We start from the raw sequence: 122,116 nt of genomic DNA on the forward strand, positions 1-122,116 counted from the left end.
TTCCAACGGGGATCAGCTGGGTGGTTCTTCTGGTCTGGGCCAGGCTTGGCTGATCTTGGCTGGGCTTGCTCACATGTCTACCTCCCCAGGCTAGGGCTGGCTGGTCTCAGATAACATTAGCAAGGAAAGGTCATCTCTGCTCCATCCACTATTCATCCTCTGGCAGGCTAGCCTGGACTTTTCACGTGGTGACAGCAGAGTTCCAAGACAGCAAAAGGAAGCATGCGAGGCCTCTTGAAACCCAGCCTTGGAACTGGCACATATTACCTCTGTCACAATCTATTGGCCACACCCGATCACATGACCAGCATAGATGCGAGGGGAGAAGAAATAGACTCTGCCTCTAAATGGGATGGGCTGCACAGAACTGAGGCTATTTTTGCAATCTACCAAAATAGGCATTTGGGTCATTACCAGTTTTCAGCCAAGGTAAATAATTGTGCTGAGAACCTTCTAGTGTATGTCTTTCAATGACCTTAAGGACACATATCTAGTGGGGATATCCCTAGGAGTGGAGTTGCTGCATTAGAGAAAATGCCTTCATCCAATTTATAGATGTCTATTTGTTGGGATGAATGAAAGTGCCATGAGAGTTGTTATCATAGGAGAATACCCCAGAGGGGCATGTGCAAGTCTGAAACCCCTCCATCCTCCAGACAACCTCCTCCTCCATGTAAGAACTGCCCTGTCACCTTCTGTACCGGGTTGAATAGTGTTCTTCCCCCCACCCAAAATAATTCATGTCTACCTGGATCCTCAGAATGCCCCTCTATTTGGAAATAGTCTTCACAGGTGTAATCAAGTTGAGAGGAGTTCACACTTGTTAGAGCGGGCCTTTATCTGGTGACCGGAGACTCTATAAGAGAAGAAGAGGGAGCTTTGAATGCAGAGACAGATACACACAAGGAGAAGGTGTGTGACTTTGTAAACAGAAATCGGACGAAAGCAGCTGCAATCTAAGGACTTCCAAGGATGGCCAGCCTCTGTCAGGAGCTGGAGGAGGCAAGAAAGAATTCTCCTCTAGAGCCTTCAGAGCAGCCTTTCCCTGTGACACCTTGATTTCTGACTTCTAGCCTCCAGAACTGTGAAAGAATAAATTTCTATAGTTTTGTGCCCCTCCATTTGCGGTACTTTGTTACAGCCGCCCTAAGAAACCAGTATACCCTCCTATCATCTCCCTGCGCTTTCCTCTGGTCCAGAGTGAGAGTAAAGGACAAGTCCCTTTGTGCCCCTTGTAATTGACCTTTTCATGCTGTCTGGTCCCCAGGGTCACACGCCTAAGCACCTTACTGAGAAGATTTATCCCAAAGCAAGTACAGGGCTCTGGCCCTGCGCAAACAATTGCCTGCTGGTTTACAGTGATTTACTCACAGATTACCCTCTGATGGAGGGGGCCCCAGCCTATGAGCCTCTCTCATATATCAAAAAGGAAATCCTGAAGACATCCCTATAAACGCAGCAGGGAGGAGAACCTGCCGACGCCATAAACTTACACGATGTGGTGAAGTCAGATGGGCCATCTGCTTCATTCCCCAATCCAGATGCGCACGCCAGCTTGCTAGCCTCCTCGTGCACTCTGGACACACCCCTTCTCCCATCTCCTCTCTGCAGCAGCAGCAGAGCAGCCCCTGAGAAGATCACCTCGGAGCACAGAGCCGCAGGTCCCACCAAGAGATGGGGCAGAATTATAAATCAGAACCATGTTCAAACCTTGTCCACACTGCCATTGCGCTATGGACGCCCAGGCTAGTTCTAAGGCCTTCTCTGCATTTCAGCCATCTTGTCTGTAAACTGAGTGAGCTCACTAGCTCACCAGGCTGTGGGGAGACTTGAATGAGAAAGTACCCCGCCTGATCAGTACCTATTTCTCTCCACTTCCATTCCCTACTGCCAGAGGGTATTACAAGGACTCCTGGCACAAGTGACAGAAACCCAACTCAACAGTGGCCAAAAAACATTGTTTGCTTTCTCAAATACTTGAAAATTTCTTGAAGTTACAGCTTCAGGTACGGCTGGATCCAGGGTTTCTACAATGCCAGCAGGAAGCTGCCTGTCTCTTTCAAGTCAATTTTCCTCTCAATTCATTTTGTTCTCAGGCAGACTCTCCCCTCTGGGTAACAAGATGGCCCCCTGAGGCTTACATCCTGTGGCATAGCAAACCCAGCAGAAAAGACAGTCTCTCTAGGAGGCCCAGGACTGACATGAGAAAACTGATTGATTAGCAGCCACGACAGCAGGAGGTGGGAACAAATTCCCAGACTCACGGAACAGGATATTTGTGAGTAATTAACCAGTGCTGTTTTTGCTCTAGCCAACCTTACATCCTCTCAAAATAAAATTTTCTCTTCTGCAGGTCGATCACTCCTACATCTGAAGTGAGGTTTCCTCTGCCCTCTGTGGGAACTATCTCATCTCCCAGACCCTCCCTCTGTCCCCAGTGCACAAACTTCCCTGTCTGCCAGGAAGCCAATACCCACCTTTCACGGGCCATGGTCTTCCACACTGTGTGATATTTTCTAAATTACATGCCCTGGGTCCTTCAAGACTTATACTTTTGAGGCTCAAAAGATTCTAGAGACGTAAAATAAGCTTCTGAAATCCAAAAGCCACAAATTTGACTCCCTTTTCGTCTAGTTTTGTTGTAACCACCACCCTTAAGGCAGAAAATACAGAATGCCCTGTGGCTGCCTGACATGAAGGAAGGATGGGGGTGGGGAAACATCTGTCTACCTGCCTAAAAGACCAGCAGTAGCTGCACTGCTCCTATAAGACAGAGGGGGTGACTTATTTATTCCCAGACCCTCTGAGTGGAAGTCCTCAGGAGGCAATTTAAGGAAGGATTTTGTACTCTTGGAACCATGTGGCAATACAGTGGCTGCCTTGTTAGGTAGTGAGCTCCCTGTCACTGGAGGCAAACAAACAAAGGCAGCTTGGCAGAGATATTTGAGAGAAGATTCAAGTATCAGATTAGTAGAATCTGAATTCCAGAAGGATTAGACAGTACCTATTTTTGCTTATCATTTTATCTTCAATATTTAGCACAGTGCGTGGGTTCTAAAATACTTTCACCAACACCCAGATTCCTAACAACTATGAACTCCATAGTTGTGCAGATCTGACTCCCACCTTCCATTCCAAGCCCTTCTCCCCTCTGACTCCATTTTCCTCCAGCCATCCTGGTCTCCTCTCTTTCCACTTCACCACCTTTGCTCATACTCTTCTCCATGCCTGGAATGGCCTTCTGGTGGATCTCCACACAGCCAACTTCTTTTCAACCCTCAAGTATCAGGATAGATGTTATGTTCCTTTCTCAAAAAAAAAAAAAAAAAAAACTTTCCTAACCACATGATTGAAAAACTCCTCTCCTACCTTTGTCCTCTTTCTCCATTACCCTGCTTTCTTTTTCTTTTCTGTGCTTACCACTATGTGAACTAATCTCACTTGTTGATTTTCTATCTCTCAAACTAGAATGGAAGCTCCCCAAGGGCAAGGACCTTGTCTACCTTGTTCACCACTCTATCTCAGAACTTAACCTAGCACCGGGCACATAGCAGATGCTTAATAAGTATTTGTTGAATAAGCTGTATTAGTTAGGATAACACTAGATGCTATAACAGGTAAGCCCCGAGTTCTCAGTGGCTTAACACAGTCATTGTCTTCCTTTCCTCTGAAAACCACATAGTGTTTTTGCTCAGTCATCAAAGATCCCAGGCTCCTGCTATGTTGTGGCTCTCCCCTCCTCTTGGATGTCAGAGTCTCCTGCTTATAACTGGCAAATGGAGAAAGAGAGAAAGTGAAGGGTTGTGGGAGCAGAACTTGGTTTCTGGGCCAGGCCTGAATGTGGCTTATGTCACATCTCCCCACATGCTATTGGCCAGAATTCAATCACATGGGCATGACTAAGTGCAAAGGAGGCTGGGAAATGCAGTCTACTTATGTGGCAGGAGGAAAGGGAAATGGGGTTAGTGAAGAGCCAGTGTCTCTACAGTGTGGATGGACAAATGAACAAATGGAACGATCTCTCACATACCTTCCAATTCAAGATCTCTCATAAAATTCTAAGTTTGGCTGCTTCGGGAAATCTGAGTTGCTGCCTGTCCTATTTCGTTCACACAGCTGGACTGACAGAGGGGAAGAACTCAGGGCTGGGAAGGTGCAGCTGAAGGGGCAGAAAGATACAGCTTCCAAGGCCTGCTTGCCCGAGATCAAAGCAGCCCCAGAATTCTGGGCTTTCCTGAGAGGAACATGCATGAGCAGCTCTCACTCCTGCAGAGTGAGGGAGTATCAAACCCGCTTGCTCACACCCGGCTCCACCCAGGGCACAGCAGGCCTGGGGGAATTGGGGGACAGCACACAGTAAATGCTCAGTAAGTGCTAGCATGACCTTTCCACCCTCACAGTGATTCTATGCATCCATTCACCCACCTAAAATCTATTGCACCCCCCTGCTCTACACTGGGTTCTGGGAACACAGTAGTGAACAAGAAAGACAGAACCTGGGAGAGTGGTATGGAGAGTCATAAAAGACATCATCCCATGGAGCTTCCAGTCTGGAGAGAGACTGACATTACCCAGGAATGGCACGAACAGAAGAAGAGCTGCATGTGGTGTGTGGTGCTCCCAGGAAGAGCACCCAGGGGCTTGACTTGGCTGCCAAGGAGAAGGGCCAGGAAGACACCCTCTGCCTCGCCCTCTCTACTCCTTTACACACATTCCCTTGGATGAACCCTTCTTCCCAGTGGGTGCTCAGAGCCAGCCTGAAGCCAGGGGTCCCAGCCCAGCACCCAACACCTGGTCCTTTCCTCTGTGTTGCTGCAAAGGAGGAGAACTCAACCCTGGGGGAGGTGCAGGGAGAGGTGGGGTGAGGTAGGAAGTGAGGGCTGGACTCTGCTTCCTGACCCTGATCCCAAGGGCCTGGGGCCTGCCTAAGGGAGTACCCCATGGCCCCCCATTTGTGTCTCACTGAGTGCACCCAAAGTGTAGTATATCCCATATGGTTGTCCCAGCTGGTAGGGACCCTGGATCTTCCAAAGGGCCCCAAATCCTTAACCCAGCCTTCCTTGAGCCTCTCTCTCTACATCTGCCAATGCTCTGCAGAGCCTTCTGTGCAATTGGTTGGCTAGTATATTGCCCTTGGTTTCACTAAAGTGTTATCAAAGAGTGAAGAGCAGATACCCAAAGTGTTGATGCCAGGGATAAGAAGAGCAGGGCTTGTAAACCTAGTATTTTTGAGACCAAGAAGGAAACCACACAGCACAGGCCAAAGTTGAAAATCTTTCATCTCAATCAGCTACTTACTGGATTAAAAGTTAGCTGGTTTTAAGTTCAACTAGGAAGAAAAAAAGCTAACTTAATGGACATGGACCAAATTCTGGAGATAGACTGTCCAGGATAGTGCCTAAACACAGTCTACTCGGGGAATTGATGATAATCTAGTCTAGGTCTCCAGAGATAAAATTCTCGCCTCTCTGTAACACCAATGCTCCCGGATGCCCTTGGCCTCCAGAGGAGGAAGAACAGGGTCCCACCGCACTCACGCCAAACATGAAATCCACACGTTTGGATTTCGTATTATGTACACAAATCTGCTGTGCATGAAACTGAGGGAAGGAAGCTCAGTGTCCTCAGCCAGGTATTCCGGACTGGAGCTGCCCGAAGCCCAGGGACCCTACAAGTCAGCAATGAGCCAAGAGTGGTTCCAGAGTGCAGCCCCCAGCCCCTGGAAAAGCTCCCCCAGGGAGAAAGGCACCAGATCCCCAAGCCTCAAGACTACCCCCAAGGACAAAGGCCCACAGGGCTCTCCCTCTTGCCTGCATCTGCCCCTTCACAAGCCCCAGAGAAAGGTGGAGGGGACATCAAAAGGAGTGTGGCGGGACCCTGTTCGTCCCCCTCTAGAGGCCAAGGGCATCGGGGACATGGAAATTAAAAAGGAGGAGGGGAGGCCCAGCATATTAACCTCCTTAATCTTTTATTTCTGACACAGATTGTGGTCCCTCATTTCAAAGAATTTCAAGCTAATGGCTAGAGGGCAGAAAAATCTATTTCCCAATGCGCGGCTGCAGCTTTTTTGCCCATCGACTGCCCTTCCTGGTACAATCAGCCGAGCATTGATTTTTTTTTCTTTTTTTTCCCCCTTCTCTCTCTTTTTTTAATGCTAAAGCATCATCCAAAAATCTATCAATATGAACAACATCTTTGAAGAAAACGCCAGAAGTCCCAGGCTGCCTCTTCATTAACCCCGAAGCTGCTGGCCCAAGATGGGGCAGGGAAGAGGGAACATTCTGCGAGACCCAACCTTGGGAGCACATCTGCATTCCCAGGAATGCTAGAGTCTCTGAGTGTGCAGATGTGGACACTTTTAGTATACTTATGCTAAAACCTTTTAGAACTGGAGTCAATGCAATGTCTTAAATGTAAATTAATTAACATTAGGGAAAATTTTAAATTCAGTTTCTCAATGAAATGAGCCAGCCGCATTTCCAGTCCTCAGCGGGCCATATGTGGCTTATGGCTACCCTATCAGACAGCACAAATCAGACAGCCCAGACCATCTCTGTTATCACAGAAAGTGCTAGAGGACAGGACTGGTTCTGAACAGGGCTCAACATACTTTTTCTGTAAGGACCCTGGTATTCTGGAAATGTTTCCTATCTTGATTCGGGTGGTAGTTTTATGAGTGTGATGCATAATATTTGTGCACTTGAGTAGACGGTCAATTGTCTCTCAGTAAAAAGGAAAAAGCTCTTTAGAATGGTAGGCTGTCTTAAGGAGATAGAATGGCATGGAAAGTCAGAAGCTGGTGGGATTCCTGGATATGTTTCTACCGCCACAGGACTCTAGTGGGGCCTTGCAGATTTCCAGAGAGAGCTAGTGCTGGAGGGGCCTCTCACTCATAACCTTGCACCCAGACCTGTATTATTCCTAAGGGTTCTGGGGGCCAAGGGAAAGTTTAACAACAATAGCAATGGGAAGGTCAACTTTGTTTCCAGCTTTTAACAATGTGAGAATCCTCAAGAAAAGCACAAATGAGGCAGAATCTGGATCCAAACCAGTGAGGAATAAGAAGAGATTCATGGTAGGGGGTAGGGGGAGGCAGATACAGACCCTGATTCTCACTTTCGCCCTGGAAGTTCCCACCAGCTATATTTTGCAATATTGGGTTTCTAAATAAGAATCTTCTTATGTAAAATCCCAGTTCCTTTTCAAAAGTTTGCAAACCACTGCCTTTTAGTCTTGGAGTCAGAGTTTTTTGTTTTTTGAGACAGAGTCTCACTGTATCGCCCTCGGTAGAGCGCTATGGCGTCACAGCTCACAGCAACCTCAAATTCTTGGGCTTAAGTGATTCTCTTGCCTCAGCCTCCCATGTAGCTGGGACTACAGGCACCTGCCACAACACCCAGCTATTTTGTTGTTGTTGTTCTCATTGTTATTTAGCAGGCCCGGGGCTGGTGGGTTTGAACCAGGCCCAGTGCATGTGGCCGGCACCCTAACCACTAATCTATGGGCACTGAGCCAGAGTCCGAGTATTTTAGCCCCAAACAAGCAGCTGAATGGAGAGTTAAAAGGACAGACTCTGGAGCCAGAAGGTCTGGTTTATATCTCAGCTCCAGCTGTGTAACCTGAGGAAAATCACTTCACTGCTCTGTGCTTCAGTTTCTTCCTTTGCAAAATGGGGGTAACCATAGGCCCCACTTCATAGGTTGTTATGAGAATAAGAATAATGCTCAGAAAGCATTTTGAACTGTGCTAAGCATCTCATGTCTGTTAAAGAAAAAAGGGCCTCAGAGTCTGTCTGTGATGGCTCCCTAATTCATTCCTTCAAGGAACTTTCCTGATGGAGATGCCGGGCCAGGGAAAGAAGGCACCCAGGCTGAGTCATGACAAACACCCCTCTTCCCTCCCTGCAGATTCCATCTGTCTCCCACTGTGCAGCTGTCTCATCTCCAAGTCCTTCCTGTCCACTCCCCCCGGCCCCTGGGCAGGTCCCTGGAGCCAGTTCCAACAAAGGCCAATGGCTGGTCAGGACACCCAGGCCACAATTCTGAAACTGGCTCTGATCTAGGAGCCACCAATGTCCCACATCAAAGAGAGGCCACACTGTCCTAAGCCTCGACTAGCTGGCTGCCTTCAGTCCCCTGCTGCACAGAGCCCAGATGTCCTCTCCAAGAGGCTGCATCCTCCTCTGTGGGCCACACGTAAACCGAGGCTCTCTGTTCCCGTAGACATTCACCTGCCCCCCATCCTGGTGGCCTCTTGCCCTTGAGAAGCCCTCACCCTCCATTGTTCACTCACTCAACAACTATTTATAAGATGCCTACTGTATGCCAAGGCTGGACACAACAGAGAACAAAAGGGACGCCTCTCGTGGAGTTCACATCCAGAGCCAAGCAACAAACAAGTAAACATCACTTCATGTGATGATCAGTTAAAAGAGAGAATCACTCAGCAAACTGAGAGCAGGTGCTGTCGGGGAAGGCTTCCTAAATGAGGCGACAATCACACAGAACCTTGATGGATAAAGAGGAGCCAGACCCAGGCAGATCTGGGTGAAGGGCAGTCCAGGCAGAGGAAATGGCATGTGCAAAGCCCAGGAGGTAGGATCAAATTGGAGAAAAAGAAAAAGGAGCAGAGAGGGCCAGAAAGCCAGTAACTGGAAATGAGAACAGCCAAAGGGCCATCTACCAAGCACACTTCTTTCCTGCCTACTTGGTTGAAACCCCGCTTTGATCTGGAAACAATCATTGGCAGAGCCTGGTGGTTACCAGAACTGTAGGGGTCTAAGTTCAAATCCATCCTCAACCTCCTCCCAGGGCCTTAGTTTCCTCACTGGAAAATGAGGGACTAGTAACATCAGCTCATGGGTTGTTGCAAGGGTCAGAGCATGCAAGTAAAGGGCTTAGCTCAGTGCCCGGCACGTAACAAGTGCTAGGCCAACATTAGCTAAGATAGAATATCTGTCTGCCCTGACATCAGGCAGGGCCTAATTATAGATGCCCAGAGGTCATTTTTCAGCCCCTTGTGACTTCGAAGCAGTGCCAGGCATCAGACAGAGCAAGAGACAAAGAGTCAGGCTGGCCTGACCAATGAGGAGTCACAGAGAGTGCCTCAGTTTCCCTGTCCCTTAGTGGGACCTGCCTGCCAGGGCCATCAGAGGACTCAGAAAAGAGACTAGTACCTAGTAAGGGCTCTACCGCATTTCCGCAGTCCACAATTACACACACAAATAGAAAAGTAGTTGCAATTTAGAAAAATTTTCCCTTGAGGCATTCTTTCTTTTATTCAACAAATATATGCTGACCCCTATGGTGTGTCAGCTATGTGCTAAATACTATGTGTACAAAAATGCCCAAGACAGCCATGAAAGGTGTACAGAGCCATTGAAGAGAGTTAGAAAGGTTACAGGGGCATGTTTAATATGTTCAAAGAACAAACTAGAGGTTCCAGAAAGAACAATTATTCTTTGTTCTTCTGCTGGTTTGCTTATTCAGCCTCATGGCAGCCAGGCCTTATCTAGTGGTCTTTGGTGTCTGGAAATTTGCTGAGGGGGGTGGAGAATCCACTTCCCCAGCCTCACATGTGGGATCCTTGTAAGCCTGGGCTCCAAATATCCATCACCAGATCTGAGTTCAAGCTGTGGGTCTTCCCCTGCATGCCACGCCTCGGTTTCCTTATCTGTGTGTGACATGAGTGGGGTCAATAATAAAAATGCCTTGTTGGACAAAAGCAAACTTTGTAGCCTAATTATTTATAACCTCACATTAATCTGAAATTTTAAAAATAAACAAATGTCTTCTTGGGGCTACTTAGGGGGTTAAATGTGATCACAGGGGTGGAGCCCTCTGTGTCCAGTTGGGTCCAACAGGAATCACTGCTGTCATTCCTGTCTCTCCAGGGGATGATGCAGGTTACAACAGTCACATCACCCCTGATTCAAGGAGGGAAGACACAGCTCTGCATACGCCTGCCCCAGCCAACTGGAGTGGGCAGAACTCTTCCACTCTTGGGTTGTTTCCATGTCACCCTCTGAAACTGAGTAGTAGAGGTGACCACCCCCCAAGCATTCTTGCTCTCTTTCCCTACCACAGAGTTGTTGCTAGAAGCTGCTGATGGGTCAAGAACTACCTTTCCCAGGCTCTTCTGAGTCTAGGTAGGGTCAGGTGACTGGCTCTGGCCAATAGACGGTGAGAGGAAGTGACGCACATGGTTTCAAGACTGAAGTGGTTAACAAGCAAGTTTGTGTCCCCGTGTCCTCGCTTTCCCCATCTGCCAACTGAGGGGAGGTCAACAGAGTCTCTAAGCCACGTGTTAAAGATGGAAGAACCACAAGGTAGAAAGATCCCGGAGGCCGAAATCACAGTGTGCAACGCCAGCAGTGGGCCTGTGATATTAGTGAGAAATAAATTTACTTTGTGTTTAAGCTGCTCAAGTGACAATGGCATCTGTTACAGTTGCTGGCATCATCTTAGTATTACATACACATTACACATATTTTTTCAGTCGTAGCTACATCACCTCATTTAACATTCAGCAAATTTCTAATACCAGTGATACAAACTACTGATCTTTTGAGCATTTAATGTGTGCCAAAACACAGGGCTAAGTCTTTCACACACATTATCTTATCTGCCTTAACCACAATTCTACAAGGTAAGCTCACAGGATAATTAATGTATCTACAAAAAGACAAGGAAACTGAGGCTGACAGACATTCAGAATCCTGCCCAAGGTCATCAGTTAATGAGTGGGAGTGGCAGGATTAGAATCCAGACTTCACATTCTTAATGGCCTCCAAGAGCCTAATCAGATAAATATTATAAGCCCTATTTTATAAGTGAGGACACCAAGGCTCAGAGAAAGTCCATAACTTCACTATGGTCATGGAACTAGTAAGTGGCAGTGACTGGGTTAGAACCCAGGGTCCTCTGGCTCCCAACTAATGTTCCTGACCTGCCCGTGCTCCGGCCTCGGTTGCACTCCCTTGCAGCATTAGAGCTCTTACCCTGTTTCCGTTCCACAGTGTTACAGAGTCATGGCTGAAGGCAAATTTGGCATCCACAGAGCCTGTTACGATGTAAAATAAATTCTTCTCTTGGCATCCTTGACACTTATTAAGCACCTGGGAGGCTGTTAGTGCCTCATGCTGTCCAAAACATTCTTAATTACTGTCTAATCAAGATATCATTCACTCTAATGGGGGGAAAAGGCAAGAAAGGGGGAAATGTTCACGCACACCACTTTCGAGTCATTCATTATGCATTTAGCCACAGCCATCACATCTAGTGTCTTATTCAGAAAAGGGGTTAAAGAAACAAAAATGGAGGGAAATGGTCTCTGAAAGAGGTCCCATTTTCACCCATTCATCTCATTCTGTGGACTTGACCTGAAGGCAAACTAGAATGAGTGAAGGGTGAAGATGGAGGTACAAGGATGCTGGTCATACAGTTGTTGGTAAAAGGGAAAAACTGAAACATCTGAAATGCCTGCTGACAGGACACCAGTTAAAGGAACTGTGGGGCATACTCTCTGCAAAAGAGTATTATGCAGCCATTAAAAATAATGACATCAGCCATGTGCAGAGGCTCACGGCTGTAATCCCAGCACTTTGGGAGGCCAAGGTGGGATAATCACTTGAGGCTAAGAGATCAAGACCAGCTTGAACAACATAGCAAAACCCCATTTCTGCAACAACAGCACCAACAAAAAATGGCATGGAGCTTTTTGAAGTGATACAGAACCATGTACAGGAAAAGCCCAGGGCAGAACAGTAAGCCCCCTCTGCTCCCATTTGTGTAAAAACAAGAGGATGTTGCCTTGTTTCATTGCCTCATTTACCCCTTATAGGAATCCTATCATGTAGGAACTGTTGTTGTCCCAATTTACAGAAGAGGAAATTGAGGCTCAGAGAAGTTCAGTAATGAGTGCCCAGAGTCACATCTTTAATGAGGGGCAAGGCTGGAATTCAAATCCGGGAAGTATAACCATTAAGATACACTACTGCCCCAGACACAAATAGAATGACCGGCAGGAGATTTTCATTTCTTGGAGGTGGGAGAGAGTTGGAGGTGCAGGGCATACAGGCGTTTGCCAGGAATCAAAGGAGTAGAATTTGAATAGACATATGGGGACAAAAGGCAAAGCCTGGAGCTCTCCACGGGTTGAGTATTAGAACCGACACACCTACCGAAAACCAAGGTCCCAAAGGGCAATATTCTTAAAGGAAGAATATAGAGGGGTTGCTTGCAGGCAAAAGACATCAACAAGGAATTTTGTCTGTCTTGGCTTGGGCTCAGGAGGAGAGGGAAAAAAAAAAATCCCCTAAAATTGCAATCACGCCAATTTGATGCTTATATTGTGTAGTACACAGATGTTTGTATTTGTGTAGTGCACAAAGGGAAACCCCAAACGGAGAAGAACACAAACCTCAGACCAAGGATGATGATACCAGGGCAAACCAGGCAGAAGCTAATGTGAAAGCAAACACACCCTCAACCGCAATAGTCCGGATTCCCCTGGATATGGCCACGCCAAAGATGAGCTTTCAATCCTAAATTATAAAACACGAGAGAGAGGAAACCACCATAAAAATGCCTGGAAAACCATACAGGGAACTGTGAGCAGGACTTAGCTTTCAAGAGCAGTAACAGAGAGACAGAGTGGAACAAGACTGTGGCTTTTGAATTTAATACACTTCTAAGGCAGCTCAAAGTTTCCTAGAGCAACGAGTTTATACTGCTTTCTTCTTTCCGTCTTAAAATAAGAGACATTTAAGTTGGGAAGGAAGGACGGGAGATGGGGAGGGAGGAGAAAGACAGAGGAAAAGAGAGAGCGGAAGGGGAAAAGTTGATTTCTCCCTCCTCCAAGACTGCTCACCTGCTTCACCCCTGCCAGCCGTGTGCCACCACAGGCTCTGGTGGTGCCTCAGAGGACAGACTAGAGATTCTTCCCATTTGCCAAGGATGTTTTCACACACGGTGGTTGGCCGCATTGTCTAAAATCCATGATTGGGGTCCATGCCCCAAACCGCCTCCCACAGAACGGAGGGCCCTCCTTTAACTCCTGTGTGGATACCACCCCATCCTCGGTCTCCTCGTTTCTACCCTCTCACCAGTCCTCGGGCCCTGCTGCGTTTCTTTACCCTCGCTCCCCTCTCTGTCCCAAACATTCCTCATGCCAGGCTCAGAACGCAGTCAGACCTCTTTCCCACCTCCCCAACTGCCCCATGACCCATTCTCCAGCCAGCAGATAGAGGGAGCACCCCAAAATGCAAATCAGATGACTCCTATGCTTGAAATACTCTGGCAGCTTCCCTCTTGCTCCGCATAAATGCTCAGATCCTTCCACAGCCTACAAATCTGGGGGACATAGTGTCCACTGGCCGGTCTCAGGTTATCATCCGCCCTGCCACCTACCCACACCTGTGTGCTCTGCTCCATTCACACTGGCCTCTTGTCAGGCCTATTAACACACCAGGCAGGCCACGAGGTCTGCCCGTCCTCAGCCTGGTCTCTTTTCTTGCACAAGGAAACCCCTTTTTATCCGTCAGACTCAACTTCAACTTCCTTGCCCTGGAGTAGCCTCCCTGCACTCTCCTGGACCAGATGCTGAAGGGTAGACAAAATGATCACTTCCCGGAGACTTCCATGCCCTGGTTCCCAGAACCTATGAATACGTCACCTCACCTGGCAATAGAGAATTTGGGGATGTGAGTAAGTTAAAGGACGGCAGGCAAAGGACAGCAACGAAGAATTTTGTCTGTCTTGGCTTGGGCTCAGGAGGCAAGATTACTCTGGATTATCTGTGTGGGCCAATGTCATCACAAGGGTCCTTAAGGGGGGATCAGGATGATCAGAATCAGCGAAGGTGACAGGATGATAGAAACAGAAACACTGGAAGATACTACAGTGCCAATTCTGAAGATGGAGGAATGTGGGCAGTCTCTAAAAACCAGAGAAGGCGAGGGAACAGATGGGCCTCCCCCTGGAGCCTCCGGAAGGGACGTAACCCTGCTGACACCTTAGTTTCAGGACATCTGACCTCCAGAACTGTAAGATAATCAGTGCAGGTTGTTTCAAGGCACTGAGTTTGTGGTAATTGGTTACAGCAGCCATAGGCTACTAATACGAGGTCTGACAATTAAGTTCACGAACTCGTCCTAAGAAAAGTGGACTTTGTGCCGGTGTTGGTGCATAGCTTCCCAAGGCGGGGGGTACTTCCAAGGTGACTACAGTCATAGTCGGCCATGAGGTATGTAGCACTTTTTCTAGGATGAGTTTGCAAACTGAGCTGTCTGACCTTGTACAGTGCCCCACCTGTGTTCCTCAGCCCCAACCATTTCTGTGTTCTCCAAAAAGTCCAACTGCAAGCCCTACGGTTGCATTTCTGGACCTGCAGGAGGCTCGCAGGAAGTGCTCGTGGCAATGGCTCTGGACAGCGGGGTATCAACGCCCCACAGAAACTCAACTCCGGGGCCATGTCCTACAAGGCCTCTCCTAGGTCCACACAAGCTGGAGCTCCACTTGCCCACTGTGATCACTGGCTTGACTAACACACCACGTGTTAGCTGCCTGCCCCTCCCTGTCTCACTGCCCCACTCCCCTACAGATACCTCCTGGAAACATCTCTGTAACAAGCCACTTGCCCGTGAATCCTTACCTCTGAGCAACCCAAATCAAGGCCTAGCACCTAGCACAGCTGTGCCTTCACATCTCTCACTGGGAATGCCGGCCCCTGGGGGCAGGAAGGTGTCCATCTCCTGCACTACAGTCTATGGGGCCTGGCATGCGGGACACAGTGGGTAAGTGCTTGTTGAGTGACTGCCTGAACAAATTGGCTCCTTAAAGGAAGAAGAGCACCCTTTGGAAGACACGCAGGTGCCAGCCCTGCCATCAGAGCTTTCAAACAATGGGGAAGGCTGCTTTAATGGAGCCCAAAGTCCCGCTGCAATGAGTGGCCTCCATTTGCATGCAAACGGTGAAGGCACCAGCAAAATACTGGAGGAAAGTTTGTTCTCCTAAGTGGATTAGATATGTCCCCAGCAACTAGCACCTGCTGGCAGCTATAAGCTTCCTGACCTCTGTGGGTAGCACTCCTGACAAACAGCCCATAAAAGAGCCTGACTCTGCCACCAGTTTGCTGCACGTTCTCAGAGAAGTCTCTCGGAGGCAACAGGTGCTTTTCCACCTCCACACTTTGCCGAGGCTGTGCCTTCCTCCTGGAGTTCCTTTTCTCCACCTGAAAAACAATGGTTTATCTTTTAAGGTTTGCTTCCAACCAGGACCTCTCTGGGGCTTTTCTTACCTTCGTCTTCTGGGACTTGCCACCTGAGCCCTGCTGTCCAGTCCCTCTGACACCGCAGAGCATTCTCTCCTAGAGACAAGAGCCCTGCCTGTTCCTCTCCATGCCCCAGTGACTGGCACGCAAGTGTCCAAAACTTGCTGACAGGTACAGTCTGTGGCTAGAAGCCTGAGAAGCCTGGAGCTCAGCCCACACCCCCACATCTGGCCACAGCTGGCACCTCAGAGGCCCAAAATGAAATGCCAGGAGGATTCCTAGATTTCTCTAGAAGGAGGCAAAGAGATGGGGAGGGAGAGCCATGAATCCTAGACCCCAGCATGCCACATTGGGGCGACATACCTCCAATGAGCACCTAGTGTGCCCCAGGCACTGGCTAGGCCCCCAAGGCTGGGTGTAAAACAAGAGAGACAGGGACCCTTAGTTTCTGAGGACGAGCAAAGCAGGCAAGAGAGAGAAGGGAGAAAAGGCGAGAGGGCAAAAGTGTGCAGGGCACGTGTCCTGGCAGACAGCTGAGAAGGTTGCGTTTGATTCTTAGGACAACAGGAAGCTCAAACCAAGTTTTGAGCAAAATTAGAGGCTCCCCTCTCCTCCCTGCCCCACCGAGGTGCTCGAAGCAGGTGCCTCTTTGGCATCCATAGGTGTGTCCCTTCCTCCCAATAACCCTGCCTCTCCTTCCTACAGGTCACTGCTTGCAACCTTTAATGTTCCTGGCATACTCTCAAAACCACAATACTTAGCCACCCTCTCAAAAGGATGAAATCACTCCAAATAACACTAAAAGGGTTGGGGATAGTGGCAAGAAACCACTATAACAAAGAATCCACGATCATCACACAGTGTGCTTGGTTGCTATCCGGTGGCACGTGCCCTGCCCTGGTTCTCTTCTGTACTTCCAAAGAGAGTTTGCTCGTTCCAGAAAATGCATCACCTTCCTCTAGGTCAGTCTGGTGTTGCACTTCCCCCCTTCCCAGCTTCTCACACAAGGTGATGCTTACTATTGACCACACCTGCTCAATATATACCATGATGGAGTGAAGCTCAGTGGGCCAAAAGTAGTTTATCATCAAACTCTTTCTGTGTGCCTGTTGATAATGCTGACTTGAGACCCCTGGGGACCCCTGTTCTCCCTCAGGCATGTGAGGTGTTGCCAGATCTTCTGAGAGTTAGAAGATTTGCCCATGGTGGTGAGGAACAGTTGGAGTGGTCTCAAATAGTGCAGATCAGCACGTGCTTTCTGGAAGGAGTCCACGGTGTGGCTATAGCAGGCAGCCTCTTCTACCAGATCTCCCCTCTCAGGCAAACCTACCTTCCAAGACTTGATGGCCTCACACCTGCTGGTCTTACCTGACACATCTCCTTCCATATCCCAGATTTTCCTCCTTATTCCAGCCCCATGGGACCAGCCAGCAGCCCTTTCTTCATCCTCTGCACTTTTTTATTTTTTGAGACAGAGTCTTTCTCTGTTGCCTGGGCTAGAGTGCCTTGGCATCATAGCTCACAGCAACCTCAAACCCATGGGCTCAAGTGATCCTCTTGCCTCAGCCTCCTGAATAGCTAGGGCTATAGGTGCCCACCACAACTTCCAGCTAATTGTTCTATTTTTAATAAAAATGGGGTCTCGCTCTTGCTCAGGCTGGTCTCGAACTCCTGAGCCCAGGCAATCCTCCCACCTCGTCCTCTCGGAGTCCTAGGATTCTAGGATGAGCCACCACAGCCAGATCATCAACTGCACTTTTGCACATGCTGGTCCTTCTTTCTGCGTCTGGCAAATGAATGTGCAATACCCAGCTAAAATGTCCCCTCCTCTAGGAAGCTCCTCCTCCTGTCTGTGACCTTCATCTGATGTTCTGGGTCCATCTCCTTCATGGGACTAGAAGGTCCTTGGGTTGGGAGGACTGCCTTACCCCTTCACAGTTGGCCAGACCCCCATATCACACAGTCCTATGGAGTCACATGTCTTAAACTTCTGAGCTTCAGTTTCCTCCCCTGGAAAATGGGATGCTCATGCCAACCTCCCAGCACTGGGGGATGTGAACTGCATGGAGCAGAAGAGATTAGCTATCTCTGGGAGCAGCCCTGGGGGGACCCTAAGCTGTGCTAGCCCCCACCTGGGGAGAGTGATGGTGACCACCTCTGTGCATTGGTCCCCTGTTAGGGGGAAAAAAAAGAACAAGCAGAGGTACAGACCATGGGTCCCTTGCTCCTTGCAGCTCAAAGCCACCTTCCTGTCCTGTCCTCTCCCTGACCCTGCAGAGGGAGCAATGCCTGCCAGGTTAGCATTCACTGACCTCATACCACACCAGTCAAGAGACCAAAAGGAGCCCTGGCTTCCCAGCCAGGGGCCAGCTGTCCTCATAGAAGTCATGAGGCTCCGCACAGGTGAAAGCTGAGCCTCAGTCACAGAGGCGCCACGGCTGGGCCAGGACTGAGAAGGAATAGGGTGAGGCTCTCCCAGGCCCCAATAGCCTCCTGGTGCCAGGAGCTTCCCAGATGTCTTCTGGAATCCCCACGCCAGCCTGGTGCAGTGTGTGCCCTCAGCATCCCCACTATCCAGATGGAAAAAGCCAGGCTGAGTGTTGACTGACATGCCTGGGGTCTCACAGCTGGTGAGTAGCGGAGCCAGGCTTTGAAGCATGTCTGTAGGACAAGCAGCCCTCTTTGTTTCTGAACTCGGCTGGTTTCTGCTGAGAGTGTCTTCACCCTGAGAATAGCCTCTCCTCCCCCACAGGTGCCCTGTTTGTTCTGTGTGTGCAGCCAAGGGGGCCTTTGAGAAACAGCAAATAATGACACGGGTTCTCACTCAGAGCTCCTGGGTGTCAATCCCACCTCCCCAAGGCCAAATGGGCGGGAGCCTGACTTGGCCACCCCCACCACTCACGGCAGGGACAGAGGGAGCTTGTACCAGGAGATTGAGTCCCAGCTGTCCCCTCTGCTGCCCAGGGAGGGTCTAGAAGAGGCTCAAATCCACCCTCCCACCCACCTACGCCCTGCGTTTATTGAGTGCTTCCTGTAGTTGTTTCCCAATGAGTGACTTTCTTTCACCTCTTGCTTGAGCCTCTCCTGGCCCCACCTCCCAGGCTTTATGACCACAGGTCCCTCATCCACTCACAGACATCCCTTAACTCCTACTGTGCCAGGCGCTGTGCAGAAAGCTGGGAACAAGATGGGTGTCCCTGCTCTATTATCACAGGGAGGAAATGGACAATGCTAAGGGAAGTGAACCAACCACTAGATAAGGGAAGATTGCAGGGGCCTGTGGGGAAAGTGAACAGAGCACTGTGCATTACCTGGGGGCAGTCGGAGGCCTTCCTGGAGGAGGAGGCATCCAAGCTGACTATTTTGAGATGACAAGGGGGCAAAGATCTGGGGGCAAAGTGTGGATTAGGGGGATGAACAAGAGAAAGATTTGCTCAGTTCCTGCCATAGAGTGGGGCTCCTCAATGTCATTCTTGATGGCTGCCAAACATTCGGCCACATGGCCACACCGTCTTCCAGTGACCGAGCTCTTCATGGTTCATAAGGCATGCTCCCACTCAGGACCTTGTGGGCTCCTCACATCTGCCCCGTGGTGCATAGAAGAGGAAACTGGCATCGGAGGAAAATGTCCTCTAAGGTCACACAGCCAGGTGGCCTCCTCCTAGCCCGGGCTCCCTCCTTCCCTCCACCTGCCTCTCTATCTTTCCCCAGAAGGCAGTGGCTGGATGCCCCTGCCTTTGCCCCCTCCGAGGCCCCCCAGCCTCCTGGGAGGGAGGGCGGCTCTGCACCAACCATATATAACCCACTGCATGCACCTTCTCCACATTAATAAATGGGGAACCAAGGGGTCATAAATCCTGGGGCTGCCAATGTTCCCGGGACCAGCTCTTTCTCTGGCCACGCACTAGTACTTTTTACAACCCATTAATTAGTCCCTCTAATAAAGTTTGACAAAATGATAACTTGCCCATGAAAAGTGTTGTAATAAATACATTTTCTCTAACTTTCGACCATTCGAGCACGGCCGCCTCATAAACCCTCTGCCACGGTTCACTGCCTTATTGTCTCTCTATATTTCTCCATCACCATTGAAGTTCAGGGCCTGGGGCCTCATGGATTCAGGATAAGCATGAGCCTGATTCTGGGCACCCAGAACCTGCAGGGAGACGGTCACTGGTTGTACCTCTCCTGCTCACAGACCTTCAATGACTCCCAGTGGCGCCCCGACAGCCATTCCCAAACTCCTATTCTATCCATTGGCACCAGAAGAAACGGCTTCTGGACATTAGGTTTTCTTTAATTGTCTTACATAAATTTATTTGGCAAGGAAACTATGTATCATCACTACAGAAAACTGGAAAAGCAGTATAACAAGCCCCGAAAAGGAAATAAAAATAAATATTATATAATGAAAACAAAAGGATGTTCACTGAACCCCAGAAAACTAGTGCTGCTGTTTTCCTAGTGTGCTGAGCCTGAGGCCTGCCTTTTCTCTCTTTGTTGCAAAGGAGGGTCATCTGGGGCTAGAGGGGTGTCTGAGACACATCAGCACCAAGCCGAGACCTTCTCCTCAGTATACACAGAGGGTCTGGATGGGGATTTCAAGAGGAACCATCTCCCTTGGAGAGTCTCTGTGCACCACCCAAGGGGGTTCTGTTTAGTAACCAGCGTCATGGAGGATGGGGTGCATCAAGTGGACCTGGGGGGGGGTCTGGTTAGAGAAGGGGCAGAGTGTCCCATCTGTAAGCTCCAGCCCACTGTGTTTCAGATTGTAACATGACACGGCTTTCTTCCCATTTTAGAGTTGACGGAACAACCATTGTTCATGTTAAAGAATAAGAACTCAGGGCAGTTTGCCAGGAGCAGGGGGCAGAAGTGTCAAGGTTCGCTCTCCGCCCCACCCCCCACCAAAATCATTTGTCCCTTCCCCCATGCTTATTATTTCCATGTAGGGGAATTTATAAGCACTCCTTGGCGTGACACCTGGAGGGCTCTGCTTGGGATCCCCAGATTCCAGGCCAGGGTCTCTTAGATTTCTCCACCTTCCTGCACCATCCCAGCTGCAGGACCAGGTCATCTCCACCTTAGAGCTCCTGGGTCACCTAACAATGAGTTTGTCACAGGGTTGTCATTCTATATCAGGTGCCAGCACCCAGCTCTGCACAGAGGAGGAGCTCGAACAGTGCTGTTTGAATGAGTGAGTGAGAACTTGCATCTGTGATGGCTTGCTCTCTCCGTTTCACAGATGAGCAAAACGGACCCAAAGGATGAAACAACAAGGCCAAGTCCCCAGCAAGTCGGGAACGGAGGTGAAACTCCAGAACCTTCTCTGAAGCCTCCTCAATGCTCATTCTTCTACAGCCACAGCAACCGCCAGAGGTGTTCTGGCTCCAGTCGCTGCCCACATCTTGGACCCCCAACACCCTTGAGGTCATCTGGACAGGCAGGGACTTCTTACTTCTGTGCCAACCTCAGAAATGTGCAAATCCACCAAACCGACTCATCACCATAATTGCCGACACCAGGTGGCCAGTCCCAAGCCACCATCCCTGCCTGGCACAGTGTTGGTCTTGGGCTCTGTGGACCATGGCACCTAAGTGCCCAAGTGGGCGCTGCCTATTTATCTCTGCTAAGTCCCCCCAATAATCCTTCAAGGTTGGGGTGACAGGTGGAAAAAGTAAGATTCCAAGGCCAGGCCCAGTGGCTCACACCTGTAATCCTAGCACTCTGGGAGACAAGGCAGGTGGATTGATTGAGCTGAGACCAGCCTGAACAAAGAGCAAGACCCTGTCTCTGCTTTAAAATAGAAAAAACTAGTAGGGCACGGTGGTGGGCACCTGTAGTCCCAGCTACACAGGAGGCTGACACAAGAGGATCACTTGAGCCCAAGAGTTTGAGGTTGTTGTGAGCTATGACACCACAGCAAACTACCCTGAAGAACAGAGTGAGACTCTGTCTCAAAAACAAACAAACAAATAAACCTAAGGTTCTAAGAGGCGAGGCATTGACCATCCCAGTCCTAAGACCACTGGTCTTCACCTCTGAAGGGTAATTGTTGGAGTTGGCCCCATTCTGAGCCTGTAGCATGTGAGGAGTGCTGTGTCTGCTACACGCATCTAAAACCCCACCCTGTGTGATTGGAATAAAGCAACGTACTACTGAAGGCTTCTGTAGAGTAGTAAGAAGGGCCTTGGTACCGTAAAAAGAGCAATGGATTTGAAATTAAAATATCCAGATTCTAGTTGTGCTTGTGTCTTCAACTCAACTCATTTTACAACCCTGGATGAGTGCATCCAACCCCCCACCCAGGCCCAGAGTGCTAGGTGTCCAGACGGGAGAGCCCAGGGAGAGAGACGGACCCACGTGTGGTCCGTGGTATGGGGGTGTGCCCTGAGAAATCAATTTAGTGGGATTTGTGAGACCAACACTGAGAACTGAACAGGAAAATCATTGTTTCCTTTCTGATCACTTTTCCAATCACTATCAAGAAGAAAGCCTCGTTTTGGTGCCAATGTGTCTGTAACGACCCCCCTTTTGCTACCTTCTTTTTTAACAAAAACCAAGCAGGTCTCAGGCTCAGAACACCCAGCAGACTGCAGAGCCTGGCTGGATTTTCTCAGAACTTCTCCACTTAGTTTTTCATTGCGTTTTTGTGTAAGATCGTCCTCCATTTGGGGCAAATGAAATGCATTTCCCAGTTACTATAGTGATATGAAATGTCTTTTTCAGGGGCAGCGCCTGTGGCTCAGTGAGTAGGGCACTGGCCCCATATGCCGAGGGTGGCGGGTTCAAACCCAGCCCCGGCCAAACTGCAACAAAAAAAATAGCCGTGCGTTGTGGCGGGCGCCTGTAGTCCCAGCTGCTTGGGAGGCTGAGGCAAGAGAATCACTCTAAGCCCAAGAGTTAGAGGTTGCTGTGAGCCGTGTGACGCCACGGCACTCTTCCGAGGGTGGTACAGTGAGACTCTGTCTCTACAAAAAAAAAAAAAATGTCTTTTTCAAATGCACAAGTTTAAGATGAATGAATGAGTGGATTTAATGAAAAGTACCGAATCAATATCAGCATCCTTGGACACAAAATTGGGGTTCAACAAAGTGGAAGGTGAGTGACGGGCCAGAGGGGCTTTCTGGGGGCAGGTGGGGCTGCCAGCTTGTCAGAAACAGCAGCCCCTCCCTTGACAGTTTACAAAAGCCCTTACCAAGCGCAGTCTCAGCTGACTCATCCTCTGCCTTAGTGATCCCATTTTGTAGGCCCAAGCCCATGGCCACAGCCATGACCTGTAAGCATCCCGTCCACCACTCCCAGGCTGTCATGGCACCTTACAGACATTATTAAATTATGCCCACCATCTGGCTTGAGTGGAAGGCACAATTTGAACCCCACATGGCAGAAAAGGAAACAGAGGCTCAAAGCGGCTGAGGGACTTAACCTGAAGTCACATAGCAGTTTGCTTGCTTTCTGTAGCAACTGTAAGAAATTCATACAAACCCAGTGACTTAAAACAACAGAAAAGCATTCTGTCACAGCACTGGAGGCCGCAAGTCTGAAATGGACATGTCACCAGGGGCCATGCTCCCTCCAAAGACCGCAGAGAGGCTCTTCCTCGCTTCCTCCAGCGCCTGGAGGCCCCAGGCAGCCTTTGGCTATGGCCTCGCCGCTCCAGCCTCTGCCTCCTTCTGCACAGGGCCTTCCTCTGTGTCCTCTTCCCTGATTCTTCTAAGGACACGCTTCACTGGATTTAGGGCCCATTCTAATCCAGGTGGATGGACACCATCTCCAAAACCTTAACTTAATGACGTCTGCAAAGATTCTTTTTCCAAACAGTCACATTCACATGCTCCCGGGGACAATTTCCTTGGGAAGAGTCACCATTCAGCTCACTACAAGCAGAATGGAAGATGGGCGGCTGCAGCCTGCTGGTTCCCTTCACTCCACACACAGGCACACACACCAGAGCCTGCCTGCCCCCATCGGGTCCTCCATTCTGCCCTCCTTAGGCCCAGGGACAGCAGGCTGCCGGCCCCCGCACAGTCTCATGTTCCCATTTAATCAGGACACAAGACTGAACTCTGCTCAGTGATACCAGCATCAAGCCACCCACCTGCCTGGGGACCCATCTCTGTGAGGAAATTTATGACCATAATTTAGCAGGTAAATTATGACTGCTGGCACCTGAACCATGAGAATTGCCCAGGCACATTAAACCCACTTGGTAACACCCCTTGATGCTGGAGCCACCCTCAGGAGCCCATAAAATTGGGGATGGCAGAGGATTGGGACCCTCGTGGCAGCCTCAGGGTCCCTAGGACTGCGACAGCCTCTGGAGCTGGGGGCAGAGGCCTGGGTTTTCCTCCAAGTGCTGCCTCACGGGTAAGCTGGGGCGGATCCCAGGCCTCTTCCAGGTGCTAGTGGCCTGACAACACCAAGTGTGGTCCCCAGATCAGCACATGGGCAGCATCTCAGAGACTCATGCTGAATCCGGACTGGCATGTTAACAGCCCTTGGCCCTGGGGACATGTGGCTACAGTCATGGATGAAGAGTGCTGGCAGAGAGCACAGGATGAAGCATGTCTTAGCCCACCTGAGACTCTGGGACAAAACACCACAGGCTGGATGGCTCATAACAACAGTTTATTGCTCACACTTCTGCAGGCTGGAAGTCAAGACCAACAGCACCAGTAGACTCCGAGTCAGGTGCGGGCCCGCTTCTGATCCACAGATGGCACCTTCTCTCTGTCCTCACACGGCAGAAGGGGCAAGAGAGGTCTCTTGGGTCCATTTTTTAAGGTCCCTAATCCCTAGTCCACCCTCATGACCTAATCACCTAGCACCATCATCTTGGGTGTTAGATTACATCATACAAATTTTGCAGGGACACAATCATTCAGACCATAGCGTACATTCAAGCCTGATGCACCATGAATTCAGTCCCCTGCGTGACCCCCACACCCTCTCAGAGACACCACACATCCTGTAGGGCACATGTGTGTCTCGTTTCACACATTTGTGGACGCGCATGCTCCAGGCTGCCCACACACAACATGCACTGGGGCGTTTACCTGTGCACCGCCTGCGCCGCCCTCCCAGATGTCTCACTGGTGGTAGGGTGTTCATTCAGCAAACACTCACTAGCCAGTGACTAGGTGTGCCAAGTGTCTGTGCGTAGAGATGAGGGAAGTCCCCAGCCTCAGCCTAGGGTCACAAGGTAATCCAGGTAGATATGCACGGTCATGGGAGAGGAGAAGGATCAGCCTGTGGGCAGAAGGTGGACCAGAGAGACTTTCCAGAAAAAGATTTGTGCTGGATCTCAGCAAGTGAGTGGGAATGTCCTTGGCAGGAAAAGTGAGGAAGGCCCCTCCCGATATCGAGAACCACAGCAAAGGCCTGGAGGCAGAAATAGATGGTACAGGCATGGATGCGGGGTGCATGCCAGGCCCAGGTACTGAGGCTCCTCTCCACCCGCCTCCTAGCACCCCAACCAGGCCACCCTCACATCTCCCTCACACCAAAACAACATCCTCCTTGTTGAACTCCTTGCTTGTCTCCGCAGACAGCCACATGGATCTTCCTAACATGTAAATCTGATCGTGTCATCCTCTGGATAAGCCCTACCTTGGTTCCCTAGTACCCTCAGACATGAGATTGAAGATTCCGGGTTTCTCAAGTTCTGCCCAACTCTCGTATCAAGTTGCATCTGCTGTGCTGTTTCCACCCTGCTGGACTCCCTCGTGCTGTCTTAGGTGCCTTGTCTTCTGCCTGAGGGTCCCTTTCCCAAACCTTTTCTCCATTTCTCAAACTCCTACTCACCCTGCAAAACCCATACTGCCAAAGGTCTTTTTTTTTTTTTTTTGCAGTTTTTGGCCAGGGCTGGGTTTGAATCCACCACCTCCAGCATATGGGGCCGGCGCCCTACCCCTTTGAGCCACAGGCACCGCCCAAGGTCTTTTTTTATCCACATTGTCTTCCCTACCTTTCAGCCTGAGAGATACTTCAGAAGGGAGCAATAATTAATCTTTAGGGTCAGATCTACAATGGCTTCTTGGTAATTCAGGCTCTGGGATAAGATAGGGAAAGAAAGTGCAAAAGATTTAAGGTTCAGGCACATCCACAAAGCAACCACAAGACAATTTTTAGGAATTTTTTTCTTCATTTGTTTCTGTATCAACCAGACCTTCATATTTCAGTGATTAAGAAGCTCAACACATTTTCAGTGATACCCTTTCTTAGTGACTTAAGACAGCCAAACTTTTAAGATTTTTATTTCCTGAGATCTGAGCTTTTTAAATATTTAGGACAAATGAAGCTCTATTTCACAAAGAAGGTAAAACATACAAAGTCCACTCCCCTGAGATTTTGACTAAGTCGAAGACAGAGAGGTAAATAATAACAGCAGTAATAATAACAATGGGTAACAGGTGCATGAAGGGGTGTGAGGGACAAGACTTCTGGCCATAAAAAAGGCTGTGCAAATCCATGGACAACAGTCTTAAGCCACAAAGGCAGTAGGTTGCAAGCTAAAATGGGATGTGGGGAGAGCCCAGAGGCTGTCTGAGGGGGTGGCAATCCAGGAGGGCTTCTTGGAAGAGGCACATGTCCCCTCCTTCTGCCTCAGTGCCCTTCATCTCCACCTCCACAACAACAGCTAGGCCTCGGTCTGCCCAGCTGGGGCCTGGCCTGGGTTTGCTTGTCCTCTGAAGCTACTCAGTCTTCTCATGCTCCATCAAGGCAGAGACACATTCTAAAGTGACATTTCAAATTAGGTTGTTTGGAATTCCTAACTGGTGCAATTAACAGATCCCAAACACTGTTAATTATGTTTCCTGTGGCCAGTGTACACAGAGGCTGATCGATCTGCCCTGAGCTGTCAATTACAGAGCTGCTGCAGCTTCAAGCCTCCTGGGGGGCAGGGAATAAGGAGAACAGGTGGGGTGCCAGCAGGGGACTTTTCAGCAAGCAAGGCTCCATGCAGACCACTTGCTCACCTTCATGGTGTGGCACTAGCAGGCTCAAGCCAGACAGACCTGGACACTGAAACCCAGAGAGTGGGGACTGATTTCTGTGTGTGCCACCATGTGTGCATGTGAGGAATGTCTGTGCCAAATGTGTATGTATGTGCAGAAGGCTTAACTGCAGGCCTTAACATGTGAGTGTGTGCAGGGCTGTAACTGGAGGGATGTGTGTTTGAATCAAGTGTATATGTTTGCATCTGAAAGCTAGACGTTATTACAAGTATGGATATATTTTGGTCTGTTCAGGCTGCTATTTATAAGTTACCTACTCTAGGTAACTTATAAATGACAGAAATTTACCAGACAGTTCTACAGTTTGAAGAGTCCAAGATCAAAGCCCTGGCAGATTCATGCCTGGTGAAGGCCATCTTCCTGGTGCCTACATGGGGCTTTCTCCTTAGGTCCTCTTGTGGTGGAAGAGGCGAGGCAGCTCTCTCAAGCCTCTTTAATTAAGGATATTGCTGTGATTTGAATGAAATTCAAAAGCCTTGGTGACAGTCTTGGGAGGCAGAGTCTTTAAGAGGTGATTAGGCCATGTTCTTGGACTTCCCAGTCTCCATACTTTTAGAAATCAATTTCTTTTCTTTATAAATTACCCAGGCTCAGGTATTCTGTAATAGCAGCAGAAAATTAACTAAAACACTAATGCCATTCATGAGGGCCCCACCCTCACAACTTAATCACCTCCCAAAGGCCCCATCTCTTAACACCTTGGATGTTAGGTTTCAACATATGAATCTGGAAGAGGGACACATTCAGTCCCTGGCAAGGTAGATGGAGGTATGAACGGGCTTGAGTGTGAGAATGTGTAAAAAATTAAAATGTGTGTGAGTGTCTGGGAGCAGGGACAGAGAGGGTGCGTGGATCAGAGCAGCTCTGAGAGAGTATGTTTATGAGTGTGAGGGATAGGATAAGTGCAAGTGCATACATGTGTTGCCAAGGATATGAGTGTTGACAGAATATGTGGCTGAGAATGTGCGTGTGACTGGAGGGGGGTCTTGGGTGTGTTTGTGAAGGGGGTCCCCTGAGTGCAGCCTGCTGTATTTACAGGGCACTCCCCTACAGAAGGATTACTCCTGCCTTGACATCCGGCGTGGTCATGGGACTTGCTCTAGCCAATGAAATGTGAAAATTCCGTGTCACTTTTAAGCGGAGTTTCAAGAGTCTGTGTGTGATTTCCTGTCTCCTTTTGTTCTGCCATGGCCATAGGAAAAGAGATGTCACGGCATCAGTGGGGTGGGACAGAAGATGAGGTGGAGCAGAGCCCTTACCCAGCCATGATGAATAGAGCACAAGCAGGAAACAAACCCCAACCGCTGAGGTTTGGGGCTGCTTGTTATGGCAGCATAATCCAGCCCAAGCTGACTGATACAGGCACTGCATATCCGTGTGAGTATGGGACAGTGGGAAAGGGCAAGAGGAAGGGAGTAAGACAGTGCGTACGTAAGTGAAAACTCTGCTGCTGCATTGTGCTGTGTTGGGGGGATGTTTGTTACTGCAGCATAACCCAGACTGTGCTAACAGATACAAGGACTGTTTCTGTGTGAGTGAGGGGACATAGGAGGATGAATGTGCATAAGAGTGTGCATGTGAGTGTGTCTGGAGGTCTGTGAGTAAGTGAGGTTGTGAGTGGGGGTGCGAGGAAGGTCTCAAGGAGGTATTGGGAGGCTACAAGGGGGCATCTTCCCCCACCCTCCTGCTCAGTATCAGGGCCCTAGGCAGTGCTTGTCCACAGCACCTTCCCACTACCCACGCTGGACACCACTGGCACCTTCACTCCTTCCTCTTTACTACTGAAACTTCTCTCAAATCTCACAGCTCCTCCTGTCCATCCTACTGACCCCTCCCTGCTGCAGGTCATCATCATGTCTACCTGAATGGTGCAGCTGCCTCCCTGTCCAACTATACCTACGTTCCCATGCCTTTCTCCATGCAATAACCAGGAGGCTGTTTCCAAGCCCCAATCGGACCCTGTCTCTCCCTTGCTTAAAATTATCCAATGCCTCTCTAAGGTTCCATTGCCCCCCTTCCCATGGCTGACTCCTGACTCACTCCATCACTTTCAAGGTCCTGCCACATCGGCCTCCAATCACCCTGTCCAAGAGAGTATGTTTCCCTTCCCCTTGGACCCTGTACACATGCTGTTTCCTTCCCCCAGAAGGAAGGACCTTGTCCCTTATGCTCTATACCTAGTTCAGATATCAATTCCCACTTCCTCGGGGAAGCCCTCCATGATACACACTCTCACCACTCCACACGCGTCTCTTTTGAAGCACTGTGTGCTTACTCCATTAACAAGTAATCTGTGAGCTTTCTGTCAGGGAGTGGGAGGGCTAGATAAGTTTTCATTCACACTGTGTCCTGGTACACAGTAATCTTAGTGAATGAGCAAAAGAGTGCAAATGTACCTGCGTGTATGTGTGTTTGTGGGTATAAGAAGAATATAGCTCTGAAGTTGCCCAGGATCCTGCAGATAGAGCTTGTCTGGGAGAGTAAAAATGAGGCTAGAAGAAATCAAGTGCTACGGACATTGTTTGAGCACCAGGATCCAGCCATGCCTGAAGCCAGTTTTGAACGTTTTAGTGCCTGGCACGTAGTAAATGCTATACAAATGGTAGCTGTGGTTAGCAGCATAGAAGGTAGCACCTGGTAGGCACCTGTTAATGTTAGTTCTTTCTTTCATCGCCCTGCTCCTGAAAATATTGTAGCTTTATTGCCGTTCTTCTTTCTGCCCATCATAAGTGCTTCAAAAAGGATTATGAGCCCACATTCAGGGTGTGAGCAAAATAGGCTAGTGTAGAATGTCTGCCAGAGCATTTTCCCATCAAGCTGTTCTTCCCCCAGATGCTCAGGGGATAAGACAGATGCCAAAGGTAATGAGGCCAAGAGTTGCCATGATCCTTACCTACAAATTCATAGCTGCCAGCCATTCAGGCCCCGAATGGAGGAAGAGGGGGTAGATTCCTCAGGGTTTTCAGATGCTGGGCACTTCTCCGTTAGGCCAACCGTGGGCTATGAGGTTTGAGAACTGAAAGGGCAAGCTCCGGTCATGGAGTGCATGTAGTAAATGCCTACTGGATGCGAGGCCTATGCCGGGGGTGCAGTAGTGAACTACACATGAGTCCCGCCTTCACAAAACGCCAGGTCTAAAAGAAAGGACAAGCAAGCCAGCAGGCAGCTCCAATCCAGAGTGATGTGATGGGGAGGGAAGCTGGGGCAGGGGCACAGGAGGAGGAGGTCTGACCTGGTTGGCCTAGACAGGGAACAGAGAAACCTTCCTTCGGTTTATTTATAGACTAAGCTGAACCTTAAAGGATGAAGAGGACTTAACAAGGAGAAATTATGTTTTGGAAATGAGGGGGTGTTGGAGGCTGGAGAGAAGTTTCTGGCTGAAGAAGCAAAGGAGTGACATGGCCAGAACAGGTTGGGGAGTGGGGAGGCTCCATTTACAGATAATACTAAGTAGCTCGGGCTTTGAGCCAGAGCACTAGGGAGCCCTGGGAGGACTTTGAGCAAGGGAGTGCGCCAATTAGATTTGGGTTTAAAAAAAAACTCTGCATTCACTGTAGGATAACATAGAAGGAGAAACCCTGGAGGCTGTTAGAATCACACTGGTCAGTGTTGCCAGGAGCTGAGACTGATAAAAGAGATTGCAGAGGCAGAATCCAAAAGCTTGACACCTTTGGGAGTTAGATAGAAGGCAGGGCAGAGAAGGAGGCTCAGGGAAAGAAATAGAATGCTCGAGTTCAAGGCCTTGCCTCCTGTGGCCAGGCTCCAGTTTCCTCTTCTGAAAACGAAGCTTCATAATAGCTGCCCTGCCAAACTCAGGGGGTTGTCGTGAAAAGCGAAGGACAGGATGACTGGGAAAATGCCTTGAGAAGTATATAGCAGAGGTTGCCAGGAGTTCTCTGTAAAGAGCTAGGTAGCAAATACCTTAGGTTTTGCAGGCCATAGGTTCTCTGTACCTCATAACTCTCAGTTCTCTACCACAGACAATATATAAACAAATGGGTATGGCCATATTCCAATAAAACTTTATTAGCCCATGAGTTGCGGTGTGCCAACCTCTGATTTAAAGTGATGTGCACATGCCAAGGCTTTCTTCTTATCACTCCTGATATCTCCTTTCCCTTAGTCCTTCTCTCTTCCTACTCCTTTTACCTCCAAGAATTACACCGCAGAGGAAAACAAAGTATAGTTGGCCCTCCTTCTGTGTGGGTTTTGCATCCACGGATTCAACAAACCACAGATCGAAAATATTTGGAAAAATAAAATGGATGGTTGTGTCTGTACTGAACATGACTTTTTTTTCCTTGCCATTATTCTCTAAACAATAGAGTTTAACGACTATTTACATAGCATTTGCCTTGTAATGGTTATCATAAGGAATCTAGAGATGATTTTAAGTACACAGATGTGTGTAGGCTATGTTCAAATACTACACCCTTTTTTATAAGGGACTTGAGAATCCATGGATTTTGGTATCCATGAAGGACTGGTTCCAGGATATGCCCCCCCATGGATACTGAGGGACAACTGTACTTCTCCCCGGGCACCCATTTTGTAGATGAGGAAGCTAGCCCAGAAAGAGAGGAAAATCTATAACTGGGAGGTGTTTTTTAACTACTCATTGGATGAATGAATAGATCTTGGGAGATCCAATTCATGGATAGTACTTGTGCCCCAAATGGCCAATCCCATACTCGTGGCAGACATCACTAATCAATCCCAGGATGCTTTTCCAGTAAGCATTGATTTGGTTGCTAAATTCTCAAGTCAATGCTCCAGGCAATCACCTTCAATTGATATGGGCATGTAAGAAGAAATGAAATCTAGTTGAACTCCTCTCTTTTGGGGAGACTGTGTGGACCAGCTGGTGCCCTCTGGCTGCCTGTTTCATGCAACCTTTCCAGAGCTCCAGAGAAGCCCTCGTCCAGCTGCGCAGGCAGGAGGTGCCAAGGAGGAGCACAGCTGGGAGCTGGCATGGCATCATCTCAGCACTTCCCTGCCCATCCATGCCATGACCGGTTCTGACGAAGTCCCTTCTGTTCCCCTCCCGCCTGCTCCCCACAGCTGCTCTTTTGAAAGCCCTGCATGGAAAACTGTTGATACAGCTCTCTGTTCCCTTTTCAGACCATTGTCCCCTCATTGGCGCCAGCTTTGTTCTTCTCTCGGTCACTTAATTAACAGTATTATTAAAGCTGAGAGGAAAGAATCACCCAAATCTTCTCTCTCAGGGGCTCATGCTCAGGATTACGAACTGCAGGGAGACAGGAAGCAAGGGCTGGTGCCCGGAGATGGCCCCTTTCCCACCTCCACGGCCTTTCACTTGCCAAGACCCAGGTGGACCACTCAGCCCAACTTCCCTGGGCAGCCACTGAAGATAAGAGGCAGGGAGGAGAGGGCTTGCAGCAAGCCTGTCTAGAGGCACTCAGCCCTGGCTGGTAAGCCCTGCTCCGAGCAATGGGGGCAAGTCTCTGGGGACAAGGGTTCAGAGAGGGGGTCACATCCTCACCACCTCCATGCAGAGAAAAAGCCAAAGAAGCAGATAGAAAATATGCCCAGTAGCTGTGTGACTGTGGGCCAACCTACCATTGTCTCTGTGCTCATTTCTTTTAGCTGCAAAACATTTCCTCCTGATGAAATCGTCCAGGGAAGATTTGTGGAAGAGGGAAGAAAAACCGAGTGAGCAGGGACCCAGGCCCTGCCATGGCCTCTGGGAACTCCTCTCCAGAACTCATGTCCAAGGAATAGTTTGAAGACCCCCATGTAAGCTGCTCCCCACCCAGTCTGCCTGCTCGGCCACTCCTCCATCTGCACCCCTCCCCCCAAGGTTTCTACCCAGCTCTGTCTGCCTTGAACGTCACTTCTCAGGATGCTTGACGTGTTCCTTACGTGGTGACTTTGACATCAACATGTTTTAGCTATAAAAAGAGGGGTTTAAAAATAGCCACTTTGTCCCAAGTTTAGGAAAGAGAGCCACCCCCTCTCCCGTGCACAGGGGTGAGATAGAGAATCACCAGACCTTTGTCAGAGCTGCGTCGGTCCGTCTGTCAATGCTGCTCCCTCCTCCCCACCTCGCAGGGTCACAGCAACTTCATGGAGATTTACCCAGCTCGGAGCCTGAGAGTCTTACTGGCACTTCAGACAAATCATCTCTGTGCATCGGTGACGTCCGCCTGCCTGGTTCTTCCTTTTCACAGGGCTCAGCAAGGCTGAGGAAAACATGTCTGCAACCCCCAAGGGGCCAGCTGATGATCAGAGGAACTGGGTCCTGGACACTTGTGCACTTGACCTCCAATCCTCTCCCTCTTCCTTCCTTTCTGGGTGATCCTGGACAAATGATTTGACCTCTATGGGCCCTGGTTTCCACATCTGTCAAGTGGAATCCATAATACAGGAAGAATGGTGGGGGTAGGCACCTGGGAAGCTAGAATTCCCCACATCCTCCATACAAGTCCAGCGAGTACCCACTTCCCATCTAGACACTCAGCAAAGAGCATGGCCCACGGGGACAGACTGAGCACCTTCAAGTTGCTTGATTAATGTTCCATTTAGTGCAATAAATAATACAATTACTCAACTCCCCCAAACTCTACTCTGAGAGGGGTGGGCAGCCTGGGACGGGGCTTCTGAGTCAGCCTTGCTATTAATTACAAGTGCTTAAGCACAGCCCTAGAAAATCAATGTCACATTTTCTGAACCTCTGAAACAGTGGATATGGGGAGTGGGCAAGGTGGCATCTCATGGCCCTCCATTATGGCATTCAGTAAAGAAGACACAGCCAGAGATGGCATAGGGAAGACACTTTCTACCACTTTCTCTCCCACTGTCACTGCCCATTCTCTTTGTCACGATAAATCTGCATGACAAAAGAATGACATATCTTCAGTGGTACCCAACACTATACACTCATTACTTGCACATCCAAGGTGGCTGGTCAAGTGGCTCTGAGGGTCTTGACTGGGTTTGCTTTTATGTCCAGGGTTAGGCTGGCTTTTGGCTGATCTTGCCCGGCCTCAGCTGGGATGACTTGGACAACTTGGTTCTTTCTGTTCCATAGCTAGCCTGGGCATGTCCTTCTCTTGGCAATGGCAGAGGACAAAAGCAAGAAAGTCCAGTCACAATAGGACTTTTCAGGCCTCCATTTGCATAGTGTTTGCCAACATTCCATTGGCTAAAGCAAGTCACATGGCTGAGCCCAGAGTCACAAGAGGAGGACCCTGCAAGGTCACATGACAAAGGATGTGGATAGAGAAATAAATAAAAACATGGGAGGATCATTGAAATCAATCTACTAAACTGACTAACCTCTTCTTGGTCATAATCAGAGCTAAGGAAGGAAGAATGAACATTCTTCCCAACTTTCCAGAGAAAACCCTTTTTAAAGGGGATAGAATGTTAACCGACAATATATTAGAATTATTGCAAGGTACGTGACACCCAGCACCTAAAGGGTAGACTTGAGGGGTTGGTTTTCATTTTTTTCTGCAACAGCACGAGGAGCACACATTTTTTCATCCAGCTTGAAAAGCAATACAACAACAACAACCACAACAACAACAAAAAACCTGAATATTTACTTTGCTTTTACTCAACCAATGCTGAGATTTCAATCATGGAATCTCTGGCAATCTAAAGCAATTGGCCCATTAGGAAGTCATTGCCTGAGATTCCCTTCTGGAACTTCTGGCTTGCCTCTATAAGGATCGCTGTGGTCCCATTTATGAAGGAATCTGTGCCATTTATGAAGGAATCTGTGCCTTTCCTGAAAAGTTAATCACCCTGATAGCTGACCTGGGTAATCCCCATCCCAGGGAAATAAGTTCCAAGATGTTGGACCCAGAGCTAAAACTCTGACTGCCCCCCACTAATAGCCAATACTGATAAAGAGTATCTCTTTGGATACTCCCCACTTTGGGATGTAGGTACTATTTTCATCCCCATTTTATTAATGATGAAACTGAGGCTAAGAAAGGGACAGTGGCAGCTGGCAATGAAATGGGAACTGGATGCAAGTCCAGGAGGTCTGATACCCAGCCCAGTATATCACAGGATACCCACAAAGGAATCCACCTGCAAGGACCTGGTGTCCATGAACTCACAGCCCAACCAACCTGCTTCAGTGCTCCGAACTCATCAGTGCAGGCTCCCACTATCTCCATGTTTGCCTTTCCTAGAGCTCTCAGCTTGATGTATAAAGACATATTCTCCAGCTTTTCAACTCAAGCCCCTGCCTCTTATCACTTCCCTTTGGCTTAACTACATGGCCCAAAAGCTCTTACAAACAATCCCAATTGGACACTCCCAGGAATGTCTCTGTACCTATTAGATTTTGCTGTATAACAAAACCATTTTGAACCTCGATGGCTTAAAGAAAAAAACAAAAACATATATTTAGCTCACAATTCTATTGATCTGCCATTTGGGCTGGGCTCAGCAAGGCTATTCTTCTGGTCATAGCTGGGCTAACTCATACATCTCCAGTCAGACTGTCCTCAACTAGGACAGTTTGTCTCTTATCCTCCAGCAGGCTACTCCAGGCTTATTTTCATTGCAGCTGGGCAGGGTTTTGAGAAAGAATAGAAACTGCAAATCTCCTTTAGGACCTACTGTGTCTAATTCTTTTACTGTATATTCTAAGAGAAATGGCTCCATGTACACCAAATTCCTCCACAGTCATCTCACTCAGGCCAGGGTTTCACACATATAAAAAGCTGTGGGATATGGAAAGCCTCCCTCTCACGTGGGACCAGAGCACAGCTGCCAATGTCAAGGGAATGAAAAGCCTGTATGCAGCCAAAAGTGCAACCGGTGCCTTCAAAGGCTTAGCCCACAGAGTCAGAGCAGTACAAAGGCCCAGCAGTACAAATGGCACAAGGCCCTTTCTGTCACACTCTACTGGCTAACACAAGCACATGTGCAATGGACTGAATAGTTTTCCCCTAAAATTTATATATTGGTGTCCTAACCCCCAATGTAACTCTGTCTGGAGATAGGAGGTAATTAATGTTAAATGAAGTCGTAATGAAGGGACCTTAATCCAGTAGGACCATGGCCTTATAATAAAATGAAGAGAGAGAGACCTTTTTCTCTCCACCATGTGTGGGATCAACAAGAAGGCAGCTGTCTGTACACCCAGAAGAGAGCCCTCACCAGAATCCAACTATGCTAGAAGAACCCTGATCTCAGACTTCTACCATCTGGAACTGTGAAAAGATAAAGTTCTGTTGTTCAAGCCACCAGTCTATGGTATTTTGTTATGGAGGCCTGAACTAAATAAGGCATATATTCAAGGGATGGTAAATAGACTCTTGATGAAGGAACTACAAAGAGACGTAGATAGGGGAAATGGTGGAGAAGGAGGAATTGAAGCCTTTTCAATCAGTCAGACACCACTGACTCCAGTGTATGAAATTTGTCTGCCATTTTCTAGCCATGTGGGATTTGTAAGCCACTCAACTTTTTTAAACCTCTATTTCCTCACCTGCCATATGGGGATAAAAATAGTATCTACCCCATAGGGCCATTATGAGAACTAAAAGAGACAATTTTAGACAATAAAAGCTCAGTAAATCTTTGCTCACCATCACCACCATCACCTGCACATACCAGAAGCAAGGGGGGTGAAAATTTGACCTGACTTAAAATTGTGGCTTTGTCATTTGCCAGCTGTGTGACCTGGAGTGAGTCCCTTGACTCTCTGCACTAATAATACCCTATCTGTAAAATGGAGGAAATAATAAACACTACTTCCAAGGCCATTATAGGAGTCAATAAAATAATGTCTACAGGAGTTGGCACAGCATTGAGTTTTGAGAAAATGAAAGTAATTTTGATTATAAACATCTGTAAAAAGGAATAGTAATACACATCTCAGAAAGCAGCTCTGAGGAACAAGAATAATGAACCATGGAGGTCCCTTGGAAGCTAGAAAAGGCTTTCATTTATCAATAGGGCTTTAGTCTTATGTATGAGACAGAAACACAAATGCAGTTAGCTTAAGCAAAACTTGGTTCTCATCACTGAAAATTCTGTGAAGAAGACAAGTATAAGGCTGGTTTTCAGGATGCCAACCTCATCTTGACATTCCCTTTGTCTTCATCTGTCTCTCTCTTTGCTGATCACTTTCTTGTTTTTATTTTCACGGAGTAGGGGACATAGTCATAGACAGCTCAGGATTCACCTTCATGGAGGAAAAGGGTAGAAATCCCAGGGAAGGGCTCTGATGGGCCCAATGTAGGTCACATGCTCATCTTTAGACCAATCACTACAGTCAGAGAATGAAATAATATCAGCATCCCCCATTAGAAGCACATGTTGAAAAAAGGAGGAATTCCTGGCTTCTTGTACCCTCAATGAATCCCCAACAATAAGAAAGGAAGAGAAGGGAAGGGAAGGGAAGGGAAGGGAAGGGAAGGGAAGGGAGGGGAGGGGAGGGGAGGGGAAGGGAAGGGAAGGGGAGAAGAAAAGAGAAAAAAGGAGGAATAGATGCCTGAAGTAAGGGAAGGTTGGGGAAGTGAGGTTGGTCTCTTCTAGGTAAATAAAACCAAAAGGCCTTCCTTGGCTCTGCTCAATATCCTCAAGATCTGCTTGCCCACTTGACAAATACAGATCCTTAAATCTCAGCAACATCAAGAGACTTTCAGTTTACAAGGCTGGAAAATTAAAAAAAAAAAAAAACAGGCTTTAAAACTTAACACTCAACACAGTGTGATGCTGTGTCTTCTGGAAGGGTCTATTGTGTCTGGGCAGCCCTGCTCAGTACCTTGCCCAGCCTGGCCAGATTCCCCTGCATCTTGGTCCCTGTCCATCCATCCCTGGCATGCTTATGGAATGAGCTGTGGCAGTCAGTTGCTCACTCCCAGACTGGCTGCCACAGCCCAGTGCTGCTGACCCGTTCAGCTGAATCTTGGAGTTGTCAAACATCTCAGAAGCCATCGCCCACATATTTTAGGTCCAGCCAAGGCAGCCTGCCTTTATCCAGCACCATTTACTGCATATTCCAAGAGAAATTGGATCCATGTGCACCAAATTCCTCCACACTCATCTCACTCAGGCCAGGGTTGGGTACAAAAGAGCTGTGGGATGTGGAAAGCCTCCCCCTACCTTACCCCATCAGAGCACAGCTGCCAATGCCAAGGGAATGACAAGCCCACAGCCAAAAGCATGAGCAGCACCTTCAAAGGCTTACCCCACAGGGTCAGAGGAGTCCAGAGGCCAAGGAAGAGAGAACCTGAATTCTCAGTGCCCTGGACACAGGGGATGGCTGGGGCCCAGCATCTCCCAGCTGCTGGCTGAAAGTTGGAGGCATGTAGAGTACTCAGTAGAGCTCAGGAGTCAGGCTTACCTGACACCCCATCCCCATTCTGCCATTCTTTATCTAAGTGGCCATAGGCAGGCCTCAGTTTCCTCATCAGAAAAATGGGGATAAAAATGGCATTATCCCAAGGTAAAGTGGTCTAATAATGACAATGAAGTAAGGCATACAAAAATAATGTTGGTTGATACTACTATTTATACTGTCACCACCAATCATCATCACCACCACCATTTCCATCATTACCATCACTAGTATCATCACCACAGTCACCACCATCACCATCACCACTTTCACCATCATCATTACCAACACTGTTAGGCAAAGTCTAGTTGTCAGGCCAGCATTAGGGCTTCATCCCCAAAGCCCCTGTCCTTGTCCAAGTCACCATCTTTTAACTCAAAGCACTGATAGAATCTCGTAACTGCCTACCTGCTTCTGGTCTCACACCTCCAAAACCCTTTCTCCTGCTCGAAGCTCTTTCATCACCCACAGAATAATGTCCAGACCCCTTCATGTGGTAGGGGGTCCTTCCACCTTGGGACCCTCTCCACCTTATCACCTACATCCTACAATCCCAGTCACATCAAGCGGCTCTCTTTTATACAAAACATGCCACGCTTCCCCATGTGTCCAGGGCTCTCTGACAGCAATCCCACCCCCACCCCCACCCCAGAATGTTCTTCCTAGTTGCCTGTCAAACTCCCAGTGACTCTTCTGGGCTCCAGTCAAATGGCTCCTTCTTAACAAAACTGCCTCATCCAAGCTGGACAGCATCACCTGCAAATGAGGCTCTAGGCTTGTTTGTTAAAAAGGGAAAAGAGCAAAAGAGGTGTTACAGAAACATTAGCACCAACAGGAGTCTCTCCGATGTCATGAGAGGCACTGGAAAGAAATAGCTGTTTCACTGAGGAATTCAAACAAAAGTTTTTCATTACAAAAGTTTTGGGATATACAGAAACCAAGAAACAGAGAATCCTCTCCAATGGAAATAAATGAAGCCCTCCCAGCAGCACTGATGAGCCCAGCCAGTTGAAACTTGCACGGGTGAATCAGACAGGACGCTGTCAACTGTGTTTCTTAGAAGTGAAAGAATGGACCAGAACACACTCTGTCTCAGAACTCTCTTAGTGATCCATGTATCTCATCTCCCACTGAGGGGAATGCACCCCACCCCTCAGGACATACCGTAGGTGTGACGTACCAGAGAGGGGCTTCACATAGGAGTCACCTCCCCCTCTGTCCTCTCTGAGTGAGCTGGCCCCACGCTTTCAGGGGTCTCCACAGTCCTAGTCGGAATCCCGGCCTCTCTCTTTCCTGTCTGTTTGAAGGGCTAAGTGTCCTCCACTATACATGGTGGCTTGTGCTGAAGGACCTCTGGAGACCCTTCTGGTCCTAAACAGGGAAACAACAACCTGTGAACCCAGCGGATCCACACACCCTTAACACGAGAGTAGAGGCCACCCCACGTTTGCTGGAAGCGCCAACTCTCTGCTTGCCGTGTGCATGCTCTGAGCCACACTGTCCCCAGCAGAGTGGATGACGACCTTGCCTTGCACAGGACTCTGTGGAGATAGAAACTTGGTGTCTCAACACGGAGCCTGGCACAGAGATGCCCCTGAAGCACGGGCTGTGCGTGACTCCAGGCTCTCACCCACCCGCAGCCGCAAGAGCCCAACCTGGGTTGCCTCGGGCAGGGAGGGGCTTGGAGAATGATCCCGAGGAGGCTAGAAGCCTGCAGGGGCCACACCCAGCACCCACCCACTCTCCCTCACCCACCACACTCTTTTAAAGCTGCAGCCTGCGTGGCAGAGCATTTGGCTAGAACTTTTCTTTAAAAAAAAAAAAAAATGATTTCAGAGAAAATGCAAATGACATGGAAAAATGAGCTGCAGATGGTGCCTGACTCCCACAAGAGCACCACCCAGCCCCTCCTGGGGCCCTATGTTAGCACACCCACCCCCCACCAAGCTGACTTAAAGGAGTCCCTTAGGAGGGTACCCCGGAGGAGCCAGCCAGGTGGGAAGGGCCAGCCTCCTTCCTGAGCAGAAGAAAGGAGGGAGGGCACACAGGGGTCCATCACCTGCACCTCCTGAGTGTCAGCTTCAGCCCTGGGGACATAGCAAGAATTTGAGCTGAGCCCTCTACCCTAGGCAGGAGACAGACCCTAAGGCCTCAGTGTCTTGGGGAACTACCCTAAGAGAGGGTTGCTATTCACTGGCTTTTCTCCTATGCCCTCTCCTCTCTCCTGCTGCTGCAGCTAGACCGGCCAGCTTGCTGTCCCCCCACAGGCATTAATCTCTCTGCCTCAGAGCCTTTGCACGTGCCAGTTCCTTGGCCCCAGCAGAGTGCTCACATCACACCTTTTCAAACCTCTGGTCACCCAGTACACACTAATTCCCAACCCCCCATTCTTTAAAGCACCCAGTTCGCGTCCTTCATACTTGTTTTTACAACTAGTATTATAAGTAACAATGTATTGGTTTGTGTTCATTCACTGGTTCCGGGTGGAACCGAGTCAATGTATTCATCCACATTTTCCCAGGCCCTGGTGCCATGTCTGGAACACGGAGGTATCTCTCCCTCCAAATATTTGTAGGAAGGAGAAATGAAGTGTTCCTCGTTTGGGTACTTGAAGAAAAGGCTATCTGAGCAGCACTGTGAAGGATGATTAGGAGTTCACAGGCAGGAGGAAGAGAAGGGAGACAGAAAGAGCGGGCAGATGTGAGTGTGCAGCCTGTGACAGTGTGGCCTGGGCTCCACCCCAGCTCTCTCATTCACAGTGATCTTAGAATGCTTGCTCGAGCTCTCTGAGCTCTGTTTCTTCATCTCTAAAATAATAGGGTCGGGTGAGGATTTGTTGAGAAGACACACAAATTTGGCAACAGTAGTGGATGCAGTCAGCTGGATAAACAAAGCAGCTGATATTTTCACGCGGGGACTTGGCTGAGGGACAGCTACACCCAGGGCCTGGAAAGAGGAAGGGGAGAGAAGGAGCAGGGGGTGGGAGAGAGAGAGAAAGGAAGGGAAGGGAGGGAGGGAAGGAGAAAGAGAAGGAGGGAGGGAGGAACTGGATGTGGTGAGTCCCTCCTGTAATTCCACCACTTTGGGAGGCCAAGGCAGGTGGATTGCTTGAGGTCAGGAGTTTGAGACCAGCCTAAGTAAGAATGAGACCCCATCTCTACTAAAAATAGAAAAACTACCTGGGCATGGTAGTAGGCCCCTATAGTCCCAGCTACTCTGGAGGCTGAGTCAGGAGGATCACTTGAGGAGTTTGAGGTTGCTATGAGCTGTAATGAAACTACGGCACTCTAGCCTGGGTGACAGAGCGAGACCCTGCCTCAAAAAAAAAGAAAAGAAAGAGTGAGAGAGAACGGAAGGAAGCAAGGAAAACCTGACACATCTAGGCCACCAGGCAGAGCTGTCAGAAATCCTTCAGCTCCTTGCAAAGAGCCAAGTTCCAAGGAGCAGTCTTGGCTGGGGGCCTGGCCTGCAGAGCTGACTGTGGTAGGAGAGAGGATCTGGAGTCACATGCCCCCTGAGCATTGCCTCCAGGGGCTCTGGCTCAAACTTGCCCCTCCGCCTTCACCTCTGCTCCTCAAGGTTCTAGACTTTGGCAGTTTTCCCCAGAAACTCTTTCTAACTGCTACACCTTTGCCCAGGCTGTGTCTCTTCCAGGAATGCCCTTTCTCCAACACTTGAAAGGCTCAGCAGATTCCCAGCCCATCTTCAGGGACACCTTGTTCAGACACCTTCACTAATGCTCAACCCTTTGGCCACTTACGGGACACTCATAGTCGCAGCCTCTATTCTCAGGGTCTAGAAGCTTTTAGTCGGTGTACTTAGGCTAGGAATAGAGGTCCCTGTCTGCCAAACTAGAAGTTTCTCAGCTCAATCTTGCCCACATACAGTAGGTAGTCAGCCAAGGTTTGCTGAAGGAATAAATAATAGACAAGTGCTTGGACCTCAGGTGGCAGGGGAATGAACTCAGCGCCACTTTCAGGAGGAAAGTGAGGTTCAGGAAGGTCCTGGTTTGGCATCTCTGATGGCTTTTCCCCGTCTATAAGCTCAATCATTCTGCCTTCCTCCCTCTCTCCCTCCCCCTCTGCCTGGCCTTGGCGCCTCAATGAGCCCTTTGTCCTCTGAGGGGCTCAGAGCTCCTGAGGGTCCCTTCTTAGGACAAAAGCATGGAGGGGTGGGTGCCCGGCAGGGGCTCCAGTAGCAAGGTTGGAAAGAATGTGCTCCTGCAGTGGGATTTCCATGGGGTCAGACTCCTCCAGCCCCTCAGGAAGGGACAAAGGCTGCAGCCACAGTACACACTGGAACTGATCTGAGCAGGCCCTGTGGCCCCTCAGCCCCCACCCGCCAGCCTGACCTGGAGGGCTCCTGTCCCAAGAGGAGAGGTCAGAGAAGCAGGAATCCCCACCTCCCCACAGAGGGAGGCTGCCAGGCCCTGAGCACTTGTGCTGACCAGGAGCTGGGGAAACGAAAAAGCCCAGGGCCTCTTCCCCCTCTTAGCCTCTGCTCCCCACCTCTTAGAGAACACAGCCTAAAGGACAGCGCCAGTGTGGGCCTGGACCTCAGGGGAGGTGGGCGGCTGCAGAGAGTGGGCAGTGTATTCATTCAGTGCTTACTGCATGCATGGCACAGAGCAGGGATGGAACAGCAAAAAGATCAGGCCCTTTGGATTTTGGAAGAACCAGTTTGGGCCACACTCTGCCTTGATTAACCGTGTCCTCAGGTAAATGGTTGAGCCTCTCTGAGCTTCATTTGAATCGCCCTGGCCAGCCCTAGCCCCATGGAGCACACTCTCCAGCCACAGTCTGATGGTCTCCAGCTACAGGCCCAGGAAGGGAAGCTGCCACCAGCTGCCCACGTGACCTCCCTCTAGTGCTTTTGCTTCCTCCTTCTGTCTCAAATAAAAGAAAAATGGGGTTTATCGGTGTGTGTACAATGCTTAGAGCAGGCATCATACAAGTGTTTCCTATTGTCGTTAATTATTGTTACCTCCATTTTGCAAAGGGTACGGAGAGGTTCCTTCTAACACCACCAGCAGTTGACGTGTACCAAATGCTCCTTCAGGGCAGGTCCTGTGCATTTAGTCCTTACATTTCAATGCACTCATGCTGACATCAGCCCCATTTCGCAGATAAGGAAACCAAGTCTCAGCAAACGGCCCCCAGCCAATAAGCAGCACCCCGAGCTCATGAGCTGTCTGCCAGCCAGCTCCCCTAATGCCCACTGACCGACTCAGGCCTTCCTGGGCCCCTACAAGGTCACCTTGGTGGGAGGGGCCTGGCTTTCCTTCTTGGCTTGAGTCCCCACAAGGATGTAACTGGAAGATGATACCTGGCTGCCCCGCAGGGTGGGAGCTCAGAGTGTCCCAAACACGCCCCTGGGCCAGCCACTCGCCTCCTAGGCCAACTTGATCCACAGATGACACATCTCTGAGCCTCAGTTTCCCACCTGCAAACTAGGAAGTATTCCAAGGCCCTCATCTTCCATGGCCACCTAAGCACCCTGCCAGCACTTGGCACCCAGTAGGTGATCAACGACCCCTGGTTTCCTAGGTTCTGATAACAGTGCTCCTCCCATCCCCACCAGAATTCACCATTTCCATCTTTCTCTCAGGGAAGTCTTACCTTCAGAAGTACCTGGGACAGGTGCTGGTTTAAGCCCATTTATTAGATGGGGAAACCGTTCAAACCCCACCATGTGCCTCACCCTGGCTAGACTAGGGCTTTTGGGAGACTGCAGAGGGTCAAAGCAGTTTTGCATGTGACCTCAAGGCAAATCACTCCCTACCCTCAAGCCCGTTGTCTTTCCTGGGAAATGGGGACAAGAAGCCTGAGCTTATCATCGATTCATGGGAAGTCCCTGGGAATGTGCTCCCTAAATGACACTTGGTGTCAGCGACAGAAGCAGCAACATTGGCAATTCCCCCTGCCCCATTCCCAGCACGCCAACAACAGTTCCGGAAACACCAAAACCTCCCTGGGGAAAATGGAGCTGCCAACTCCTATTGGGAATGTCTGACAGCCGTTCCCTTACGGATCTGAGGGTCTCCTTCTCTGGACCCTTGACCCTTTTGCTGTCCTCTTGAGCCCAGCAATTTTTGCACCCATAGATCATTAGGTCACCTCCCTTGACAAAATAAAGGTGAGATGAAGGGCTGACAGGTAACAAGCTTTTAAAGAATGAGGCAGAGAACCTCGGAGACCGGCCAAGCCCAAGTAATGAGGTAGCAGGTGACATCAGAACCAAGACTGAGAACTTCAAGGAGATACCCTGGGGCCCCAGGGAACAGTGCTAAGGCAAAGATGCCAGGACCTCATTTTAGTTTGGGTTTTTGAATGTATCAGAGTAAGAGTTTCATGGGCTAGGGACTGGATTCTGGAAGCCCCTCCCTGTCCTGCTCCTCTACAAACTGGGCTCAGTGGAGTTGTCATTATCACGGCCACCTCGCTGTTCCTCCACCATGCCAAAGATGCTGGCTCCCGCCACAGGGCCTTTGCACACACTGCTCCTTCTGCTCAGAACCTGCTCTGCTCACTATCCAAAACCCTCAGTCTCTTTCCTGGTCATCCTCAGGGGATTGTCCCTGGGAGATTCTCTCATCACCCTCTATTTCCTCTCCTGGCTTCATAATGGAATTTGCTTGTGACCTGTGTATTTTTATGAGCACAACCATGAGTGGCCCCAGGAGTGAGAATCAGCCCGAGTCCCCAGACACAAGCCCCATGCCTCCACCTGTTAACCTCAACAGCAGCAAAAGGTGGGCATCAAGCAAGGAAGGGGAACCACCAGCAGCCCCTGTCATTTGACCCACATCCAAGGAGGACCTACTAGATGCAGGCCCTGCTGGGGACACCTGAGGTTCCTCCTGCATGGAGCTATGCTCCTCTCCAGTTTCTCTGAACCAGGGTCCATAGGATAAGAGACATTCAGTGAGAGGAGGAAGGGACTTGGTTCCGGCCGTGGTTTTGTCACTGACCTTGAATAAGACACACAATACTCTGAACCTCCATTTCTTTGTTTATGAAACCAAGGGCATTTCTCAGAAGTCTAAGACACCCAAATGCAGTCTTAAGTAATCTCAAACCTCCCAATGATAGGCATCCCTTTTCAACTCTTTCCAAGCTTTTCTCTTGCTACAAGGAGAACGTCTAGCTCAGTGCTAGTAGGTCTTTTTAACACTCTCTCTCATTCTGAAAGTAAGTCTCAGGCCAGAAGCCTCTAACAAGCCATGGTGACACTGCCAAGTTTTCAACACGTTCCTTTCAGGACTGTCCATTCTCTAGGACAAACACACCAAAATTCCAACATAACTGCAGCTTAAAATCTGACGAAAGAAAAAAAAAAAATCAGGGCATTGTTTGCAGCTGGGGAGCTGACTAGAAGGGGACAGGAGAGAACTTTCTAGGGAGTGTGTTGTGTTATAGAATCTTGATAGGGATTTGGGTTATACATTTGAGAAAGTGTCCTCAATGTGGTATATCCATATAATGGAATATTAGTTAGCTATAAAAGCAGTACAGTACTGATCCACACTACCATTTAGATGAACCTTGAAAACACGCTCAATGGAAGAAGTCCAACATGAAAGACCACATTTCATAGAATCCCGTTTGTATGAAATGTCCAGAACAGGCAAAACCATAAAGACAGAAAGTGGATTTGTGGTTCCCAAATCTACTTTCCAAGGATAAGGGAAGGTCAGGGAAATAGTGACTGCTATTGAGTATACACTTTCTTTTTATTTTTAGTTTCAGGGTAATATGAGGATACAAACCTTTAGGGTCCAATGCTCGCATATGTTAAGTAAGGTCCCTGTTGTAGGGACCTTCCTGTGTCCCTCCCCCAGGAAGTGTGCCAGATACCCTTACATTGTGCCCAGTAGCTGAGGGCACACCAATCCTCCCCCACTCCTCTCTCCCGTCCTTCCTGCCTCCTCCTCCCAGCTTGAATTAAACTTTTTTCTCTTGTATGGGAGTGTATTCGTTCCTCTACTGGTTTCATATTAGTATTGAATACTTGCTTTTCCATTCTTGTGATACGTTACTAAAGAGAAAGCTCTCCAACTCCATCCAGGTTAATACAAAAGATTTAAAGTCTCCACCTGTTTATGGCTAAATAATATTCCATGGTATACATATACCACAGTTTGTCAATCCATTCGTGGGTTGACGGGCACTTGATTCCACATCTTGGAGATTAGGAATGGAGCTGCAATAATAAACAATCTAGTGCCAATGTCCTTGTGATAAAACAAGTTTTTTTTTTTCTTCTGGGTAGATACCTAGTAATGGGATTATAAGATGAATTGGAAGGTCTATTTTCAGCTCTTTGAGGATTCTTCATACCTCTTTCCAAAGAGGCTGTATTACTTTATAACCCCACCAACAGGAGTACATGCTTTCTTTTTGAGGTGATGAGAATGTTCTGGAATTGGATCACAATAATGGTTGCACAGCATTGTAGGTGTACTGAAAGCCTCTGACGTATACACTTTAAAGTTAAAGTGCTTATGTGCAGATAATCTTTAGTTATCTGCTGCATCATGAGCAGTTAAAGAAAAATAAATAAAGTACTTTAGAACCATTAAAATGGTGAATTTTGTGTTATGTAAATTTTATCTAAGAAAAAGAAGATACTTCCAAGATTCCTGGGTTACCTCCTCAGGCTATGTTATAACTGAAGATGCAGGGTCTTACTCCCACCCCACTGCTGTGTCGTAATGGCAGGATTTAATATCCCCAGTCACTTTCACCCCAGGTCAGCCCAGTCTGGGGCAGACGCCTGGTATCTCCCACCCCTTCTGTCTCCTCTACAGCTCAATTATAGTGCCCCAGGGTGGAGTCCTCCCCTCTGACCCTCATGTCATTTAGGGAAATCTGGAATTCACTCTGGTCATCAGCTCCTTTTCTAATATTTTTTAAAAGAAAGTGGGATTTAAAAAGGAGTGGGATTCTCACTCCTGTTGGCTGCATTCTTGGCACCTCCCCTGGCTCACTAAGGTTGGAACTTCCATCTGACTCCCTTCCATCCCCTTCTATGAGACACTAGGGTAGCATGGACTGTTGCCTGCTTAGGTGACCTCCTGTGCAGTTTCCCATTGCCTTTTGTGGGCAAGCATCCTTCCCTCTTTCTGGCCTGTGACCACAGCCCTACTGTGCTCCCTACCCACTGTCACCCTGTCCAAACCAACCAGAATGCATCCAGTGGTTAGTGATTTAAGGAAATCACACAGTTTGACTTTATTTCACAGATGGAGAAACTGAGACCCTAAACTGTTAAGTCCTTTGGCCTCATAGCAGTGAGAAGCAGAGCCAAGTTTCAGGTTGGTCAAGGTGAAAAATCAATATATAACATGCATAATTCTTACCATTTATCAAGCACTGACCAAGTGTTAGGCATTGAACTAAGAAACACTTTATTAACGTTATCTCTTTGAATCTTTCTAGGGGTAGGTACCACCACCCCCAAATTACAGCTGAGGGAACTGAGGTTCAGAGAGTTTCCGTAACTTGCCCACAAATGCCCAGCAGTTACTCAAAGCCCACTCTCTTATCCACCCTGCACCCTGCTCTTCCTCCTCCATCAAAAGTGGTGTGACCCTCAAGGCACGATTTAATACTCTCCAGACTAGCACTGTCCAGTAGAAATAAGATGCAAGCTGCATGTGTAATTCTCACATTAGAATTCTTGAGGTCCCATGTGTGGGTGTGCATACCTAGGATGACCCAAATGAGTCATGTCCTAGTATAATCCCCTCTCCTTTAGTGTAGGTGGAAACAGTGACTTGCTTCTAACCAACAGAACATGTCAAAAGGTGATGGGCTGTCACTCCCATAATAACATGATGTTATATAAGACTCCATGTTAGCAGCCTGCAGTGCCAGACCCTCCTACTTGCCTTGAAGAAGCAAGCACCATGCTGCACAGTTGGCCATATGAACTTTGATCTCCAGGAGCTAAGAGCATCCCCAGACATCATCCAGTAAGAAACTATGACCCTTAGTCATACAGTCTCCAGGAAATTAATTCTGCCAATAATCTGAATGAGGTTGGAAGTGAACTATTCCACGGTCAAGCCTCCAGATGAGAACACAGCCCACAACCCTGATGGCAGCCTGGGAGTCCCTGAGCAGAGAACCTAGTTATGTCACACCTGGCCTCCCAATCCACAGAAACTAGGAGATAATAAATGAATGTTGCTAATTTGTTATGAGCAACAGAAAACATATGATATTTTTAAAAGTAAGAAAAAATAGATAAAACTATTATATTGGTGTATTAAAAGTATACCCAAAGTATTTTTTTTTATTGTTGTTGCAGTTGTCATTGTTGCTTTAGCTGGCTGGGCCGAGTTCAATCACACCAGTCTCGGTGTATGTGGCTGGCACCATAAACACTGTGCTATGGACACGGAGCCCAAAGCATTTTTTTTTTTTTTTGAGACAGAGTCTCACTCTGCCACCCTGTGTAGAGTGCTGTGGCATCATAGCTTACAGCAAACTCTTGGGATCAAATGATCCTCTTGTCTCAGCCTCCCGAGTAGCTGGGACAATAGGTACCCACCACAGTGCCCAGTTAATCTTTCTATTTTTGGTAGAGACGAGGTCTCACTTTGCTCAGGCTGGTCTTGAACTCCTGAGCTCAGGCAATCCACCTGCCTCAGCCTCCCAGAATGTTAAGATTACAAGTATGAGCCACCATACCAACCTATACCCAATGTATTATTTCAACATGTAATCAATACACAAAATTTTAACTTTAAGTAATGAGATACTTTATATCCTTTTCTTTTTCATACTGAGTCTTTGAAACTCTGTGTGTGTGTCACACTCATATCCGTTTGGACCAACCACATTCCGTACACTCGAGTGTGGCTAGTGGAGACTCTATCAGACTGCGCAGGTCTGGGCGTTTAGGAGGCATTGCCTGCACGCCTGCATCCCCTGTGCATATTCTCAGTGCCCAGGACGTGGTAGATGCCCACAGAAATCTGTGATTCCTGACGTTACAAATGGTTAATACTCACTGAGGTCTTCACTGTGAGCAAGACACACGCAAAACTCTCATTTCAGCCTCACAGTCTGCCTAGCAGGGGGTGTTTCTGTGAACATTGCCCCCACTTTATAGATGAGGAAACCAAGGTGCAAGGAGGTGAGGCCCTGGCCTCCAGACCCTGGGCTGTGACTCAACCTTCTGTCTACTTGGGGCATCTGAGGCCCACTCTGACTGGAGCTAACCAAGTCCCAAAGCCCTGCTCCTCCTCACACACAACCCAGGGGACCCCAATTCACAGTGCCTGTAAGGGGCCCTAAAAGAACTCCTGTGGAAAGGTCTGCTGGGCCCAAAGAGGAGATGACATCATTAATTCTCTGCCTGCTCTTCTCTCCTTTCTCTCCTAAGGGCTCCCCTATCTCTGATGGGGGCCCTGCCTTGCCCTAAAAATGCCTTAAAAACAACTTAATTATAGAACGAAGCTTCTGACAACTTGCACTTGAGGGCATCAGGTTGCAGATGTCCTAATTCAATGGGGCCTAGTGCCACCACATCCTTGTCACCTCAGGGACCATTATGATGCCACCCTACTGTAGAGAAAGAAAAACTAAGACCCAAAGCAACATCTCTCCAAGATAGATTTGACATTTCCTACGGTATTTAGTCCAGAATCTTCCTCCAGAGAATATGGCCACTTCTGAGGCTCCAAAATGGTATTCACTCAACATCCATCCACCTCATACTCTGCACTGTGCGTGGGGCTGGATGGGCTACCACCCTCCTAATCGGAGCTGGGCCATGGTCCCAGGCTGCCTACTGTCCCTCAGTTCCCCAAAATTGTCATCTCAGGACAGAGGAGGGAGCCTTTCTGAGGTGTGAGATGGGACATTAGCATAGCAAGGCCCCACGTGTGAGGGGCACCAGCTGCTGCTAGACCCTGTGCTGCCTCTTCCCAGGGTCAACATGCATCCCAAGGTTTCAGCTCCTATGTCACATGCCCCCACCATGATGTGCCAGTCTGTGGTCCTTTTGATTCTGAGGTCCTCTGAGAATTCATTCACTCTCTCATCCATTCATTTTACACCATCCTGAAGTCTCCCCAAAGACCACACTCAACATTCATTATTCTTCCATCTTTCTTCCTTTTCTTGGGTCCTGAACATGACCATATACCACTGTCACTCTGTGCAGGGGACCTTTAAAGGTTAAAGAGATTTTTTTTTAAGCTTCTCCAAATTAAGCAGAGTATAGAAGTCCTGTCTTTAAATCTTATATTCTGACAAAATATGCCATTAGCTATATATAAAGGAAATGTTTAAAGTTGAAAGAAAAAAATATGACAAAACTTCTGCAAAATTAGGGCCAATTTATACATAGAGATGAAGAACTCTTATTCATCCTTCAAAACTCTTTCCAGATGTGTCCTACTAGAGAAAGCCTTCCCTAAGTCTTCCACATGAGGTTCATGAATCTCTCAGAGTAATAATCATGCCTTGTACTACCATGAGCTACTGGGCATATTCCCCTTACTTTTCATGGTGAACTTACGTGTCCCTCTACCCTCATACCTTTTTTCTAGGCTGTATTTCTTTCTTTCTTTTTTTTTTTTTTTGATCCAGCATCTCATTCTGTTGTCCAGGCTAGAGTTGCCATAGAATCAGCTTAGATCATAGCAACCTTAAACTCCTGAGTTCAAGTAATCTTCCTGCCTCACCATCCCAAGTAGCTGGGGGGTACTACAGGTGCATGCCACAATGCCTGGATCATTTTTCTATTTTTAGTACAGATGAGATCTCACTCTTGCTCAGTCTGGTCTGAAACTCCTGAACTCAAGTGATCCCACCTCAGCGTCCCAGAGTGCTGGAGTGACAGGCATGAGCCACCATGCCCACTTAGGCTGTGTGTATTTACAGGGCAAGGTAATTCATGATCTCAGTTGCAACTGAACTCAACACCACTTTTTAATTGCACATCCTCAGGCATTTCGTCTCCCTGAGTCTATTTCCTCATTTGCAAAATTAGGATGACTCTGCCCTCTTCTAAAGTTGCCATGAGAATTAAATGAGATGCTATTGATCTGTAAAGTGCCTAATACAGAGTCTGGTCCTCAGTTCATAGCATTTCTATTACTTGGATCCTCAGTTCCTGGAACATGGTAAGAGCTGAGTAAACTTGAGCCTAAATGACATCCCATAACTAGCTTGCACCTGTGTGTGTCCTCTGGTTACTGGTGAGGGGTGGTCTCTGGGTTGGTGCCAGGGAGGCAAATCTCTTCCAAGGTCACTCTTCACTGCAGATGGGTGGTGAGAGAGCACCATTTCCAACTCTGAAGAGTCTGGAGGGCTCATCCTGCCAGATGCCAAGGGGAAGGAGTTACCAGGTGTCAGAAGGGGACCGACGCCACCCACTTTCCCTCTGGGCCTGGCACTGCACTCAGCACTCTGCCCACAGACCAGCTCAGTAGCACTTCTGACCCCTCCACTGCCAAGGAAACTGAGAGAGAAACCCTGCTTACCTCCTGGAGACCCAGTGACTCCAGAGGTCTTCCCAGCCTGAGTTCCAGACTAGCATCAGAGCAACGGTGTGTTCTTTGCTTCTGAGATGGGGAATTTCCTGGATGTAATCAAACTTTTTATCAATGCCAGTCTGGGGAGCTTCCATTTACGTGTGTTAGTGTGACGCTTTCGGGGTAGACTCATCTCAGAGACATTTATCACAGAGACATATGTAAGCTGTTTGCTTCCACGCCGAATGGCTACACCACAGTTCTCAATCTGCCGCTCTCTAACTCATCTTGCCGCTTCAACCTGGCATCGGGCCCACCTATAGCAGCCGTCTGATCTGCTGTGGGCTGGGAAAGAAGGTGACTGCATCATTACAATTATGTGGAAAGTAAGGGTTCCAAGGGCCTGATTTAGTAATCTAGCACAAGGCCAGAAATCTGAATTTAACAACAGCCCTTAAGTGTTTCTGCTGCCAGGGTTCTGTGGACTATACTTTAAGAAACACTGAGAGGTCACAGTGCATAAGGAAAGTGCAGAGAAGGCTCTGCAATGGCCCCAAGTCTGAGGCTGCAGGTACCAGAGGAAAGCTGCCGTCCACAGTGGGGCCCACAGGAGAGCCGGTGCTTTGCCAGGGCCCTTCAATCTACGTGTGTTATTTGTTCTACTTCAGAAACCAGAAAACGCAGGCAGGAGTTAAACCACCTGACCAAGGTGATGGCTGTAAATGGAGGAGGCAGCATCCGACTCAGGAGAGCCAGACTCCAGCACACCATCAGCTGCGCTGGGTTCCAAAGACGCCAGTGCTGTTATGCAGACACAGCCCTTCCTCCTCCTATGTTGCAGTCACATAGTATAGTATAGCCCTTCCTCCTCCTATGTTGCATCCATTGTCTCCTAACAACTCACGAGCTAGACCCATTTCACAGATGCAGAAAGGACAGACTGAGAAGCTATGCAACTTCTCAGGAGGAGGCAGAGGGTACAAAGCTTCCTGGGATCTGAAACTAAGTGCCCAGAGAGTAACCCCCACACAGCATGGCTATCTAGGGGCAGAAAGCGTCTTCCCTTGCCCCCTCCCTCCTCCACTGATACCCATCAGTGGTTCTCAGCCCCCAAGTGAGGCTGCTCATCTCCCACCCCCACCGCAGAAGACACTGGGCAATGTTTAGGGACATCTTTTGTTGTCACAACGCTGGGAAGGAGGTGTCTGCCACTGGCGTCTTGTAGGTGGAATCAGGGACGCTGCTGAACCTCCTTCCATGCACTAGATGCCCCTACAACCAAGAACTCTCTCACTCAACATATCTATAGTGTCAAGGTTGAGAAATCCCAAAGTGCCCAGCATCAACACACAGACATGCTCACTACCACGGCACCAGACCTACTGCTCCACAGCCCATGGAATTCGAACAGACCTATGAATAAAGAGGAGGGAGTGGGGGGCGGGGAGAAAGCAAGCCCCACCCACAAACGTACCACAGTCACCATTAACGTCATATTTATTGTAATTTAGCTGCTCAGGAAAACATATACAGGTATATACAATATGCATGAATACAGAAGGCTGCACTTTACATATTTTTTTAAAAAAGAAAGAAAAAATAACACTCAATTTCATGAGCTATTGTCACAGTCTTCCAACCAAGCATTTCAGAAATGAATTTCTTTTAAGAGTCAAAAAAGATTACAGGATTGCCTAACACACAGCAGAGTTTAAGTTTTCATATTTTACATGTGCAATAACATTTTCGTTTTCTTTCCCAAAGAGTTTGCTATGCAGTACCGATTACCAGTGTTCGGAGTCTCGTGTGTTGGGTGTGTTTTTAATTTGCTTTTATTCTTTCCATTAAAACCAAATTTCATGAAATAACATCCTTTTGCTTAAGGCTATTTTTAAAGCTGTTCCTTTCTAGGGTCACGGGGAGCGAGAAAGTTTGAAACTTCAGGGGTTTCCGAGGTTGCGAGGACCACGAGCTAATGGCCAAGTGTTGATGGACTCAACGCTGAGAAAGTCAAAGACAGAAGTTAAGACACTTTGCTCCCCAGCCTTAAGCAATTAAGGAGAAATCATTCCTGTTCAAAACGTAAAATGATGAAGCGCTCAAACAGCTATACATCACAGAATCAGAGGAGATGTGGACGTGCCCAGAGTATGCACCTATTCTCCCCAAGCCCACGGTGGGAAAAATTCCCTTCCCTTTTCATTCCTTTGGTAGCAGAACACAGGAGCTGTGTCAGCTCACCCCTTCTCTCTGATAAACTCATGCCACTGCCAGGTCTGCCCTCTGCAGCTGGAGTTTGCCCTTGGTCAAGATTGCCCAGGTAGGAACCACAGACCTAGACGCAGACCCCAGCCCAAAGGGCCACCCCAAGGAAAGAGGAGAAGGGAGGAGCAGGCATAAGGTTTTTCTGGAAGCTTCTCTCCCTTTGCAGAAAAAGTTCTTTGAACTAAACAATATGAGTGTTGTATGGTAAGCCCAAAGCCTTCAGGTCACTTGCTTTAAAAAAAAAAAAAGGCGCCAGACTCTGGGGACCCTGGGGACCTGGTGTGGAAGAGGGAGCTCAAATGGAGCATTTAAAAAGACATGTTCCTTACCAAAAAGTGAAGTAAACTAGAGCAGTCACTCATGTGGGTGAAGTGGTATCAATCTCCTCTTATCTGACCCAGCCTGGACTCTATGTGCCCTCCAGCCCCCTCCATGAGTCACGAATGCCTGTACAGGTGTTAGTAGCACCTTTGGGGCCTGCCACTCATCTCTGCTCGAAGAAGTTATTCCAGCGTGAGACACAGGAGACATGGCTCTAGTTTTGCAACAGGGTGAGATTAAATCAAAAGTGGGGGGTGGAGGGATTCCAGGATTCAAAAATAAAAGGCCCAGGAATCAAAGTCATTAGTTATATTCCCTTTCTCCCTCCATGAGCCTTCAGGAGTCTGCAAACCACTGTAAAGATATACCCAGGCACCAAGAAGAGCCTGGGGGGTGCCTCGTTCCTCCCAGGGATGGGGTTGCCCAAGCTAAACTGGAGGACAGAATGGAAGAGGTTGGGGAGATGCAATCCTCAGCCTCCTCCTTCTGCCCTGAGATGTCCAGCTGGGAAAATGCAAGGGCTGAGGATTCATTCACCTCCAATGCCAGCCCGCAGCCCTGGCTACAGCAGGGGCAGCAGTCCAGAGCTTCCAGAGACTCAGAAGCTGGAAGATCAGCCTACCCCATGCAGACCAAAGGCTGCTTAGCGTAAAAATGCAAAGTCCAGGTGGGCATCTGTGTGGAGGCCCAGCAAAGGGAAGAAAACATCAGCCTAACATCCTGACTCCTTCCCACAGAGCGGGCTGGATGGCTCCTCACATCCAGCTTCCAGCAGAAGAGAAAACAGAGCTGAAAGGAGGTGAAGGCTGAGTGTGTGTTTGCAGGAACAAAAATATATATCTCTATTTTCTTAGGGAACAGACAAAACGAAATCCCAGGCGGAAAACCGAAGAGGGGCATTAATTGTTTGGCTCCTGCCTGACTGATGACAGTTGGGTGTCAATATATAATATTATGATGACAATTTGACTTTCACCCGGCACTATTCCAGAACTACTATTCTCCAGGATTTCCATTTTAATAAGCAGTGAACAAAGCAAAAAAAAAAGGGATGAGAGGGGAGGATGAGGGAGAGAGAAGAGGGAAAAGAAAAAAAGAATAAAAAAAGAAAAGCAACTCTTGCCTTATTATGAAATAACAATACTTGGACATACAGCAGCATGAAAATAAAACAAGGACAGAGGTCATCTAAAAAAATGTATGCCAAGATTACAGAAAAATGGGGAATTATCTAGCAGGAAAAAGGCTTAAGCAAAAGTTTGCTAACTGCAGAAGGGTTAACACTGGTAACATACTGTGGCAGACAAGTTTCTTTTAAAAAAAAAAAACTTTTGAGGTTTTTCTTTTCCCCTTTAAATTAACCCTTTCCGGTCCATATGCCACTAAGCAGGTACCAACCTAGAAAACAAAAAATCATCCCACTCAGCAATAGTGGCCCTTTCAAATTAAGGTGGGGGGGGGTAAGTTGAGGAGGGGGAGGAGAAAGAGAAGGAAAGGGAAGGCCTGGCACGGGAGGGGGTATTTCTTGTCATTCAAGTTAGGGCAGCCACGAATGTCCCAAATCTGTTGGAGATGTCAGAGTGCAGGGACCGCCAGGTGGGCACGGAGGCTCGGGCCTTGGCATCGCCCACGTCGTCCGTGCAGTGGACAGACAGGCACTGCAAGTGGCTGCCGGGCTGGGTTGCTGAGGTCTTGCTTGCGGGGAGGTCATGGGCTGTGAAGAAAAAAAAAGAGAGAGAACATTAGTGGTATTTACAGAAAAAGTGGCTGAGGCATGAGAGGAGAGGTACTGTCCATGCTCTCTTCTCATGGGTAGCAATGGTCAGAGAGGATCTAGAGATATTTGTTTTGCACCCTGTTGCTGTTGCTTCTAACTCAGCTTCAAGGTCTCAGCCAAAGGAAGGCCCCTTGTTGGGATTCAGTTTTCTCCTTAGGAAACAGAAGAGTGAGGTAGGATAAACTCAGAGTTTGCCCCTCTCTGATGGACTAGAATTCCCAAAAGATTAAGTGGAGAAGAGGAAAGTCAGGAAGGCTTCCTGGAAGAGGGCGTATAAACTGGGCATCAAAGGATATGTAGGAGTTTGCCAGATGCAGAGAAAGAGTGGAGAGGAGGATGGTCCAGGTCCAGAACATAGCCCATTTTTGTGTCCTCTCTGGATAGACACTTGCTGAGGGACTGTAATGTGCTGGGAGCTTCCTGAAAGAGTGCTAGGCTGCATACCAACCCCAGGAGGTAAGGACGGTCCTTTCTACTTTACAGCTAAGAGAATTGAGACCCAGAAGGGGAAAAAGACTTGGCCCCCATTCCCGCATCACACATTAGAGGGGAGCAGGAAGGATGTGGAAAGTACCTGGAGGAACGCAGCTCAGCACAGCCCAGTTCCCCAACCCCCAGCTGAGATTGCTTTCCAAACACCCCTTTCAGCCCCCTCTAGTCCCTAAAGTTCTGCCCCTCCTCGCTGTGCAAGGGCTGAGACTCAATAGAGGTGGCTTTGAGAGGAAACTCTGGGTACCTGCTTAGGTCTTTCCTTTCCTCCTACCCTCAAAGTTTAGCGTCTACTTTGCAGATGAGCAGTCTGACCCTCAGAAAGTCACAGAAACTTTCCCGGAGTCACACAGCTCCAAACTGAGGGCTGAGAGACTCGAGTTCTAGCCCCACAGAGGGACCAGAGTCAAGTCCCCTCCTCTGAAAATGGGAGTAATCCACCAGTCCCACAGACATGATGGTCAGCCAACTAGGCTATAAACATGTGAACAGTATTTGTATGAACTGAAAAGTGCTGTCTTCATGGGGACGGAGAGTGAAGTCCTCACAGTAGTAAAGACTGAAAGAATGAACTTCCTGACCAGATCATCCGCCAAATCACCATTCCAAGCTGCTGTAGGAAGGGACTTTGGATGCCAGAGGTAGGGAAGACTATTCCTCCTCCCATCCCCCCATTAAAAATTCCCCCAATTCCCTTCTCATTCAGTCATACAACACCAGACCACAATGATGCCTGTGTTAGACACACGAGAAGAAAGAAGTCTAACAACCATTCACACCTTAGTATAAATTAGACCAGAAGACCACCAGAACCAGGAGTTCTAAGGCAGGGAAGGAATAAAGCTGTCATTTTGAAGGGCTTTTAACTTACTGCTGTCAAGGGCCCACTGGCTCTGTTCTGAGAGCTACTATATGTTAGTAAATATTCTCACTATTCACCTTTTCTATAGTTTGATGCTTGGAGAAAACAGGTGACATGCCCAATGTCATATGGCCAGAAAAAGGCAGATAGCTGGGTTTGAATATGGGATGATGATGAATTTTTGCCTCAATACGAGTGAGAAAAGCTGAAATTGGGCAAAGCAGCTCAGCTCCAGCTGAAGGAGCACACCCAGATACTGAACTCCACAACCGGCCCGCCCTCACCACTGCACAAGCCCAGCCAGGGCCCTGTGCCAGGCAGGAGTCACCCCACCCTCCATGCCCTCTGGGATTAAGCAAGCAGGAGGCCTCCCCCAGGAGCTAAGCCATGGCCTGCAGAGAAAATCCTCCCAGAGGGATAGGCCCAGGCAGCTGAGGACAGGCCATGACTAACTGGGTTTGGGGTCCCCACCCTGGAGCCCCAGAGACACGAAACTTTGGGACCTGCATGCTGGGAGGAACCTGAGCTGGGGAGGAAGTTTCCTTCCTTCGCTCCTTCCCTCATTCATTCAATTATTAGGCCTTCGTTGAGGACCTACTATGTGCCAGGCCCAGTATTAGCCCTGCAGATCTGTCAGGGAACAGAACACACCTGCCCCCTCTCTTCCTGGAACTGATAGTGAGGCCAGAAAACGGTGTCTCTCTGTGACCAAAGCACAGTCACTTTGGGGTCCTGTCCCCACCCCTTCATAGCCAGAACTCTGCCACTTTCCCTCTCTGAACTTCAGTTTCCTCATTGGTAATGTAGGGGTGATGCCAAAGAGGTCCCCCAAAAGTACTGCTGGGACTGTCGTCAGTATCTGGGAGAGTTGGAAGGTGAGGGATTCTCATAGCCACCTGGAAGCCCCTAAGGCTCCCTTACTTCCTGAGGCCTGGCCAAGTGGATATGTTCCTGCCCACGAAATTAAGAGTCTTTGCCCTGTTACATAGAAGAGGAAACTGAGAATCAGAGCCCAAGGTTTCAAAGCTGGTGAGTAGTGGGGAGAGCTAGAATGGTGTTAGGACCACACCCAGGGCTGCCTGGCAGGCAGGTACCCCAGGAGGCTTGAAGCATCAGATGCAGAGTCCCTGAGCACACAGCCGGCCCTGGATTCTAGCAATACTGAGGCACAGCATCCCACTTCTATTCTTCAGCCCATGCTTGCCTTGCTCCCAGCAAACCCTCCCACCCCCCCTCCACACACAAAAGCTTAAAATTCCCCAAAGAAATTTTATTCCAAGCACAGCAAGTTCTGGATGGGAGGGCAGGAGGCCGGAGTTCAGAAATTCTTCCCATCACTTTGCATACATTCTTATCTCAAGGAGCTGACATAGCAATGCTAGTGCCCATTTTACAGGTAAGGAAACAAAGGCTCAGAGGGATGAAGCCTATTGCCAAAGGACAGACAAGACCCTGGCCCAAGCTTCCAACCCCCCAGCTCCCTTACTCTGTAGCCGCAAGTACCAGGAAGATGAAAGGAAGTGATCATTTCCCGAGCAAAATGCTGGGACAGAGGAGGCTGTGGGCTCATCTGGAGAGAGACCCAACCAGATAGCTAAATTTCCCCCAGACACCTTCATTCCCAAGTTACAAACAACTCTTAAGCACACCACGCACTGGAGACAACTGCTCTTCCTATTTATTTGGGGTGGATTTAATGAGGGCACGCCAGGCACACAACTGAACACTTCTGTGTGTTACCTAACTCCATCCTTTGCCCACTCTAGCAGGGACACCTGGGCTCACTCAGAGAGGGTGAAGGGCCAGTCTGATGTCACAGAGCACAGGCAAAAGGTACAGGATTCTCCCAGCCTCTGCCTAGGACGAGCAAGAAAGCCAGTCAGTCTGGTATCCACGGGGAATATTTTTAAGACAGAATATTATTCTTCAGTTCTTGACAACCCAAGCATGACCAAACTCATCCTCCCATTGGATCCATTCCAGCTGGGGGGGGGACCCAACACACCCTCAGACTGCGGCTCCCCAGTCGCTGCCGATAAATCAGTCCCACAGAAGCTGCCTCAAGTCACGGCCTGCCCCAGCTGGGGAGAGGCGCTCCACCCCCACTCCCCCAGCCAGCGGGCACACCAGCCCCCAGGCCAGGACCCAGAGATAAAATTATGCCCTTGCTGATCTCCAGGGCTGGGGGAAGACCCTGGAGTTACTCAGTGCCCGTCACTGGCAGACACCACAGAACCAGTTGAGTGCTGTCACGTTTCCCGCTTGTTAGTTGTCAGCCTCCCCCATCAGACTGTGCCCGCATGGAGGAGGGCCTGGTTTGGCCTGTTTAGCTCTGCACCTGCACACAGGCGGGGTGTGCACTACTGTGAAGTGGCCCTCACTCCTACTCAACAGTTGGGAAGACAGAGGCCCCCAGAGGCAGGAAGCTGTTCAGGGGCCACCAGGGCCCAGCTCACCAGTTGTGAGGCTAGCTCTCTCCTTTCAGCCCAGGATTTCCAGCTGGTCAGCCCAAGATCACCCACATCTGGGCAGCTGCCTCTGTTTGCAGAGCCTTGGTTTCCCTATCTGTCACTTGGGGACAGTGATTCCTAGTGGCCCAGCTCTGAGGACATCTATGAAGAAATCTCATCCTCTACACCCTAGGTCAAAGCCAGGACCTGGAACACCCCTACCGTTCACCCTCCCAAAGACCCTTCCCAGCCTTTGTTTCTTGCACACACATGATCATGGACCCAGCCGGCCTCTTGCCACCACCCCACCATCCGCTTCATGAACTCCAAACCACCTCATTCAGCCATTTTTGCTGGCCAAGTCTACATTCTGCTGGGAGGTACAGGTTCCTCTGTGACCAGGAGACCAGCATAGGGTTTTGTCTTCCCAGTTCTTCAGTCCTAATGAGGACCATCAATTTCATTAAGGAAAGGAGGCCCCGAAGAAGCAACTGCATGGATAAATGACGTCCCCTACAGGGCTTAACAAGGATAGGGGCCACCAACTGTGAAGCAAGGGCCTTTTGTGCACCTCACCTCGGCTCTCAGAAACCCAGTTCTAGGAAACAGAGAGAGTAACAGGATGTGCCATCATGGAGGCACATAAGGAGCAGGTGGAGCGATCCGCTCCAGCCAACGCTGGTCCTGAGGACTGCCCATCATTGTTGACCAGCCTGCAGGCAACAGTGGGGACCCGCAGGGCTGGCCGTGGGGAGGCCGGAGGGACCCTGGTGCTGGCCAGGACTGGGGTGAAAGGAAGAAGGGAAAGAGGTACATGTGTTTACCTGAGAACATTTCATCTTTTAATTTTACTTCTGGAGGTGCCACCTGCCCACAGAGGGGGCTGAGTTTTCTTTTTTGCTTTCAAGTCAGCAAAACAGGCCTCTCATCACCCTGCTTTGCTTTGAAAATCCCCAGCCCTGGTTGTGATTTGAGTGAGCCATGTGCTTAGACATCATGAGTTGGGCGGAGGTGGCTGCCACCTCCCACAAAAGCCAGCATGGTGCCTCGGTGGTTCTTTGCCATCAGACCTTCAGGAAGGTGGTTTTGGGCCCAGCCACCTCCTATAGCCCCTGCCCACACAGGGGGTAGAGTGTAGGGTCCAATGAGGGCCCAGATCAAGGCTTCCAAGGGCACTAATCCAGGGTGCATCTGGGCAAGATGCTAACTGGTCTGTAATATGAGAACAAGAAAAGAACCTACCTTACAGGCTGCAGGGGAAGTCTCCACACTTGGTGAGCCCTCAAAAAAGGGTTGCTGGCCAGGTGCAGGGGGTTATGCCTATAATCCTAGCACTTTGGGAGGCTGAGGCCAGGAGTTCAAGACCAACCTAAGCAAAAAAGCAAGACCCTGTCTCTACAAAAAATAAAAAAATTTCCCAGGTGTGGTATCACACACCTATAGTCCCAGCTACTTGGGAGGCTGAGGCAGGAGGATCGCTTGAGCCCAGGAGTTTGAGGTTGCTGTGAGCTATGGTGATACCACGGCACTCCAACCCAGAGACAGAACAAAACCCTTTCTCAAATATAAACAAAAAATAGGGGTAGGTGGGGTATCTGCTCTTATGTTTGCTATTCTTTTTTTTTTTTTTTGAGACAGAATCTCACTCTGTTGCCCCAGGCTAGAGTGCTGTGTTGTCAGTCTAGCTCCATGGTTCTCAACCTGTGGGCCGCAACCCTCAGGAACTGTATTAAAGGGCTGCAGCATTAGGAAGGTTGAGAACCACTGGTCTAGCTCACAGCAACCTCAAACTCCTGGGCTCAGATGATCCTCCTGCCTCAGCCTCCTAAGTAGCTGGGACTACAGGTGCCCACTATGTTGCCCAGCTAATTTTTCTATTTTTAGTAGAGTGGGGTCTCATTTTGCTCGGGTTGGTCTCAAATTCATGAGCTGAAGCAATCCTCCCACCTTAGCCTCCCAGAGTGCTAGGATTATAGGCATGAGCCACCACACCCAGCCACACTTATTATTTTTTAGCAACCCAAGGCTTTGGGGACAGTCAGAGATAGAACTACTATTGCCAGATTCATGCTATGGGGCAATTTCTTTGTCTCTCTAGGTTCTGGGGGCCTGTTCCCTTTCCTGCCTGCTGAGGCTGGGGGTCAGGGTGCGGTCTCAGGCAGAGCAGGCAAATTAGAATTTCGGGCGTATTTTTAACTCAGAGCTTATGTAAGAGGCAGTGTGGGCCCCAGAACACAATAGCGGATGACTCTCGCCCGACTCACCCTCCCTAGATTCCAACAAAGGGAAATGTATTTTGGTTTTTCCTTTATTTGGACCTGTTGGGGGGAGGTGCTGGTTTCTGTGACAGATGCCATTCAGCTGAGGGTCTGGGCTGCTGAGGCTGGAAACTCAGGCTGGACCACCATCTCTCGGAGCTGTAATCCTACAGCCTTCGGTCCCTTAGAGCCCGCCCGCCCAACACACACACACACACACACACACACGCACATCTATAACCCCCTGACCTGAGTGGCTCCTGTTCGTCATCTCCAAGAAGGGCCAGGCCATGGTACCCAAGCTAGCCCTGGGCATCTCATGTCACTCCAAACTGTTTTTCACTTCCCAGAGTCATCCCCAGCACCAGGGAGGGAAGAGACTGCCTCCAATATCTGCCCACTTTTCTAATTTCTGCTCTCACTACTTCCACTCTGGTCTCCAAACCCATTTTCCTCTGTGACCTGGTTGATCTTCCTGAAATACCAATCAGAGCAGACCTCTCTCCCGCTTATAGCTTCCATGGCTCCCCAGTGCTCCCATCATGTCCTCAGCTTCCCGTGACCGCACCTGCCTCCATCTCAGGCCTCCAGCCACATTTCTCAGCACTCCCTCCCGCACACCAAGCCCTAGCTCTATGTACCCTCAAAGAAGCCGTGATCGTCTCCACCTCCATACCTTTGTTCCTGCTGTTTCTTCTGCCTAGAGCACCCTCCCCTCCTCACCCCTGCTGACTCCTACCATCCTACTTGGTTGTCAGCCCTGTGGCGATGTTTCTCCAACATCCCTACTCTGAGGTACGTGACCCTTCTCTCCCTGCTGGCAGATGGCATCCGTGCCCCCACCACCATGACAGGAACAATGCCACTAGCTACTGCCTAGCGGGCTTCAGGAAAGCACTGACACCTCTCGCTCTGGCACAGTCGTGCCCTGAGGTCAGGGCCCCTCCCTAACAGGCTGCCAGAGAACATGGTGGGGGAACTTGGGAGTCAGATGACCAACGTCCCTGGCATTTTTCCCAGAAGGTCAATGTTGGGCAAGCCACCTTCCTTAGCTTGCTTCTCTCTGAGGTAGCAGAGCACCCAGCTGGGGTAGGAGAGCACCCAGCTCTTTGCCGAGTTATACCAGGTTCTCTCGTGCCTGGCATATGGCAGGTTCTCAGGAAATAGCCACCAGCTCTCAAAGCAGATGGAAGTCACAGGAGTGGAGAGTTGTGCCCAGTGGCAAGCAAGGTCACAAGGCTTTTTGATGCAGTGCTAAGGCCTGCCGGGAAGAACCGGCCACTGGGGCTGTGGGGGAGCTGACTCTGTGGAGTTGGCCCTCCTGACCCAACTGGAATCCATCTGCAGGGCCACACAACCCCAAGGGTGACCCCATCTCGGCCAACTGTCCACATGGGAACCCTGGTCTGAGTCTTCTCCTCCAGGGAGAGAGATGGGATCTAAGGGATCCCCCACCTCTGGGCTTAGGGACTGGAAAAGCAAACCTAGCCAGATGTCAGGCAGGAAGCGGATCTACACGGCCACCAACAAGCAGGCCAAGCAAAGCTAAGATCTCACAACCCACTCTCCCCTCGATCTTCCCCCACACTGGGCAGCTTGGCAGTTACTCCCACTCTGGACTCAGTGGGCCTGGCTTCAAATCCCACCTTGGTCTGAATCGCAACACTCTTCCCTCATCAGCTTTGTGACCTTGGGCAGGTCAGCTGCTGAGCCTCAGTTACCCCATCTGTAGAAGGGGATAAAAATCCCTCCATAGAGGAGGGCCCGAAGATGTGAAGGCTAACACGCCTGTGTGGCTCTGGCTGTCTCCCCACTTCCTGCCACATGGTAGACACCTAGTAAGTATCTGTTAAATGTTTTCACAAATGACTCACATTCTCACCCTGCTTGCTGTGTGACCTTGGATAAGTCACTCCTGTCTCTGGGCCTATTTGGTCCTCTCTAAAATGACTGGTGGTGGGTAGATATACAACCCCCCAGCAAATCCTTAGCTTTGTGGCAATCAGATTTTACATTTGATGCAGGCAGGAACCCTTCTGAAGTGAGGGATGCTAAGACACCTCAGCATAAGGCACCCACAACCCCAGGGATCAGGGACTGAAGGATGACAGCCAGCAGTCTGAGTGACACTCACCCGGGAACCTCACAGGGGCCACAAAGAGGCCAAGGCAGGTCCAGGGGATCAGCCACACCTCAGCCCAGCCCTCTGTCTGTATCTTCTGCCCCTCCTTGGCCTTCCCATCAATGACAACTTCAATAGTGGTGTCACTACGACAACCAAGAACAGGAAAAAGGAAAGCAGACCACATCTATCTGTCTGTCCATGCCAGGTGACACCCCAGTACTGTCCACAGCAGAGGAAATGCAGAGCCCCAGGGAGGGGTTGTCACAGGCCCATGGTCACACAACCAGCAGCAGAGCCAGGGTCATGCCCAGGGCTGCCTGATGTCAAAGTGTGTGGTTTTATCAAAGTCACATAAAAAGAGGCTAAGTCCCCCGCCAAAGTGGCAGATGCTACCTCTCCTGTCCCTCTCCTGCCTCAATTTCTCTCTTGTTCTCCTGAAGGTATTCTCCTCCATCGATCTCTGTCTCTTCCTTGTTCTCTCTCTCTCTCTCTCTCTCTCTCTCTCTCACACACACACACACACACACTTTTTGGAGAAAAAAAATCTGAGGCTCACAGATGGGATGAGAACTCCCAGGGGTGTGACACAGCAGCTAAGGACAAAACCAACACCCTCACCTGCTCAACACTCTCCTCATTGACACCGCCTGAGTTTCAGGTAGACACCAGCCCCATCTGACGTAAGGCACAAGTGGCAGGGGTAGGGGTCTGCAGGGACAGGGACGGCCCCCTTCTGCCCCAGGCACCAGGTCAGGCGCCAAGAAAGCCCCTGAACTAACCATCAGAAGGCGCCCCGTGAGGCCCCCTCCTTTCCATGCCCCGAGATGGTGACGAAGGGACCTAGCGCCAGCCGCTGCAAGCCTCTGGAAGCCTTCGGAAATTAATTTGAGTTGACTTGGCTGAGGGCAGCTGTCATTTAGATTGAGAACTGGCCGAGGGCTCCATGGAGAAGAGGCAGCAAGGGCATTGTCAGAGCCGAGCCGCCAAGAGCTGGGGGCAGGACTGGGCATCGTGGGGGGAGGCTGAATCCTGGGGGCCTCCCCCAGCCCTGGAGGAAGGAGGGCACGGGGTGGTGCATGAGACCCACAGGACGCAGGACAGATGAGCGGGAGCCTCACATCAGGACTGAGCGTCTCTGGTTGGGCTCCTTGTCCAGGCGCCTCCAGCCACACAGCCAGTGACCTGTGACAGATGCAGCCCTGCACAGCCCCCAGGCCACTCCCGGCCTGCATGCTCTCCAGACATGACAAGCCCAGGGGCTGAGAGCCAATCGCTCAGCCGGTACCTTCCTTCCAACAGTGGGGTGGCCAGGGTGCTTCTGTGGGGAGAACATTCCCTATAGGCTCTTGGGAAATCAACTCCTCCAAGCCTCAGTTTCCTTGTCCATGAAATGGGATGGAGACAGCATCACTGTCACAGAAGGAAGGGGCCAGTGACAGCTGTACAAGCATAGCGCCTAGCACAGTGCCAGGCCCCAAACACACCCCGATACGCAGCAGCTGCTGTCAGCGTTCCGGGAACATTATTGTGTTTGAGATTCTCCCAGCCCTGTGTCCAGCATGGCGCTTCCCACTAAGCTTTCTTGCTTCTCACCCAAGATTCACCCACATGGTGTTAGACCCAACACTGGGTGGCCCTGGGCAGGACACTATACCTCTCTAAGCCCCAACCTCTTCAGGAATAAACTGAAGCAACTTAACATCAGGCTGGCACCTCTCTGAGCTCCCAGCATTCCGCCTGGCAGGTAATGAGCCCTTCAACAAATAATTATTTATTTATTTAAAAAAGCAAACATACATTTGCATTTCTTTAGAATTAGAACCTCACTGCTTTCAGCCAGTTGGAGGAAACAAAAGACTGAGGAGTCTGAAGTTTAAAAAGTTAAGTTTTCAAAGCACTGATGCTTTTAGGTGGAGGTTTCCTAGGGGTCATCTGTCTCATCCCCCAATCCATGCATCTGCCGGGAGCTTGCAGATGTTTCCCGCGTCAGCTCAGCAGGGCTGGCCAGGGCCCGGCTAACCCATCTAAGTTCCCATGGCACTGCTGCACCCCTGAGGATGGACATGGCATGGTGGTTGACTGTGGGCAGCTGCGCACTTTAGAGACAGAGGCCCAGGTGTGATATCCAACCCCGTCACTGCCAGGTGGTGTGACTCTGCATCTGCCACTTTGACTCCCTGACTCTCCATTGCCTCATCAGAAAAAAATGGGTTGGGTCCTTCCCACCTTGCAAAGAGGGGTGGACTGGTACCCAGCTGACCCTCGATGTCCTGCTACTATAGTTAATTTCCCCAAACCTGGGTCTGGGGCATAGCAATGGGCTCTTCACAGCCAAACGTGTGCCCCCCACTAGGTGCTGGGTGCTGGGCTCAGAGAAGTCACCCCCACATAGGTCTTGACCTCCACAGCTCCCAACCTGTAGAGAGATGTTTTGGTAAATATGAACCTGCAAGATAGAGCACAGTCCCTGCTGGGGCGAAAGGTAGCCCTGTGTTGTAATAATCCGGGGGCAGAGCTGGAGATCCTGGAGGGCTTCACAGAGGAGAAGGCATGCAAGGCGGCTTTAAGGATGAGCATGAAGCTTTGCAGGGAGAGAAAAGAGAGAGGCACTCCAAACCTGGGTGTGACTGCTTCAGAGGAACCACAGGAGCCCAGCCCAGGGGCCCAGATTCAGGCTCTGGGGATGGGGATGGAAATGAGGGACAAGGAGGCTTCAAAGCTCAAGTCAGGGAGACCCCAGGAAGGAGTCTGGCCTTGTGCCTGTGGCTAAGGGGAGGTGCAGGGCATCAGGAACCTAATTGCCACCTGACTTAGACATATGCTCACTCATTGGGAACCAGGTCCCTTGTGTTCCCCAACTCCAAGGAAGTGAAGGATCAGAGTCCCAGCGCTCTGAGAGAGCTTGATCTAACTGGACCGGCCAGGCCCTGGGCAGCATCTGAGTCTGATGAAGGCAACTTGGGTCACTAAGAACCTGAGCTCAGTTCCTAATCCCTGCCCTGCCACATCTCACCTGGTGACTCCTACGAGGGGCTCCACCCCTATGGTTCCATCTTCCCCCAACTTCCCACATAATGGATGTGATCACCTTGCCCTGTGCGTTACATCATCCAGTCTTCTCTGAGGATACAGGGAGGGAAACTGAGGCCCGAGAGGATTGGAGACATATCGCAGGTCATCTAACAGTGAGCAGAGAGTTGAGGGTAAATGACTTCATCACTCTTTGTCTCAGTTTCCCCATCTGTAAAATGAGATCATACATCTACTACTAGGCAGGGCTGCTGGGAGAATGACATATAATATTAACAACAACAGATAATTACAGTTAACATCTATCACGTGTACATTCTTTTTAAATTCACCAATTCCTCATCATAACCCTGGAGGGCAGTATCTATGCTCTTAGCCCCATTTCACAGACAAAGAGCTTGCTAGGATCAGCAGATGACAGCCCATGACCTAAAGCTGGCCCACTGCCTGATTCTCTAAATAAAGTTTTATTAGAACACAGCTACACTCATTTAGTTACATTTTGTTTAGAGCTATTTTCACATAGTTACAACAGAGATTGTATGTATCATTCTGGATTCTCTAGAAAAATTGTTAACTAACTATCTGGGCACCTTGATCCAGTCAAAGTAACACATAAAATTAACTATCATATTGTATAACTTACGATCTAAAATATTTACTATCCAGCCCTTTAAAAAGAAAGTATGCCGACCCCTGAACCTGAGGCTCAAAGAGGTGATATCACTTTCCCAAGTTCACATAAGTAAGAAGCAGCAGCCAAGCACCCAGACCCAGGAGGTGCTCCATATATGCTCCTGATCTATGAAGACTCACACACTGACCCTCAGGGTATCAGAAATGTCCTCATCATTCACTGTGGCTCTAGTTTTTTTTCTCCAGCTACAGTGGAAATCTTCCGTCTTCCTACTTAAAAATCAAGAAAACAGGATAGGCACAGCAGCTCACACCTGTAATTCTAGCACTCTGGGAGGCTGAGGCAGGAAGATCACTTGAGCCCAGGAGTTCAAGACTAGCCTAAGCAAACGCAAGACCCCATCTCTAGAAAAAAATAGAAAAATTAGCTAAGCATGCTGGTAGATACCTGTAGTCCCAGTTACTTGGGAGGCTGAGGCAAGAGGATGACTTAAACCCAGGAGTTTGAGGTTGAGTGAGCTATGGCCACACCAGCGCACTCTCGCCCAGGTAACACAGTTTTGTTTTGTTTTGTTTTTGAGACCCTAACTCAAAAAAAAAAAAAAACCAAACAAACAAACAAAGAAATCAACAAAGCATTAAAGCATTGTTAGGAGCAGGGGAGTATTGAAAAAACAAAACAAAACAAAAAAATCATTCCAGAACATGTCAACAAAAAAGAAAGAAAGGTGGGTTCTCTGAGGCCAAGTGAGTGAGCCACATCAGACAGGAGAGGGACTCAAGGGGAGGTTCAACATTACTCCTACAAAGCCTCTGAGGAGCCCTGTATGGGGCTCCACGGACTGATCAGGAGCTCAGCCTCAACTCTGGGAAGGGCAGAGTGATAGGTAAAGTGGACGGTGACGGGCTGGGAAAGCAGGGCCCAAGTGGGCAATGGTGAGCAGAGCAATGGCCTGGACCCTCTACACAGCTAGAAAATGGCACAGCCTGGATTTGAACCATGGTCTGTGTAAGCCCAGAGCCTGTGCCTTCTTCCCCACACCCTGGTGTCTGCCTGGCCTGTGGGAGAGAGACAGGTGGAACAGCAGAAGCTGGTCTGTGCTTAGAAGGAGCTGGTTGATTACTTCCATCAAAACAACAGAGAACAAAGCCCCCAGGGTGCCCGTGCCTGGCACACCCATCCCCAGCTGCCACCTCTCAAGGGCTCTGACATATCCAGCCTTCAGCTTTCTGGGGAGATGTGCGTCCATCACAAACAACCCTCAACTTGCTTTCCCTCCAACCTGGGCTCTCCTCTGCTGGCTCTGCCAGAAGCTGGCTGTGTGACCTCAGGCACATCACTCACCCTCTCTGGGCTGCCAGCCCCTTTGTAGGTGGCAAGAGTACCAAATGCCAGGACTGTAACTCTGACCTGAAGAAGTCACCCAGGTGGACATTCCCCACCACAAACCATCCTGTGGGCAGCTGGTTAACATTCACTCACCTCTGCCCTGGGAGTGGGGGAGGGGCCTGAGCGATGCTGACTGGCGAGCTCCTGCTGGCTGTGGTACCGACCTGGGAAGGTGGGGTGTAGGCTCTGAGGAGAAGGTGGGGGCCACCTCATTCCTCTCAGGCAGGGACTGTGGGGAGAGGCAGGTGCAGGGCGAAGGCTAAGTGACTAAGTCGACCCTGACCTCACCTTCCGTCAAATTTTCCCTGGACACGACAGATTTTGCAGTGAAGGATTTTCTAGATTTGGTCTACATCTCTGGTAAGAAGAAGCAGGTGCCTGTCCTCCCAGGGCAGAGGTCATAGCCCCTTCTGAGGAAGGCAGAATCAGCACCTAGGAAGTCTAGGTGGGTAGGTGCTATACGTTGGGGAAATCAAGGCCAGAAGCACAACAAGATCAGAGGATTTTGGCCTGACAGCCAAAGCCAGCACTTGGTCCCTCCCTCATTCAGAAGGCTGGACCCTGGAGTTTGTAGTCCACTGTCACAAAGAGGTGGTAACACTATTCCTGCCGGCTCTCCCTTCTTTTGGACCACTGCTGTTCCTTCTCCCCTCATTTGCCTAACTCTCACACATCTTCCCTCCTCAGAGAGGTCCCTTCAAGCCCCTGAGGGAGCTCGAGTGCCCCATTATTCTGTACCATCTCACGCTAACCCAAATTATGGTAAATTTTCCATGATTGTCCTGCATCCACCACAGCCCCAAGAATGTGAGTTCCATGAAATCGGGGACCTTGTCTGTCCACTTCTGTGGCCCTGGCACATGGCACATAGAAGGTTCTCCAAAGCCCTAAAAAACTCTTAAAGGGAGGAAAACTCAAGCAATATCACCTGGGCCTCCAGACAGACCTGAATAGAAACATTTTGAGGTTTCCTGGGTGTTAATAACATGAGGCTTCACCTAGCGCTCCTTCCCAAAATCTGCTGAGGGTAGCCACACTCACAAATGACCCAGAGACGAAGGAATTCTGTCCACTCACTTCCAAGAGCCCCAACTCAGCCAGCAGACTTCTTTCAAAGTGCGGAGGTGAAAATCTCCCAGTTTATTTTAAGTCCCGCCCCATGTGTGAAGAAATCACAAGGTGGAGGTGCCTTTAATGGAGAAAAAAGTATCAGAGTCTCTTGGAATGAGCTAAACGAAATGCCAGCAACTCCCTCCAGCCTGGGGATGATCCAAGAAGACCCCTCTCCCAGCCAAATCCCCACCCAGACCTGAGACTGGGCCCACTGTAAGCTCTGAAATAAGTTTGAAGTAAATTACCATCCACAGCTCTGATGCCATGTCCAGGAAGGAGAGGTGGGCTGGGTGGGAGTGTTGGTTGTGGGGAGGGGGTTGTGGGGGGAGAAGGTGGGAGAGAAAGAGAGAGAGAAGTTGTCAGAGCATTGAAGGGTAATTTAACTGATCCCACCCCACCCCCCACCCAGAAAGGGAATCCCATCCCAGACACCATTCTAAACGTTCCACGCATATGACTTCACCAGGTCCTCCCTTCAGAGGGAGAGGCTGTCCCTTGTTTTTCCAAAGGATGCAGAAACCGGTTTAGAGAGCTGAGATGGCTTGCCCAGCTCCACACAGCTGAGGTAAGAGGAAGCCAAGTCAGTTTCCAAAACCTCTTCTACGTTTGTCCTATGCCAGAAATAGAGAGAGAGGAAAGAAAGGGAAGAGAAGGAAGGAAGGGAAAAATAAAAGTGTTTCCCACTCTCCTAAATGCCCATCACTTTGCCTTGCCTCTGGGCCCACCCACTCTGCATCTGGAAACACCTGCCTATTTGCTGGAGTGCCACGGGGGGATGAAAGCTGGGCACACTTGTCCTCCAGGCGATGGGGAGAGGGGTGGGTGTCTGATCCAGCCCAGGTCTTGTCCGCTCAGAAGGGCTGAGCCCTGGGGAACCAGGGAGGCATGCCATGCAGGAGAGAAAAGCACTGGGCCTCCCGTGCAGAGCGGGTGGGGCACAGAGGGAGAGCCGCCTGGCATTTGTTGCCAAGCAACAGGCTTCCCCCACAACCCACCCGAGTTCATGGCCAGCTTAGGGTGTAACAACTTAAATGATCCTGGGGCCCCCACAAGCTCAGAGGCTTGAACCAATCTGTCGAGTATGGCTGTCACTAGCCACGTGTGGCTTTTCAAATTGTAAATAAAATTTAAAAATCAATTCCTTCACAACTAGCAACATTTCTATAGCTACATGTGGCTAGAAGATATCATACCAGACAGGGCAGGCATAGGACATTTTCATCTTTGTAGAAAGTTCTATGGGGCAGAGCTGATCTAGAATAATAATCTACAAAATCTCTTCCAATCTGCATCAGTGGCTGCCATGACAACCCATTTTCTCACAAAAGGCAAGCCCTACTGTCTTTTAATAGGAAGCTTCCATAGATTATGGTAAATTTGAGGCTAAATAAGGGTAAATTTGGAGCTAAAAAGGAGCTGGTTACCTTTTCTAGGATTACTAACCAACTGAGACTCCCACCAAAACATATTTCTTCTTGAGCCCATGGCAGACATTACTAATCAACCACAGCACTCTTGCCTGTGGAACCCAGACACAGCCTCAGAGTCTTTCTCAACCCAATGCTCCAGGAGCCAGAACTAATCAACCCAGATAAGTGCTTGACATTGAGTCTGTAATCTGACCTAGTCCAATCACAGAGAGGGAGAAACAGCCCCAGAGAAATAAAATTTCTTGCCCAAGGTTGAATGATGAGTCAGGCCAAGCCAGAGTTACTGCCTGCTTCCTGGTCTGCCCATCATACCCCCTACCCAACCACTAACACATTAACGCTCTGGGTGGTAGAAATTCACAGTCCTCAGAAATGAGGCCTAGAAATGCAGTGACTACAAAATGATGATACTAGCAATAATAACATCAATGATGCCAATATACTAAGCCCTTGCCACGTGACCAGCCCCAAACCTCCTTTTCCACCAGTACCTTTATTCTTAAGACAACCTACAACCTATGCACAATTATCCCCATTTTCCAGATGATGAGTAAAGAAGATTCAAAAGTCCAAAGAAGTCACTAATTGGCGATCATAATCTGATATTGATAACGGGCGTCCAGAGTGCCCAGCAGTAGCCACGCCTAATTTCACATCTTCGCCTTAACCAGGGGAACACAGTCCCTAGCTTCATCTTACAACATTTCTCCCAAGTCCTTTCTGGCCAGCACAGCAGATGGTCCCACAATCCTTAGCCATAGGCAGTGCAAACCTTGGTCAAGTGTAACCTGGACTGTAGAATCGCTAACAGGATGGTGGGGAAGATTCTCAACACCCACCACTCAGCACACAGAGTTGGAGTCCAGCAGTTTTAAAGGGCAGCCATTTCCAGGTAGAGAAACTGAGACTCAGCGAAGAGAGTCAGAGAGGACCCTAGAGCCCTCCCAGGCAGGTCCTGGACCAGGCAGAGGACCTCATGGGTTCCGGACCCTCCTCTGCCTTATCTTAGCTGTGTGACTGGGATAAGGCATTTTCCCTCTTGACCCTCGAAGTTCCCCTGCAATGGGAGTAACATTCCTGCCTCAGTCAAAAAGCATATACAAAAAAATGTAAGGGATACAGATGTAAACCATAAAAAGGGATGCTATCATTATCATCTGCATCTCATAGTACAAACCTGTTTTTGATTTATTCTTCAATATATCCGTAAAAGATATGTTGGGTCTAGAAAATAATACCCTGTTTCCCCGAAAATAAGACATCCTCCAAAAATAAGACCTACTCATAGGAAAGATAAGACGTCCCCCGAAAATAAGACCTAATGCATCTTTGGGAGCACACCTTAATATAAGACACTGTCTTATTTTAGGGGAAACAGGGTAATAGTCATTGCTTCCATTTAGTGAGTCTTTCAGTGCTGAGGACTGTGCTCAGCACCTTCCAAGATTCACCCTGTAGGTCAGCAAACTACAGCCAGTCAAGTCTGGCCCACCACCTGGCTTCCGGGTTTTTGGAAGTTTTTGCAGCCTGTGAGCTAAGAAGGTGAGGTTTTCTTGGGCTCTTTTTTTTTTTTTTTTTGCATTCTTTAATGGTTGAAAAAAAATCAAAAGACTATTTTATGACGAATGAAAATTATATGAAATTCAAATTTCAGTTTCCATAAATAAATTTGTGTCAGAACACAGCCACACCCATTCATTTGCACATTGTCTGTGGCTGCTTTTGCATGACAAGGGCAAAATTAGAAATTTAGGTAGAGACTTCATGGCCTGCAAAATCCAAATTATATACACTCTGACCTTTTACAGAAAAGGTTTGCTGACTCCTGCATTTAACTGATTGAATGGTTAAAATTACCCCCATTTTACAGATGAGAAAAACTGAGACTCAGAGAGAAGAGGTTACTCAAGTGAGGTCTCACAGCTGGGAGGTGGTGTTGCTGGGCTTTGAACACTAAACCCCAGATTGCATTTCCGGAGATAAATTGTTGGGATCTTCCAGAGAGGTCATGGGAGCAGATCTGTGTCAGATCACCTGCTGGCAAAATGAACCCCAGTATTATTTTCTGAGGCTCTTCAGATATCAAATAAGGACAGAGGATACCCCTTCCTCTATTGACAGGCTACCGAGCACGTCCTCCCACCCAGCCCTCCCCAGAGCATTCTGCTTCAAGTTTGAGCTCCTGGTGACAGGGTGTTCCTGGGCAGCGTTATATATGCCCGGCCACCAACAGGCCCAGTGCCCAGCCCAGCAGGTGCCAACTCAGCCTGTTTTCACCCCACTGCCTTGCCACGTCTGAGCAGAGAAATTGCCCAAGACTAATTGCAAGTAATATTTAATTTTGTCAGGGATAATTATATGAAATTAATCCAGCTTCTACCTGGAAGCACTTTATTTTACTGTTCACCCTTTGAGGGAGCTGGGGTGAACATCGAGGTGTGTAGGAGCAACTGGGATGTGGAGAGAAGGGAGAGAGCTGTGAGATTTGGACTACACAGGCAACAGTGTTAGAAATACAGTGACTGAGTAATGATAACTGCTGGCACTTAAATAGTGCCAACTGCATGCCTGGGTGCAATGTTCAATGGCTTGACATCACCTGCCCCCAGGATAACCCTGCAGGTGTAGACACCCATGTGACCCCATCAGGATAGTGGTGTGGTGGTGAGAGCTGGGCTATGGCTAAAGTTCTAACCTTGGCTGCTTCTTAGCTATGTGATCTTAGACAAGCTGGCTCACCTCCTGGGCCTCAGTTTTCTCACCTGACAAATGGAACACAGACAGTAAACTGCCCCCAGTGGTTCTGAGGTGTCGGTTAGCTAGCAAGACAACACTCTTAGCAGTGTCTGGTACTCAGTAAGTGCTCCGTGGATGTTCCTATCATCATCATCATCACTCATTAGCGCCATCATCAGGCAGTGTGGCTTATAGGCTGGGGCTTCCTGCCTCCACTGGGCCAGGATGAGGAGAATCTGGGGAAGGCCCAGCTTTCTTAGCCTCCCCAAGGAGGCCCCACACATAGAACCTCTTGAGCTGAGAAGCACAAACAAGGCCCCAAACAGGCTGGGAATCCCAGGCCTCCCCTCCTTAGACTCTGGCCCCCCACCCAGCCTTCCAGGAGCCCCACTCATGGGCTCAGGCTCCCCCAGGGCACTAAGAAGAAAAGGGGGCCCCTCTCCCACAGCTGCTGCATTGCCAGCCTCCCTGAGGCCCGAGGGAGGTCTGGAGCTGCTCTGAAAGGCAACTGGGCGCCAGGGGGTTCATTCAGCTGTTTTCGGGTGGCTCCAATGAGTTCATTTTACCACGGCAGAATATTAAACAGCTCCTGGGGAAACAGATGCCGGGCTTTGGTTTCAGAGCCAGGGAGGAAGGGGAGGCTGCAGGCCAGTGAGGGGAGAATTCAAGTTCGGCTTCAGGCAGCTCTAAACCTTCCCAGGCTCAGCTGGGCCTGAGGTGTCACACGGTGACCAGCGACAGCACACATCTTTTAGAGCCCAGCATGGCACTTCACAGACGTCTTGCTTCCACTCAGTTCTCAACACCCCCCACCCAGGAGGGAGGAACCTACCACACCCATTTTGTACACCAGGAAATTGAGGGATAAGCATCAATGTGACGCGCTCAAGGTTACACAGCAAGAGAGGGCCTGGCATGCAAATGCAGACCTCCGAACATCATTTTGCTCCTTTTATTTCAGGACTATCTCTCATCAACCCCAAAGTGCCCCATGGGGGAAAGAGGGAGATGCAAGGCAAACAGATCCTTGGACAGGCCTGCAGCTGTCACATGCTTTGTCTCCCGGGAACACAGATATCCCTCCACTCTGCAGAGAAACAATCCCACTTTCTATCACTCTAATAATAATCCCTGATGTCTGAACAGCTTTCTCGGAGGCTGCAAAACACGTCTGGGCGTATCGCTTCCTCTAAGCTTCACCGCAGCTTCCCCATTCCAGATAGGGAAACAGAGGCCTGGCCAGCAGGGTGGATCCCAGGCTGCCACCCAGTTAAGGGCAAAGCCTTGAAGCAAACCTTTCTTCCCCTTGCCCTACAGACCTGAGGCCAAGATTCGTGCCCACCACCAACCTAGGAAATGGGTATTTCCTCCCTACCACCCCACCACCAGGAGCACAGTGAGGTGGGGTGCCTTGCCCAGAGCCACACAGCCCCAAGTCAGAGGCCCACCCCCTGGGCTGGGCTGGGCTGGGCTGGGAAAGAGCCTCCTGGTTCCAGCTCCCACTGGGAACCCCCACACTCACACTCTTGGCTACCCACGGAGGCACTGATCACAGCACAGGGCTTCTTCCCTTGGGGACTTCACTGGTGCCTGCCATGTTCTCCTCCACTATTATGAATAAATAATAATAAAAGCAGCTAACAGGTGCTAAAGCTTACCGGGTAGGAGTCATGGATGGTAAGGCTTCCTGTGTACAAACAGGTTTAGTGCCCACAAAACCCCGTGGGGCTGACACTGCCATTGTCCCTGAGGCTCAGAGATAACAACCCTCACGACAATTCCATAGGATCACAGGTGCCAGACACATCTCTGCCAGGTACTGACCTGAGGCACTGGTAGACCAGCTCCCCATGTCACCCTGAAAACCCCCGCCACATCCAGTGTGCCTTCTGTTGAGCCTTGCTTAACAGACTGTGCATCTCACATCACCCTTGGTGACTCCGTGGGTAAAGGAGACTCTATGGTTAGGAGGCATGAGCTTTATGGTCTTTTTCCTGCTTCCACAGACTGGCAAGGTCCCCATTCCCCAGGGAGCACCTCGGCCCAGGGGGCAGAAAGAATAGGGGGGTAGATGGGGTTTTCCCACCTGCTGGCCACACTCACCAGCAGGTCCTTCCCTTCTCTGCACCCCACCTTCCTCATCTGCAAAATGACTGCACTGCAGTAGCTGCTTCACAGGGCCAGGAGGATGCCGTGGGGGACACACAGAGGCCTCTAGACTGGCCTCCTGCCCTTTTAATGGCTACAGAGTGACATTATAGAACCTAAATGCCCCACATGTGAGGCAGGCTTCTCCTCTTAGCAGATACCCAGAGTAGTGGGTGGGGGAAATCTTTGGTTGTAGGAATTGAGGATTCAGAACTGGTAACATTGGTCCCAATTCCACACCTACTTGTTACCAGCCAGGAGACTGAGCATATTATCATACTTCCCGGGTCTCGGTTTCCCCATCTGCAAACTGGGATGCCTCTTGGGATGCCGGCAGCGTTAAAGCAGTGAGCACAGCCTGGCCCACCCCACACAACTACATCTGGACAGACGGCATCTCTGCCCTAGTCCTAACATACCGTAGTGCAGTAGTGCGCTGCTAAGCAGTGCTGCTAGGACCAAAAATTCCACTTGATATTTGTCTAAGTGACACCACTATGACACCCCCCCCAGGTCTACCAGAGAAGTGACTTTGATATTCATCTAAGTGACACCACTGTGACCCCCTCCCTCCCCAGGTCTACCAGAGAAGTGACTTTTAGCTTAAAATCTTATAAATGGAGTCCAGGTGACAATGCACCTCCCCCTCCACTCCAGTGCCCAGAGTCCCTGAACCCACAGGCAGGGGCTGGGTTCCAAAGGGTTAAGCTCAGCTCTGATCTGTCCAGAATGGCACAGACAGCAGCTGAAGCTGCTCCCCTGCTCCCCGCTGCCTGAAGCCTGACCTCTGACATTTCCACTCCCAGCCGCACTTGCATTTAAAAAAGGGAAGGAAAAAAAATTAACCATCCACACAGACAAACAGGTTGGGTAGGAGGGAGTGGGGAGCTACAAGGAAGAAGTGGGGGCTGCAGACTTCCTTTAGCAGAGTTCAGTTCACCCAAAAAAAAAAATTTTTTTTTTCAAGACCTAGAAGGGAGGCAGCAGTGGGAAGGAGAGAATTCTAAGGTGGCAGACAAGTTCTCCGGGCACCACGAAATTTTCTGATTAATTAACCCTGAAAGGGGCCTCTCTCCCAGCCTCTTCCTGGGGGGAGGCTCTGGCTGGAACTTTGCAGACTAGGGCAGCCTCTCTGGGGGGACTCACTTAGAGGTCCCCAGGGAGCCCAATCCCGTCTGGAGGACCTGCTGTAGTTCAAGCCAAGGATGATAAGGAATTTATCAAATGAGATTTACACAGGGAAACCCTAATTAAGAGGTTAGTTTCCAGTTTAATTGCCTTCAAACCTAGGCAGGCAGGCCCAGGCAGATGGATTTTCAGTCTGACCTCATTAAAAAATAATAATAATCAAATAGAATATCCAAAGTCTACCAACAGGGCTAAGAAGTATTTGGGGGCAGGGGTGCTGGTCTGACCCAGGAGGTGCCGGTCACCTTAGGTTTGCCATCCCTCCCCCACCCTCTCTCTCTCTTTCCTCTTTGGAAATTGGGCTCCCCACTCCTTGAGGGCTTTTTTCTGCCCCCAGCCCCTTCTCCCCTTGAAGTTGGTACGCTGGAGTATAAATTGGAAGCATGCGTGCCCCCCCACACCCGAGGCGGATGCCACATACCAGACAAAACGGCTGCAGGCCTGGTCATCTGGGGTTAAGAATGGTTTTTGTTTTTGGCAGGGAATGTGGAAGAGCCCAAAGTAACTGGCCAGGACGATTGTTCCAGGAATGAAAGGGAGAGCAAAATAAAGGAGGAGGGGAAGGCGGCAGGGGAGACGGGAGCAGAGCAAACACCTGGGGAACCACAGCCCGAGATATTTCTCTGTGCAACAACTTTTTGCACCGGCCTTTAAAACACAAGAGGGGGGATGGATAGAATCCACTCTCTGCAGATAAAATTTTGCTCCCTACAACCCTCTACACTGTCCCCTAACATTAAATCATAAATGAGTGCTTGGGGCAGAAAATCAGAAAACCTTTCTTCCAAAAGCAAAATGGAGAAGAAACCACCAGCCAAACGGGCTTGTTCGCCATTGCCGAGGATTTGGGGAGAAACAAACACAGAGTAGAAAAGTGCTACAGGGCATGTCTCCTCCGTCCCTAGTCAGTCACCAGGCGGCCGGGGAACAGCTAGCGGGGCTGTCTAGGCGCCAGGCATGGCTTTTAAGGTTACACACGGCTTCTCTCATAACTGCCCGTGAAGCACACATCACGTGTATCTAACCGAGTAGAAGGTGTGATTAATATCCCTTTAAATAGTCTTAGCATGGTTGCAGGCATTTTTAGAAAGGTTTCCTAAAACTAGCAAGGGGCTGATTTTCCAAACCTGCACAACCAGGAAATCTAAGAAGTAGGTACAGGGAGCTAAGGTATTGAAAACTAAGGAATCCAGAAAATCCACAATTTTTGTCTCAGGTTCATTTTCTCACTGACTCGCATTCTAAAACATCTAGCTGTCTAGGGAATTTCTGTCAACCGAAGCGGTCACTATCTCCACCTTGCACAACACCAGAGACCACCCTCTCAAACTCAGCAGGCAAATCTGTCGCTGCCCACTAGGGAACGAGCCATCCCGAAGGGGACACGTACTCCTCCACTCCACACAGCCTGTCACTCCCTGCATAGGTTCCCGGTTCCTCCTAACCTGTCCAGGGGAGAGAAAGGCATCTGTATTTATGCCAAGGCTTAACGACATCTTTGATGTGCCAGACGCTGGGCTGAGTGTTTTTCATTACATCCCTCAATCCTCACCACAACCCCATTTAACCCAAAAGGCAGATGATGAAACTGAGGCCCAGGTCAGTGAAAGGGAAGGCCTGGCTCTCTGCCCCGTCTTCCTCCCCAAAGTCTGGGACATAAAATCCAACTCCAGTGGCCAGTATTCGGGTGACTAATGGAGGAAACTCAGGCGTCCTCTTGTGGTCCAGCAGTCCCTGACCTCTGTGACAAGCCTCACTCAGGTGGGATGGTGACTGTGTCCCAGGCCACAGTAGCTGAGGCAAGCACAACCCAGGCCGGAGAGGCTGACAAGGACCAATGTTGGGGATGGAGGTAGAGAGAGGAGGTGTGTAGGACTGGGACGTGGAGGGCCTCCCTCCTTCCCTCCTCATCCCTGCAGAGGAAGGGCCTGCCCCATCCCAGCCCCTCTGGAGGGAACCCCCATACCCCTCCTAAGTTTCAGGGGCCAAAGGCAGCAGGGTGTCAGGATGGCCATGCTCAATGCTGCCTCTGGATGGGGCACTCATGTCCCATGCCTGAATACCAGGACAGGATGCACTCCTGTAACAAAGTCCCCATGCTCCCTGACACACAGAAGGTACTGGAAACACAGGCAGACATCCTGAGCTCCCCATGATCTTCGGAGACACTAGAATTGAGCCACTGGACAGAGATATGGGCTGAGAGTCAGCAAGGTGGACTTGTCCCAGTCACACCAAGTCACCTCTGGGTTCCCAGGCCTGGGGTTCTGACTGCTGCCCTTTCTCTTGTGGGAAGCAAATGGCAAAGACTCGAAAAGCTAATGACATGAGTTGGCAACTGACGGAGCCAACAAGACCCAGAGTTGGTTTTTATCTTAAGCCTCTGTTAATGGGAAATACTGCTTCCCGTTTCAGTGTCCTTAATGGTTCTGAGCAGAGCGTCAGGAAGGCTCAGGCATGAATCCACCCTGTGCCCCTCCCAGCCACATGACCTTGCGCAGCTCACGTTACCTGTCTGAGCCTCAGTTTTCTCATCTGTAAAATGGGGTGTGGCACGATGGGCGCTCAGTATCTGCAGACTGCTATGACTCCTTTGCCACTCAGAAAGTTGGGGAGGAGTGCAATAGAAAAGCTTCCAGAAAGCAAATGCCAGGCCTGGGTCACCCAGGGGCCCAGCCTTCCATGCCTCCTTGTGCTGGCCCCACTGGGCCTGTGCTTTCCTGTCAGGGTGACCTCTGCCAGGCCTGGAGAACAATGCCTGGAGAAAAAAGGAAGCAGAGTCTCCCTGGACCAGGACATAAATCCTGGCCTGCCCAGCTCAGAGAAAGGACAAACATCTCCCATCCTCCCCCAACTCCCCCCACAACCTATACCGGGATAAATCCTTGCCTCGAGGCCCAAGCGCCCCTTCCTGGGGGTGGGGGTGGCCTAACCTGCTCTAACCTATGACCTGGGTGCTCCAGACTATCAGGGGACAGTTTCTGCCTCTTAGGCAGGGGCCGGGACATAAGGAAAGGGAAACAGACATTTTCTCAGATACCTTGGGCTCAGATGAAGCATTGTGAATTGCATACCTACTGTGTGCTATCAGATCCCATTCCTCTGTGCTCCACACCTTCCCTCTCCTGCCCCACCCCCACCCCATCACACTTAGAATAAAATCCAAACTGTTTATCTGACCATGACTGCAAACCCTGAGCTATCAGGCCCCTGCCTGCCTGAACTGTCTCTCCCCTTCTTCCACTGCCTCCTTGTTCCTGGAACAGACCCACTCAGTCCTGCCTCAGGGATCCCACACTTCCTGTGCCCCCACCAACACCCTTCCTGCAGAGCTTGACATAGCAGGCTCCAGGCTGAGGGAACCCAGAGTTAAATATTTTGCAATCTGCTGACGCTGACTGTTGACATCATTCTGGTAGTGTGAAATTCACTGGGCTATGGTGGAAGTATTTACACCATGGGAATTGGCAAGTGCAACACATCAGAGCTTTTTATTTCCTCCCCCAAAGAGCTGGATGTTTAAGAGTCATCAGAACACCCCTGACTGGCTCCTTCTCATCATCCAGGTGGTCCCTCTTCACTGTAACCATCTCACAGAGACCTTCCTGGTGGCCCACTCCAGAAATCCTCATCCACATCCCCTTTCTTTTTTCTTTCTTTCTTCTTTTTTTTTTTTGAGACAGAGTTTTGTTCTATAACTCCAGGTAGAATATAGTGCCATCATAACTCACTGCAACCTCAAACTCCTGGGCTCAAGTGATCCTCTTGCCTCAGCCTCCTGAGTAGCTAGGACTAGCCTGCCACCACACCCGGCTAATTTTTCTATTTTTAGTAGAAGTCTTGCTTGGGCTGGTCTTGAACTCCTGAGCTCAGGTAATCCTCCCACCTTGGCCTCCCAGTGTGCTGACATCCCCTTCTAATTCTCTGCATTTTTCTTATTTGTTGTTTGTCTGTCGCTCTGTCCTAGCACCTAGGACAGTGTCACCATGTGGGAAGTTTTCATGTTTATTGAATAAATAAATACACCAACAGTTTTGAATCCAGACTTTGCAACCATGTTGTGGCCTTATTTTGAACCTAACCTTGATCACTCATTGTCGTTTGGGGTTTTGCAACCTTGGTGCTATTGACAATCTGGGCTGTATAACTCTTCACTGGGAAAAAAGAGTCACGAAGATTGTCCTGTGCACTGAAGAACATTGAGCAGTGTCCCTCACCTCTACCCATCAGAGGCCAGCAGCATTGTCCCTCCTGCAGTCATGACAACCAAGACATCTCTAGACAACGTCAAATATCCCTTGGGGAACAGCATCACCCCTGGGTGAGGACCACTGCCACTGCCCTGTGAGAAGTGTGTCACTCTCCCCAAGGACACTCTGGGGACACTAAGGCTTGGAGAGGAGCTGTAACTTGGCCAAGGGTCCCCTATGGAAATAGAGAATGGCTCTCTCCAGCTGACTGCAGCTCAGGCTCTCGCCAACCTACCTGGTTGTGTATCACCCATGGTAACCCTCTGAGAGGGTCACAGGTATTACACCTGTCTTATAGGTGAAGAAGCTGAAGCTCAGAGAAGTGAGTCTCCTGCCCAAAGTCACACAGCATGCAAGTGACAGAGCTGGGATTCAGATTCAGCTTACCTGACTCCTAAACTCCCCCCCGCCCACTCACTCTCACCTGGGGAAGGAACGTTCAACATCTCTTTCTCTTCTCTCTCCCTCCCTCTCCCCCTGCCCCAGCTCTCTCTCTCTCTCCCTTCAACTGAAGCCTGCCAGGTTCCCAAGGCCTCACCTGGGGTGCCAGACACAGGAGTTTAATTTCTCTATCGCCAGCTCCCAGACTGTCTATGGCTGACTCGGGGCTCCGGGCAAAGTGCTCTGGGTCAGGGGCCGGCTCATCTCATTAATTCCTTCAATAAGAAGGCTGACCATTACTCATGCATATCAGGGAACCATTCCATAGGAGCACAGGGAGAGGTATCAGGAGGAAAAAACACCTCAGTGCTACCATCCTGGCATGGTCAGTGCTAGGAACCTGTGCCTGACCATGCCAGGCTGTGACCAGCCCACTGACATCTGCACAGAACCTAACTGCCCCAAACAAGGAGAAGGTCTGCATGCAACCCCCAGCCTCCATGGCCACACTGATCAGATAGTGTGACCTGAATTGTTTCAGGGATGGCAGGTTTCAGCCTGGCTTCATCCTGTGACATTTACGGAGCAAGTCCTGGGTGCCAGACCCAGGGCTAAGAGCCTCAAGTGCAGTGTGGTGTGTCTCTCCTGCAGCCCATAGCACTGGCTAGCCTCACTGTCCTGTGTCCTCATCCCTAAGATGGCATAAACAACACCAGCAATGTCATCATGTGCTTTGTAGATTCATATGAACCCTATGGCATACAGTAGGTGGTCAATAAAAGCCGGTGCTGGTCTAGCACTTCCTCTGTGTCAGGCAGGCTTCTGAATATCAAGTCATCTATACGTTAACTCATTGAATCTTCCTATTGTTATCTTATTTCACTGATGAACAAATGAAGGCACAGAGAGCTTAAGTAACCTGCCCAAGGTCACACAGCTAGGAAGTGGAATAACTGGGATTTGAATCCAGGTGGTCCAGCTTCAGAGCCTGTGCTCTCAACCACATTATTACAGTGCTAACTAAAATCATCCTATTTAGTATTCATAATATTTCTATGAGATGAGCACTATTGTTTTCTTCTTCAATTTTATCAATGAAAAAAAAAAAACAAGCTGGGAGCAGTGAAGTGGTTTGTCTAGGGTCACGCAGCTCACAAGAGTCAAAGGGCCTGAAACCCAGACCACTCATCTGGCTGCTATGCCTTCCCCCAAGGTCAAGAATCATGTCCTTTAGCCAGGCATGATAGCACCTAAAGTCTCTACCTACTCAGGACGCTGAGCCCAGGAGTTTGAGGTTACATTGCGCTATGATGACACCAATACACTCTGGCCTAGGCAACAGAGCAGGACCCTGTGTTTCAGAAAAAAAAAGAAGAAGAAGAATTTCCTCCATAATATCTACCTTGGAACAAGTGCTGCTGTCATCAGGGGGTGTATGTCAGGGTGCTTTCTAAAAGGTTCGGAAACTTCTAGTTCAAAAAGACCCAGCTCTGGTCTGTGCCAGGCTTAGCCAGGCAAAATCAGATCATAGCTCCCAGGTAAGAGGCTGAAAGACAGGAAAGGAAGGTCAAGGGTCAACTGTAATCCAGTATTCAGTGTATGCCTGTGCTGTGTGACCTTGGCCAAGTTGCTTGCCCTCTCTGGGCCTTAGTTCCCTCAGCTGGAAACTGTTTTAGGGAAGGTGCCTAAAAATGAGAGGTCTTTCTCATCCTAGAATTTTACCTAAACTTTCATCTTAGTACTGTATTTATAGTGAAAACTGCAAGCATGTGTTTTAGGATATTCATTTACTGCAACATTACAGTGTCCACCGCCACCAAGTGTGGGCACCTAAGCTACCAAGACAAGTCCACCAAATATCTCCACATACACATACCCAGGGAGGGAAAACTGGGTCAGCAGACACTGGCCCATGGCAGCCAGCACAACAAGTTCTCAAAGACTTTCCACGACGATGCTGCCACCAGCTTCTGCTGGTCTGCATGAAGTCAGCCTTCTAAGAAGTTCTGAATTTCCACTCCTCCCAAAATAGACACATAGGCCCCAGCAGAGAACTGGCCCACAGAACTGCCCCTTGGTGGTTACTCGGGGGCTGAAAGCAGCTTCTTTCTCGGCTCTCAGGTGAAAGGGAGCAGGACAGGAGCATGTGGGCCTCTCCTGCAGAAGCCAGGAAGAGAAGGATCATGGGAACTCCCTGAGACAAGCGAAGTGAGCCTCCCTCGCAGGGCAGGCCAGGGCCAAGCACAATCAGCTCAAATTTCAGGACCAGTTTGTCTGTTTGTTGAAACCACTAAATACCCCCAAACTTACCCCTGATGAAGAAAGACATAACCCAAATGTGGGCAAACTCAGTCCCTTTCCCTATTTTCAGCCTTAACGTGGACAGTCCAGAGACGAGATTGCTATTACTGTCCACTGCACAATCTAACTTCAAAAATCTTGGCCACAGAGTATGGAGAGAAGGGGTCTGCTGGAAATTGGGATGCCAGTTTTTGCAGGCTTAAAAACAGATCAATTTTATTCTGAAGTTTAAAATGAAACATGCTTCTGTTTGGGAAAAGAATTTCATTAGGGGGAAAATATAATATAAAAATACCCATTTAGAAAGAATGTGCTATTAATTCTTAGCACTCTATGCAGAAGGGAAAATTGCATTTTTATCTAAATGGTTTTTCTGCATAAGCCATTTACAATATTCTTTGCCTCTCTGTAATAGGCCCTGCTGCCATTAGTACTGGGACAACCAAGCTTAGAGCTAAAGTCGCCCTCAAACACATTTAATATACAACCTTTGAAAATCTATTCCAACAGGGACTTCAGCAAACAGGCCGGCATTCCTTTTTTAAGGAAGAAATAAATATCGCTAGGGCAGCGAGAGAGAGATTGGGAGGGGTGTACTGATGACGGAGAAAGGGACAAGATGGTTTAAGTTAAAAACAAATGCTCTGGGTCCCTTTAGCCAGCTGTAAAATTGCAACTGTTTTGGGGGTTGCACAATTGCAACCGCTTCACTGCGTGCACGTCTATAGATGTGTGCTATCTCCACACACACACACACACACGAGTGCGCACATTTCCATCCAACAAGCAAAGAAGGAAAGGATGAAATTCGGGCTATGAAAACAAACTATTTTTAAACGCTAAAGCAAGCACACAAGATAGTAATACTGCCATTTTCCCATTAAACCAAGTTTCTCTCCATTTGAAAAACGAGAATAATCTAAACAATACTTCCAAACAAACTTCACAAAGTCTGAGTGTCGTAGTCCCCACTGTTCCTAACAATGGAAAAAAACCCTCCGTAGAGAAGCAAAATCACAGGCAGGGATGAGGCGAGGCTGCCTGGCCACGTCCGGCCACATCGCACCAAACGTGTCCTCCCCCGTAACATCTTACGCCTGGATGCCAAGTCGTTTCAAACTTCAAAATGCAGTACTTTTTCTTTTTATCCAAAAAGTTTTTTTAGAAAAGAAGTCTTCCAGCTCTTTCTCTCTTCCATTCCCAAAATAGCTACTTACTTATTACCAAATGTTGGGGAGCTAAATTAGTTCATTAAGGAAATGCAGGGGCTGTGATGGGCACCGAGCGTGGGGGCTCCTGCGACTTCACCGCCAGCAGCCAGAGCTCCTCTGGCTGCTCTCTTCCGGCAGTGCTTGGCCCATAAATTCTCCCTTTAAAACCAGGAGGCCAGCAATGTCATAATTATAGCTGATACAGGTAACAGGTGTGCCCTCCGGCCCCTCCCAGCCCCAGCATGGTCACCTAGACAAGCCTCTGGAAGATTTAGTGGTCTGGCCCGGGGTGTTGTAATTACCACAAACGACTCTGATTTTAAGGGTTAAAGACCCTTTCCAAATTTAAGGCCAGACACCAATGTCCATTAGACTTTAACGGACCCACATAAAAAAAGAAATTGTATCCTCTTCTCTCCAAATGCCTGTCGCCTCGGTGCCTCCAGTTCATGTCAGGCTGGCTCAGAGCCGAAAATACTCCGTCTACCCCTCACTCTTCCAAGGCAAGGCCTCAGTGGAGACCGATGTGCAAGGAATGAAGCAAATGGATAGTGGGGATGCTCAGGACACCATTTGCTCCAAAAGTGTTAGGGTCTATCTAAACCTGCTTTGGGGGGTTTTGTTTTGTTTTGTGAAATTTTTAAACCATCATCTGGAAGCAAGGAAATGAGAGAGCTGTGGGGAGCCCAGAAAGGAAGAGGGAAAGGCACCCAGCAAAGCTGAGCTGAAGTCCTTGCACCATCAAAATGACGACACGCATTCATCCTTAGAGACTCAGTGTTGGGAAATGCCAGAGCTGCAGGCTGCGTTGTGTTTCCCCTTTTCCCAGCTTTCAAGACTTAGGCATACTTTTTCTTCCTTCTTTGGAAATCAAACTATGCATTTCTTAAAAGTTACACACACAGGCACACACACACACACCTATGCACACTACCACTCCACTTGTGAAGGCAGCAGAATGGAAGGCGTTTCGAAGAGGTGTAAGATTCCTAACCCCCCACACACACAAGTCCAGAGACTGCAGGTCCACCAAGGTGCTTGGCTCTCAATCAAGAATTAATGCTGGGATACTCTGCAGGGTCTGAGAACTGAGGCACCCGAAGAAAAGCTGTGTTCTCTGCCTGTCTCCAAGACTCCTGGAGGCTGGGTTTGCTGAACGAGTGAGCTTTTTATCCCTCCTCCCAGACAAGTGATGGTGGAAGGCACCATGCCTTCTCGTCTTGTCCCAAGTTGGTGGTGGAAACCTAGACTCGGGGGCTGGGGAGGCATTACTCCGTGCTGGGCGAGGGGCCCTGTTAATGCCCACAGATACACGCACACGCAATTCTAATCCCAGCAAAATGCTTCACATGCACTGAGCACAAAATAAATGCTTATTAACTAAACTGACCCAAAATAGTGAAATACACAAGTAAATTAATCTTGCCTCTCCCAGAGGCCTAACAGGATTACAAATTCGGCAAAAATTGACCACACTGAGATCAATAGGCATCTACTTCAAACTGAATGGAGCCAAAACTTTGTATGAGTTTCTTCTAGGGAAAAAAATTATTTTTTCATTTCTCCTTGAGATTTCTTAGGCCTGCGTGTGTGCGTGCTTGGAGGCGTGCACACAGGCCGAAACTGGCAAAAGGCATCCAAAGCTTTATGCCCAGACAATTTAGAAATAGTCACGGCATAAGGATCATGAAATTGCTCTTGTTTTTAAAAGCCAAATTTTGGCCATAGCCTCCCTTCTCTCAAATACTAAACAGCCACCAAAAGTTACATTGCAGAGGATAAAAATGACCAATGCGTTTTTAGCCAATTAGGCCTCTCTATAAAGGCAATAGGGGCTTCTGAAGGCTGGACAACCTGAGGCCCCCTGAATGGGAGGAAAGAGGAGACTAATTTCTCCAACTCCTTTCCACGTTTGGTTTATCGTGAGTCAGGGAAATCTCCCTCCTGCTGAATTTGTCACTTACTTTAGTTCCCTTTTTGCCTACCATTCAGAAAAAGGAAAAAAATATACATTGTGTGGGAGGGCATCTCAGGGCACACTTGTGTTTCAAGGCAGTGGGACCTGCCTGCAGTGAATATGAAAGGTAGATTATGCCGGAAGGGGCTTGGTGCTAGGAGGGAAGACCCTGTGGCCACTTGCAGGGTCACCAGAATAAAGGTCACTCACTTTTCTCATCCTTACGCCCATCATCCCTCTTTTATGAAGAGGCCTGAGCCTCAACCCCTCCACAGGAGTTGGCCATAGGCACATTAATACTGGTATTCAACCTACCCAGGGCCTGTCTGAGTCTTTATCCCACCAATAGCCTGCCTCGGCTATTACCTAAACAGAAATGAGCCGTAATTGCTAATAGACCCACAATGTGACATCCCGTCCAGGGCTGGGTTCCCATGTCTACATCCCTTGTACATCTGCAGTGATAGGGTAGCCCCAGGTTCAGTAAGGAAAGCTCACCAAACACTCTCTGTCCTTTGCGATGGCCAACACTGGCCCCTAAGCAATTTACGCACCCTCAGACCTGCCCAGGAACTGTTGTTACAAATGACTTCCATATTTATAAATTGTTTTCCACTCCTGAACCCCAAGAATTGGCATATAACATTTCAGTTCATATGAACATATTTCTCCTGGCTCCATCCATCCCTCAACCACAGCCCCCAACCCCAAGAAAATTAACTGTACCCCAATTTCCAACTACTTTTCCTAACTGGGAGTGTTTCTTTCTTTCTCTTTCTCTCTCTCTCCCTCTCTGCCATCTAGTTCATTGGAAAATGGGGTAGATTGTCCACATCAGGACCTGGGCCCTAAATCTTTCAAGAGCTTTTTCAAACAGTCCACGAGGACAGGGGAGAACCAATTAACTTCTCAGGGAATTCTCCACCAACCGTCGCTTTCTCTGGAAGTCTGAGCTTTGGTGATTTCAAAGCAGGCTAAGTTTTTGGCTGACAATCCTATACCCCTTCCTGGTCAGAAGATGGTTCCTCGGAAGTATTTTATTTAACCTGATGATCATTGCCAATCATTTGACAATGCTTATATTCCAAGATCCAAGAGCATCTGAAAACACTGCTTCATAGTAACTGAAAAGGGTCGTATCTTTTTTTGACACCTCACCCTGTCCTGAATGACCAGAAGAACAGGAGGCATTGTGTGTGTGTGCATGTGAATGCACGTGTGTGTGTAGATGCACAGAGGGGTTCACGCATCAACTGTCGTCTCACAGGAGCTCCCAGTTACAGCCAGGCACACTGGGGCCCCCTTGACTTCAGGCCAGGGGGATCTCCCAGCCACACCACGCAAGGCCAATGGCATCAGAAAGTCCTGGAAACCACATCACTCCAGGGAAAGGTGCGTCTGGAGCTTTGAAATCAAATGAAAGCTTCCTGCCCAAAACTCTTTCAAATTCTTATCAGCAACAAGAAGGAACAACTAATTTTAATGCTGCACAATCGGATGAGTCTATAAGTCCTTACAAGACAGGCTGCCGGAGGAAGAACCAGGAGGAACAAAACTGTAGGGGTGTCATGGCACCAAAGTTTCTCCACGTTTCCTCCAAAGGCATAACAATGACCTATTTCTGAGTAACGGCGGAGATCGTTTTTTGAGACATGCAGGAGATAAAACAAGACCCGTTTCTCTTCCCAGTTATCTTCGAAGCACCCAACTTGCCAAACATCTTTGACAGCAATGGGTCTCAAATATGCCTTCACCAAAGGGTCCCCCCGTTTCTCTAAAACCAGTATTCCAACACATCGCCCTTTACCCAAACCAAATACTAGCACAAGGAAGTCAGACTCAACCCAGAAAACCAGAGAACAACGAAAGAATCAGAATCCTAGTTCTACACATTTTGGGGAAGTTCAAGATTTTCCACAGAGAAATCGAAGATGAGAGGTTAAGGCAGAGACTTAACTCACATTGCTGATCCTACAAGCTCTAAGGGAAGTGGAGCAACTTGAGTTTACCAGACCCTGAGCCTTAAAGATCAGAATATAAAAACTTGCTTTCTCTTGGGATATTTATTGGTTTATGCTTTTTCCCCCTCCCTTTTTGGACATGTCCATTCCATGTAAGATGTTCCTTCTGGGACTATCAGAGACAGCCAGCATGTTACCACGAACGTGCTAAGAACTCCAAACTATTCAATTCAATTGCCTTATGTTTAAAGGGCATTTGGGTCCCTAAAATGATGTGTAAATTGTCAAAGGATATACACACACTTGCTATAAAGTTCTCTTTGATCCAGCTTCACAAGGAAGCAGTGGTTATGAAAACCTACCAGCTTTCTCAGCCAATAGGGAGAGTAAGAATTTGGGACACCATGGCTACAATGAACCCCCACCCCACTCTGTATGTATCAAGGGTACTATTCTAATGTGGCTATATCAGACCAAAACTGCAAGATTATCAGGAGGCTGAAACAGACCCTTGGATCTCAAGATTCGGGGAAACCTGTGGCAATTTCTCCCCTTGGAGCCCCTTCCCTCTGGGCAAATATTGTGTTGGGAGCAGACACTCCATTTGCTTCCCAAACCTCAGAGGCTGCTGATTAAAATGCAGGCCGGCAAACAAAGCAGGTCTCAGCATCTATAATAATTACACCCTGAGAAAATAATGTCTTTCAAACGTCCCTGCCCACTCGAGCAAATGGAAACTTAACTCTGCTTTTTGATCCTGGTCACAAAATAAGTTTGGAGGTTTTGTCCCCTGGAAGTGCACACCCAACAGGGTATCTTCTCAGCCATACTCTACAAAGCAGCTGAATGCTTGGGTGCGACTGCGTGTTGAATGCCTACCCTCGTCGTGTCCTCGGAAGACGGCAGGAAAGGATCAGGGCCACCTTTGTGCTGGGAGAGGGCATCAAGTGAAAAGTGCCTGAGCCCCAGAACCATCTTGTCCTTCAGGTCCTGTTTCAACCATTCCCGGGGACCCTGGGTGGCACTGAGCTGGGGACTCCGGCTGAGCTGTTGTGCCTCAGGACACAGAGGGATCCTGCAGGCAGGGCCGTGACTAATTTGAAAGCCCCGCACAGTCTCCACCACATCGTTGGTACCAAAAGATTACAATAAAGGAGAGGAATTTCCATAAATGAGAAGCAGCACTGGCTTCCCACCACTGGTGGGGGTGGGGTGGGGGGCATGGGGAGGTGGGGGAGGCGCTGATTCAAAGATTCCTTTCCTGGCAGGAAACTGGTGTTAGCTGAACTCAGCCAGAGAAACACCTCCACGCAGGCTCACGCACAAAACCCAGCAAGGGGCGCCGTGTGTCTGCTACTGAAATACACTCCAGATCAAAGAGGCTGAGATTTCATAATTAGGATCTTCAATATCCTCCCTCTATTTTTAGGACTGGAGCTCATTCAGTCCTTTGCAGAATCAGAACCTGTCAGCTAAAGCCATAGAGACTGCAGGGTTAGCTCCATTTCCTCACTCGCCTTCGGAAAGCAGATTAGGAATGAACTGGAGGAGGGAGTCCAGAGTTGATGGAAATACCCTTGGCCATGCATATGTATATGTGTGTGTTCCAGGATGGGGTGAGGGGGAGAGAGGGGGGCTCCTTCACACGCTGAATTGGAAGGGGGGGGCCTTGCTCTCCTCCCCCTGAAACACAGCCCCAGACCCCTCCATTTGGCGTGTGTGCGCACGCGAGAGAGAGTCGAGGAAACTTGAAAAATTTCCTCCAAATGTCTCTCTTCTCAATCACGCATTCATGTATATATCAACAACTCCGCCATGAGCGATCAAACCCCACACTCAAATCTGTCCACCCAAGACGCACCTAAATATAGACGCGGTCCTAAAACAAACACATGGCCAGCGAGTTGAAATCCTGACGTGAGTCAAAACGATGAGGCTGGGCTATTCTGGCCCCTACAGACCAAAGATTTGGGTAGAACAAGTAAGCATCGGTGGGAAAAGGATAGAAGGTGAACTCACTGGCTTCAGAGGACCCTCAATAAACGGAGGACCCTGCTGGCAGGAGAGGGTTTGATGTTCTTATGTTGTGATGCACTTGGGAGGCCTGCTTGCTCTCACACACTCCCCAGACACTGATCCTATTATATAAAGCTACAGCCTTTTAATCTCTAAAAATAACCAAACAGAGGTAAATACAGTATTCCTTACCAAGAGTATTTATCGCCTAAATGCTCTCGGCAAAGTTGATCACTCCCTGGGCAGAGAAACGGATCCAACGTCATTGTCACTCAAGTGGGGAGAAGCAAGTCACAAGTGATTCCACTAAATTTTCCAGCACAGAATGAGTTTAGAAGATACTGTGAAAGCCCAACAATACACTCAAGTTGGTCCTTCCACGGTGGGAAGAATTTCCTCCTCTCATTTCACCTGGTCCTCCCAGACTGTTTATTAAAGATGTATATTTTGTATCAGCAGAAGGTATCAAGTAACTTCTTGGCGAGAAGTTAAAACCTATTAAGATTCTTTGTGGAAATTTAAATACCTCTGTCAGGCAAACAAAATCATATCAGGAATCATAGAATTTCATTGCTAGAAAGAGAAATTAGATTAACCAACCCTCGCTCCTTTCTTAGAAACCTCAATAAAATAGAAGTACATTTCAACAGTCTCTTATTTCCGGTCTAAAGGGGCCTGGCAAGAAATCTAAATGAATTTATATTAAAGAAAGCTATACCCGAGGAAAGTCCTTCAATCTATAAAAACTGTATATATTTATACATATGAATATCTAAGTACACATTGCCTATTAGAAGGCAATAGCTATTTAAAATCCAAACAGCCAGAAAAGTCCAGTGGCAGAGACCATGACAAGTTCAACACCGCTAAGCTTGAGCCCCTTAAAACATCCTTGTCCTTTATTAATATTTAGTAGAAATGTATAATTGCAGATGTGTGCTAGGTTGGGGTTTTATGTCGGGAGGCGGGCAAAGAAGACAGGTTTATTACAGCCATGAAATATTAAACAAGCCCCAAAGAACAGTAGTTGTATGTCCTAGACTAGCCAGGGAGCAGGCAAGCCCTGAACGTCAGCTGCACAAAGGGGGCCCTATCTGTTTACATTACCCCTGATTAACACCTGCAAAGTTTTGGGTTACATCTTCCGGAGGCGCAAAAGTCACATGAAGGCATGCAACCCTTGCTGAGTGATTTCCAGGGAAACAGGACTGCAAAACTCCTTGCCTTCCCCCAAACAAGTCTGAGTGAGCTTTAAAAATTCTCTCCACGCTGTGGGGAGGAGGGGAAAGGACTGGAGAAAAGGTGCTTTGCTAGGAGGCTGGGACCTACCAGGGCTGCCCCTCCCCACATCTGCCCCACGTCTAAAGAAATTCAATGTTCAAATCCTGCCTACCTAGTATTTCTCAGTGCTGCTTGCTCTGTTCTGCCTGGAACACAGAGAAGCATGAAATTCCAAAAATTTCTTCCACATCATTGTAAAAATATCATACTTCCAAAAAGGGCAGGATTGAGCACAGAGCATGTACCAAGACCGCTCCCATTTCCATGTGTGTGAAAGGGTGTTTCTAGACCGTCCCTGTTTTCAACATAGAGAGCCACCAAGGGAAAGGAAGTTTGGCAGGGATAAACTTACTACAGAATACAGTTAATTCAACTTCTGAAAGTCATCAAAGGCAGGGAAGGGAAAACGTGCTTTTTCCAACTTAGTATTTATTATCTCTACTCTATCACTAGTTCTCCTTCTCTCTCAGTTTTGAAATTCTTCCACAACTGCACACCTATTATGAAGATAGGTGGATGCATTTGGAAACTATTTTCAATTTATGTAATCTTCACTGATTTAAGAGATGACTAAATAGGCCCAAACTTAGCCTGTTTTTCCCCCTTTTCCATAACGTCACCCTTTCCCCATCCCAAGGTGGTACAAACAGAGCCTCATGATCAGATGTAGGATTTCATTATATAAAAGTTATCTGGTGAGTTGACTAAAAAGTCAAGGGAAGCATAATTTGGAGAGATTACCTTTCCTAGTTAAAAAAAAAAAAAAATCATAGTCACATGTGATTCTAGCCTAGACTTTGTGAGAACTGCAACTTGCCAGTCAAGTTCCCTCCCCTCCCAAGGACATCTAAAGCCCATAAGATAATCTGGGCACGTCTCGAAGGCCGCACGCCTTGCGCAGTTCTGAAGACTTATTCGTTCCCTCCAATCCGAGCACAGATCATTTTGTTAAATACAGACTCGTATTTTGTCATTGGAGCGAAGAATTTCAGAAACGGTGTTAATATTTAATCACATTAGTACTGGCGTGTTTTACAGTGTGACAAAATAAAATATCGTTACAAAAATGGGTTTTTCCTGAAAGGGGGGAGGTATGTGGGAAAAAATGCTTGTCAGGGCTGGAACCTAGAGGAGATATATTCAAGGCCATTGGTCACCACTACTGGTGGTGGTGACTAAGAGGATCGTGGGCATGGTTTTTAAAGAAAGGTAGAAGGTTTTGCTTTAATTTTATTTTTTCCCCGACTCTATTGCAAAAGTGGCATACTTCACTCTGATTTTCAGCCGGGGGACTTGGGGGCCTCTAGAAAGCTCTGTGTGCCTATTTATACAACATGTGCAGATGGAACTGCAGGGTGTTATCATAATGAAAAGTTTAATCATCCTTATTTACTACCAGTAAGGGAGCAGGAATCGGATGCAGATACCTTATAAAGCCTTAACTAGCAATCCCAGGGCTGCAGAATCTTTGAGTGGCCTCAATTCAATGCTTTATCTAGGAAACTGTCCTTCCCACCTCACAGAGTAGAAAACAAAGGAGGTCAAGTGGGTGTCCCTGCCTATGCTTATAAGGCAGCCAGTCCCACTGGTCCCTGAAGGAAGTCCTGGTCCTCCCCAGTGCAGAGGAGAGCCTCATTTACCTTATAGGAGAAATCAACCTAAAAGTGACTAGCATCTGTTTCCAAAAAATATTTTCGCTCCTCTGACTGTGATAATAAAACAAACACAACATTTCTTTACTGACATTTCTTCATTCACAGCCTGCATCTTCCCCCAATCAAAGGAATGACTTGGAAGGGGTTGGAGACAGACACTTAAAAAAAAAAAAAAAAATCTCATTAAAACAGCCCTATACCCTCTGACTGGGCTACCAACACTCTTTAAAAGACTCAAAGGCCAAGAGCTACTGATTTTTCTTTATTAATTCTCTAAATCAGGTTTGTTTGGTTGCATTTTTTTTTAACTTTCCTCACCCCATTTTGGCCAATATGTTCTTAATTACTGTGTGGGGAGGAGGGACAAGGGGGAGGGGAGGCCAAGCCAGGCCAGGTAGAAGTGACAGGGCTGAGATTTGTGCTAACCAGCTATCGATCTGGCCAGATCTAGATGTTGTGTACAAGAAAATAAAAGGGGGCGGAGGGTGTTAGCAACCAAGATGCTGTGTCCAACTCCATTTTTAAAAGGGGGAAAAAAAGGGAGAAGAAGCTGAGGGTCCCAAACTAACCAATTTATGGCCTTGCCTAGGAGAAGCCTGCAGAATGCTGATGCTGGCCACAGGGTCTGCTGTGCATGCTAAACACCCAGCTTCAAATGAGAGAGAGTGTCAGGGGCGTCCCGGGCTGAGCAGTAACCGTGGAACAAAGAGAAAAGCAGAGAAGCCGCATTCATGAATTAGAAAACCCAAGCAGGGGAAAAAGTACCCTAGGGATGGGGACCTTGAAAACCCCAAGTTCTGAACCACCCAACTCCCACCTTACACCCTTTCCTTCTCCTCCTGCACCTCCCGCCCCCATCCCATTCTAAAACCTAGCCACACCTTCAATCCAGGGTCAAGAGAAGGTAGGATGTGGAGAGGGCGAGGAAAATGAAGGCAAAGGAGCAAAGGACTCTAAGAGAGGGCAAGAATCAGCAGGCAGATATTTTAAAAGACAGGGTTAAATTCTCAGCCACTGGGAATATTCTGCCCCGTGAAACCAAGAGAATTCAACTAGGGCTTAAAAGAAAAAGATAAGAAGAAAAAAGAAAAATGATGTTACCTGATTTTAAGAAGCCATTAACTATGCACAGTATATATTTTTAAGGTAAAAAAGCTGCATTAAAATAAAATGATATCTACTGCAGCCTGGTTATCTTTAGGTTAAAAAGAAGTATTATTACTTTAACTGGAATGAAGTGGGTTTACTAACCCCACCCCTCCCACCTTCATGGCCTCCAGGCCTAGTTAAGAATAGAATGCAAAAGGGAGCTGGGACCGGACATCTGTCACCAAAGCCAAGGGAGATATTGACAAACCGTGGGTCCTTTGTGTCTTAAGAATATATATCCATATCCCCATACACAAATGATGTCCTGATGGAGTGGTCTGGTCTCTGTCAGGCAGACTCCACCCCCCACCCACCCCCACCGCCAAATGTCACAGGGAAGCTCACTGAAAAGGTTCCCTGCCTCCTACAACCCCCACAGGTCTCCAGTTCGTCAATGAAACTTTAATAGTTAAAAAGAGACAAAACAGCTATTCATTAGGAACAAATGTCAAATTAGGCATTGCCTCCAAGTGATGCTGCTGGCACTTAAGGCTGGTAACTTTTTTTTCGGGAGAACTGGCTTCTAAGAGAACTCATGCTATAGGCTGGCTAACTGGGAGAAGGAGGGACAGCATTAACACAACTTCTCAGATGTCCTGCCCGGAGAAGGGGATGAAACTCCTAGAAAGTGGAATCGTGGAACCGCAGGAATGGGCGAGGCGTCTTAAAGGGGCCTAGCAACGTGCTACGCATGGGGCGACTCCACTGCAACTGGGGGTGGGGCCAGGTAACTCTACAGTGATTCCCCAAGAGCTGAGGAGTCAATCCTTGCCTTTCTGTGGCACTAAAATCCGCCTGGCAGCAGCTGGGGGTGGAAGTCTGTCCTGCAGCCCTTGGTGTAGCAGAAGAGGGGCACCCAGCTCTGAGTTGAGGGTTAGGAAGACCTGTGCCCTCCAAACCCCCAGAGGCCTGAATCGGGGATGGTTCGGGTCTTGGGGAAGTGGAAGGGAACAAATGCGCATATACCTTCTTTGCTGTTGGGGTTCTGGGGCTTGGCCTTCTCCCAAGGCGCCAGGGTCTTGTCGTCGTCTGCGCCGTCCACTAGGGCCTTGTCAGAGGGCATGTACCAGGCAGCGCTGTGCTCCGCCATTAGCGAGTCCAGGTCGATGGTGCTCATGGCACTCTTGACCGCCTCGGAGCAGCAGCTGCCCAGCTCGCTGTCGCCGTTCTGTCCGCCAGAGGCCCCGACGGCACAGTCACCCTTCTTGCCACCCTTGAGCCCCAGAGGCTGGTCTTCTGAGATGCTGAACTGCTGCCTCTGCAGCTGGATCTGCGCCTGCAGGATCTCCAGGGGATGGATCTCGTCGGGGGGCGGTGCGCCGCTGCTGCTTGTAGGGGTCCGGACCTGCTCCAGGCCCGGCGTGCCGGGATGGCCCGGGGCCCCGCCGCCGCCGTAGCTGTCAGGGGTGGAGGTAGAGGTAGACAGGATACCCAGGCCGAGCGCGGGTTGGGGCGCCTTCGGTCCGTGCTCCCCGGGGCCTACCCCACGGGGAGGGAGTTTGGGCGAGCCGGTCACCAGAGGGCTCCTGCTCGCTTTGGCCAGGGCTGGGGGGTTGTCAGAACTGGAGGACACCTCGTCCTCGTTGGCGTAGCTCGTGCTCACCTCATCTGACGCGAACTCGCCCACGTGTGGCGAACTGCCGGCCGATTTGGCCCCGCTGTCCAGGGACGCCATGAGGTCCGGCTGGTCCCCCAAGAGCAACTCAGCCCCCTTCCCCCACGATGGTGACGTGAGCGCCTTTTCGTGGGGTGTCGTTGCCCCGCGAGTCTCGGCCGCAGAGCTTCCCCCGACGGCGGCGCCTGATGCTTGCTGCTGCCCTGGGCTCACCCCAGGTGCACCCCCGCTGTCCGGAGCTGCGGAGTACTTGTCAAAGAAGGTCCCGGGGCTCACGTGACCACTGTCCCTTTTTCTGCGACCCCGTCCCCGCCCACCACCCCCGGGAACTGGCTTGCCATCATTCCCCGACGTTGATTCCAGGTTGTAGTTGGGGGAGAGACTGGTGCCGTCCCCCTGGGCCGGCGTGTTGGGCGGCCCCGGGGCTTTGGAGCTGCTGCTACTACTAGTCCCAGACGGGCCTCCTGGTCCTGGGGCCCCAGGAGCAGTCCCTCCCGGGAAGTAATCCGAGCCCGGGTTACCGGCCACGGCTGCGCCGTCGGTCTCGTTCTGGCTCAGTTTCCTCTTGCCCTCGGGGGGGTTCTTCTTGTTGAAGGTCACGTTGAGGTTGGGGGCCCCTAGACTGGCAATCATGTTCTGGCAAGCGGTGGAGAGTGCAGCCAGGCAGCTCTGGCCGAACAGGTTGTCCTTGGAGCTGGGCTTGTTGAAGGAGCCCAGAGATAGCGCGCCCAGCTTACTGGCCGAGGTGCGCTGGCTGGGCTGGAAATCAGGCTGTGGCGGGTAGGCGCCACCTCCACCCCCGCCGCCGCCTGAGCTGCCACCACCCCCGCCGGTGCTTGGGGGTGAGTTCACGCCTGGACCGCCATGCGGCGTGGCCTGCCGGCTTGTTGCACCAAACGGAAAGCCGGGCTGACCCCCCAGCGCCGGCGCAGCGAAGTCTGGCGGAGGTGGCCGGCGCTCTGAAGGAGCGCTGGGCAGCCCTACCCCAGCCCCAGGCGACTGCAGCTGGCCCAGGCCAGCCAGGCTGCTTCCGAACTGCAGACCCGGCGAGGGCAGCGCGGGCACGTGGCCCTCCCCGGGCATTCTCAGAGGCTCCTGCAGAGGGCCCCGGTACAGCACCCCAGAGCCGCTAGGCGGTGGGGGAGGCGCCAGGCTGGGGTCGTGCGGGCCACAGTCAGCTGGCAGGCCCGAGCCACCCATCCTACGGGGCAGTAGGTCTCCGGGAGGTGGGTGCGCACCTGGGAACCACGGGCTCTCCTGCGTCAAGTGCGGCGTCTGCTGCTCGAAGGTGCCCAGGCGCCCCGCGACCGCGCTGCCGCCTTCGCGCTCAAAGTTTGGCTGAGCTAAGCCGCCTACCGGGCCTCCATGCACCAGGCCGCCCTGGCCCATGTCCCCGGGGTGGCCTAGCTGGGCTAGGTTAGGCTGGCGCAGCCGCTGCTGCTGATTCCGCGACGCCATCTGTTTAATCATGAGGGCCGCGTTTTGGCGTTGCTGCTGCTGCTGCTGCTGCTGCTGCTGTTGCTGCTGCTGCTGTTGCAGGGACTGGTGGTCCGGGACCGGGTGCTGCAGGGGCGGCCCAGAGGGGAAGCTGTCGGGCACCGGCGGCGTGAACTCGCCGGGTAGGCCCGGGTAGGCAGACGGTGAGAGGTGGTTGTCCAGAGCGCCGTTGTGCACGCTGCCGTTCCACGAAGCGCAGCGGTCCACTCCCGCGCTGCCAGGGAAGTCGAAGCGCGGCCTCTTGGCCACATTCATGTAGGGGGGCGCGTCGAAATGCTGCAGCCGCTGGTTGGGCGCCTGCTGCGGAGGAGGATGCTGCACGTTGAAAACCGGCTCGGAGTAAGGGTGCATGCTCCGGTTCTCCAGCCTGTGGATGGGATATTCGAATTGAGCGTGCTGGCTGGGCAGCATGGGGCCTCCGTCCTGCAGGCCGCCGCTGGGCGTGCCCGCCTCGCCCTGCTGGGGCCGCGGGAGCGCGGGCGGGCAGGAATTCTGTCGGACTAGAAGCCCAGGTGGCGGCGGCTGCTGCTGCTGTTGTGATTGTTGCGGGGGCTGCTGCTGAGGGGGTGGTGGGGCCTGCTGGGGAGGTTGCATTAACGGGTGCCTGGAGCCCACTCCCGGGTCCAGACCCACGGGCATCTTGCGGGTCCCGCCGAACCGCTCAAAGAACACACCATGCTGCTGCGGCTGCGGCTGTTGCTGCTGCTGCTGCTGCTGCTGTTGCGGTTGCTGCTGCTGCGGTTGCTGGGCGTGCATTTTGGACAAGCCCACCATGCCTGCGGCTCTGGGCATGGCCGAGGCACCCGGGAAAGCGCCCCCAGGAACCTGGCGACCCGCCGCATAATGAGGCAACTGCCCTTCCGAGTCAGAAGGCGAAAACATGTCAAAATGTCCCGAGGGCGCCTCGCCCGGGTAATTGTATTCCAGCGAGTCGACGGCTCCTTGGTTTGTCACCCTCCGGGGCTCCAGACTGTGGGAATCGGAGCCACTGGAGGACGGCAGGCCGTGGAAGGAGGCGGCTCTGTTAGGGCTCTGGTCCAGCGGCAGACACGGGGCCGGCACGGCGTGGCCCGACGCTCCCGAACTGTGGAAGTCCGGGAGGTTTCCCGGTCGCTGCGGGCCGAAGCTCTCTGGACCCTGGCTCTCGGCCATGTGCTCATAACCCTCGGCGAAGGGCGGCTGGCTGCCCAGGCCGCTGGCTGCGCCGCCATAGCCTAGCAGGCGACCCCCATGCAGGCACGAGGCCCCCGGGTCCGGCCCACCAAAGTTGCCTCCAAAGTGGGGGTGATGCTGGTGGGAGTGGTGGCTTCCCGGGTGGCCGTGGTGAGGCTGCTGGCCGCCGAAGAAGCTGTGCACAGGCTGTGCCTGCAGCCCCCCTGCGTGCAGCTCCGAGTGGCCGCGCGCGTGGAAGCCGTATGGCTCCATGTTCATGCCCAAGATCGGGGGCTCGCCCAGCGCACTCATAGTAGGGTCCACGGGACCAGGTGGCCCCCCTGTGTGGAAAGCCGGGGCCTTAAAATGGGTGTTCATGCTCAGTCCGGTCTCGTTAAAGTTCCTTTCGCCCTGGCCAGCGTTCCGGCTGTTGATGTGGGGCTCGAATTGGTCCAGCCCAAACATACTTGGCGGGGGGTAGGGTAGATCAATAGGGCATGACAGCTTGCTCTCCGCGGCGCGCCTCCGGCCAGCTACTCGTTCCAGCCCAGGATTGGGCGCTCCGGGACGCTCAGCACCGCAGGGGCGCAGCGTGCACCGCCACCCCGCCTGGCTTGGGAAGGCTAGGGGCTATCAGCTCCTCTCCTGAAGCGCTGGCTCTGCCTGGAGGCGGGCCTCTCATATCTTGCGAGGCCGCTGGGCCTAAAGAAGCTGTGTTGGGGGACCCATGCCCTGGGCAGTTGGCACAGCCGCGGGTGGGTCTGCAGGGAGGAGATGGAGCGGTGGGTGAACAGAGACAAAAAGTTAAGTGGGGGGGGGAAGGGGAGAAAAGGGGGGTGGGAGAGCAGAGAGATCACCTTCTTAAGTCCGATTGGGTCTGTTGGGGAGCCCCAGGACGCCGCCCGCAGCCTCCCGGAGTTCCTGGCGGAGCTGCTAAGGATAGGGGAGGGAGACCCTTCAAAGCCGCGGCTTGCGCCGGGCACCGACAGAACAATCCCTCTCCCTCCCCCAGAGTCCCAGTGCTCCGCAGCCCTAGCCTCCACGGAGCACGATCTGCTGGCACAGTCCCCGTCAGCTCCAGGCGACCGGCTACTGCTTCTTCAGCGGGTCGGAAGACTGGAGGTTCCGCCTGGCATCGCGGGTGCTGGCCCCCAAGCTGAGAACGCAGAGAGGCCGGGGAGGCAGCAGACGCCGGGGATTGGAGCGCAGGGTAGGGGGAAAGGCGCGGCTCCGTGCTTTGCGGCGGGTGCGCTGCTCCCGGCGCGCCGCTCCGCGGCCAGGTCCGCCGCCTGCCGTTTCTCTGCTCCGCGGTTGGGTTTTGGAGTTAGCCTGAGTCTCCGCGCACCGTTGAGGCGCGGGAGAGCAGCAAGACGAGGAGTTGGGTCGCTCCGAGGCTCCGGTTCCTTGCCTCCGCGCCGAGGTGCTCCGCGAGTCCCCCTCGGACCCAGGGGAAGGGGGGCAGAAGCTGGGCGAGCAAGCTAAGGCGTTCCGGCGGCGCTCTCGGAGCTTGGAATAAGGGGGCGGGGGCAGCTCCGGGGGGTCTGCGCACCCCTCTCCCGACTGACGGGGGGGCGCTGCGTGGGGCGTTCCGAGGGTCTCGGCTCCCCTCTCTGTGTCTGCCTCTCGCCCAGCGCCGGGAGAAGCAGCAACAAGTTTTGCATTTCAGCAATCAATTTCAGCCATTACATTTGCACCAATCAGCGCAGCCCAAGCTCTGGGCCCGGGGCGGGGCTCGCTCTTAAGGTGGTCCGGGGTCCTGCCTGCCGAGGCCCCAGCCACCAACCTACACTATGCCAGCTCTGGGGTCCCAGGTGCCCGCCTTGCCTCAGGGTCTGGCGTCAATGAGCTGGGGGCGCTCCGTGGCCTCCGGGCGCTTTGAGCTGGAGAGGGCTCAGGCGGAGGAGAATGGCGGGAGCTTGGCTTTGTTCACCCCCCTTCCCATTCACTCTGTTCCCAACTCCCCACCCCCAACTGGAGCGCGACCGGCCGGGTGGGCAGGGGGCGGTGCGGGGCGCTCAGACAATGGGGTCGCCAGTCAAAGCCCCTGGCCTCACCAAGGAAAGTCTCTAAGGGTCTACTGCGTTTCAGCAGAACCCTCTCTTCTCCGCTAGCTGCGCCCAAGTTAGCCGGCCCTAGGATTTCCTTGGAGGTTAAAAGAGACCGGGAACCCCGAAGTTAGGGTTCTTCCCAAGCGATCCGGGCACTTGCTCACTCCTCCCTCTCTGAGACGCTCATAATTCTTCCCCATCCCTACTGTCTGTGGCTCCCTGTTCTCAGCCACCGGGTTTGGCCCGAAGGAGCCAAAATCACTCCGACACTTGATGAGGGACACATTGGATGAATCCAACGCCGGAGCGACCATGCTAGGCGGCCGGGAACCCTGAGAAGACTCGCGCGTAAAGGGATCTGCCACGGAACACCTCGCCCAGGCCACCCCTTCCAAGGCCCAGCCTTTCCGTAGGTGCGAGATTGACCTCCTTAAGAGATCAATTAAACTGAAGAGGCCAAGGAACGGAATTGGGTTGTGATACTAAAATCAATAGGAGTAATTTAATATCTGCCCTGCTCTTTATGAAATATTTATCCCAATAATCTTAGTTAAAATGTTTAGATCTTCCTGATCCCCACCGAGGCTGAAATCTATCTTGCAATTAGAAGTTGGAAGTTAGAGGTGAAGTGGGGGGAGAAGAGGAGGTGTTTATTCTGTGTGCCTGTGAGGGCGCGCGCGTGTCCGTGTGTGTCCGTGTGTGTGTTCCTCCCTAAAGTGTGCGTAGGAAAGGAAGGGGGGGAGCCTTTAATTTTCCTTGCCATAAAAGAGCACAAGGTGATTTTGCTAGCAGACCAACTTCTTAGGAGAAGGGGCTAAAAAAAGAACTTTATTTGAAGTGGCCCGATATCGCTATTAAATCTAAATAAAATTAAGCATGGTGTATAAAAATGCCTTTTCCCCCCACAAAAGAAAGTGTTTATCGCCCAAGTCTGTCTAGCATTTGCTAAATTGCGCATGAAATCTGAAATGAAATAAACGTTATAATAAAATCAACCCCTGAGCCCTTTTTATTTAAAAACCGTAGATTAAGCACTCCAGAGTCGCGGGCGGGGAGTTAAAAAGTTACCACGTCGCGTGCACAGATTCATTGCTCGCAGGAGCTGCTGTTGGGGAGGTAGTACTGGGTATTCCAGAACCCACATGCCTGAAAAAAAGGCTCGGATTTCCGGGAGTGAGATGGGAAGCAAAGTCTGAGAGAATTTGGAAGAAAATACCCTCCACCCCACTCCTCAAAAAATAAAAATAAAAACAAAAGCAAACAAATAATAAAAACCAACAACTTTAAAACTCAGAAAGCCAAAGCAAGCTCAGATCCAAGGCTCTCCTCAGGCCCTCCCTGTTGTGAATGTCTACAGATATTCTTTTTTCTTTTTGAAATTAAAAATGAAAATTACCCCCACCAAAAATGGGGTCCATAAATAAGCATGGAGAAGAAGTATTTGTACAGGGCAGTGGAGTTTTTAAAGGATTTTTCTGCAGGATCAGGTTGTTGGTCTGTGATTAAATATTGATTTTGTGTAATTAGTTTTCATGTGAACTATCCTCTTGCTGATAGCTTAGAGGTTTCAGAACTAGAAAAGAAATGGAATTGGACATGGAAATTATTACTTAGCAAAGTGACAGGGAAGTGAGAGCCAGAGAAAAGACTGAGGCTTTGCTGATTTAGGCACAAAGAAATAAAGGGCCTGGGTAGGGTTCCAGTGAGCTCCCCCACCCCGCAGCGCCCTGGGGCTCTGCAGCTCCCAGGCCAGAGCAGGAGGGGACCTTGAACCTCCTGGGCAAGAAAGGGGCCAGGGAGGGGAATGGTTTTTAGGAGGGGGAACCCACATGGGCAAAGGGCTGCACAGTCCATGACACTGAGCCACATACACAGTCTGCTCTGGCTTGTGGGTGCCTCAGGACACACCTATGTGAGGAGGCTACATCTCCGTGTCTGGAGAAAATAGAGCAAGGTGGGTCCTGTCTGGAACCCCGGGGTAGGCCCAGGGTGGGAGGAATAGCTCACAGGCCTGCAGTCTGGGGAGACCCGCCTTGGGGTGTGTGCTAGGTTTGAGGCATGACTTCACACAAGGGCTGGGTGGGGGCCCCCGGCACACCTGGTCAGGTTTCCTGTGGAATAATTCTTTGCACTCCGGTGGGGGGGAGTATTTTTCTGGGGCTGTTTCCAAGAGTTAGCTTTGCAAGGTGTGTGAGTGTCTGAAAGAAGGGAGTGTTTGGGCCCAGTTGTGTCTCTGTTCAGGGTGTGTGTCTGGGTCACCTTTTTTTAACACTGCCCATGTGCGGGGAGGTGGCATGAGCTTGCATTTTGTGTCTTCGCTTTGTGAGGGTGGCAAGGCATCTGCGTGCATTTGCTGTACACAACTCTGTGTGTGTTTGTGTGCGTGTATGTTTGTGTGTATGTGTGCGCGTGTGCCATCTGCCCCCCAACTCCATGCTGCTCTGTGTGTGTACCTACGTGTGTGCCTCACCCCTGGTGCACCGGCATCTCTGCTCAAATGGCTCTGCTTTTTCTGCAAGTGTGAGGGCGTGTGCCTCAGCCTGTGCCCATCTGGGCCCGTGTATGAGCCGATGTGTGTGCCTCCATGGTGTGGGTGCCCCTGCCTGTGCCAGGGTGTGCCTTCGCCTACAAGGGCCTACAGAGTTTCTTTGGAACAGACACATTGCCCCCTAGTGCTCAGATGAATTCAGAGTCCCCGCAGGCACAGAGAGAGCCAGGAGCAGCAGGAACCTTAGGGTCCCACCCCAAGGCCTTTCTTCTTATTATTCCTCCCCTCCCAGAGACCCTTCCCTGCAGGGGAGCTAAGTGTGTTGGCACCAGCCAGAGGGAGCCTCCTGGACAGGGTAAGTGGGACCCCAGAGCTGGGAAAGGACGCTCCAAGCTGGTAACAAGTAGGTACCAGTCTGGAATGGCCGGCAGAGAGCTGCCCAGACCTCTTACCATTGGGGAGGAGCCTGGGATAACTGAACTAGCCCAGCAGTGACCACTTGATAGTGAACTCCCCACTATGCAAAAACACAAATCAATTGACACCCAAGAGACTACAACCTTCACTACTGCTCATCATGCCCCAGTACGAAACACAGATACACGCAGTCACACTCACTTCTACAAGGCAGCAGTTCTCAACCTGTGGGTCTCGACTCACAGGAACTATATTAAAGGGCTGCAGCATTAGGAAGGTTGAGAACCACTTCCATAAGGGATATGTCAGCATACACACACACACACAACCCTCCACATAGTGTGTGGATATGTCTACACACACTCACACACACACATGCCTCTATAGTGAATGTGTCTACCCACTGGCTACGAGGCAGTGAAGGCTCCCTCTGTGTCAGGCTTAGTGCTAAGTGCTTCATATCCATGAGGTCAGGACTCTGAACCCATTTTACAGATGAGAATATGGAGTCAGACTGGTCAAGTGACTTTCCCACAGTCAAATAGTGGCAGAGCTGGGGCTCTCATCTGTCTGACACCCAGCCCTGGCTCCTGACCCCTGCCTGCTCTACCCGACTGTAATATGTGTGTAGTGCAGAGAAAACTCTTAGCACAGCACAGGGAGCATGAGAAGTGCCAGTAAATGTTAGTGGCCTTTATTATTACTGATGTTATTGTCCTTATTAAGATTATTGTGATTATGGTTAGTGTTATTATCAGTGTGTCTCTTTCACCCACACCAATATTAGAAACTAGCAGATAGACACACATATACCAGTTTCCTTAGCCTTCTTCCCCAACCCCTATACCCTTTAGAGCTTGGAAACTCATGAGAATTACAGCAGCCCAAGTCCTTCTTTTCTTTCTTTCATTTTTTTTTTTTTGAGACAGAGTCTCACTAGGTCACCCTCAGTAGAGTGCAGTGGCATCACAGTTCACAGCAACCTCAAACTTAGGCTTAAGTGATTCTCTTGCATCAGCCTCCCAGGTAGGTGGGACTACAGGCGCCTGCCACAACACCCAGCTACTTTTTTTGTTGTAGTTGTCGTTGTTTAGCAGGCCCGGGCCGGGTACGAACCTGCCAGTCCCGGTGTATGTGCCAGCACCCTAACCACTGAGTTATGGGTGCAGAGCCCCAAGTCATTCTTGTGGAAGAGTCCCCTAGGAGAACAAGAGAGGAACCTGCCTCTCTTGACAGTTGGGTAGAAGGACCACAGAATGATCCCTGTCCGTGGGCAAGTGGGGGAAAGGTCATGGACTTCGGCTTTGCAGACCCAGATTTGAATCTTGTCTTCATCAAGATAATCTGTGTGACCTCAAGCAAAACACTTTCTTCTCTGAACCTCAGTGTCCCCTGTTTGAAAGGGACATTATTCATATGAAACATAAGCTTTAGAGATAATGTTTATGGGATGGCATAGAGTGTGTGACACATGACAGACATTCATCAAATGGTAGCTTCTCCTATTGTCATTATTATTTCTTCGGCGTTTGGATCCAGGGAGGTAGGGAACAGAATCATGATCCCAGAGAACTCTGATTTATTTGCCTCACCAGCCAGGCTTTGAGAGAAAGGATGACTCCCTTTGATGGTCACCACAACTTCACCCACCCCTGTGCCAGTGTAGATAGGTGCAGGCCCAGCTTATGCCCGGGGAGCACCCAGGGCTGAAGACTCCGGGATGCCCTAGCTGTGGCCAGGACAGAGGAGAGAGTAGCTCCCTAGAGGTCAGAAGGGGTGAGAACCTTATGTAACCACAGGCCGCTGTTCGCTAAGCAACAGCACTCCTCCTTCTCTCTGCACATGTTGCTTGATATCTTTTGGAGTCTCTCCTCCATCTATCCATTAAGTACTTATTATATACCTACTGTGTGCCAGGGCCTGGTCTGGAAACTCAAAAAATGTGGAAGACACAGTCCCAGTCCTCAAGCCAGATCAATGGAAACATAGTATTTGATTTGAAAAAGATTACATTGCACAGCTATTGGGATAAAACAACTGAGCTGGGCAAGAGGGAAAATAGAGAAGGGTTCCCAACATTGAAGGTAGAATAGGAGTTGGATAACCACACAGGGTCAAAAGACTTCAAGCAGAGGAATCGGGTTAGGTGAAGGGTAGGAACAGCCTTGAATTTAAAGTGGTATGAAAAAAGGCAGGATCAGTAGGACCTCAAGGGTAGAAAAGTTTGGACATTATTCTAGGAGCCATAGAAAGGTTTTAGGCAAAGCCCCAAACAGAGGTGATCCAAAAGATCCCTGGATAAAAATAGACCTGCCATGAGATCTTTCAATTCCTCTACTAGGTATATATCCAGAAGACCAAAAATCACTTTATAACAAAGATATTTGTACCAGAATGTTTATTACAGCCCAATTCATAATTGCTAAGTCATGGAAGAAGCCCAAGTGCCCATCAACCCATGAATGGATCAATAAATTGTGGTACATGTACACCATGGAATATTATGCTGCCTTAAAAAAGATGGAGACTTTACCTCTTTTCATGTTTACATGGATGGAGCTGGAACATATTTTTCTTAGCAAAGTATCTCAAGAAGGGAAGAAAAAGTATCCAATCAGGCGGCGCCTGTGGCTCAGTGAGCAGGGCGCCGGCCCCATATGCCAAGGATGGCGGGTTCAAACCCAGCCCCGGCCAAACTGCAACAAAAAAATAGCCGGGCGTTGTGGCGGGCGCCTGTAGTCCCAGCTGCTCGGGAGGCTGAGGCAGGAGAATCGCCTGAGCCCAGGAGTTGGAGGTTGCTGTGAGCTGGGTGAGGCCACGGCACTCTACTGAGGGCAATAAAGTGAAACTCTGTCTCTACAAAAAAAAAAAAAAAAAAGAAAAAGTATCCAATGTACTCAGCCCTACTATGAAACCAATTTATAGTTTTCATATGAAAGCTAAAATCCAACTATAGCCCAAGAAGAAGGGGAAAGAGGAGAGGGAGGGGAGGGAAAGGGAGGATGGGTGGAGGGAGGGTAATTTGTGGGACCACACCTATGGTGCATCTTACAAGGGTACATGTTAAATTTACTAGGTGTAGAATATAAATGTCTAAACACAATAACTAAGAAAATGCAGTGGAGGCTGCATTAACCAGTTTGATGAAAATATTTCAAACGGTATATAAAACCACTACATTGTACCCCATGATTGCATTAATGTACACAGCTATGATTTAATAAAAAATAAAAATAAAAAGATCCCTGGAGACCTGAGAGTCTACCATTTCTTTGCTTTTCAAGGCGACTCCAGAAGCCATCTTCACCTGCTTTCCTTCCAAATACAGGGAGAGGGGAAGTTCCACGCCTGCACCTCAGCAGCCAGCACAGAGCAGGACAGGACCTGCTGGCTCTCCCATCTCAGTGCTGGGCTCAGGGACAGTGCACGCTGCTCCCTGCTGAGCAGGACTTCCTGCCTACCCATTTCGCAGCGAGGGTAGGCTTGACAGAGATACATCTTCCAGGCTCCATGCCCAGTGCCACCACCTCTTGGCTTCTCTCCGAGAGCATCACGGGGGACAAATAATATGGGAAAGCACCCGGTCCTCACCATGTAATTTACATAAGTTGCATATGCCATGTACATTATAATATTAATATATTATATAGCTACATTATGCAGTAGGTTCTATTATTCTTCCCATTTTATAAAGGAGGAAGCTGAGGTACAGAGAGGTGAAGGGACTCGGCCAAAGTCACACAGCAAGTTAGGAGCCAGAGCCAACTTCACCATTAGTCTACATACCAGTCACAAAGGTTCCCCAGGGCTGCCATTGGAAGGAGGATGCCTGGCCCACAATTCTGCAGCTTGGGCATTGCAGACTCCCAGCCCTGCAGAGGGCTCCCACCACTCCTTTCTTTATTTCCTTGCTTACCAGAGGCCCCTTGGGGCCTGACCGCAGGGTTTCAGTACGGGAGAGCCACTGAATTTCCCTTTAATTTTCCCTTGTTTCTTGGAACCAGAAGCAGCTGCTTCCCAGCTCACCTGGCCAGGCAGGTCTACGGGAGCAGGACAAGAGCTGTCACCACCCTAGGACATTTCAACTTCCCAGGTACCCAGGCTGAGGCTCCATGGTGTGCTTCCAGCCTCAAGCTTTCCTGGACAACCCAGCGTTCCCTGGCGCACATTCCACTTTCATGAGTCTAGCTCAGGGCCAGAGCCAGTGTCCCAAATGCACAGCGACAGTCTTAGCTGTGAGGTGGAGAATCAGAAAGGGGACAGTTACTTGGAACCACAAATAGTAACAGTGGTAAGAGCCACCACTTTCTTGAGCACAGAAACTCTCCTAGACTTCACTGAAGCTTGAAAGCAACTCCAGGAGGCCAGTCCCCCATTATCCTCAGGAACTGAGTCTCTGAGAAGTACAATGACTCGCTCAAGGGCACACAGCTGCTACTTGGAGGGCCTAGTTTCAAACTCCGGTTGATAGGGTTCTAAAGGAATTCTACCAGTGCCTCTGTCTTTGTTAGCAGTTCTCAACCTGTGTGTCGCCACCCACAGGAACCTGTGTGTCGCCACCCACCCTGTGTATCACTAAAGGGCCGTGGCATTAGGAAGGTTGAGAACCACTGGTCTATATGAAATTCTCTTACCCAGGCAGCATCCAGCTATGAGCTTCTATTTTCCATTCTCTAATTGGAGGGTGTTGAACCCAGGCCCTAGTCCCAAAATAACTCAAACCAGCCCCACAGGCTGGAACTGAGGCCCCAGTGACTCCCAGGGCCCAGTCTAGCCTTCCCTTGAAAAAGTTCCCCCACAGGAAACAACAACAACAAACAGGCATCCCACACAGACACACACACACCACACAATGAATCAGAAAATGCAGAAGTTCTGCAGGGTTCATAATTATTCAACAAACCTATTTAGCATGATCGCAACCCACCCACCCCCCAACTTCCCACCTCTTCGTTTTCTCTGCCTGCAGCAATCAGCGATGAGGGCTCATTACCATGGAGAATCTGGCTGGGAAACCAGCCTCATAAACAGAACTAAACAAGCTTATAGGTGGGGAAACTTTGAACGAGCCAGTCATTAGCCAAAGCCTCTCAAATCGCGCTGTTCCTTGGTCCTCTCCTTCCCCCTTCCCCTCCCTGCTGGACCCTACTGTCAAAGGCTTGTCAGAACTGCGGCACGCTATCTCTGCTGGGGTTAGGAGGGGTACTGGGAGAGCTCACCCTCAAGTCAAGACCACGCAGAGGTTATCTCCCAAGAAGAAGCCCCACATGCCGCTAGAGTCTGAAGCTGGGCTGTGTATCAGTAGCAGCAGCAGCAGCCCATGTTTGGCAGGTAGGTCCCTCTTAGCTCTGCCCTGGCCCCTTCCTCTATGATTTCTGCCACAGAGGTGCCCGCCTCAGTTTCCTCATCAGTAAAATCAGATCTCAGCAGTACCTACGTGGAAGGGCATTGGTGAGGATGGAATGAAATGATGTAGGTTCAGCGTCACATTCAGGTGCCATCCCGAAGAGGTGAGGAGAGAGACTTTCTCTTTAGGGCTCCCTGCAGGTGTGAGCCAGTGTATGAAATAGGGCTATCTTAGAGACATCCTCTTGTGACCCATGAAAGGAGGGATGGGGGGCCGCTGTGAGCTGGGCACTGCTCTGAGTCCTCTGCACAAATTCTCTCTGATTTTCACACCAATCCTAGAACAGGTGTATTCATGTGCCCATTTTAGAGAAGAGAAAATAGAGGTGGGCGCATCACTTTGAGAAAGGGGATGGGGAGAGTTCCTCCAAAATAGGACACTGCACCTGTTGCTCAAAGGCATGACACAAACGGAAGACCCCAGGGAAGCCTTTGACACCCCACCACCCACCCTGCCCACCAGCAAAGCTCTCTAAGGGATCTGAAAGTGGATGGTGCGATTGGTGGGCTTAGCCTGCCCCTTCCCACCCAGAGAGGAGACAGAGCCCGGGGAAAGTAAGAAATGTGCTTATTTCATCAGATCCTTGGAAACGTTCACAAATCCTTGCTGCAGTATCGCTGGCTCCATCTCTGTTGTTTTTTGTGTAGCAGGACAATGGTGTAGCCTAGCAGTGAACAGGGTCACACATAGGTTACCTCTCTGAGCCTCAGTTTCCCCATTTGCCAAATGAAGAGGGATAATGGTTCCTAGGCTTGTCAGAGGGGTGAACGTGACACAGAGCACTTAGCACATAGTTAACACTCAATAAACAGCAGCTACTACATGGGGCACGAGGCCCCTCCAGGGCGGGTCGGCTCCCCGCGGGGCAGCCCTGGGAAGAATTGATGAGGTGCCTGCCCACATGTTTCCTCCCTCTCAGGCCCTGGCTGTGCTGTCCGCAGCTCCTGGCCTTACCACGCCAATACGCTGCCAGCAACAAGGGGGAACAATGTGCAGAGAACCCACCCCTGGATTCCCTGGGCCAGGCCCCAGCTGTACAGGGCCCACCCTCTCCTGGCCGCCTCCACCCTGGGCTGAGGCCCAGCCGCCTCCGACATTTGCCACTGGGCCACCTGGTGAGCTCCAGGCAGGCTCCAGGCGCCAGCTGCCCCCACCTCTGGCTCCAATGAGCTCATCTGGGTTTGGTAACTTCCAAAGAAGCCAGGAATGTTTGCTCAAATGTTCCAGGCCCAGGGAGCGTAAAGAGCAAACTGGTGCCCTCCACCCCCCTTCCCCATGCAGAAAGCAATCTGCTATAACTCAGACAGGCTGCCTTCAGCAAGCCCAGGAGATAGATGCGGCGTTTTGGAATCTCTATCACCCAAAAGGAAAATGCCTCGTAAATCACAGGGAGCCAGGAGAGAGAGGGAGCTGAGGCTGCAGGGTGCTGAGGATGCTCCAAAGGAGAGGCTGAGAGGAGCAGAGAGCCACCAGGCACTGGGGCTCCTCCTGCCGTGGGTGTGAGGAGTCTGGGGATGGGGGAGGCCGGGAGGTGTTTTCCCAACACACTTATGGATGTGCACACAAGTGCACATGCACACACATACACACACAAACACACACGTGCTCACACTGATCCCAGGTGCTGCTGACATCTCTCACTCTCCCCGCCCTCCTTCCCTGACCCAGGACACTACCCCTCACCACTTGAACAGCAGCCAGGATTGAATCTGATCAAATCAGGTCACACACAGCTCCCCACCCACATCCTTAAAACATTCAGTGGGTCCCTTCCTTTGAGGATAAAGGCCAAATTCCTCACCACAGTCTGGCAGGCTCTGTGTGTCCAGCCCTGGTGACCTCCCCACACCTGCCCTAGTCCCTCCACCAAGCTGCACCAGCCCCTATTCCGCCTGCTCACCTTCTCCCATCATAGGTCTCATCAGGGGTTGTGCCCATGGCTGGTGGCTATTGCTCAGTGAAGGCACAGCCATGTCTCAACTCAGCTGCCATGTCCTCCCCAGACACTCCTACTGGATAACTGCAGACTTAGGGTGCCCTCCTAGCACTGAAGGTTGAGTAGCACGACATCCAGCAACAACATTGTCTCATAAGATCCCTTATGCATCTCTGTCCACAGCACTCCACAGGGAAGCGCCCAGCAGGCACCATGTTTGTGGGCACGATGTTTGCATTTCATCCATTTGCTGAGTGAATGAGAGAAGGCATAGTGCCAGCCAGGGAAAGAGCAAGGTCAGGGTCCAGAGTGGCAGTTCTAAGACCTAGAGTTTTACTGACTGGCAAGGGCCTTTACAGTCCAGTCTTATAAACTCCTATTCATCCAACAAAACCCCAGTTGGTGCAAGTGGTGACCAATTCGTAGATTAAAAATCTATTTAGGGATTATGGGTGTGCATAAACAGCCAGTGGAATATTTTTCAGCCATTAAAAAGGAGTGAAAAGGAGTGAAATTCTGACACATGCTACAACATGGATGAACATGAAGACATGGAAATAAAAAACAAAAGCCACGAAAAGACAAATAGTGTACGATTCTACTTGTATGAGGTGACTGGAATAGACAAATTCATAGAATCAGAAGGTAGAATAAAAATTCCCACAGGCCAGGGGTAAAGGAGAACAATTATTGTTTAACAGGCATTGGGTTTCCGTGTAAGATAATGAAAAGGTTCTGGAGACTCTCGGCAGTGACGATTGCACAACACTGTGCGTGTGCTTAACGCCACTGAACTGGACACGTAACGATAGCTACGATGGAAAAGTGTGTTATGTATACAAGCAAGTGTATCTTACAAGTCAGGGTGTCTGTGAAAAACATATTTCTAACTTTGAGTCAAGGTCAACTAATTTTGAAAAACACAGCACCCAAGAGTCACAGATCCTCAGAAGCCTGACTGACCTTGGGCAGGGCGATGTCCTCTGCCCTCTGTTCCCAGGTCCCTATGTGCCACCAACTTGCAGCACTCGGCGAGCAGCCCCTTGCAGCCTAACTTTGTGTTCATCTGTTTGTCACCAGAGTTGGACCATAAGCTCGTCAGCACCAAGAGCTGTGTCCCATTTGGTTTTGTGCCCCTAAGGGGCCAGGCTTGGTGCCTGACACACTGTAGTGTTCATTTTAGAAATGATCAAGATGTGTGAATCCAGTAGCCTCAGATTGAGATTCACTCTGATTTCCAGCCCCAGTTGTGTGAGCCTGGGCAGGTCACTTCTCCAGGCCTCCATTTCCATCAATAATAGCAATAATATTAACCACTGTCACTTAGTAAGCATTCGCTATATGCCAGGCAAAGTGCTTTATAAATTGATATTTATAATCGATATTCAATCATGCAACAAGTGTCTACAGTACAAACTCTGTTCTGAGGACTGATCTTCATAGAATGGTTGCCTTGCTCATAAAAACTATTTACTGAGCACCTCCTATGTGCCCAGCACAGTGAAGATTCTAAAAGGGCCTGGGTCTTGATCTTTATAGACCTCTATCCCATGAAATCCTCACAGTACGGATAAGAAGACTGAGGCCAGAAAGTTCTGTCTGACCCTGGCCCTGGCTTCTTGGGTGCCTCCCATTGCCCTCTGAGGTTGTGCAGTCACCACACCGAGGACTTCAGAGGAGTAAAGTCCTCCCTCATCCCACAAAGGCCTCATGAGCCCAACTGTGTGCCAGACCAGCCCTGCTCAGGAGCAGAGAGGAGACCCTGGAGGGGAAGGAGGTCAAGTTAGGCTTCCTAGAGGTGACACCTGAGAAAAGCATTGAGGAAAAGCAGAGCAGGGCATTCCAGGCAATGGAACCGCAGCCAACCGGGAAGAGCCCCGAGGGCTCCTGCTCACTTGTTCAGGGGCTGTGATGAGAGGGCTGGCCCTCACCTACTTTGCATAGAAGGAAGAAGTCACCTGTGTGCTAGATGCACTGATTGGCCAAAAGGCAGGAAAATGCAGATGAGAGGCGAGTGAGGGAAAGGAAGGAGGGCAGAGGCTGGGGGAGCCCAGTGGAGCTGGAGGGGAGGGAGGAAGGCACAGCCCTGGAGACTTAGCATCTGCATTCAAGATATCCTGTCTGAAAGGAAGTGCAGGAAAGATCCCCTCTGTGCCCAGCGCAACTCTAACTACACATTCAGACTACCCCTGCATCAGACACAGAGTGACTTCCCAAGCACCAGGCAAACCGAGTTCTAGCGAGACCTTGCAAGTAGAGAAATCGAGACCCAGAGACAGGAACAGACAAGGTTAGGACTTCCCCAGAAGACAATTAATTTCAACAGGCTTTAATTGTGCACCTGCTATGTGCCAGGCTTTAATTGTGCACCTGCTATGTGCACCTGCTATGTGCCACGAGGATAATGAGTGAAAACAGACGCGGTCTCAGCCTTCTATAGGCTCCAAGTCCAGAGGGAGGTGCATATGAATGTGATCATTCATAAAATGACAAAGAGATTAGGGCCCTGAAAGTCCTCAAGAGAAAAAGACACTGAGGGTCTATGATGGAGTCTGACCCAAGCCTTTTTGGGTTCTTCACATTAAAGTGAACAAATAGCAGTTATATAGGCAAAAGAGAAAGGTGCAAGGGGAGTGGAGAGGAGAGAGGAGAGATGGTGTTCCAGGCAGAGGAAATGGCATATGCAAAGGCCCTGGGGCAAGAAGCAGCCTGGAACATTCAAAACAAGAACAGAGGCCAGAGGTGGTGGCAGGGCCAGGCTTGGGGGACTTGTTGATCAAAGGAAGCCTCTGAAGATTAAGGAGCAGTGATCTCTACATTCACTCATTCATTCAGTAAAAATGCACATAGGCTCTGGAGATGCAAAATTGAATAAAATTGACAGAGCCCTCCCCCTCACTAAGCCAACCCTCTCAAGGCTAGATTTGTGATATTACATAAACCAGGCTTTCGCCCCTTCCCTCCTCTGTCCTTCCCTTCTTTTTCTTCTTCCTTTCTTCCTTCTTCTTTCTCCCTTTTGCCTTTCCTTCCCTTCCTCTTTGCCGCCCTTCTTCTCTCTTTTCCCTCCCTCCTTCCTTTCCTTCAGCATCCTTATGTTCCCCAGTCCCACCTGGAGAAAAGAAACCTTCAAGCAGCTGAAACATAACATTCCCTTGTGTTAGTGTCCTGAGCCCCTTAGGGGCTCAACAAGCAGCACCAGCTGGGTGGCTGAAAACAACAGAAATTTATTCTCTCATCATCCTGGAGTCCAGGAGTCTGAAATCAGGTGTGGGCAGGGCCGGGCTCTCTCCAGGGCTCTGGGGAGAATCTCTCTCCACCTCTTTCAGATTTCTAGCTTCCTTCCAACAATCCTTGGCTTTCTTGGACTTACAAACACATCATTCCAATCTCTGTGCCCCATGTCTGCCTCTGTGTCCACATCCCCTCTTCTTATAAGAACACCAGTCACACTGGCTCTAGGGCCGCCCTAATCCAATATGATCACAGTTTAAGCTGATTTCATCCACATAGACCCTATTCCAAATAAGATCACACCCATAGGTTCCAGGTGGACACGGGGCATGCATTACTCAACTTGGCACACCCCAATTCTTTTCAACCACCTACCCTGTTTCCCCAAATAAGACATCCTCCGAAAATAAGACCTACTTACAGGAAAGATAAGATGTCCCCTGAAAATAAGACCTAGTACATCTTTGGGAGCACACCTTAAAATAAGACACTGTCTTATTTTCAGGGAAACGGGGTAGAATATATTCCAGGGGCACCATCTTCTCTAAGACACAATGGATAAAACCCACAGATAAAAACGTCATGCACTTCTGTCTAGATTCAGCATGTGTTACAATATTTTTTATCATGGCCAGGCACGTTGGCTCATGCCTGTAATCCTAGCACCCTGGGAGGCCGAGGCGGGTGGATTGCCTGAGCTCAGGAGTTCAAGACGTGGCTGAGCAAAACCAAGACCCAGTCTCTACTAAAAATAGAAAAAATTAGCAGGGCATGATGGTAGGCACCTGTAGTCCCAGGTACTTGTGAGCCTGAGGCAAGAGGATCACTTAAGCCTGAGAGTTTAAAGTTGTGAGCTATGACACCAGGGCACCCTACCCAGCATTACAGAGTGAGACTCTGTCCAAATAAATAAATAAATAAATAAAATAAGAGGCCAGGCACAGTGGCTCACGCCTGTAATCATCCTAACGCTCAGGGAAGCTGAGGCGTGCCTGAGCTTACGAATTCGAGACCAGCCTGAGCCAGAGGGAGACGTCATCTCTAAAAATAGCTAGCCATTGTGGTGGGCGCCTGTAGTCCCAGCTGCTCAGGAGGCTGAGGCAAGAGAATCGGTTGAGCCAAAGAGTTGAGGTTGCTTCGAGCTGTGATGCTACTGCACTCTACCCAGGGCAACAGAGAGAGACTCTGTCTCAGAAAAAATAAAATAAAATATAAAACATATTTTATCAAGTCATAATACAAAACACTTAATTCCAGTTATGGTCAACCTGCATTTCATCTCACACACATTTCATAGGTTTTAGCATCAATTTATAACAATAAAAATGTAACAGACCAACTGCAAACTGGGTAGGTCCGAGTAGCTTACACAGTTATCTTTTGTTCGAGGTAGAGGAAAAGTTTGATCATGATTCAGCTCATGACAGGATAGGTTTACCCACATAGTTAATAATTATTTTATAGCTGTAATTTTACAATAGTTATAATAACTGTTCTGTAAGGATTGCATACACATATATAAACCACTTCTATTGTTTTGATCAATTGTTTGCCGATGATAACTATAATAACTCAAGCAAGAGAAATAATGCTATAACTTTTAGAGGCTATAGATAAAGAAAAAGAAACATATTAAATTTTTTAAAATCTGTATGCAATAATAGTTTGGTTTGAAGAGGCTGAGGGCTGGGTAGGTCTGGGTAGTGACAATACAAAGAACAGACTAAGGCTGAGCCTGGTGGCTCATGTCTGTAACCCCAGCACTGTGAAAGGCCAAGGTGGAGGATAGCTTGAGACCAGGAGTTTGGGATCAGCCTGGGCAATATAGCAAGACCTCATCTCTACAAAAAGAAAACAAAAATTAGCAGAGCACGGTCTGTGCACACCTGTAGTCTCAGCTACTTGGGGAAGAGGGTTTCTTGAATTCAAGAAGTCAAGACTGCAGTGAGGTATGATTGTGCCACTATACTTCAGCTTGGGTGATAGAGCAAGACCCCATCTCTTAAAAAAAAAAAAAAAAAAAGTAGGCTGAGACCACACTCATCTTTTGATCTTTCTGGATCCTTTAAATGCTCTGGGTAGAACATGGCACAGTAAGGAAGATGAACTTCAGAGGGTCAAGAGGACTTCATTGCATCACTACACAAGTGAGAAACAACTCCCCACCTGGGCTAGAACAAATCCCCTGACCCCTGACCGTGATTTTCTTTAGTCCCAGAAAATCAGAACTCTCTTCTCCCAAGCCCAGAAGGTCCGACTCCTCCAACCCAAGATGTACTTCAAGTTCCATGAAGTACTTCAAGTTCTACAGAATCTAACTTTGCCCTGGAGGGGACCATGGCTGCAGACATGTCTCCATCAGCCCTCCAATGTCCAGAGAAATGTGAATCCCCCTGTCAAAGAGATGTGAGTGTCTCCTGGCAGGTACAGAAGGACGTAGAGGTAGCTGATGAATGCAGCTCACCCCGCCTCTTAGAAACACATCTCAGGAACAACAGGCCTTGCAGAATGGATCCACAAGCTGCTCCCAGACTGCTCTGGGGTCCGCCTTGCTCAGACAAGTTCCTGACGGAACTGAGTACTCAACCTGACCTTGGTCATTTGGGTAACAATGTAGAGCGTTTGACACCTGCACCAAGAGGCAGTGCAAAAGCCCCTTTCCCAGACTGCTGCAGAGAGGTCTGAAGCAGACAGGGCTGGGCTGCCAAAGGCAGTTGGTCCATCCCCTGCGCACTGAGCAGGGCCACGCCCTCTCAGAGCCTCTACTCCTCATCTGTAAGACAGAGCAGTGGAAATCCTAGTCCTAGAGTCACTGTGAAAAGTCACCTTTTTAAAATGGAAGTGAAACTTATATAACATGAAATTGACTATTTTATTTGTTTATTTACTTATTTATTTTTATTTCGAGACAGAGTCGCACTCTGTCGCCCTAGGTAGAATGCCATGATGTCAGAGCTCACAGCAACCTCAAACTCTGGGACTCCAGCCTCAACCTCCTGAGTAGCTGGGACTACAGGTACCTGCCACAAGGCCCAGCTAGTTTTTCTTTATTTAGTAGAGACAGGTTCTCACTCTTACTCAGGCTTGGCTTGAACCTCTGAGCTCAAGCAATCTTCCTGCCTCAGCCTCCCAGAATGCTGGGATTACAGGTATGAGCCACCATGCCCGGCAGATTGATATAAAGTGAACAATTTACAATGGTGGCAGTTAGTTAGTACGTTCACTATGTTTACAGCCACTTCTCACCCCAAATGGAAACCCCAGACATTTTCATCACCCTAAACGAACCCCCTACCCTTTAAGAATTCATGTCCCATGGGTGGCGCCTGTGGCTCAAGGAGTAGGGCGCCAGTCCCATATGCCGGAGGTGGCAGGTTCAAACCCAGCCCCGGCCAAAAACCACAAAAAAAAAAAAAAAAAAAAGAATTCATGTCCCATTCCTCCCTCCCCCGGCCTCCTGCAACCCCCAATCCACATTCTCTATCTATGGACTTGCCTATTCTCAACATTCCGTATCAATGGAATTAAACAGCATGCGGCCTGTTTGCCAGCCTTCTTTCACTTAGCGTGATTGTTACTTCATTTCTTTCCATGGCCAAATAATATTCCATCCCATGTATGTGTCACACTTTCTCTATCCATTCATCTATTGATGGACATTTGGGTTTTTTCCACTATGAATGTGTGTACACAGAGTTGCTTCTTTTAGAGTACCTACTATGTGCTAGGCATGGTGCTGGGTACCGAGGAGACAAAAGGAAAAAAGTAGAAGCTTGCCCGCTACCCTGAGTCCTCCTCTGTTGGGGTTCCCCAACACCCGGATTAGCAAACATTGGATGAATGAAGGAACCGATGTCTTTGTCATAGTCATTAGTGGATCCCCAGTGCCTGCACAGGGGGGACACAGGTGACAGATACTCAACGTATAATTTGCTAAATAATTGAACTTAAAACCCAACCACAGGGCTTGGGTTCAGATCTCAGTTCAAATCCCAGTAGCACCGTTCATACACTAGGTGACCTTGGCCAAATTTCTTGTCTGCTCTGTATCTGAAATTAGGGACAGCTTTCCTGCCCCCTCCCAGGCTGCTGTGATGAGATCATCAAGGATGGGACACACCAGGGAAGGGGGTTGCCAGCCTCAGACGCTGTAGGGTTAAGGCCCTGCTGGCTCACATGGCTGGTGGCCCTTCCTGCCTGGATAAAAGGACCGATTTGATCCAGCTGCCATCACTGGGGCACAAAGCAGCAAGTTTGTGGCCAATGTCTGACGATCAGGTTTCAGGTAATATCCCCTCCAGGCTGCCCAGCCTGGCAGACAAAGCCCTCGTTGTTGCAAAAAAAAAAAAAAAAAAAAAAAAATATATATATATATATATATATTTAAATCCCTGAAGATATTAGCAGTGTAGGGAAGCTCACACTGTGAAACAGTTCCGAAATGGTTTAAGGAACATGTTACAAACTCGGGGGTGACCATTTGAAATACAATCTGTCCGGGCTTTCTTAATCAGGATCTTAGAGCAGCCTTAGGTCTCAGACCTGGGTAGGGAAGTTTCCAAGGCCAAATAATTTTGACATTCATTGTAACAATGATGCCAGCTGCAATTTACAGAGTCTCTCCCAGGTGCCAGCCTGCTTGTACGTGTTACTTCCAAACCTCAGTACTAGAGAGATTCTGGCTGGTGGTCCCATTCTATGGATGGGAATACTGAGGGTCAGAGATGCATGGGCCCGCCTAATGGAGAGAACCTTGAACCAGGTGTGTTGGATCCTCCAAAATGCCTTCTGTGTGCCCTCTTCATGTTGTTGATCGCCACAGACATGGAGCACAGCCTCACCTCTGAGCTTTGCCCCACTGGACACCTAGGGGGGCATCTGATGCCCACTGGATCCCGTACACACCTGTTTCTTCAAGTTGACCCAAGAGTGCCTCCTCCAACCCATCTCTCCACCTGCTTTTCTCTCTCTTCTGAGTAACTCTATTAATCCCAGACTGGGCCATACACACCTGAGTTTTTAAGAAGTGACAGGGACAGTTAGTTCTTTAAAAGCAGGTGAGCACTTCCTCAGATCCCTCCAAACCCGAAGACCACTGCTGGGCAAAGAACATAGACTTGAACCCAAAACGCCAGCTCTCTACCTTGATTTTCATAAAACGTGGGACCGAGGACAAGTTAAAAGTTAACACGTTTACCAATAACTTCGACTTAGAATCACCATGTGCCCCAGTGATCCACCCTCTCTAGATATACACCCAAGAGAATTGAACACAGGTGTTCAGACAAAACTTGAGCACAAGTGTTCATAGCAACATCATTCGTTGAGAACCAAGAAGTGGCAATGATCTAAATGTCCACCAACTGAGGAATGAATAAACAAAATGTGGCTTATCTGTACAACTTAAAATATTATTCAGCCACAGAAAGGAATGTGGTGCTGATGCCTGCTATGTCGTGGACAAACCTCGAAAACACTGTGCCAAGGAAACGAGGTCAGACACAATAGGTCACACGTGGTATGATTGCATTTACATGAAATCTCCAGAACAGGCAAACCCAGAGACATAGATAATAGATGGAAAATAGATGACTGGGTTGCCAGGGCTGGGGCTGGGGAGGCCGGGCAATAGAGAGTAACTATTTAAAGGACGTGGGGTTTCTTTAGGTGTGAAGACATTCTGCAACTACTTACACATGCTGGTTGCACAACATTGTGAATGTGCTTAATGCCACTGAATTATACACTTTAAAATGGTTAAAATAATAGTAATTTTATATAATGTGTATCATACTACAATTTAAAACAAAAGTACAACTGGGTGGTCATTCCACTTTCAGGCAAGAGTGGGGAATGCAGGGGACGGAAAAGACTGTGAGAAGACACAGGTCCCAGTGAGCTCCACTTGACATGCTGGGTGCCCTTGCACATCACTGCACATCTCTGAATAGCTTTGTCCTCCTCTGCAGACCGGGACTATTGTCCTCAGCCCTGCAGACCTCACAGGGCTTAGGGGAGGCTCACGTGGGTGACCACAAGGCACACCATAAAGTGCTATGCTGAGGTTACAATCGCTTTAAGGAACAATATTATGACAATGAGAGCGTACAGGAATAGAATGCTTGGGCTCCATGCTGACAGCTAGACACCCTTGCATTGATCAAGATTTTCTCCCTTTTCCAAAGAGTCCTACCTCACGTTGCCTCACAAAATCCCTGGAAAGGAAGCAAGCCAGGGCGAAAGGGGGTTCTCCAAAAGTGACTGCCCTGGCTGGCTTTCGAGAGCCTTCAAGAGTCTGCTCCTGCTGCTAAGGGTGGGCCTATCTCCTAGGTGATACGTCTTGGATGCAAGGGCGGGAGCAGCAGCAGACACGCCTGCCTCCAGGCCTCCTGCTGGCACATTGCAGCACCTCCAGGAATTTGCATATTCTGTTCCCTGGGCCTGGAACTTTCTTTCACTGGATCAGTTTCTTCTTGCTGCTGTAACAAATCACCATGAACTTAAAGACTTAAAACAACACTGATTTATTATATTTCAGTTGAGGAATCTGACATGGGTCTCACCAAACTAAAATCAGGGTGTCAGTGGAGCTGCTTTCCTTTATTTTTTAAATATTTTTAGTTTTTTAGTTTTTGCATCTTTCTGGAGGCTTAGGGGAGGTTCTGGCCTCTTCCAGTTTGTGGGGGCTACTGCAGTACAGGTCTTGGTTTTCTCCTTCCATTGTCAAATCCAGCAACATTGCTTCCCTCCAACCATTCTTGCAGAGCCACATCTTCCTCTGGACACAGGAAGGATTCTCTGCTTTTAAGGTCCCGCATGATTAGAATGTG

The 122,116-nt window shown here is 49.6% G+C and overlaps 1 protein-coding gene across 1 annotated transcript; it reads right to left on the reverse strand.

Annotated features, from left to right (window-relative positions):
* Positions 1-52,594: 52,594 nt before the first annotated feature.
* Positions 52,595-100,235, reverse strand: MN1 (MN1 proto-oncogene, transcriptional regulator). Its single transcript, XM_053589508.1, has 2 exons — positions 96,462-100,235; positions 52,595-55,415 (listed from the first exon to the last, which is right to left on the reverse strand). The coding sequence occupies exons 1-2, from the start codon at positions 100,222-100,224 to the stop codon at positions 55,234-55,236; spliced, it is 3,945 nt and encodes a 1,314-aa protein (XP_053445483.1). The 5' UTR covers positions 100,225-100,235; the 3' UTR covers positions 52,595-55,233.
* Between the last annotated feature and the right edge of the window lie 21,881 nt (positions 100,236-122,116).

The sequence above is a fragment of the Nycticebus coucang genome, chromosome 4 (genome assembly GCF_027406575.1).
Source record: "Nycticebus coucang isolate mNycCou1 chromosome 4, mNycCou1.pri, whole genome shotgun sequence".
NCBI lineage: Eukaryota > Metazoa > Chordata > Mammalia > Primates > Lorisidae > Nycticebus > Nycticebus coucang.

Bases quoted from the DNA above. Each gene is read 5' to 3' on its own strand.
- MN1 (XM_053589508.1), bottom strand. From the start codon at position 100,224: ATGTTTGGGCTGGACCAATTCGAGCCCCACATCAACAGCCGGAACGCT. The intron at 55,416-96,461 runs GTATATGCGCAT...TTTTCTTCACAG, and splicing joins GAACCCCAACAGCAAAGAAG to CCCATGACCTCCCCGCAAGC.